Source organism: Hyla sarda, chromosome 1 (assembly GCF_029499605.1).
Source record: "Hyla sarda isolate aHylSar1 chromosome 1, aHylSar1.hap1, whole genome shotgun sequence".
Classification (NCBI taxonomy): Eukaryota; Metazoa; Chordata; class Amphibia; order Anura; family Hylidae; genus Hyla; species Hyla sarda.
Window position 1 is genome coordinate 476,718,688 of NC_079189.1, and position 144,179 is coordinate 476,862,866.

Sequence of the window (144,179 nt, forward strand, 5' to 3'; positions counted from 1 at the left end):
CATTGAAATCTGGAGCAGAAAATCCTGTGCATCAAATCCTGTGCATCAAATCTGCGTACCTGTGCAAGTACCGGAATGCTCGGAGCCGGAGGCCGTGATCGTGATGTCACAGCCACGCCTCCTCATGACGTCCCCCTCCATTTATGGGCGTGATGTAATGAGGGGTTGTGGCTGAGATGTTACGACCACTGCCACAGGAACCCAGCGTTTGTGTAGAACACTAGGTGCTGCAGGAAATCACAGGGGGCCCCAGCAGCGAGACCCCAGCGATCAGATATCTTATCCACCAACCAACCAAAGATGTCTAGCAGTGGAGTACCCCTTTAAAGACTTCTCTTGTGCTGCGCAGATTCTCAGGAGTTTGTTATCCATGAAAATCAGATTGATTCCCAATATCCAGTTTCCTGATTTTGGACTTCTGCCAGGTCAGAAGGAGTCCAAAGTCTGTGCAAAAGATGGGGGAACATGTGCTCTGGACAAGTAGAGAGACACCTAGTGGCAGCTTTTTTAAACACAAATAAAACATAGACAACTTCATTTTTTTTTAAACACAGTACATTAGAAAGATTTTTATTTACCATATAAATAAAATAGCAAAAATAAATTTTAATGAGAGTGCCCATTTAAAAGAATTGGTCAAGAGTTGGAGAGATTAACCGGAATTGCTCTGGTGTCTACCCCCACATAAACCAGGTGAGTTAACTTAGTATATTTATTTTTTTATCCTTTATATAATTTAGAAGTGTTGTATCTGGATAGCATTGCCACCTGATTTTTTGCTTTTATTTTGTGAACAGACACACTGGGCTTTACCCTCTGCAGCTCCGTGTGTGCATTGAAGTTCAGAGTGCAATGACGTAATTGTGATGTGCAGCCCGCCTCCAAACCTTATTGCACAAACAGGGCTGCGTCAGAGGAAGCCCTGTGTGTCTACTCAAAGTGCATACGATGCGTATTTCTGCTGCCCGTCGGATTTCATGCAGCTTCAACAACGCTGCGTATGCGCTGTGTGTGACCATACCCTAACTCTTCTGTGTTTAGCAGACACAGGTCTAAGGATACATACGTTATCATTAGTAAAATAATCCTAAGAAATTATGAATTCCCGCTACAAGTCATCCACAGATGTTCTCTGCTAAATCCCCTGGGTTGTGGCTGAGCCTTGAAATTGTGTCAGAACCAATTGGCCTTTACATCGAGCTCTGTGAAGCCATTTCTCTGAGCTTCTTCATTCTAGCAGTTATTCCCTAACCATTTCTTCTGAATATCGTGCTCTCAGTTGTGTACAGAAATCTCCAATGTGTCTTATTTTCCATGTTTCAGTAATAATTCCATAGTTAGTGTACATTTAAAGCTTTTGTCAACCAAAACATGACCGCACACTTGAAAGAAGGGTGGAAACTTTTTCTTGAAAAGTGAAGGACTGTTGACAATGGCTTTTATGTGAAAGATGTTTAACAGTGCAACAAAGATCCTCCAGGCTGGATTTGATACCCTTCCAAAAAATCAGGTTAACTCGTAGCCTTCCATTTATGGTTGTGACCCTTTGTGACAGTGACTGTATGTAACCTAATAAAATTGTGGCATGCCTTGGCCATGCCGCTGAAAGTGGGCTAAAACCAAACCAAATATAGGATAAAGAATATAATTTATTCAAGATATTTATATATCAAGACATCAGATTCCTGAAAAACAAAGCCATTTCTGACTAAAGCTCCGGAATATATCGAAAAGTAAGAGGACTTCCATCTGCCATGTTTCTAGATGATGTGGGGTGGTACTCCCTGCTTGGATGCCGCCAAGGCAGCCCCAGTACTGAAAGAATGCTCCGAGATCAATTGTGGGGTGACACCCAATGTACCTGTCAAAATTCAAATTTGCCGGATGAAGTTAGAGTTAGTTGGCAGAACTACGGGAAATGGTAATAAAGGGCTGTCAGGTATACCATGGCACTCGAGTCAGAGGCTCCAACAACAGAAAGTAATAATGGAGGTATTAGATGACAAGGTGACACCGGTAGACCCCAGTTAAGTGCTTTTAGTAATTTGTTACATAACCGTCAGCTACTTTTAGACTCAAATGTCGGCATAACTGAAAAATAGTAAAGACAAGCACACGTTAAATGCATCCATAATGATGGCTTTAGAAATCCTTTTGCCCTTGTCCAGACTGTGCGCTGGAGAAGGAGGTAAAGCTATAAGGATGGGATATGACGACAGAATATGAGGGCAAGAGCTTTCTCTCTCACACAAGGTTTAGGCATATATCTATCTGCAGTGAATACTTAGCCAATCCTTTAGTAGAGGTGCCTGCATCCCAGAAATGATAATAATCTATCATTGATAGCCAGAAAAAAAAAGTTTTGCAAACAGACATGAAATAAAACTTTTGCAACTTTTTAAGATTTTGAAAGCGTACCTGTCAGATCCAACAAAAAAAACATTTTTTTAATCTATCACTCAGTACCTAATCCTGACCATGTACATCAAATTTTTATGTGTCTAGCACCTTTATTTATTTTTTTATTATACTTTTAGCTCACTAGTCTGAATTCCTCTCAAAGGGATGGGGCGTGGCCTCACTGTGCAGGTCTCCGCCCCCTCCCTCAGTATGCTGTCTGCTTACATCTCCACTAGCATTAGCAAAACTACAACTCCCAGCTCACTGACAGTAGCGGGACACAAGCTGACAGTGGGAAGCTTTTTCCTCCAGCTGTGAGCCCTGCACTCACAACTGTCAATCAAGGAAGTGTGTCCATGACATAGGTGATGATGCATGGACACAGCAGGACTAGTATGTGTCCAAGCAGGCAGGGGGGCAGTTGTTTGACTGGCTTTTTCTGTATGAAATACTGAAAAGTTTCTAATGAAAGCAATTGCAAAACCTATTGGTTATACATGCTTTCCAACATATCAAAAGTTTTTGTATCTGACAGTGTCCATTTAAGTATAGCAACATGTTAAAAATGACTTTACTTGTTAGTTATAGAAGTGATCTCTCCACAACCCCTGTTAGCTCTCTGGTAGTCAGTGAGTGCAAGTATTTCCATCTCTCTTACTGCGCATACACATGCTTTGTTTAAGCTATGATGTGCACTTTCCAGAATACATATAGTAAATGCAAATACTGTTATACACATACAGTATACTGTATATGCACATTTACACTTACACAATATAGTGAAAATACAACTCCTGTGAAGAATAGTCTATAGAGAGAAGGTGAACAATGACTGAGACAGGACACCTCTGCAGCCGGAGATTGGCTGAGTGGGCTGCCAATGCTTAGACATAACCAAAGTGTTCAGCAGGGTATAAGCAAGCAAGGTAGGTAAGTATGTGTTTTTTTTTATTGTAATTGTGGCCCCAGCAACCTATATAATATTTGTAGTGTGCGGATAACCCTTTTAAACTATGTGCTCTACTGTATGTTGGGTGCTAATTGAAGGCTGTTTAGGGACAGAACAATGTTCTGAAGATCAGTAGCACACCAAGAATTGTCTGTAACCATTCTTTTTTTTAACGTAATACTCAAACAATCCTCTTGAAACAAGAATGTGATACCAACACAAGCATTTCGGTCATCACAACCTTTGTTAAGATCGAATATATCTCCTTTTGTCTAATTGTATTATAGTACGGCATGCAAGCCCTGTACGTCAGTATCAGTATACTGCAAGTTTCTTACTGCAGAGCAGGCGCACTTACAGCATATTGGTACAAGCAGTAGGATGGTATTATCTATTCATATTCTTATCAGAGCTCCCATTTAATGTTCTATGCAAAGGTAACACTACCCCAGCCTATAACCAACAAGCAAAACACATTAATGGAAAACTGTCAGCCTATTCACCAACACTAAACCCAATACACTGGGTTATAGTGTGGGTGAACAAAAGTACAATGAGGGGTCACTTACTAAAATACATCCAGTAGGTCCTGAGATATGTTCCCCAGAACATACTCTGTTAAAAATAGTGAATTATATGCTGGAGGCAGGGCCCCGCTGGCTCAATTTACACGTGAGCGCTCTGCTCTTTGCAAATAGTGCATGCACCGACTGACTATATTCAGCTCTCACATCGTAATGAGCAGAGCGCTCACGTGAACAGTCACTCCACGGCATTAAGACTTGGAGTCACGGAACAATAATATGTAAATTGAGCTGGCGGGGGTCCTGCCTCTAGCACGCAATGCACTGAATTTAGCAGAGGGGAACATCTCTCAGGACCTACTGGATGTATTTCAGTAAGTGACCCCTCATTGGACTCCTGTTCTCCCACACATTAACCCAGTGTATTGGGTTTAGTGTGGCTGAACATGTAGACAGTTTTCCTTTAATGGTTGATAAGAGGTTAAAGCAGTCTCATTACAATTTCTACCCCCTCATAAAATCATTCTTTATTTGCTTTTGTCATGGTGGTTCCACCCAACCCAGCTGTTGATAAGAAAGTAAACTATCCTTGTTTAGTTATGGCGGCGACCCACAAAACTTCATTGGAAGAGGGCTTAGGGAGGGGATAGAAACATTATTTTATTCTAGTACATCAAAGGTTAAATGTTATATTTGTTATGTTGTGTTATGTCTATTGCAGTAGTTACCTAGAATCTAGGTATTGCTGCCTCAAAAGATAATTTTATGAAATCTGGACTTTTTTTCTCCTTTATATCTTTTTTCCAGGAAATAAAGCACTTTTATCGCTGCAGCTACTCTATACTTCAAGCTATATTATTAACATCAACCTTCCAACTCTTTGTCTAACTACTTTTCTAGCGCATCACAGGTTGTGTGCTGTGGACCTCACTATCATCAACCTTCCGGGCAGGGCCGGCGTTAGGGCAGGGCATCCTAGGCAGTTGCCTAGGGCCCCCATCCAAAAGGGGGCCCCTGAAAAGCTTTAGGGCATTACTAACAATACTCCATTTTGCGCAAAATCGCTGTAAAATCACGGCGTTTTTTGCAGCGACTTTACCGCAAATTTGTGCAAAATGCAGTATTCAGGGCCTAAGGCACTAACACTCCCCCCCCCCCCCCCCCCTGTCCTGAGCATTCTGGAAGAGCGTTGCTTGCGCTCCACTTATTAGATGTCACCACGCATAAACCCCCCTCACATCCTGCTTGCGCTCCACTGCTCGGGGGCCCGGGCGATCGCTCACAGCACTTTTTTATTTTTTACTTCTATGTGCGGCCCTACAGGGCTGAGGAGGCCAGGGGCTGCTGGGAGCTCCTACTAACGTGACCCTGGCGTAGAAGCAAGGCAGCCTCAGCCAACCCGATCTCCAGCAATCACCTCCTGGGGGTAAGGAGAGGCTTTGGGTTGGGGATGTGTATTGTATATGTATGTGTATGATTTTGTATGATGTGTGTATATGTATTATGTGTGCACGATAGATTTAGGTGTATGTAGGATGTGTGTTAGATGTGTATCTATGATGTTTGTATGTATGTATGATGTGTGTATGATGCTTGTTACAGTGTGTCACCCCAATAGTAAGGAGATTACATGAGGAGGGGGTTTGTTACAGTGTGTCACCCCAGTAGTATGCTATTTACATGTGAAGGGGGCTTGTTACAGTGTGTCACCCCAGCAGTAAGGTGGGAGTGAAGGGGCGAAGTGAAGGGGTGGCAAAATTAGCTTTTGCCTGGGGTTGCAAAAATGGGGGGGCAAAAAGAATTGCTTGCCCAGGGTCCAATCAAAATTAAAGATGGTATTGGTAGTGTAAGCATCAGTGGCAGATCCCGGAGGGGGGGGGCCGCAATTGCCCCCCCCCCCCCCCCAGATTAATTTCCCCCATCACTATTAAGGACATCCCTATGTCCCTGCATTAACTTTAAAAACGCAGGGGCTGCCGGGAGAGAGCGCACGCCGGGACGTCACTGACATCCCGTGCGTGCGCCCATAGGAACTGAGGCGCGGAGCATTGAGCAGGAGGATGCCCGCTGGCAAGCATGGTAAGTTACCAGCGGCACTTCATCTTCAGTGCTCGACCGCTGCTCCTCCGGTCCCGGGACCTACTACTATGGAGTACTGAAGCAGAGCAATACATAGACATACAGCCTCCAGCAATACACTGTATATGGTTGTAGGTTGTATGTCTGTGGGGGAACATACTGCCAACCTAATGTGGGGGAACATACTGCCAGCCTAATGTGGGGGAATTATTCTGCCAACCTAATGTGGGGGGACTAAACTGCCAACCTAATGTGGGTGACTATACTGTCAACCTAATGTGGGGGAACATACTGTCAACCTAATGAAAGGCAACTATACTGCCAACCTAAGGTGGGGGGACTATACTGCCAACTTAATGTGGGGGAATATATTGCCAAGCTAATGTGGGGGGAACTATACTGCCAACCTAATGGGGGGGAACTATACGGCCAACGTAATGTAGGGGAACTATACTGCCAACCTAATGTGGGGGGAACTATACTGCCCACCTAATGTGTGGGAGACTATACTGCCAATCTAATGTGGGGGGAACTATACTGCCAACCTAATGTGGGGGGAACTATACTGCCAACCTAATGTGGGGGAACTATACGGCCAACGTAATGTAGGGGAACTATACTGCCAACCTAATGTGTGGGAGACTATACTGCCAACCTAATGTGGGGGGAACTATACTGCCAACCTAATGTGGGGGGAACTATACTGCCAACCTAATGTGGGGGGAACTATACTGCCCACCTAATGTGTGGGAGACTATACTGCCAACCTAATGTGGGGGGAACTATACTGCCAACCTAATGTGGGGGGAACTATACTGCCAACCTAATGTGGGGGAACTACAGCCTAATGTGGGGGGGACTATACTGCCAACATAATTTGGGGGGAACTATACTGCCAACCTAATGTGGGGGGAACTATACTGCCAACGTAATTTGAGGGGAACTATACTGCCAAACTAATGTGGGGGGAACTATACTGCCAAACTAATGTGGGGGAACTATAATGCCAAACTAATGTGGGTGGGGGAACTATACTGCCAAACTAATGTGGGGGGGGGGAACTGTGCTGCCAACTTAATATGGGGGGGGGGTTGCTGTGTACTTAAAGGGGTAGTCCACTGCCCCAGCGTTCGGAACATTTTCAGCAGGCTAGGGGCGGGTGAGGCAGGAAGGGGGGTGGCAACAGCTGGAGGCACAAAATGGGTCGGGTCACCGGCGGATCCACAGATGTTTCTGGCACGGAAATTCCATTTTCTGTGTCCGCACAGAATGCATGGCTGTCTCTGAGACACTGCAATCTTGTGCAGTCCTAGTGCCGGCATATTATGTCGGTGTCCTGCATATTATGTCGGTGTCTGCACGGAGATTCTCTATGTGGACATTCTGTCTGTGAACTTAGCCTGATAGTATATGTGGGCGCTATTACTGATAGGCAGCATTGAGAAGATCACTGTTTATCTGTGTGCGATGACTATTACTGTATAAAGAACAAGGTTACAATATAAGGTTAGGGCTACATGGCAAAAATGGGTCGCACAGTGAAAGATCGCCATGTTGTTCTCCTTGAATCTTGCTGAATCTCAGCTAATGTAAGTAAATGTGGTCACATATAGAGAAATCCAGCGCAAATCAGTTCTTGCTCTTTAGGTGGTTTATTAAACCCTTAAAACAGCATCATAAAATGTATGGCTTTCTGTTACCCTGTGGTTTCCTCTGACCATATATGTTATGATGCCGTTTTGCGCTGTATTTCTCTACGTGTCCTTACAAGTTGCTGTTGCTCCACAGGTGTCCGTGCACTTTGCTCTTGCAAAGGGGGGAGCTGAGCTGATCTACACATTGTGACCCCAAATTACCACAGCCACAAATTCATCCTGGATGGAAGTATTACGTTTCTCATGTTGTAATCACAGCCATTTCGGGTTTGCAGCTCAATCTCATTTACTTGCATTAGCCGAGATGCAGCACAATTCAGGCCCACATTCAGTCTAAAACCGGCCCTGCTTCCGGGAATCAGCCATACCACAGCAACACAGGAGATGGATAATTCAATGGCTGAAGTACATTCATCTGCAACATTTTGTAGCATTATATGCTGAAGGATAATGAGAGGATTATGGACATCAGTGGACCCAAGAACAGTAATGCTTTCCATCCTTAGCACAAAATTATAATCAGAGACCTGAACTACAAGTATACACGGAAGTTTAGTTTCCCACCCTAGCTACATATTAGTATGTATTCAGTGATGAACATATATATATATTCTTACTATTTCAATTACTATCATGTACAAAAGACTAATAACTGTACCATGATCATCTTGAATCTGGAACATTTATATATAAATATATAGCAAGTCAATGAAGAAAAAGATCGGCAACTCACCAAAGTTGCTAGCAGAGTTCTTCATTAAAATTCTCACAGATACAAAAGTAAGGAAGGAGGGTGGTGGGGGGACACTGGATGGCAACCAAGCTCCGTTTCGCACAGATGTGCTTCCTCCAGCCTTGATGGCCGGAGGAAGCACATCTGTGCGAAACGGAACTTGGTTGCCATCCAGTGTCCCCCCACCACCCTCCTTCCTTACTTTTGTATCTGTGAGTATTTTAATAAAGAAGAATTCTGCTAGCAACTTTGGTGAGTCGCCGATCTTTTTCTTCATTGACTTGCTATATATCTACTACCTACTTCTGATCAGAGCACCACCTGCAGCAATTACAAGAGTCCACTTCCACCATTTGATTGACGCTCCACAATAGGGTTTAGTGCAGTGCCGTGTCATCTTGTTTTCCGTATATATAAATATATTTAACTGTTAAATGCTTATCACCATCAACCAACCCTTCATGCTGTATAGCATGTTATATACACTGTAAATACAAGGCCTCATATACCAGTTGCCAGCTATAGGAGCTTGGCTGGTTTAGAAGAAAAGCAATACGGAAGCATTTCTGCTCCTATATTATAGCCATAATGCTGGCCCAACTACAGGACTAATGGCTCAAACTTACAGCACCATAGGTGGTTTTTCAGGTCATCAGATTGAAGCTCATGTTGGCTTACATGTGCTTGTATTATGCTCAGTTGAAACAGTTTTTGACAGTCTGTGCAGAAATATAATGTAGTATATGTTTCCAACTATACTGCATTGCATGGTAAACCATAAAATTGAGTTATCATGAGAATATGCATTTTCTTAGTAGCCAGTCTAGTGGTGCCAGGTTAGAGGCTATCATACTAGATGTGGCCCTTGCAGAGCATTATCTATCCTTAGTTGCACAACTCTTACCCTTGGCAGTGCATGCTGCCACAAGAGGCAGCTGCCATTAGGGAATACCATTGCTCTGAAGGAGTGTACTTGGTTAGGTAGGTGGTACATGTCAAAATAACATCCACATGAATACCAAGACCCAAGATTTCCAAGCAGAACATTGCAACGGAGCATCACACTGACTCCATCAGCTTACCATCTTCCCACACTGCATCCTGGTGCCATCACTTCCCTAGAGAAGTGGCACAAATGTCCCTGATCATTCACATGTTAAAGAAAACATGATTCATCAGACCAGAAGGCCACCTTCTTCAAATGCTTCATGGTCCAGTTCTACTGCATCAAACGCTGTTGTATACGCATCTAAAGGGGTACTCTGTTGGAAAACTTTAATCAACTGATGCCAGAAAGTTAAACAGATTAAACAGAAAGTTCTTTGTGGATTTCTTTTCTGTCATACCCACAGTGCTCTCTGCTGACACCTCTGTCCATGTCAGAAACTGTCCAGAGCAGGAGAAAATCCCCATAGCAAACATATGCTGCTCGGGACAGTTCCGAAAATGGACAGAGGTGTCAGCAGAGAGCACTGTGGTCATGACAGAAAAGAAATGCCAAAAGAAAAAAATTCCTCTGTAGTATACAGCAGCTAATAAGTACTGGAAGGATTAAGAATTTTTAATAGAAGTAATTTACAAATCTGTTTAACTTTCTGGTACCAGTTGATAAAAAAATAAAAAAGTTTTCCACCTGAGTACCCCTTTAAAGGTGGGCTGGAGTCACATAGGCACATTGGCTACTCTGCAGCTGCACAGCTCCATATGTGGCAAGCTGTTATGCACTGTGTCATCCTGTGTGACCCGTTTTACCAGTTATCCTTCCTTGGACCACTTCTGGTAGTTATTTGCCACTGCTTATACTGTACTCCATAAGACCTGCCCTTTTGAGATGTCCTGATCTAGTCTAGCCATCACAACCCTTACATCATTATTCAATAACTGATAATTTGCCTTGGTTTACCAACACTTATAATTATTGATTATATATAGTTACTGCATTTTTGTACAAATATCTGTGATTATGGTTAAATCTTCATAGACTATATTGAAATTGGATTTCATATATAGCCAGCTTTATACCCAAGAAGCATGGCTAGGTGCATTATACACAGGATGGGACTACCGTACTGATTATTGACAGAGCTAATTTTTGTCCATAAAACCAACCACCCTGAAAAAAGACAAGCTTTGTGAGAATGACAAATTTAAAGCCACATTTAGCATTGATAACCTGTCCAGGTTATGTTTACAAGGTTTAGATTTTCCAAAGCCCTTTATTTATACTAGTCGGTTATGCATTTCTAGTCATGCCAAGACCTTTAATTCACTGCATTGTACAGGATAGGGCTGAGAACTAAAACATGTGGAGCGCAGGGTTAAAGCTGAGGAAATATACACACAGCCAAAGATATTCAAATAAAGGTCATTCATTATGGGATTACTATGCATCGGTGAAGTAAATAAATGATTTAAGATAAAAAGTTTGTTTTCTCTGGGAAGTCTGAAAAGTTTATAATCAAAAAAAAGAACATAATCCAAAGATAATGAATAATTGAGAATAAGGTGATATCAATACCTCCAACAATTACTTAAAGTTCATCTAGATCGAATAGCACACAATGAGAAACAGAACAGAAAACCAATTGATTCATACACTCATATACATTCTACTTTAATGTGAATGTGGGAACAGATGGTATTAACCCCGTGGGCTGGTTGGTATTAACCCCTAGTGTTCGTGACGCCAGTGTGGTTTACGGACTCTGTTTACGCCCGGATTCTCCACTATCCCAATTGCTAGTAGTGAAATGAGAGTCCACAACCAGTTATGTTCAAATGGAGGCTTTACTGAGTAGAAGACAGGAGGAATTATCTTCACAGCTAAGACTAGAATTTCCAGAGAGGTGGCCAGGACCCAGAGGACCTCGCAGCTTGCTGGACCAATATACTGTAATTAACTTGACTTGTAATTAGACTTGACTTGACTATGTACAGGACTTGACTAGTTTCAGTATCAGCAGACATAGACTTGAGACTTACCGTATATACTCGAGTATAGGCCGACCCGAGTATAAGCCGAGACCCCTAATTTCAACCCAAAATCCCAGGAAAAGTTATTGACTCGAGTATAAGCCTAGGGTGGGAAATACATCATCCCACCCTGTCATCATCCAGACCCGTCATTAACATCTTCATCATCATCACCGCCTGTCATCATCCAGACCCTCATCATCATCACCTGTCATCATCCCCTTGTCATCATCCCACACATCCCCCCCTTCATCATCCCCTTGTCATCATCCCACACATCCCCCTTCATCATCCCCACCCCCCTTCATCATCCCCTTGTCATCATCCCACACACCCCCCTTCATCATCCCACCCCCCCCCTTCATCATCCTCTTGTCATCATCCCACACACCCCCCTTCATCATCCCACCCCCCCCCCCTTCATCATCCCCTTTTCATCATCCCACACCCCCCCTTCATCATCCTCTTCTCATCATCCGCCCTCAGTGGTCTTCAACCTGCGGACCTCCAGAGGTTTCAAAACTACAACTCCCAGCAAGCCCGGGCAGCCATCGGCTGTCCGGGCTTGCTGGGAGTTGTAGTTTTGAAACCTCCGGAGGTCCGCAGGTTGAAGACCACTGCGGCCTTCAACATCATCCAGCCCCCTCTCACCCCCTTTAGTTCTGAGTACTCACCTCCGCTCGGCGCTGGTCCGGTCCTGCAGGACTGTCCGGTGAGGAGGTGGTCCGGTGGCATAGTGGTTCCGGGCTGCTATCTTCATCGGGGGCGCCTCTTCTCCGCGCATCCGGCCCGGAATAGAGGCGTTGCCTTGACAACGACGCAGAAGTACGTTGGCAATGAACGCACCTCTGCGTCGTTGTCAAGGCAACGTGACTATTCTGAAGCCGGGCCCGAAGCGCTTAGAAGAGGCCTCCCCGGTGAAGATAGCAGCCCGGAACCACTATCCCACCGGACGACCTCCTCTCCGGACAGTCCTGCAGGACCGGACCAGCGCCGAGCGGAGGTGAGTACTGTACAGAACTAAAGGGGGGTGAGAGGGGGCTGGATGATGTCGAAGGCCGCAGTGGTCTTCAACCTGCGGACCTCCGGAGGTTTCAAAACTACAACTCCCAGCAAGCCCGGACAGCCGATGGCTGCCCGGGCTTGCTGGGAGTTGTAGTTTTGAAACCTCTGGAGGTCCGCAGGTTGAAGACCACTGCGGGTGGAGAGTTCACTCGAGTATAAGCCGAGGGGGGTGTTTTCAGCACGAAAAATTGTGCTGAAAAACTCGGCTTATACTCGAGTATATACGGTACTGTAGAGACGGTAGCTTTGTGGCCTTTCAGATGCTGATCACTTGCCCTGAGTTCTCTGGTGGTTGCTGTCTCAGCAAAGGCTTAGATGGAAGAGCTGCTTGCAGCAGAATAGCTGGTAGCAAAGACAGAATTGTAATGGCCGCCCCTTTATATAGTGGGGGGCTGGACTAAAGCCCATTGGACTAGCTGCGGGTCACAGGTTAAGCTGATGCTCTCTGGGAGAACATGTGACAACAAACCATGTGACTGCATAACATAAGATGTGACAGGCTTACACACAGGTCCTTGAGACCTCCCACAGGTCCTCTAGACTAGGGATCCTGTCTAAGCATTAAAGTGATACACACAACTTTATAAAACCAACAGAGGGAGTCACTGCAGGGGAGCCCCCAGTTCACTGAGGAACTCAACCTTAGCGGGCCTAAGGGTAGTACAGGACCATGTCCTTTACTGGAACATCACATATGCATATCAAGGTGAAGATGTACAGCATCTTGGAAGAAATGCTAATTATTGTACATTATTCATCTAGTGACTAGATTGCTAGGAAGTTCCGAGGGGTGCATAGGGTGTAAGGATATGACATGTTTGACCTTAACGTTTTCCTATAAAAGATTGCAAAAAGTGTCACTTTCATGGGATCTTGATCAAAAGGATCTATATATGGATCTTTAATTCATACATTCCAAATGATATATAGATCTAAAAAACTGAAAATTCATAGACTCACTTCATTGCTAAAAATGCGTAAATCCCAGTTTTAATAAGTCAAAAAAGTAAAAGGTCAAGTACTGCTACGTTAATAGAAGACTTGAATAGTGTCTTTGTCATTGGTTTGGCTGCATAGCAGTTTATGTAATGTGGAGCGGTCTATAAGTCATCTATGTGGCCAATGGTTGCCCTTCCCTTCTTATGCCCCATCCATCATGTCTTTAGAGTATATCACCGGTATAGAGTATTTCTGTTGGGGGAGGTGCTTTCTACACAGAAAAACATGATGGTAACCACCATTAGAGAAGTCAATGAGCTATGGGGTGACTAAGAAAGAGATTTTGGAAGACATTGCTGAGTGCCACTGTGGGTTTTAGAGAGGTTATCCTCTGCCACAGCCTGTCTGAGAGAGCAGCATCCACACTGAGTAACTGAAGCAACCACACAAGCAAGAGTATGGGCTATGAATGTCAATTACTTTGGTGTAGCTTGACTTTGGTGGAACCTTGAGTGCATATCCAGGTCCCCAACACCAGTGCAATCACCACTTATTATACAGTATTAGACTTATGCCCCTGTTGTAAAATAATAAAGATAATTGTTCATCCTCAAACAAAAACAAAAAAAAATTATCATGCAAGAGGGAAGTTCCCCTTACATACTGGATGACTAGAAAAATATGTCATGTCTCTGTATCATTATGAAAAGGGTATGAGAGAGTAACCATGAACCACACTGCAGCTGACAGGTGGTCGGAGATTTCGGGGGAATAGAAAGGACACTAAGTTATGTTACTCTGTCCTAAAAATAACACTCATATTTCACTGTATTAAAAATGTTCCACCCTGAAGAATAAGAAGAGTTCACATGTGGCGTAATTGTTGCACAAAGAAAATCAGCAACTAAACCTAATTTACCAGATAGTCTGTGGTTCACTCGGTATTTCTACAAAGAAAAAATGACTATTTGCATGTAAGCACCTGAGATGGTGAATTTATCTCTTCTTTAATCTAACGTCTATGATGGTGTAAGGGGTGCACATGCTGATAAGTCAGCCAAACCACAAAGGCAAACGGAACGTCCTGAACAGCTAAAAACCCTTTTACATTTTATTAGGGTTCCTTTTTTTCTTTTCTTAACTACTGATACTGATAATATTCCTATCTTCTGATCAGTGTATATAATGCAAAATCATCTGTAGTTGCAGTATCTTGTAATACCTTTTTTTATTGGACTAACGATTATGTAGAGACAAGCTTTCGGGATTCCTCCCTTTATCAAGTCATAAGCATTTCTGAGCTCACAAGGAGAAAAAACATGTTCTATCTCACAAAATCTTGTGCATATTTTGTGAGATAGAACGTGTGTTTTCTCCTTGTGAGCTCAGAAATGCTTATGACTTGATAAAGGGAGGAATCCCGAAAGCTTGTCTCTACAAAATCTTGTTAGTCCAATAAAAAAAAGGTATTACAAGATACTGCAACTACCGATGATTTTGCATCACTGGACTAATACGGTCACTCCTAACTACTCGTCTATATATATATATATATATATATATATATTGCCAACAAAAATATGTTTAGCATAAAAACTATAGGTCGTTTTCTTTAAGTTACAAGCAGGTTTGGGGGTGCAAAAAAATATTCATTAATATCACTTTAGCAAACATTTACTCTTTCCTTTAAATGCTCTAATTCTTTTGATTGAAAAAGACACATAGAAGAATGAATACTCCAAAAGTGATGTTTAAATAGTAACAATATTAAAAGGGTATTCCAGACCTAATACCAGTGTCTGACTTTTGTGATCCCCGCGATCTCTAGAATAACCGGACTCTCCCCTCTTAAAGGGGAACAGCTTAAAGGGGAACTCCAGTACTTAACAACTTAGGGAATTAGTGTCTGATAGCGGAGGGTCTGACTGCTGGAATCCCCCGCGATCTCAAAATCATCTGTAGTTGCAGTATCTTGTAATACCTTTTTTTTTATTGGACTAACAAGATTAAGTAGAGAGAAGCTTTCGGGATTCCTCCCTTTATCAAGTCATAAGCATTTCTGAGCTCACAAGGAGAAAAAACAGGTTCTATCTCACAAAATCGGCTCTCCCTATATCCCCGCTCTGTGTATGGACCATGTGTTGACCATTGCATGAAGCGCTGGTGTATACGTCCCCTTCATGCATCTCTTTGGGGGAGCCAGAGATACACGAGCAGTGGCCACTCCGTACATGGGGAGAGCGAGTGTGCCAAGCAGGAGATCGCAGGGTGTTCTGTGGATAGGGGATAAGTACCAGAGTTCCCCTTTAACCTTGCATAAATGCCTTTACTGATGTCCAGGAATATTAACATTAACTCCTTTCCTGCCCTCAAAGACCAGTAATATTAATATTAACCCTTTCACTGCCCTAGACCATTGCATAGATGCTACATGCCCCAGTATATTTAGCTGCAATAAAGTTAATCATTAGGGTGTTGAACCTTTATATTCAGTCCATGCAGTTCTTTATTGCATGGCTTAGAGGAAACAGTGCCCAGGACCCTAAGTGCCCTACTCACTAGCTACAAAGGCTTAGGGGGAATGTTCCCAATGCAGGGAAGAGTGATATGTGGGTCATGGCTGGTGATCAGGAAGAGAAGTTGTCTGCATAGAAGCCCAAGCTGAACTTTTCTACTAGGGCCCAAATATCCACGAGGCTTCCCTCTTCTCTCCACTATGAGTAGAGATGCTCTCTAGGTGGGTTAAGATGATACCTTAATTCTGGCAATAAAATATCTTGAAATGAAAATGCTGTTACAACTTTACTTTTAGAGATTGGGTTTGCAGGAAGTTCATCATTCTGCAATAGGAGTGTAGAATAAGGAGTGAATATTCCATTTCTGTTCTACATAAACAAGTAATTCTCACTGACGGCACACATGAAATCCCTTGTATGCATATTACATTAGAAGTCAGTGTACCTTTTCAGTTGACTGGCTTCCTTCTCACAGGCGCTCAGCCAAACCACGTACATATTGTAATAGTCCTTCCTCGCCATCTGCACTTGCAATGAGACAAAGAGAACATTTTCAGCGAGGAGTGAAGCTGTGGTGAAATATATATCTGTACCCATCTACTATCTCTGAACATGGGGGGGCAGTTAACACAAGGCAGAAATAAGATTGTAGATCTCTTAAACTGACAAAATATTTAGTGACGTACACACTGGCACAATTGCAGTGGAAGCAAGCCATATGGATAGAAAAAAATATGGCCTCTAACCTGAGTAGCTTAAAGGAGAACTTCAACAAAAATGTACTTTTTCCCTAACCACCTACCCCCCCCCCTGTTTCCTAAGGGAGGGGAGAGATGGTTATGTCACATAACAGGGTGCTATAGCAAACCTAAGGGTCCCCTGTAAGCCCAGCAACACTTTTGTTATATAGGATGTTCAATAGGTTGTACAACAAAGAATTTGATCAAGTTCTGTGCAATTCTAAGTGAAACACAGACTCTTTAGCACAGAGTCATGAGGTACTGGCTTTTAAGAAGATAAGTGAAGAGTTGGTCACTGTCCATTTAACATTTTTTTTATATGCAGATATTCTGACTGAATAGACTGAGTAAGTCTTTGTTGGGCTTTTTGTAGGCAGTGTTACTAGTAAATATGCAGTTTTTTGATGAAATACAAACCCAGTCCAATTAGATGCTCCTTACTTCCTACACAGGTTTGCTTGAAGTGGTGCAGTTTTGTGAAAGGATACCCTATGCACAGAGCATATGCTGAAGAAACCTCTGTGACGCTTACAGCGCTTACTCCAACTGTAGGTCTACAAAGAGATAAGTGTATGCAGAGGGGCCCTTGTAGAGTAGTTTTCCCTCCTCAAGTTAGTAAGTACTCCTTCTTGGAGCTGGAACTTGAGGCACACTGCCCTCACTGCATAGACTGAAGACAACCTTTTTGGTGAATATCCAGAAATGAGTGGGTACAACCTAAAATTAACAACAATATATGTAAATACAATACAGGAACATGGGTGCACTACTGTGTTAGATGTAAACAATGACATTGGCTAATCCCTCAACACTGATGTTAAAATTGAGACATTCGCCAGTATATCCTCTTATGCAGGTATTTACATATATTGAACAAACAACAAAAAACGTGGTCTCAAATGGCAGGAGGTGCTCAACCGCAAATGCGGTTGTGCATTTATACTGGGGGAGCAGATCCTGCCCTTGTAGTCCGTTGCTAGGGGCGATCCCCAGCATAAAAATGCATACAATGGAGGGTGCCTGCAGCGGACTACAAGTGCCACAATAGAATCCTACACCAGATAGACGGTGTGGATGTGTAACAATTAGAATAATACAATACAGAAATTTAGGTGCACTACTGTGGTAGATGTATACAATGACATTGGCTATCCCTCAACACTGATGTTAAAATTGAGACATTCGCCAATGTATCCTTATATGTAGGACATACCAGAGCCCGCACACCAACGCCAAGGTTTCTCAAAATGGCGCGGGACCTAACGCTAATCCTACCTGTGCGTGATAAGCAAAACAGGGGCCAGTGGGCAATTACGGCAGCATTCGGTCGACTCACAGCCTCCTCCCAAGTACCCTCCAGCGTGACTGAGCACACACACAATGGGAGGGGGAGGCAAGCTGCAAGCCCCACCTGAGTTGGCTAATATAGATGCATGGCCTCACAGGTGCTACCCTAATGCTGCCTGGAAGATATTCAAGGAGCATTAACTATGGAGTTTACACACCTCCAAGTATAACATTTGAATAAACAACAAAAAACGTGGTCTCAAATGGCTGGAGGTGCTCAACCCCAAATGTGGTTGTGCATTTATACTGGGGGAGCAGATCCTGCCCTTGTAGTCCGTTGCTAGGGGCGATCCCTAGCATAAAAATGCATACAATGGAGGATGCCTGCAGCGGACTACAAGTGCCACTATAGAATCCTACACCAGATAAACGGTGTGGATGTGTAACAATTAGAATAATACAATACAGAAATTTAGGTGCACTACTGTGGTAGATGTATACAATGACATTGGCTAATCCCTCAACACTGATGTTAAAATTGAGACATTCGCCAGTATATCTTCATATGGGCAAATTTTTCAAGTGGGCAATTACGGCAGCATTCGGTCGACTCACAGCCTCCTCCCAAGTACCCTCCAGCGTGACTGAGCACACACACAATGGGAGGGGGAGGCAAGCTGCAAGCCCCACCTGAGTTGGCTAATATAGGTGCATGGCCTCACAGGTGCAACCCTAATGCTGCCTGGAAGATATTCAAGGCGCATTAACTATGGAGTTTACACACCACCAAGTATAAAATTTGAACAAACACACCATCATGATTTCTGTCATACAAAAATAAAGAGTAGTCATGACATCAGTGTGGATAGTCATGACATCAGTGTGGATAGTCATGACATCAGTGTGGATACAGCCTGCGTTTTATGAATGTGGGATAACTTGCCTATTGAATAATTGTACCATATGGCACAATAAGAAATACAAATACACTCTGACTGGCAAGAAGTGTATTTACAAAGGTATGGTTTGTTTTAGTAATGGGTGTGATGTGTGTATAGTTTGCTTTGTGCACTATAAATGATGACAATTGTAAATTATCCCAGACGTCAGAGATATGGTGGATGTTTTGTGTAAGTCCATGGGATCAGGCTAATTCTCCTTTCACACATAGAGTATCCTGTTTCGCACACCTCTCTAGTTACCCTCATATCACACACTGTTTAAACTGCGAGGCCGGGGTGTGGACACACATTGCACAGAGGTCCATTCATAAAGGTGAGAAAATATAAAGCCATTATTCTTTTTTTCACTGCACGCATGTTTGGTTGGTAGAAAGCTGATGCTTCAGTGGTCATTTGATTTTATCCTGAAAATGATAAAAAGTATTAATTTGCCCAGAGATGGAATAATGCAAAGTGATAACAAAATCGCAAAATTTTTATAAATCTGTCATAAAGAAAACCCAGGGAAAATAAATAATATATAATAAGTGCATAAGAGACAACCACTGTCAAATTGTATCTGGAAGCCGCAGGCAGCTAAGGGAAAATGTAATATTACATGGTGCCATTCAGATAAATGGCCATCCATTTAAAAAAATGATTGCTCAAAGCTTCCAGAATGGGAGCCCCTTTCATAGGACAGCTTTTGGTTTTGGCTCAGTTTTGATGTCCATGTGCCCTAATAGACCATATGGACATTTATATAAAAAAAAATGTTTTTATAAAAAAGTGTTTGTTCTTTTAAAATTCCATTTAATCTGTGCAAAGACTTAGGTAACAGATATTGGGGGAGATTTATCAAAACCTGTCCAGAGGAAAAGTTGCCCAGTTGCCAATAGCAACCAATCAGCTTGGTTGCAAAATGAAAGAAGCGATCTGATTGGTTGCTATGGGCAACTGGGCAACTTTTCCTTTGCACAGGTTTTGATAAATCTCCCCCATTGTGTGTAAACCACTAAATTCAGCTTATTATGCTCCTTGTTTTTGCCTATAGAACTTTGAATGTCATGTGATGGTGTCCCAGTTCACATCAGTGTATAACAGTAATGTTGACATTATATTCACAGGGTCGGCCTTTGGGGCGATTGTCATAACCAAGCAAAGGTATAGAAAAAAAAATGGTGACTCGCCAAATTCCCTTCTTCCGACTTCTTTAATTAGAGAAATACTCACATGAATTCATAGGGAGGGGACATTTACAGGGGGATACCAACAGGCGACAAGCTCCGTTTCGCACTGATCAGTGCTTCATCCTGCCATACTGCACAGGGCATATCACTCCTGCAGGTGGGAGGAGGCACTGCACTGGCTTCTTTTCCCTCCCTTCCCTACAGGGCTGGCGTCAGTATGGGAAAGGTAACTAATGACAAGGAGAATTTTCTCACTGGAATTTTGGAGATGAAGACCTCTTCTGCTCTGTGCTGAAATAAAGCAAAGATATTTGCATAGTAAGTAATTTGAGGCAGATTCCACACAGATTCTGCCTCAGTGGGAATTCCTGATTTCATTTCTGATTCAATAATTGACATGTCCATTTCAGATTTCAGTGCAGATTTCAGGCAAATTTGAATGCAGAATCTGTGTGAAAATCCACATGGGATCTACCTCAAATTACATAGTGTTCACATAACTTTGTTTTATTTCAGCAAGGAGCAGAACATTTCAGCTCCAAAATTTTAGCCAAGAAACTATCCTTGTCATTTTTCTCAGCATGCAGATACCCTAAGAATGTCCTAGTGGCATGCTTACAGTTAAATGTGGTGGCTCGACCCTTGTGGTCTGCGGTCACAAGAGGTTGCTCCCTTCCTGTGCACATGACATCACCATACGCCAACAGAGTGGGGAAGAAAGAGTAGAGGCCAGGAGACTGGGTGGGAGCCAAGAGCAAGAGCTTGGGGAAGGTGAGTATGTTTTTTTTTCTTTTTCATATTGAAGAGGAGTTTACTATCTTCAAGGGGAGGGGGTACTACTTCCTACAGGTGGGACTTCCTAAAGGAGGGATACTACCTAGAGAGGGGTCCTACCTGCAATGAACCTACCTGGAAGGGGGCTACTACATACTTGGGGGGCCTATCTACAAGGCGGATATTACCTACAGGGAAGAGTTACACAGGGGGATATTACCGCCAGGAAGGATACTACCTACAGGGAGATATAACTCCCACCAAGGAGCATACTAACTACAGGGGAGATACTACCTACAGAAGGACCTACCTCCAGGAAGACCTACCTACAGGGGGGGTCTTCCTACAAGGGGATACTACCTACACTGGGATACTACCTAAATAGATACCTACCCCTACCTACAGTGAGACCTACCTATAGGAAAACATACCTACAGGTAGATCTACCTACATAGGGTATCTATCTACTTGGGGCAACTACATAATATGGGAAATTCCTTTCTGGGGAAACATGTCTTCCAACTCGATACACTTACCTTTCTCATCAACATTTAGTAATAAGTATTTGTGTTATACTTTTACACGCTTCTTAATGCCGCACAATAGTGATTATAATAGGTCACTTACACAAACAGTAAGGCTTTCCTGCAGCACAGTTCTCTCACATAGGTCCCTCTCAGTCCCTCATCCCTTCAAGAAGCTGGACAGCTCATCGTCCATACATGGCCACCTAAGGCGTGCAGTGTCTTGCTATGGAGCAGGCATGGTGACGTGTATCACCACATGCTCCTCCATAGAGAGCCATGTATGGACAATGAGCAGTCAGGTGGAAGCAGAATGGAGTGATACGAGAAAACGGTGCTTTGGAATCCTCACTGTCGTCACATCCAGCGCTCCAGCCAGACACTCTGGCCATGAGTGCTTCTCTGCCCTCTCTTCCCCAGCTGGCGGTGCTGGGATCCGCATTGCGGGACGCGCCCGTATGTGAATCCCAGCCCGTCACTCACCTCTACTCTCTGCTGCTTCCTTCTCTGGTCTCACAGCTTTGGCGCATGTGCCCTCCTAGGGCACGCGCGCGCTGGAGCTCTTGGATTTAAAGGGCCAGTGCATCCGCAATTATGTGTTACACCTGCACCACTGTTATAAGTACCTGCACCTCCCACACACCCCTGCCAGATCTTTGTTGCCCTAGAGCCATTGAGAAAGCATTATCTCCATAGCTATACTGTGTACCTGACCTTCTGCGTGTCGTTCCTGACCTTGCTCCTGTGCCGCCTGCCTATAGACCTTCTGCTACGTTCCAGACTACGCACCTGTGCCAACTGCCCTGACCTCTTGCTTTCCTGACCACGACTTACCGAATCCGTCCTGTGCCGTGCATCACCTCAGCCGTCTGTGGGGTCGAGTCGTGCCAGAGGTAGCGACCTGGGTGCCGCCTGCCGCAGCAAGACCATCCCGCTTTGTGGCAGGCTCTGGTGAAAACCTGCTGAGGTGCCTCTGCCTGAAGTTTTGGCTCTTCCCTCTGTCGTGGTTCGTCATTCGCAGCAGTAAGCCCTTCAGGCACAACAACTGAGTCAATTGTCAGCCATGATGCAACAGCTTCTAGCCATGCAGCAACAACAGCAGCAGCAGCCGCAACCTGCTCCAGTTTCTCCACCCGTTCCTGCAGCTCCTTCCGGATCCAAGCTTTGTTTACCATTACCCACAAAGTATTATGGTGATCCAAAGATGTCTAGAGGCTTCGTGACTCAGTGTTCCATGCATCTGGAACTCACGGCAGATCAGTTCCCGACGGAACGAGCTAAGGTGGTGCTTGTGGTCAGTCTTTTGTCTGGAAAAGCCCTGTCCTGGGCTACACCTCTCTGGGATAGTAATGATCCGGTTTTCTCTAACCTGACTGCCTTCCTTGCAGAATTCTGTAGTGTTTTTGAAGAACCCGCATGAGCCTCCTCTGCAGAGATGGCTCTTCTGAATCTCTGCCAAGGGAATTCCTCCGTTAGTGACTACGCGGTTCAATTTTGCACTCTTGCCTCTGAACTGGCATGGAACAATGAGGCCTTGTGTGCTACATTTAAAAAAGGACTGTCCAGCAAAATTAAGGATGCTCTCACCACACGAGATCCTCTGTCCACCCTGTGTGAATGAATTCATTTAGCCACATTCATTTAGGCAGGAGGAACTTCGTATGGAAAGAGAACCTGCCCGAACACAGCAATTTCCTCACTTGGCACCCATGTTCCAACATCCACCTCTACAGTCTTCTTTGCCTCTTGCCAAAGAGGCTATGCAAGTGTACCATAATCGCTTAATGCAGCTGGAAAGATCCCGACGATGCAATGAGAATTTGTGCCTATATTGTGCCAGTCCGGAGCATTTCCTCAAAGACTGTTCTACGTCCACAGCGTCCGGGAAATGCTTGCACCTAGGACACGTGGGAGAGGCATCCCTAGGTGTGAATACTACCTCTCCTCATTTGACCATTTCTGTTCAAATCTACGTTTCTTCCAAGTCTTCAGTTTTTGCTTCTGCATTTTGCACTCAGGTTCTTCTGGCGACTTCATTGATGCCTCCTTGGTCCATAAATATCGTCTACCTGTGACCTGGCTTGCCAAGCCCTAGTTTATTTCTTCAGTTAATGGACAAAATCTGGACTGTAAGGTGCTATTCCCACACAGAGCCTCTTGTCATGCAAGTGGGAGTCTTGCATAAGAAAAAAATAGAATTCTATGTGATTCCTCATTGTACTTCGGAGATTCTTTTTGGTCTTTCTTGGCTCCAATGGCATTCTACGGGTGAAATCACACAGTGGGGACAATTTTGTCGAAATCACTGTCTTGTGCCAGTCCAGTCAAAAGCTGTCTCTTCTCATCCTCCGATGCCTGGTCTGCTTCTCCCATATCAAGATTATTCTGATATATTGTTCGAAAAGCAGGCCGAGACCTTACCACCACATTGCCCTTACGATTGCCCCATTGACTTACAGCCTGGAACTGTGCCTCCTTGTGGAAGAATCTATCCATTATCTGTTCCAGAGACTCAAGCCATGGCAAAATATATCCATGAGAACCTCCAAATGGGATTTATTCGTAAGACCTCTTCTCCTGCAGGAGCAGGTTTCTTCTTTGTAGGAAAGAGAGATGGTTCTCTTCGTCCATGTATTGACTACAGGGGCCTTAACAAGATCACAATCAAAAATAGTTATCCCCTTCCTCTGATCTCTGAGCTTTTTGATCGTTTACGTGGTGCCAAAGTCTTCACCAAGTTGGACTTGCGGGGAGCATATAATCTTATCCATATCCACGAAAGAGAGGAATGGAAAACGGCTTTCAGTACCCGAGATGGACATTTTGAGTATCTCCTAATGCCTATTCAGTCTCTGTAATGCTCCAGCTGTCTTTCAAGAATTTGTCAATGACATCTTCCGAGACTTCCTCTACACCTGTGTTGTCGTATATCTGGATGACATTATAATCTTCTCACCTAATTTGGAGGAGCATCGTTCACATGTTCTTCTATACGCTAAACAGGAGAAATGCTTATTCTAGAGATCTTGTCTTCCGTTCCTCGGTTACATAGTTACTCACCAAGGTCTCCAGATGGATTCTGACAAACTGACTGCGGTATTGGATTGGCCTCGTCCTACTGGACTTCAAGCTATTCAATGCTTCTTGAAATTCGACAATTATTATCGTGAGTGTATACCACATTTCTCTTCCCTGGTCGCTCCGATTGTGGCTCTCACTAAAAAGAGCTCTAACCCCAAGTCTTGGCCTCCTGAAGCCGAAGAGGCCTTCTCTTGCTTAAGGTCTGCATTTGCCTCTACTCCCGTGCTTACTAGACCAGATCCTGAGAAACCCTTTGCTTTGGAGGTAGATGCTTCATCCGTAGGAGCCGGTACAGTTCTAACCCAGAAAAACTCCAAAGGCAAGACTGCAACCTGTGGTTTATTTTCTAAGACTTTCTCGCCTGCAGAAAGGAACTACTCTATTGGAGATCGGGAACTCCTTGCTATCAAGTTAGCTATGGAAGAGCGGCATCACTTATTAGAAGGTTCACCCCATCCGGTCAGCATCTATTCTGATCATAAGAACCTCCTATATCTCCAATCTGCTCAGCAGTTGACCCCTCGCCAGGCTAGATGGTCACTTTTCTTTTCCAGATTTAATTTCTTCATTCATTTCCACCCAGCTAATAAAAAAATCAGAGCCGATGCTCTTTCCAGATCCTCCGATGTCGTGGGAACGGACTCCACACCTAGGCACATTATCTCTCCAGAGCGATTGATCTCACCAGCTCCTGTCGATCTACAGCATCTTCCTCCTGGGAAATCCTTTGTGCCTGCCAAAGTTCTGAAATGGGGCCATTCTTCTTTGTTGGCAGGTCATCATGGTATTCATAAGACCTTACTACTAATCTCTCGGCACTACTGGTAGCCGCATCTTGAACACGATCTTTCCAATTTTGTCCGTTCCTGTGTTACCTGTGCTTGTGACAAAACTCCTCGGCAGAAACCTGCGGGACTCTTAAATCCTCTGCCCATTTTGGAGACTCCCTGGTCCCAGATTGCTATGCATTTTATTACCGATCTGCCACCATCCTATAATAACACGGTCATCTGGGAGGTGGTTGATCATTTTCCAAGATGGCTCATTTCATTCCACTACCAGGTGTTCTATCTGCTCCACAGCTGGCAAAGCACCTCCTTCAACATATTTGTCGCCTTCATGGTCTACCAAATCATATCATCTCGGATCACAGAGTAGTGATGAGCAGCCAGGCCATATTCGATTTTGCAATATTTTGCAAATATATTGACGATTATTCGTTGTTCGCGAAATTCGAAATTTTGGCCATGAAAACCGTGCGAGGGAGGGGATTTTTTTTTGGTTGACAGGAAGGAATTTGGTCCTGAGGAGAGGTCTTGGGAACCGGAGGAGAATATCCTGGACAGTGTTTTACTCCGGAACTTTTTGAACCCCAGAAAGAGGGGGAGACCAAAGGGGGGGGGGTACTGTCACATCCAGCTCTCCGGCCAGACACTCTGGCCGTAAGCGCATCCCTGCCCTCTCTTCCCCAGCCGGCGGGGCTGGGATCAGCATCTCATGCGAATACCAGCCAGTCACTCACCTCTACTCTCTGCTGCTTCCTTCTCTGGTCTTGCAGCTCCAGCACGTGTGCCCCTGCCTCCCAGGGCACGCGCGCCGGAGCTCTAAGATTTAAAGGGCCAGTGCGCCTGCACCTCCAACACACCCCTGCCGGATCTTTGTTGCCCTAGAGCCATTGAGAAAGCGTTATCTTCCTACCTATACTGTGTACCTGACCTTCTGCTCCTCATTCTTGACCTTGCTCCTGTGCCGCCTGCCTATAGACCTTCTGCTATGTTCCAGACTACGCACCTGTGCCGCCAGCCCTGACCTCTTGCTTTCCTGACCATTATTTGCCGAATCCCCCCTGTGCCCCGCATCACCTCAGCCGCCTGTGTGGTCGAGTCATGCCAGGGGTAGCGACCTGGGTGCCGCCTGCCGCAGCAAGACCATCTTGCTTTGCGGCGGGCTCTGGTGAAAACCAGCGGCACCTTAGACTCCGCTCCCTGGCACGGCCCACGTCATCTGCCACACTGGTCCAGCAGATCCACTACCTCCTGAGTGTCCTGCCAACTGCCGTGAGTCTTTACAACTGTATGTGAAAATCACCTATTATAATCATTGTAGTGTTATATTTAAAAAAACATGTAACGTGGCCAACCCCTTTAATGGTCCGAGAACTTTATGCATAGTTCATAACATTGAACAGGTTGAAAAATTGCTAAATGTGAAATTTACTATTGCTTGAAGGTATTTTATGTTGTATGAGAATTATTTTCTGATGAAAATGGAAACATTTTGAAGGCAGAAACATTAAGACTGTCTCCCAGAAGAGATCTGATTGATGGTGTAAACTTATGAAATCAATGATTCTTAAATTATTAATAACTAAACAAATGTTATTTAAATGGGTACTCCAGTGAAAAACTTTTTTTTTAAATCAACTGGTGCCAGAAAGTTAAACAGATTTGTAAATTACTTCTATTAAAAAAATCTTAATACTTCCAGTACTTATTAGCTGCTGAATACTACAGAGGAAATGATTTTCTTTTTGGAACACAGTGCTCTCTGCTGATATCACGAGCACAGTGCTTTTTAATAGAAGTCATTTACAAATCTGTTTAACTTTCTGCCACCAGTTGATTTAAAAAAAAAAAAAAAGTTTTCCACCGGAGAACCCCTTTAACCTCTTGGGGACAAGGGCGTACAGGTACGCCCTTGCTCCCTGTTACTTAAGGACCCAGGGCGTACCTGTACGCCCGTGGGAATTTCGGTCCTGAGAACCCCCATGTCGGCAATCGCCGCAAATAGCCAGCGAATTCACACCGGCGATTTGCAGCTATTTCGGGTCATAGGGTGACCCAGTGACCCGGAAAGTAAGGGGGATCGGGAGTGTCCAAGATACCCACGATCCCCCTGAAAGGTAGGAGTGAGGTGGCAGGGGTGCCACCCCTCCTATCCCTGCTATTGGTTGTCTAGAAGCGACGACCAATAGTAAATCAGGGGGGTTAACTTTCGGTTTCCCCTTTCTGACCACCCACAATAGGAGGGGCAGAATGGGGAAACCGACGACCGGTGCTGAAGTCCACTTACCCATCGGCGGCGGCAGTGGGCAGCGATCGGCGGCGGTGATCGGCGGGCGGCGATGATGTGCGGCTGGCTCCCTGGATCCTACGGGAGCCGGTGAGTTGCCTAGCAACATCTGGAGGGCTACAGTTTTGAGACCACTATAACAGCTGTTTGCTGTTTGGGCATGCTGGGATTTGCAGTTTTGCAACAGCTGGAGGGCTACAGTTTTGAGATCACTGTGCAGTGGTCTCTAAACTGTAGCCCTTCAGATGTTTCAAAACTGCAAATCCCAGCATGCCCAAACAGCTGTCTCGGCATGCTTGGAGTTTTAGTTGCGTACCTCCAGCTGTTGCATAACTACATCTCCCAGCATGCCCTTCGGTGATCAGTTGTAGTTTTGCAACAGCTGGAGGCACACTGTTTGGAAAATACTGAGTTAGGTAACAGAACCTAACTGAAGGCTTTCCAACCAGTGTGCCTCCAGCTGTTGCAAAAGTACAGCTCCCAGCATGCATGGTCTGTCAGTACATGCTGGGAGTTGTAGTTTTGAAACAGCTGGAGGGCTACAGTTTGGAGATCACTGTGCAAAACTACAACTCCTAGCATGCCCACACAGCAGTTTGCTGTCTGGGCATGCTGGGATATGTAGTTTTTCAACATTGTAGTTTTGAAACAGCTGGAGGTTTGCTCCCCCCATGTGAATGTACAGGGTACATTCACACGGGTGGGTTTACAGTGAGTTTCTTGCTTCAAGTTTGAACTGTGGCAAATTTTTCGCCGCAGTGCAAACTCCTAGCGGGAAACTCACTGTAAACCTCCGCCTGTGTGAATGTACCCTAAAAACACTACACTACAATAACACATAATGAAGGGTAAAACACTACATATACACCCACTTACACTGCTCCCCCCCCCCCCGAATAAAAATGAAAAACGTATTGTACGGCAGTGTTTCCTAAACGGAGCCTCCAGCTGTTGTAAAACAACAACTCCCAGCATTTCCGGACAGCCACTGACTGTCCAGGAATGCTGGAAGTTTAACAACAGCTGGAGGCACCCTGTTTGGGAATCACTGGCGTAGAATACCTCTATGTCCACCCCCATGCAATCCCTAATTTAGTCCTCAAATGCGCATGGCGCTCTCTCACTTCGGTGCCCTGACGTATTTCAAGGAAACAGTTTAGGGTTACATATGGGGTATTTCTGCACTCGGGAGAAATTGCACTACAAATTTTGGGGGGCTTTTTCTCCTTTTACCCCTTGTGAAAAGGAAAAGTTGGGGGCTACACCAACCTGTTAGTGTAAAAAAAAAATCAAAATTTTTACACAAACATGCTGGTTTTGCCCCATACTTTTTATTTTCACAAGCGGTAAAAGGAAAAAGACCCCCAAAATTTGTAACACAATTTCTCCTGAGTATGGAAATACCCCATATGTGGGCGTAAAATGCTCTGCAGGTGCACAACAAGGCTAAGGAGTGAGAGCGCACTATGTACATTTGAGGCCTAAATTAGTGATTTGCACAGGGGTGGCTGATTTTACAGCAGTTCTGACATAAACGCAAAAAATGAATACCCCCATGTGACCCCATTTTGGAAACTACACCCCTCACGGAACGTAACATGGGGTATTGTGAGCCTTAACACCCCACAGGTGTTTGAAGAATTTTCATTAAAGTTGGATGGGACAATGAAAAAAAATAAAATTTTTCACTAAAATGCTGGTGTTACCCTAAATTTTTCATTTTCACAAGGGAAAATAGGAAAAAAGCGCCCCTAAATTTGTAACCCCATTACTTCTGATTAAGAACATACCCCATATGTGGATGTAAAGTACTCTGCGGGCGAACTACAATGCTCAGAAGAGAAGGAGCGCTATTGGGCTTTTGAAGAGAACATTTGTCCAAAATTGGCCACGTGTGTTTACAAAGCTCCCATAGTGCCAGAACAATGGACTCCCCCTCCCCCCCCCACATGTGACCCCCATTTTGGAAATTACACCCCTCACGGAATGTAATAAGGGGTACAGTGAGCATTTACGCCCCACAGGTGTCTGACAGATTTTTGGAACAGTGTTCCGTGAAAATGAAAAATTTAATTTTTCATTTGCACAGCCCACTGTTCCAAAGATCTGTCAAACTCCAGTGGGGTGTAAATACTCACTGCACCCCTTATTAAATTCTGCGAGGGGTGTATTTTCCAAAATGGGGTCAAATGTGTGGGGGTCCACTGTTCTGGCACCACGGGGGTAAACTTTGTAAACGCACATGGCCCCTGACTTCCATTCCAAACAAATTCTCTCTCTAAAAGCTCAATGGCGGTCCTCCTCTTCTGAGCATTTTAGTGCGCCAGCAGAGCACTTGACGTCCATAACAAAATTTTTATTGATTTTCAAAACAGGAATCAATTTATTTGGAGGGGCAGGGAACTAAAAATGTAGCCGACAATAATAAAAATGTAGTATGTGTGTTTTTTTTTCAATTTTTTAGGTAGTACTACTACTCCCAGCATGGAACACACTGTTCCATGAGGGGAGTAGTAGTACCTGTACTTCTGATACCCGTTGCGATCCTTCTGTATAATTTATGGATGCAGCCGGCCGCTCTTCTATGGTCACCTGCACTGACGTATATATATACCTATTCATATTTCCCGCAGAGAGCTGTGATTGGCCAGATGGTTCCAGCCAATTACAACTCTCCGTGGGAAATATGAATAGATGTATATATCCGTCAGTGCAGGGGACCAGAGAAGAGCAGCCGCTGCATCTATACATTATACAGGAGGAATACAGCGGGTGTCAGGAGTGACACTCGCTGCAATCTGTCTATTAATGCAGGTACTTCAGCTTCCAGCATGGAGCAGAGTGTGCTCCATGTTGGGAGCAGTAGTACCTGCAGTTAAGGACAGATCACAGTGAGTGTCAATCTTGACACCCACTGTGATCATCCTTCATCCCTGAGATGCGGAGCGGCTTTCTCCTGCACTCCCATCTCTGCTCTGTACTCCGGCCGGCCACTCACCATTCATATTTCCCCCTGAGAGAAGTGATTGGCTGCAACCATCCGGCCCATCCCATTCTGGGCGGAAAATATGAATGAGTGATGTTCTATTTACATCACTGGCCGGCCCGGAGTATAGTGCAGAGATGCGAGCGCTGTATAGAGCTGCTCTGCATCTCTGCAATATTATGGATGATCACATTGGTTGTCAGGAGTGACAACTGAGGTGATCTGTCTATTAGTACAGGAACTACTACTCCCATCATGGAACAGTGGGTTCCATGCTGGGAGTAGTAGTACTACCTAAAAAAATAAAAAAAATAAAGAAAAGAAAAGTGAAATACACACACACACACACACACACTACATTTTTATTATTGTCGGCTACATTTTTAGTGCCCTGCTCGCACACATAAATTGATCCCTGTTTAAAAATTCTTAAAAATTTTGTTATAAAAAAATATGAATTACGTTAAATACATTTTTTTCCATTAACACTTTATCCTGCATTTTTTATTTAGAGAGAGAGAGAGAGAGAGAGAGAGAGAGATCCCTTCTCCGAGCGACACTGTTCAGACAAACTGCTGAGCCAAAGACGTAACTGGGATAAAATTACACTTTTACTTATTTCATATAAAAGAAGAGTAACAGGTTTTTCTGCTTTTTTGCTAACCTAAAACTGCAGCAATCCAGCATAGCAGGAATACAAATAGTAGGGAGTGAACTCAGTTTTCTCTCATTATCTTAAATAAATGGAGATGAATGTGAGGAAAAAAATAACTCAACAGAACTGTATGAAAACCTTCTCTATTCATTACACAGACTCCACATGGGAATTGTTTTAAGAAGGTACATTTCAGTAATACTTGGCCAAAATGGTCATAAACTGAAAAGCTGTTGATTAGCTAGAATATCAGTTGTCAAAATACACTGCTCAAAAAAAATTAAGGGAACACTTAAAGGGGTACTCTGGTGAAAACCTTTTTTCTTTTAAATCAACTGGTGGCAGAAAGTTAAACATATTTGTAAATTACTTCTATTAAAAAATCTTAATCCTTCCTGTACTTATTAGCTGCTGAATACTACAGAGGAAATTCTTTTCTTTTTGGAATGCTCTCTGATGACATCACAAGCACAGTTCTCTCTGCTGATGTTATAATAATAATAATAACGCTTTATTTATTGTTGTCCTTAGTGGGAATTGAACCCAAGTCCCCAACACTGCAAGACAGCAGTCCTAACCACATCTGCTATGCATGGTTGCTAAAATGGACAGAGATGTCAGCAGAGAGCAATGTGCTCGTGATGTCATCAGTGTTCCAAAAAGAAAGGAATTTCCTCTGTAGCATTCAGCAGCTAATAAGTACTGGAAGGATTAAGATTGTTTAATAGAAGTAATTTACAAATATGTTTAACTTTCTGCTACCAGTTGATTTGAAAGAAAAAAGGTTTTCACCGTAGTACCCCTTTAAGCAACACAATGTAACTCCAAGTCAATCACACTTCTGTGAAATCACACTGTCCACTCAGGAAGCAACACTGATTGACAATCAATTTCACATGCTGTTGTACAAATGGAACAGACAACAGGTGGAAAATATAGGCAATTAGCAAGACACCCCCAATAAAGGAGTGGTTCTGCAGGTGGTGACCACAGGCCACTTCTCAATTACTATGCTTCCTGGCTGATGTTTTGGTCACTTTGGAATGCTGGCGGTGCTTTCACTCTAGTGGTAGCATGAGACGGAGTCTACAACCCACACAAGTGGCGCAGGTAGTGCAGCTCATCCAGGATGGCACATCAATGCAAGCTGTGGCAAGAAGGTTTGCTGTGTCTGTCAGCGTAGTGTCCAGAGCATGGAGGTGCTACCAGGTGACAGGCCAGTACATCAGGAGATGTGGAGGAGGCCATAGGAGGGTAACAACCCTGCAGCAGTATCGCTACATCTGCCTTTGTGCAAGGAGGAGCAGGAGGAGCACTGCCAAAGCCCTGCAAAATGACCTCCAGCAGGTCACAAATGTGCATGTGTCCACTCAAACGGTCAGAAACAGACTCCATAAGGGTGGTATGAGGGCCTGACGTCCACAGGTAGGGGTTGTGCTTACAGCCCAACACTGTGCAGGACTTTTGGCATTTGCCAGAGAACACCAAGATTGGCAAATTCGCCACTGGCGCCCTGTGCTCTTCACAGATGAAAGCAGGTTAATACTGAGCACATGTGACAGATGTGACAGAGTCTAAAGACGCAGTGAAGAACGTTCTGCTGCCTGCAACATCCTCCAGCATGATCGGTTTGGCGGTGGGTGTGGGGCGGCATTTCTTTGGGGGGCCGTACAGCCCTCCATGTGCTTGGCAGAGGTAGCCTGACTGCCATTACGTACAGAGATGAGATCCTCAGTCCCCTTGTGAGACCATATGCTGGTGCGGTTGGCCATATGCTGGTGAGGAAGGCATTGATTCTATGGACTGGCCTGCCCGTTCCCCAGACCTGAATCCGATTGAGCACATCTGGGACATCATGTGGATGCTTTAGTCCAGGTCTGGGAGGACATCCCTCAGGAGACCATCTGCCACCTCATCAGTAGCATGCCCAGGCATTGTAGGGAGGTCACACGGGCATGTGGAGGCCACACACACTACTGAGCCTCATTTTGACTTGTTTTAAGGACAAAACATGAAAGTTGGATCAGCCTGTAGTGTGATTTTCCACCTCCATGGGTTGATAAATTTGATTTCCATTGATCATTTTTGTGATTTTGTTGTCAGCACATTCAACTATGTAAAGACGAAAGTATTTCATACGATTAGTTCATTCATTCTGATCTAGGATGTGTTGTCTTAGTGTTCCCTTTATTACATTTTTTTTTGAGCAGTGTAGGTTATCCCCTAGGTTGAGCAGTGTAGGTTATGTAGGTGATCAAGGCTGGACGATTTAGCAGGAAGTGGCAAAATCATGAGAATTCTAAATTCATGGATGAAACAAAGTCCAGATACAAAGTATTTCTCTCAAGAAACCATTTTGTCCATTAATTTAATTCTTCATTTCCCTTGTGGTTGCTCATGTCCCTTGTATATCACATTATTGACTGCTGGAGGTCCCACCAGCTGGAAAACTCTGCCTGTTTTTCTCTCTCAAGAAGTAATTGGGGGTAATTTACTATTAGTTTCCCAACATTTTTTTCTTGTGTTTTGCAGCTGAAATTTGGTGCACGCCGTCTGCGCCAAAATCTGTGGCCAGACAACCCTTTCAACCCGACCATCACTCCATTATAGTTCTTCAAAGCAAAGCTTAAAGGGGTTCTCCGGTGTTTAGACATCTTATCCCCTATCCAAAGGACTGATTACAAACGGGGTGCCGCGTGCAAGATCACGGGGGTCCCCAGCGGCGGTACTCCCGCGATCAGTCATCTTATCCCCTATCCTTTGGATAGGGGATAAGATGTCTAAGCACCGGAGAACCCCTTTAAAGGGAGTCTGTTCATGGTTTCACATAGCATAACTAACTGCAGCTCTACCATTAGCTATGAGTACTTCTATTTGTATTGCTGATCATTTGTTATTCTTTTGTACACAAGACCTGCAAGTGCCCACAAGGTGACACAACCTCCTCAAGTGCCTGGCATTTCCAGCTGCTACAGCATACAGCACAAATGTAGGGAGAGGAGACAAGCAGCAATAGAATGGAAAAATATTGTGCACTTGACATCTGTCCCACTCTCCAGGGACTCTATGTGATCAGCCAGCCCACCATGCACTTGCTGATTATTTTTATCAAAAACTATATAAAAATTAGGCTCCATGCAGACATTCTGCAAACTGCGGGCACCGGCATACGATGCCAATGCTAAAACCACTCAGAAATGCCCTTTCTCAATAGACGCAATGCATTTCCGTGCAGACTTCACAGAAGTATTGAACATGTTCAATGTTTTTGCATACCCGGAATCAGGATTTCCGCTCCAGAAACATCTAGTGTGGAAATTCTGCCATCTGCTGAATTCTGCTGCTGCTGAATTTCTGTGCAGAATCCTTATATGGAATTCTGCACAGAAATTCTGCCGTGTGAACATAGCCTCATTTTTAAAAAAAACATGGTGCTGTGACATGTTTCACTATATAAAACCATCCAACACATTCCCTTTAAACTCCTCCTCCCCTCCAAGTATGAAGCAGATGAAAAATTGTGATATGTCATAGAGTGGTCAGACCCCAACCAATCACGAGAATGAACCAGGAGCAGGAGAAGTGTGTAAAGAAAAGCGCAGAGCAGCCCAATTCTTTTCCTGCTTGCTTCTGTCCTTTGAAAACACAGACCCCGACCTACAAAAATGCTGACATGTCAAAAGTTTATTTCATTGACAGGTATTCTTTAATGGAATGATAAAGAAGACGTCATTTAACATGCAATTGGGTTGTAGAAGACACAGCAATCATGGAATCTATGTTCAGAATGTTATGCATGCACATGGCAGTGCTAGTGGGTAGGGTGGGGCTTGGGGCAAAGTGGTTTTGCACCCATAGGGTTTATCTCTACATATTCAACAATAACAAATATCTTATGTCCTAGAGTGACGTTGTTGAGAATAATTTTTAAAACCAGGAACAAAACTGTGTATTCAATTGTCAAGTAAAGCCAGTGAGGTGTAATGGGAGGTGTAATACACTGTAAGCAATTAGGTAACATTAGCAATCTGATGGAAGCCAGTCTTGTTTTCTCTCAGGAGATGTAACAGGTGTTCAGCTTTTCATTCTGTTAGATAAGGAAAGCCTTGGGATTATTAACAAGGTAATAAGATTGCTGGGTAATGCAGAGGTGTTTAAAATAGATTTACATGGAAGGATATCTTATTTATACACCTTTTAGATGGCTTTTAGGCTAAGTTTCTACTTGTTTTTATTACCTGCATTTTTTGGGTTGAAAAAAACGCATGAAAAAAACACCAGTGCAATTTCTTGCATCTGCCGTTTTTTTCTTGCTTTATTTCTGGTGTTTTTTCATTTGTGTGGAAATTGCACCTTGGCAGTTATTTTTGGTACCCAAAATTTGTTGGGTACCAAAAAAAAAAAAAAAAAAAAGGATGCAGTAGTGATGGAAAAATTTTTATTTAATGAAATGTATATATTTTATAACAAAATTTTAAAAAAATTTTTATAAAGTATGTGTGTTTTCCTTTTTTTTTCTCAATTTTTTTTTCTCAATTTTTTAAGTAGTGCTACTACTCCCAGCATCGAACAGACTGTTCCATGATAGGAGTAGTAGTACCTGTGCTAATAGACATATCGCCCTGGGTGCCAGTCGTGACACCCGATGCAATCGTCCATAATATAGCAGAGATGTGGAGCAGCTCTATACAGCGCTCTTATCTCTGCTCTGTACTCCGGCCAGTGATGTGAATAGAACATCACTCATTCATATTTCCGCCCAGAGTGGGGATTGGCCGGATGGTTGCAGCCAATCACAGCTCTCAGAGGGAAATATGAATGAGTGAGTGGCTGGACAGAGTATAGTGCAGAGATGCGAGCGCTGTATAGAGCCGCTCTGCATCTCTGCTATAGATAGGACGATCACAGCGGATGTCAGGAGTGATACCCCTTGTGATCTGTTCTTACCTGCAGGTACTACTACTCCCAACATGGAGCACACTCTGCTCCATGCTGGGAGCTGTAGTACCTGTATTAATAGACAGATCGCAGTGAGTGTAATTTCTGACACCTGCTGCGATCTGTCTATTAATGCAGGTACTACAGCTCCCAGCAGTGAGCAGAGTGTGCTCCATGTTGGGAGTAGTAGTACCTGCAGTTAAGGAAAGATCACAGTGGATGTCACTCCTGACACCCGCTGTGATTCTCCTGTATAATGTATAGATGCGGGCAGCCGCTCTTCTATGGTCTCCTTCACTGACGTATATATACACCTATTCATATTTCCCACAGAGAGTTGTGATTGACTGGAACCATCTGAAATATGAATAGGTGTGTGTATATACGGCAGTGCAGGAGACCATAGAAGAGCGGCTGGCCTAATACTACCTAAAAAAAAATTTAAAAAATTAAGAAAAAGTTTAAAAAATACACACACTACATTTTTTATTATTGTCGGCTACCTTTTTAGGTCCCCGCCCGCCCACCCATATAAATTGATCCCTATTTAAAAATTAATAAAATATTTTTTTCTAAAAGATAAATTTTGTTAAATACAATTTTTGCCATCACTACTGTATCTGTATTATTGTTTTTGTTAATGGTATCCTACGAAATTTTAATAAAAAAGGTATCTCCATCACTTTTTTGGATTGCCCAAAAAGTCCAAAAAAGAATTTAAAAAAGCCTGCAAAAACGCCAAAGTTAAAACCCACATTTCCCGAAAAAACGCCAAAGTCTCAACAAGAGGTCGTTTTTTAAAAACTGCCAAGGAGCCCAAAAACGGCAAAATGATTAAAAAAAAATGCCAAACTGAAAAACGGCAAGTGGATAACTATTGACTTGCAGCTAACATCTGGCTGCAGCGTTTTTTCCCACACAAAAAATGCCACGGGCGTTTTTATTAGCGTTTTTGCCCCAAAAAAACAAGTGGAAACCTAGCCTTAAAAGGGTACTCCGCCCTTAGACATCTTATCCCCTATCCAAAGGATAGGGGATAAGATGTCAGATCGCGGGGGTCCTGCCGCTGGGGACCCCTGGGATCTCTGCTGCAGCACCCTGCTTTCATTACTGCACAGAGCAAACTCGCTCTGTGTGTAATGACGGGCAATACTGAGGCCGGAGCGTCGTGATGTCACGGCTCTGCCCCTCGTGACATCATGGCCCGCACCCACAATACAAGTCACGCCCCCTCCCATAGACTTACATTTAGGGGGTGGGTCTTGATATCACGAGGGGCAGAGCCGTGACATCACGATGCTCTGGCTGCTGTATTGCCCGTCATTACGCACATAGCGAGTTTGCTCTGGGCAGTAATGAAAGCAGGGTGCTGCAGCCGAGATCCCGGGGGTCCCCAGTGGCGGGACCCCCGCGATCTGACATCTTATCCCCTATCCTTTGGATAGAGGATAAGATGTTTAGGGGCAGGGTACCCCTTTAAGGACACAGACCATTTTGGCCTTAGCAGTCTTTGGATTGCTATTACTGTTCAGTGATGTGCATAGCTATAACTCACCTGATAAATTCCCCTCAACTCCACTGCTGAATTTCCAGTGGTCTGACACATAAACCTTAAGGTACTCCGCTCCTAGACATCTTATCTCCTACCCAAAGGATAGGGGATAAGATGTCTGATCGTGAGGGTCCCGTCGCTGGGCTTCCGGTGCTGCACCAGACACTCTAAACGAATGCCGGGAGCAGCGAGATTGCGGGGGACCCCCGCGATCCGACATCCTATCCCCTATCCTTTAACTAGGGGATAAGATGTCTAGGGGCAGAGTACCCCTTTAAGAACTAGCTGTTCACTTGCTGAATAATATATACAGCCCCTTGACAGGAGCCATTGTCATTAATGTTGTTCACCTCACATATCAGTGATTACAGAGAGGTAGTCAAGCACCACAACATTTTTCTGCATGGCCTCAGGCTGGCATAAAATTTAAAAATAAGTTATACTCACTTGCCCTAATCCCCCCTCCATAACAATTCCAATGGTGAATGGGCCTTGCTAAAGAATGTTGTGGTGACTAGTGTTGCTCGCGAATATTCGCAATTCGAATATTATTCGCGAATATTGCATATTCGCGAATTCGCGAATTTTGCGAATATAGCGCTATATATTCGTAATTACGAATATTCGTTTTTTTTTTTTTTTTTTCTTTTTTTTTTTCTTCACAGTACACATCACAGTGATCATCCCTCTCTGCTTCCAGCTTGTGTGGTGTAAAGAAGACTGTAATACTACTGTGTGAGACTGGCGTGCGAAAATTCGCATATGCGAAAATTAACATATGCTAATTTTCGCATATGCGAATTTGCACACATGGTACTTTTCGCATACGCGAATGTTCGCATATGCGAAAATAAAACGAGAATATAACGAATATGCGAATATTCGCGAATATATGACGAATATTCGTCCATATATTCACGAATATTCGCGAATTCGAATATGGCCTATGCCGCTCAACACTAGTGGTGACCTGGTCCTGTCCCTGTCTAAAGTCCCCTCAGCCAGAGTCCCTCCTGCAGGGCTTACCCCTGGTCGCCTCATATAAATTATGTTGATATATTGTTTAATGTATAGGAAATATAAATGTGTAGGACCCTTCCCGGGTCATGTGATGTACAGTTTTGATGTATAATTGTTTAAGGACCTTACTGGGTCATGTGATGTACCCAGAGTTCACTGGGTTCAGGACTTACAGGTTTGCTGACCAATGAGCTTAGTACAGCCCCCTATTATATAAAGGGCTGTAGTCACTAAATTCTCTCTTGAGACCTGGACACTAAAGCAAGCATAATCAGCATCATTTCACTCAATTCATCTAGGCCAAAGCCTGAAAGAACCAGCAGCCTCTAAAACCGTGAGTTATCAAGCTCAACATATTAAAACCTGTGTGACTACTACCAGATAAAGCTCTTATAATTAGTAGCACTGTGGCCTGCATAAAAAGCTCATCATTTCAACTCCCAGCAAAACCTGTGAGGAATCTGCATCCCGTTCTCTCTGAAAGACTGCATAATTGTATAGGCTGTTGCATATCAGTTAAAGTAAAGTTTTCTGGTTACTTCATAAAATCTGCTGTGGACATTCCGTTTATTATCCCTGCCGTTTGTGGTCCGGTTGGCGGCAGGAACATTAACACTAAGCAAACCGCACCTTGGCGTCATGACAACTAAGGGTTAATACCATCAGACCCTTTATTCACCATTGCAACACCCCAGACACCACAGCTCTTTTGGTGTCTCACGAACAGGATACAGGTGAGTCTTTAATAACTTGCTACCCTGACCAACCGCAGCGAAAAAACGGGTGTATACCGTTATTGCACGAGCCATAGTTCTCCCCCTATGCAGGAATGTGTTTTATGAACTGTCTGGGATTATCGCAAGTTGCGACTGAAATAGTGCCCAAAAGTGTACGAGACGTTAATGTTGAAATTGTGCTTAGCTGGGGCGCAAGAAAAAGTAAGGGGGGAGGTGAAGAAAACTGTATTGTGGCCAGATTAGGAACGAAGCCATGCTACGTGCTCCACTGCAGATTATATCTGAAAGAGTTAAGGCAGAACCCGAAAAGCGTGCCAAAATGTCCCTTGCTGGTCTGCATACCGCCCCTGGGTGTGGACATCGTGTAGCTTTTCCTATGCCAAAGTTGAACTGTTATCTTTTGTGTTTGCCGGGGGACAGGAAGTCAGAGCTGCACCGATGACGTCCTTTCGGCTGGCGGCCATCTTGTGGGAGCCCCATATAAAAGAAGCCACGCGGCCAGACCTCTACAGTCTCGAGATGGCAGCGAGGTGTACAGAGATGGCAGAGCCCACCGCAACACGGGAGGAGAGCAGTAAGATGGCGCCAGAGCAGAGGAAAGTTGCCGCGGCCGCAGCGCAGCTTTTCCAAGGCCTTGCCGACTGCTTGCAGCAATTGTCCCTTGGGGCCGAGGAGGCCTGCAATCTACCACCGCTACCGGAGGATAACGAGTGGCCGGCTACCCCGAAAGGGGCATCACCACTCCGGCTGAAGCCGCCTTTTCTTCTCCTGCCGGGGAAGACTCACCCACTGGTCCCCACAGCTGAGACAGAAAGGGCCTGCAGGGAGGCTGAAATCTCCGATGTTATCGAGAAATCAAAGGTCCAGCATAGGGAGAGGTATGGCCCGAAATGCCTCCCGTACGATGTCCAGACAGAGCAGCAGAGGGACACAAAAAAATTAAAAGCTCTGTATATCCGCATGCTGGACTACCCACGAGAGGGTGAGGCACCCTTGGAGCGCCGACGCGCCATGGTGGTCAAGCTTGACAAGGCCAGAGGCTTCGGGACCCTCCTAGACTACAGATACGGAGGGACCATATTGGCCAACAGAAGGGCCGTTCAGTAGGACTACCTGCCCAAAAGTTATCACTCCCTGGAGCAAGGGGGGATAGTCGAATACACCTCAGTCAAGAGTCTGCAGGGTGAATGGGCTGCAGCAGTAACAAGACCTAAAGATCCAACGCAAATTCCCTTCACATACTTCCCTTCGGACGACTGGGATGCAGATCCCACGGAATCAGGCCGATGAGGCAGCCTAACACAGCCTGTGAAGAGGAGGAGTACAGAGTATCCATCATGGATCCTAAATTTATGCCGAGGTCCTATTCTTCTACAGCATCTCTAACAGAAGATGTGCCCAGGCCTACTCCCTCTGAGGAGGTGAGGCATAAGCAATGGGCACCAACATATGTGCCCAGGCCTACCGCTGCTATCAATTTTGTGGTGTGTGTGAATCCATCTGTATCACAGTCTCGACTCCCCAATGTCTCATGGGACACTGCTATAAACCCTATGAGAGAATCACTACCTCGGGCTCCTCGCTACATGTCGCAAAGCAGGAAGCGCGCTGATAGGCGAGGTTGGGAATCAAGAAGATTCCCTGTCTAAGTCATTTATTTGTTTTCTTCTCTTCCATGCTTGCCATTAACTATATGGTACACCAGTACCTCTGTTCTTCCTACAGATTCTTCAGTTTGGTAACCTGTTCAAGAAGAAGTGCCTGGCAGGACTATGCCGAGAAATTCACCTGTTCAGTAATGTAACCGCTTCTTAATCTTGTGCCCGGCCCCAGGCCGAGAGACTCCTTGCCTGAGGAGATCCTAGTAAGTTTGCACTCGGCTCCGGCAACAGCCGTGTTTTATTAAGGACTCATAACGTAGGTGGACTGTTGATCCTTACATGGCTGTTTATTGTAAATAACCTCATGGTAATATATGTTTGTGTATAAAATGTTGCACCCATACAGCAGGTAAATGTTACCTGGATGCATCAAGTGTTGTGCTGCTATTATGTAGCTTGTGTTCTAATAAATAAAATGTCAGTTGACATAAAATGTCAAACAAATGTAAGTGGTTATTGTACAGAAATATCCAATCCCTGTACACAAAGTACAAATCTTTTCCAGGTGTTACTACTAAAACATATCAATCAGGCATCAAGACTGACTCCAGTCATCCAATACAATGTACACATAGTACAGTACATAAAATTCACTAGTGTACTTTCATAAGATCCAATACACATAACTCAGAATAAAATATCTCACAAAAGCACAAAATTAAGTCTTAGGGACTGTAACCTGCTATATCTCAGTTCATACCACTATTATGCACTAATGTCATGCACTAACATGTTCTTTTGTCTTTATGTGTTCAGGATGCTCTTCCTGGCCAGAAGGTATTGCTGTAGCTAACCAAAAATACACGTATCCAAAAAGGTAACAGTATGCAAATGTTATCTAGTTCAGAGTTCTAGGGGTAAGTGTGTAGTACCAATAGACCCAATAGCTAAGGCATTGGGCAGAAAGCCTCAGGCAACCCAATCCGCAACCAGTGTAGAACATGAAAAAGAAAATAATATGCGGTATAATATTTAATGTATGTCAGAGAAAGAAAAAAAATTTAAGTGAGATTTATTACAGTATGTAGTAGCATTACCGTTATTATGCATATTTCTAGTTGAGTATCAGTTTGTCAGTCAAGAAAAAAAAATCAAATATCAGTCCAATGTCAGATATCACTTAATTTCATGCATAGTCAGTAAATGCATAACTAAATATAACATTTTTTTATAATAATAACAAGATAGAGATACCAACAGGTATACTGATAAACTTCTCATATCCTGTTCATCCTGTTTAAGAAGGCAGGACTAAAGTGTCTATTGGATTAACTATCAATAATCCTGTTCATGAACTAATCCCTACCATTCTGTTTGTATTTTATTGTTAGAGCTTGTATGGACATTTTTAAAATGCACAGAGACTCTATATTAGTATTTCATAACAGCTTGAATATGGACATTCGTATTAATGCTCAGGACTGCATCTGGCCCTATGGCCATTCCGCCCCTCTACCTCAGGGGACCTACATTGAGCATGACTTTTCTCAAGTAAGGGGGTTTGTGGTATCCCGGTACAGGACCTGGTCCTGTCCCTGTCTAAAGTCCCCTCAGCCAGAGTCCCTCCATTTCCATAGGTCTCTCCTGCAGGGCTTTCCCCTGGTCACCTCATATAAATTATGTTGATATAATGTTTAATGTATAGGAAATATAAATGTGTAGGACCCTTCCCAGGTCATGTGATGTATAATTGTTTAAGGACCTTAATGGGTCATGTGATTTACCCAGAGTTCACTGGGTTCAGGACTTACAGGTTTGCTGACCAATGAGCTTAGTCCAGCCCCCTATTATATAAAGGGCTGTAGTCACTAAATTCTCTCTTGAGACCTGGACACTAAAGCAAGCACAATCAGCATCACTTCACTCAATTCATCTAGGCCAAAGCCTGAAAGAACCAGCAGTCACTAAAACCGTGAGTAATCAAGCTCAACATATTAAATCCTGTGTGACTACTACCAGCTAAAACTCTTAGGCTAGGTTCAGACTACGGAATTTCCGCTTTGAAATTGCAGGCGGCAATTCCACTTGCTAAAATGTATAGTGTAGTGAATGGGTTTCCGTTCACAAATTCACACTTCGGAATTTGTGAAGCGTAATTTGTGAACGGAAAATCTGCTTTAAAATTTCCACCTGATGAATGGCGTTGCTCTTTCTTCAGGTGGAAATCCGTGCGGAACACATTGCAGTCTATTGGAGACTGATTCAGTCAGCGCTGGCTGCACTCGGAATCTCCTGGCGTAAATTTTCTGCCCGAAGATTCCGTAGTCTGAACCTAGCCTTATAATTAGTAGCACAGTGACCTGCATAAAAAGCTCATCATTTCAAGTCCCAGCAAAACCTGTGAGGAACTTGCATCCCGGTTTTCTCTGAAAGACTGCATAATTGTAAAGACTGTTGCATATCAGTTAAAGTAAAGTTTTCCGGTTACTTCATAAAATCTGCTGTGGACATTCCGTTTATTATCCCTGCCGTTTGTGGGCCGATTGGCAGCAGGAACATTAACACTAAGTAAACCGCACACTGGTGTCACGACAACTAAGGGTTAATACCATCAGACACTTCATTCACCATTGCAACACCCCAGACACCACAATGTTTTGTGATTTTATCAGCTCAGCCAAGCACTGGATGTAGTACTACCTCAAGAATCCAAAGAATTAGGTTAGAGCAAGAAAATTAAACCATAACTGATTAAATGAGACATTCAAAGTTTGATATGCAGTTTCACAGTACCAGCCATGTTTACTTACACGTGCATGGCTTGATATTTTGTACAAGCATTTCCTACTGCCAGGATCTACCCAGTAGCCCTCCTGGGTCGGGCCTGCACCACTGAGAAAGAGTACAAACTGACACAATACTCTAAAATTGTGCCGTTCTTTGGCCTACATAGGGTGCCACCACCTCCAGACTGTGTCATTGTGCTGCCATATGGTCTGCTCATATTGCTGCCATATCCAGGCTCTATCATAGTGCCGCCGTATAGTCTCATCATGCAGCTGCAACTTTAAAGGCAGGGCCTGGTACTGGCAGTTGCTGGCCTCACGGTGGACTGCCAGCTCGATTTTAACATACAAGTACGAGCTTTTTCACTGCAGCAACTTCTAACTTCTAGCAGTATGCGTCCACTCATCCAACAGCGCAGAAGCTGAATGTGCTGCTGTTCAAGTTGCTGGGGCTGCAGTCTCTCCCTTTTGAAGTGGACACTCAGTCATGAGCATGGGGTTGTGCTGATAGTGAGGGGCTAGGACAGGTGGTAGCTGGCCTCGCAGCAAACTGCCAGCTCGATTTTAAGATACAAGTGCAAGCTTTTTCACTGCAGCAACTAATACATTTTAGCAATTATACACTATTGGAGCTGAAATTACCGCAGCTGCTGGCACCAGACTTGCCTTCCAATGGGTCCTCAAAAAAGGATTTAAGGTTTTCTCATACCAATTACCAGGCTCTGTCATTGTGGCCCTGTTCGGCAGTGATTCTAATAGCGACGCCTCTAATCTGCATGTCATATTGAATAAAAATATTTAAAAAAATATTTATAGTAAAATGTTTCTACAACCTACATAACAGGATTTTATGGCAGAGAATAATGCTTTCTGAAATGGTGGACTCCTATTTCAGTAAATTTTAGCTCTTTCCAGACATGTCATAAATTAAAAATTACAGACCTATCTGCCTGGGTGGTGAGATCAATGGCTCCAGACTACATTGCCCTAAGTCATCTGACACAAAGACCTTGCTGGTGGAAGCGGCCAAACCTGCAGTCAGTGTGGACGGAAAGTGAATAGTCTTCATGCTTCTTGAGACTCCACCTGCAATTAGATCAGATAATGGGAACAGCACATAAAAGGCTAAAACAACCTAATGAAACAGTCACCACAGAGCAGGGAGGAAGGATTAGGGCCCTATTACATAAGATGATTGACCATCTAAATAGGGACAGTGATCAGCTGATAAATACTCGGGTCCTTCTGAGGGATAGGTACTATTTGAAGCTCTTTTGTGTTCCAGATAGTTGATGAAGGTTACAGTAAGGGTTCAATTGCGTTTTCTGAACCAGATTACCATGTAATCTGGAATAGTTACTTTCAGTCATATACATATGAATAACTGAAAGTAGTGGTGCACATATCATAGAGGTAGGGTACACCACTTCTATGGGGCCTTATCAAATAACCTCACAACCCAATCCACCTGACCCAGCAGATTATAATGTGGGTGGTTTTGGCAAAACATGTGCATACAGTTCAAAGCTGCTGGTGTAGGCCACAGACAGCTTCAGTCTGCGGACTACACCAAGCAAGCAATATATAAGAGAAAAAGACTTGGCAACTCACCAATACTGCAAAATAAGGCTTCTCTTTATTCCAAGGAATGCGAAGTACACATCAGGGCAGGGAGGGCTGGACAAGAGGCAGGGGGTGCGGGTAGGACTGCACAGTTTCATGCGGATCTGGCACTTCTTCTGGCTACTTCTGGCTACTCGCAGCACTACCTATCTGCATCCACAGATCCTGAGCAGTGTTCGCGTCCATTCACACAGCACCTTCATGTTATTGGTGGTGCCAGACGTTATACCTCTTCACTTCACATCACGGACTACACCAAGTGTGGAGCCTGAACTCTGCTCTGGTGTAATCAGTGATGTCACTCACCATTACCGCCTGCACCACAGTGGAGGAAGAAGGAAGTGGTCCGGCAGCCACCCTGGGCCCTTGTAATTTGAGGTAAGTATGATTATTCTGTATTTTATTATTTTAACAGGTGGAAGAGAGACTGTCTATTGGGGAGTACTATACAGGAATATGGGTGCACTACTGTGGTAGATGTATACAATGACATTTTCTATCCCTCAACACTGATGTTAAAATTGAGACATTTGCCAGCATATCCTTATATGAAGGACATACCAGAGCCCGCACACCAACGCCAAGGTTTATCAAAATGGTGCGGGACCTAACACTAATCCTACCTGTGCGTGATAAGCAAAACAGGGGCCAGTGGGCAATTACGGCAGCATTCGGTCGACTCACAGCCTCCTCCCAGGTAGCCTCCAGCGTGACTGAGCACACACACAATGGGAGGAGGGAGGCAAGCTGCAAGCCCCACCTGAGTTGGCTAATATGGCCTGAGTTGGCTAACATGGCCTCACAGGTGCTACCCTAATGCTGCCTATAAGATATTCAAGACGCATTAACTATGGAGTTTACACACCTCCAAGTATAAAATTTAAACAAACAACAAAAAACGTGGTCTCAAATGGCTGGAGGTGCTCAACCCCCTATGCGGTTGTGCATTTATACTGGGGGAGTAGATCCTGCTCTTTAGTCCGTTGCTAGGGGCGATCTCCAGCATAAAAATGCATACAATGGAGGATGCCTGCAGCGGACTACATGTGCCACAATAGAATCCTACACCAGATAGATGGTGTGGATGTGTAACAATTAGAATAATACAATACAGGAATATGGGTGCACTACCTGCTTATTGGGGGACTATCTGCCTAATGGGAAAGACATGCCTGCCTAATGGGGGAACTACCTACCTACAGACATATTTACCACTTTTACTGTGCAGGGCACAAAGGGGAGCATTTTAAAATTTAGGGGACTATAAATGGGGAGATTATATAAATGTGCTATTCAGTCACTATGGGGGACATGTAGCAATATTGGTGTAGGTAGATTGTTTTGGTTGGTCTAAATTTGGTGCAATTGCACCAAATTTGCCATACTTGTGCAAGCCACATGAGAAATTTTGTGCAAAGTTCTAAATCTCTACACAGTTCTTTTTGTACACCTGAGCTGCACCTCAGAAAAGTGGTGTGTCCTGGACACAGGTATTTTGTTCTATTGCTTTGAGGCCAGGATTCCATTGAGGTTTTTTTTTGTCCACCAGCAAAAAATGCCATAAAAAGTGTCACAGCTTTTTCTGCATTTTGGTAGTTTTTCTTGCATTTTTCAGTTTTTGAACCCTGTGGCAATTTTTTCACTGCCTTCAGGGTACCACTCCATGGGTCCGGCCCAGTGTAAGGAGGTGAGGAGTGATGTATAGCATATACATATACAGGCTGCATAGCATTACTACTTACCTCTGCCGGCTGTATAGTATACAGGGTTGTATAGTGTCCCACGTATACTGTACAGAAGCCCAGCAAGGAAAGAGCTACCCTACGCTGCTGCTGAGCAGTGCTGGGTTAAGTCTTTGTGTGCTGTCCTGTATATACAGCCATCTATAAATGACAGTATATATACAGGATACAGTAGGCAGACGTCAACAATTGAAGGCTCCCTGCTAAGGAACACACTGCATTATGTACTAACCCATTTTTCGTCTTTTTCTTTTCTTCTCATTTCAGATATGTGAAGACGGAGGATTACATCAGATTCGGTGGACTGCGACGATGTCCAGCGTTTAGTTTTTTTTTCAATAAAAGGGTTAACGAGGGCTGTGGGGGAGTGTTTTTTTAATTGAATTTTTCAATGTGTCATGTTCTTTATAATTTAATTTCCAGGCTTAGTAGTGGAAGCTGTCTTGTAGATGGAATCCATTACTAAGCTGGGGCTTAACGTTAGCCCCGAAATCAGGTAGCGCTAACTCCCAATTATTACTCCAGTACCCACCACCCCAGGGATGCCGGGTAGAGCTGGTATCAACAGGCCCGGAGCGTCAAAAATGGCACTCCTGGTCCTAGGTGGTAACAAGCTGGTGTCATTTAGGCTGGGGTTTAGGCTGGGGAGGGCCAATAACAATGGCCCTTGCCCATCCTGTTAACATCAGGCTGTTGCTGCTTAGTTGGTATCTGGCTGAACCACACGTTATTTTTTTATTTATTTAAAAAAAGGCAAAGGGTTCCCCATATTTTTAGTATCAGCCAGATACCAACAAGCCAGATAAAATTAATTATAAAAAACACGACACATTGAATTTAAAAAACACTCCCCTACAGCCCTCGTTAATCCTTTGATTGAAAATTAAAAAAAACGCTGGTCATCGTCGTAGTAGTAGTCGTTGTAGTCCTCTGCATTCAAGTATCAGAAATGAGAAGAAAAGAAAAAAAAATGGGTAAGTACATTTTTGACGCTCTCCCCGGGGGGAGAGCGCCCATAATGCAGTGTGTTTCTAAACATGGAGCCTCCAATTATTGCTAAACTACAACTCCCATCATGGGGGGCTGTAGTTAAGCAACAACTGTAGTCTTCCTGTTTGGGAACACACTGCCAGAAAGGCTCTGTTCCCATTATGCAAAACACATAATGAGAACAGAGCCTTACTTGCCACCCTGGCTTCAGGCCTTGACTGTGTAGCTCCACCCCCTAATGACATCATCACTAGGGGGCACAGCAACACAGATCGGGCCCGACCGGCTTCTGTGTTTTTAAAGTTAAGGTCTCAGGGGTCTCAGGAATGAGGCTCCGTGGGATTTGTCCCTCTGCCCATGAACTACTACTCCCATCATGGGACAGAGTCTGTACTGTAGTAGTGCTGAGGGGCGGCTCTTGCACATTCCCCAGCTGAAGGACTCTTTTGGGATTGTTAGGACTACTACCCTGTCCATGATGGGAGCTGTAGTCCAGGGGCTGAGGGACAGATCGCAGGGGGTCAAGCAGGCGGCACAGGCTGCACCATTGCGCTTCCCACCGCATCCAGACGGGGAATATACAGCTGTCACAATTCATTATCCCCTCCGCCAGGAGATAGGAGGAATTCTGATTGGTCAGTAGCTATTCACCACTCAGGAGCTATTCACCAATCAGAGCTCCACTCAGTGGAGTGTCACATGCCCCCTGCTTGTCTTGTTAATTAATGTGGATCGCAGCGGGTCTCAGGAGAATGACCTCCTGCAATCTGTCCCTCAGCCCCTGGACTACAAAGTCTGTTCATGATGGGAGTAGTAGTCCTAACAGTCATAAAAGAGTCCCACAGCTGGGGGGGGGTGCAAGAGCTGTCCCTCAGCACTGCTGTACTACAACTACTCCCATCATGGGACAGAATGTCCCATGATGGGAGTAGTTGTAGTTTAGCAGTGCTGAGGGATGGCTCCTGCATTCCCCGGCTTTCTCTGTAGGGTTCTACCTTCGGACACTTTTCTACGTGCCCTGCTAAGCTGCCTTAGATGTTTTGCAAAAAAAAGCGCAATTGCACAAAAAAATAACTTCTAAGCAAATTTTCCGCTAATACAATAAATACAAGTCCACTGCATGAAGTGTACCCCCAGCAGTAGACAACTTTGCTAAATGTTCCACCAAAAAAATTTGCAAACGTAAAACAAAAAAAGCACAATTGTGCAAAATTTGCAAAGCAATATAGAGCATGAAAGTTGTGTAAAAAGAATGATACATGTCCCCTTATGTGCTGGTGATGGTATCTACTGCTATATGGTCTATATTTGGTTCATGTCTGATGTCATTCTACCTCATCATAATCACCTGGATGGATCACAAGTTCATCACAAACGTTGTATACATAGCCCTTACCCTGTAGACAGAGCATGTGATTCAGGAGATTATGGCAATTAGCAGAAGAGATTCCAGTCTCTCATTATGGTGATTAGCAGATTACATTAGTCTGAATAATCCCACCCGTGCTCTGCATGTGTCACATCTGTAATATATCATGACCATAAACTGCTTTATAACTTACTAGAGAGCTGGCAGAGCACCTAACAATTGCCCTTATGAATGGTATACATGTTTATAGCTCAGAAATAATAATAAACCAGTTACCTTCTTACAAATGTGTGTAAAAGTCAGTGCCCAGTTTTATAATACTGTAGCCATTTTACACTCACATTATCCATTATGTGTGTGCAGGATGAGCTTTAATGGTGAGTTAATAAAGGAATAACCTAGCCAATAAATGTACAGTGGGGCAAAAAAAAGTATTTAGTCAGCCACCAATTGTGCAAATTCTCCCACTTAAAAAGATGAGAGGTCTGTAATTTTCATCATAAGTATATCTCAACTATGAGAGACATCATGAGAAAAAAAATCCATAAAATCACATTGTGTGATTTTTAAAGAATTTATTTGTGAATTATGGTGGCAAATAAGTATTTGGTCAATAATAAAGGTTTATCTCAATACTTTGTTATATACCCTTTGTTGGCAATGACAAATGAGGTCAAATGTTTTCTGTAAGTCTTCGCTAGGTTTTCACACACTGTTGCTGGCATTTTGGCCCATTCCTCCATGCAGATCTACTCTAGAGCAGTGATGTTTTGGGGCTGTCGCTGGGCAACACAGACTTTCAACTCCCTCCAAAGGTTTTCTATAGGACCTTGAAATGCTTCTTATGAAGCCACTCCTTCGTTTCCCGGGGTGGTGTGTTTGGGATCATTGTCATGCTGGAAGATCCAGCCACGTTTCATCTTCAATGCCCTTGTTCTCACAATACATCAATCCTTTACACGGATCAGTCGTCCTGGTCCCTTAGCAGAAAAACAGCCCTGAAGCATGATTTTTCCACCCCCATGCTTCACAGTAGGTATGGTGTTCTTTGGATGCAACTCAGCATTCTTTCTCCAAACACAACGAGTTGAGTTTTTACCAAAAAGTTCTACTTTGGTTTCATCTGACCATATGACATTCTCCCTATACTCTTCTGGATCATCCAAATGCTCTTTAGAAAACTTCAGATGGGCCCGGATATGTACTGGCTTAAGCAGGGGGACACGTCTGGAACTGCATGATTTGAGTCCCTGCGTAGTGTGTTACTGATGGTAGCCTTTGTTACTTTGGTCCCACCTATCTGCAGGTCATTCACTAGGTCCCCCCTTGTGGTTATGTTATTTTTGCTCACCATTCTTGTGATCATTTTGACACCACGGGGTGAGATCTTTCGTGGAGACACAGATTGAGGGAGATTATCAGTGGTCTTGTATGTCTTCCATTTTCTAATAATTTCTCCCACAATTGATTTCTTCACACCAAGCTGCTTGCCTATTGCAGATTCAGTCTTCCCAACCTGGTGCATGTCTACAATTTTGTTTCTGGTGTCCTTCGACAGCTCTTTGGTCTTGGCCATAGTGGAGTTTGGAGTGTGACTGTTTGAGATTGTGAACAGGTGTCTCTTATACTGATAAGTTCAAACAGGTGCCATTAATACAGGTAACGAGTGGAGGACAGAGGAGACTCTTAAAGAAGAAGTTACAGGTATGTGAGAGCCAGCAATCTTGCTTTTTTGTAGGGGACCAAATACTTATTTTCCCCCATAATTTGCAAATAAATTATTTAAAAATCAGACAATGTGATTGTATGTTTTTTTTTTCTCATTATGTCTCTCATAGTTGAGGTATACCTATGATGAAAATTACAGGCCTCTCTCATCTTTTTAAGTGGGAGAACTTGCACAATTGGTGGCTGACTAAATACTTTTTTGCCCCACTGTATGTAGGCTAGAGATTGTACAAAAAATATGTATTTTTGTATGTTAAATGCTTTAAGAAATGTTGCAGCACTTTATTTTTAGGGCCTGTGATGGCTCGCTCTTGCAGATGGGTGCGGTTGCAGTATAGAGGCAACAAGACATTTCAAATCAAAGTTCAGTGTTTTATTCACACTAAGCACATGGCAAACAGTTTTTAAACGCAGAACAAAAGAAAAACAGAACAAAAGTCCACCTGTATTTCCTAGGTGTTTGTTCACACCTGAGTTTCTGCCATGCGGCATCAAGCAAGACTTTTTCAGGCCTCCAGCTAGGCTGTTCAGCAGCTTCCACACTTGGAGCAACCACAGGGAAGAACTCCACACACAGCTTTCTCTGGCTTTGTGAGCTGCAACTAGCAAATCCCCCTCAGCTGGTGAGGCAGCCTAGCTTTAAAGGGGTACTCCCGTGGAAAACTTTTTTTTTAAATCAACTGGTGCCAGAAAGTTAAACAGATTTGTAAATCACTTCTATTAAAAAATCTTAATCTTTCCAGTAATTTTTAGGGGATGTATACTAAAGAGAAATCCAAAAATGAAATGCATTTTCTCTGATGTCATGACCACATTGCTCTCTGCTGACCTCTGCTGTCCATTTTAGGAACTGTCCAGAGCAGCATATGTTTTCTATGGGGATTTTTTCCTGCTCTGGACAGTTCCTAAAATGGACAGCAGAGAACACTGTGGTCATGACATCAGAGGAAATGCATTTCTTTTTTGGATTTCTCTTTAGTATACAGCCCCTAAAAAGTACTGGAAGGATTGAGATTTTTTTTAATAGAAGTGATTTACAAATCTGTTTAACTTTCTGGCACCAGTTGATTTAAAAAATAAAGTTTTCCATGGGAGTAGCCCTTTAAGGCCAACAAAAGCCAGCCTGGATTGTGGGGAATGACCCCCACCCTACACTTGATCATTCCCAGTAAGAGAAATCCCGGATTGGCCTTAGGCCAGCCATACTAGGCCATAGTGTCAGACTGTATCACAGCACAGACACTGAATAATACCGGCTCTTACTTCACCAAAGCCAGGAGCCTTGGTGACACATATCGCCCATCAACCATCATACCTTTCACCTTCTCACAGGCCCCATACACATTAGACATATGTCAGCCTAACACTGTGGCACCCGCTAACCACCTTATATGTAGGGTGTTCAAGCCTGAGGGGGTGAACACTTGTACAACAGTGGACTTGTGATAGGGCATCGGCGTTGCCTAGCAAACGACCTGCTCTGTGTTCAACCCTAAACTTGAAATTCTGTAATGACAGAAACCACCTGGTGACCCTAGCATTATTGTTCTTAGCTTGGCACATCCACTTAAGGGGGGCATGATCCGGAACAAGACGGAACTTCCTGCCCAACAGATAATAGCGGAGAGACTCGAGTGCCCACTTAATGGCCAGGCACTCTCTCTCCACTATCCTATACCTGGTCTCGGCCGGGGTCAGCTTAAGGCTGAGAAAGACAACGGGATGCTCTTCCCCGTTGACTTCCTGGGAGAGTACAGCACCGAGACCTACCTCAGAAGTGTCACCAACACCGGAAACCCACATAGAGCCGACTTCAAAAGAGGAAAACGTCTGCTCTGCCTGTTCGTTCCAGCGCACCATGACAGACTTGGGTCCCTTCAGGAGGTCTGTTAAGGGTGCAGCCCCTGTAGCAAAATGGGAGATGAATCTCCTATAGTAACCCACCATTCCTAAAAAACTACTTCACCTGTCGTATAGTGGCAGGTCGGGGCCAATTCCAGATGGCCTCTATTTTGCTTACCTGGCGTTTGACAACTCCACGCCCAATGACATACCCCAGGTATTTGGTCTCTTGCAACCCTATGGCACATTTTGGGGCATTAGCAGTTAAACTGGCCTTCCTAAGGGAGTCTACCACTGCCTGTACTTTTGGAAGGTGACTCTCCCAGTCTGTACTGTGGAAGATGATATCATCCAGATAAGCTGAGGCATACCAACGATGTGGCCGAAGTACAATGTCCATTTGCCTTTGAAAATTAGCGGGAGTGCCATGTAAACCAAAGGATAATACCTTGCATTGAAACAAACCTTCTGGTGTGACAAAGGCTGTTTTCTCTTTGGGAGACTCCGTCAAGGGCACCTGCCAGTATCCTTTGGTGTGGTCCAAAACAGAAAAATACCGAGCCTGTCCTAGCCTTTCAATAAGCTCATCAACTCGGGGCATGGGATATGCATCAAACTTAAACACCTCATTAAGTTTGCGGAAATTGTTACAGAGCCGCAACGTCCCATCTGGCTTGGGTATTAAGAATATCGGACTGGCCCACTCACTCTTTGATTCCTTGATTACATCCAGTTTTAGCATACTTCTACTGAGATGGCTTGTCGCCGTGACTCAGGTACCCAGCATGGTTTCAACCGTATTTTTACCTGGGGTTCAGTGACAATGTCATGGCGGATGACAGAAGTACGTCCAGGAAGATCTCAGAACACATCGGTGTTCCTACTGACGAAATCCCTGGCCTCCTGAGTCTGTGCAGAGGAAAGGATGTCAGCAATTTTCCCTGTGGCAACTGCTTCCTTTGCACCAGACTGAGGGAGGGAAACTTCTCTGCTAACAAACCTGGCCAGGGGCTGTCGTCCACACCAGTCTCCCTATCTTCTCACAGTTTCAACAGGTTTACATGGTACACTTGCTCAGGCTTCCTTTGCCAGGGCTGGTGTACCCTGTACGTCACCTCCCCTACCTTTTCTATCACTTTGTAGGGACCCTGCCACGTAGCCAGAAATTTACTGTCGACCGTTGGTACCAGAACCCGATCTCCCGGGTAAAAATTCCGAACCTGAGCCTGGCGATTATAAACTCTGCTCTGAGCTCGCTGAGCTTCCTTGATATGTTCTCTAACCAAGGGCAACACTGTTTCTATTCTTTCTGCAACTAAGTGACATACTCAATTACACTTTTGTGCGGAGTGGGCTGTTGTTCCCATGCCTCTTTAGCTATGTCTAACAGATCACGTGGATGTCTGCCGTATAGCAGTTCAAAAGGCGAGAACCCAGTAGAAGCCTGGTGCACTTCTCACACTGTGAACATGAGATAGGGCAGTAAAAGGTCCCAATTTTCCCCATCTCTAGAGACCACCCACTTCAACATATTTTTTAAAGTTTGGTTAAACCTTTTCACCAGGCCGTCCGTTGATACACGGAGGTCGGTAGCTGTTTTACCTGCAGTAACTTACTGATTTATTTCATTACTTTTGACATAAACAGGGTTCCCTGGTCAGTCAACACCTCTTTAGGTAAGCCCACTCGGAAAAACATCTCCATTAACTCCTTAGCTATGAGTTTGGCCGAGGTATGTCGCAGAGGCATCGCCTCGGGATACCTAGTCGCATAGTCCAGAACTACCAGGATGTGTTGGTGTCCCCTAGCGGATTTTGGCAATGGACCTACCAGATTCATAGTGATCCGTTCAAATGGGACCTCGATAATCGGTAAGGGAACCAGGGGACTACGGTAATGTGGCTTGGGGCTAGTTATTTGACATGTTGGGCAAGATTCGCAGTACCTCTCGACCTTTTTTATACACAATGGGCCAGTAAAAATGCTGCAAAATTCAGTCCTGCATCTTCTGCTGGCCCAGGAGTCCCCCTAGAACATCTTGATGGGCTAACTCTAACACCAGTCTCCAATACGCTTTAGGCACCACCAACTGTTCCATATTCTCACCCCGCCCCTAATTTACCCGGTACAGCATCCCCTGATGGACGACAAAACGGGGGTCCACAGTCTCGGCCCCCGGTTGTTGTGGTGCACCTTCTACAATTAAGACATTTTCCCAGGCCCGAGATAATGTCGGGTCTTGGTGCTGGGCTGTCCGAAATTTTCTCTGGAGACGTTGAGGTCTGCCAACTCAGTACCTGACAGCAGCTCCTCCACCTCTCCCACCATTACTTGCAGTGGAGACGATTCCATCTCTTCCACTGTAGGAGTGGTCACACCAACCGTGGTTACTTCTGACTAGGGCCTGTCTATTGGGGACACCCCTGCCTCACAGGACTGAGGAGTTCTTATCTGGGGCCACAAAAACACAAACCCCGGAAAGTCCCTCCCAATTATCAGTTCATGGGGCAGCTTTGTAACGACAGCCACCTCATGAGTCCAACAGCCATTTGGGGCTGACACGATCACCAAGGTGGTGGGATAGTTTTTCAGGTCCCCGTGAATACATAATACCCCAGCCTGTCGTCCTGTGTAGTCTGTGGGCAGCACCAGATTTGACCTCGCTAGGGTCACCATACTCCTTGACTCCAATAATGCTTTGACCACATAACCTTCCACCTTCAGCTGGCGGAGGTGTCCTGAGTCTCCTGCCCTGGGAATACCAATCCAGCTCTGAAGGGTGTAAGGCAGAGCCCTCCAGAACATATCGGCCAGGAGCCGGTCCAGTATGGCAGTGGGACTCAGGACCTCTGGCTGTAGCCACTTCTACAGCCTCTGCATTAAGTCATAATATTGCAGCGGGGCAGGCTCAGCAGGCTTATACTCCCATTGCCTTACTCGCTGGACCCGGACCCACACATTTACCCCAGTCTTGCCAAAATCTCACCCTTGACGATGTCGTAATTAGCCGCCTGGTCATCGGGTAAGTCAAAATACGCCTTCTGGGATCCAGACGTCAGGAACGGTGCGATGACCTCGGCTCATTGGTCCCGGGGTAACCTTTCTCTCACGGCCACTTTTTCAAAGACCACCAGGTAGGTCTCGTCATTGCCATGTGAACAGCCTTCTGGGCATCAGGGGTGGTCCGGGTCGTCATTGCGGCTTGAAGCGCCATAACCTGCTGTAGCAGTAGCTGGTTAGTCTCCTGCTGGTGCTTGTTGGCCTCCTGCTGTTGCCGGTTGAATTCTTGCTGTTGCTTGGTGGACTCCCACTGTTGCTGTTGGTCTCCCACTGTTGCAAGTTAGCCTCCATGAGTGTCTTTATAACTGCATCCATTTTGGCAACTGTCTGTCTGTCTTGAGAAAATACCACTGCTGTACTGTCAGACACTTGTCGGCAGGTCCGTTGCCCCTAGCAACCACTCCAACAGTTTATCCCAGGCTCAGTTCTTAGTAAACAGCGTGCTGCAACTCAAACGCTGAACTCACTGCGTTGCCCGCATCCTCCACCAAATGTGATGACTCGCTCTTGCAGATAGGTGTGGTTGCAGTATAGAGGCAAGGAGACAGTGCTTTTCAAATCAAAGTTCAGTGTTTTCTTCACACTAAACACATGGCAAACAGTCTTTGAACGCAGAACAAAAGGAAAACATAACAAAAGTCCACCTGTATTTCCTAGGCGTTTGTTCACACCTGAGTTCCTGCCATGCAGGATCAAGCAAGACTTTTCCAGGCCTCCAGATAGGCTGTTCAGCAGCTTCCACTCTTGGAGCAACCACAGGGAAGAACTCCACACACAGCTTTTTCTGGCACTGTGAGCTGCAACTAGCAAATCCCCCTCAGCTGGTGAGGCAGCCTAGCTTTAAGGCCAACAAAAGCCGGCCTGGATTGTGGGGAATGACCCCCACCCTACATTTGATCATTCCCAGTAAGAGCCATCCCGTATTGGCCTTCCAGCCATACAACGGCCATAGTGTCAGTCTGCATCGCAGCACAGACATTGAATAATACCGGCTCTTACTTCACCAAAGCCATGAGCCTTGGTGACACATATCACCCATCAACCACCGTACCTTTCACCTTCTCACAGGCCCCATACACATTAGACATATGTCAGCCTAACACTGTGGCACCCGCTAACCACCTTATATGTAGGGGGGGAGGGGTCCCAACTTGACCGATCATGTCGGGGGTCAGATTGACCTGGCATGTTGAATTTCCCTTTGTTCTTTCCTTATCGTGGAGATAAGCTAGCACTAGGGGAATCTGTCAGCAGCTTACCTTTCCTCACTTAATTCCATAAACTATAAATGCTCATTCAAGACAAGAGAACAGCCAAAACTATGGCTGCCTTTATATTGCGGCTTCTGAGTCTGACTCTGTTGATTCCATGGTAGAGTGGGAGCTTACAAACAGTCTTTCCACCAAGAAACAGACCCAAACAGGCAGGTGGCATAGTTCAGTAGTTTTAGGTTTATTGTTATAATACACATACAGCAATAAGTTCCCCTTGCAGCATGCGGTATTACAGAAACTTAATCGTCCTTCACATCAGGTTCTTTACTTAAACATAAACTTCTGAGCTTCTCACCCAAAACTTGGCACGTTTAGTTCTAAAGTCAGTCTTTCTTGCTGCAGTGTATCAGTATCCAATATACTACAGACAAGCTGATCTGCTTCATTCTCCCTGCCGCTCTCTGGCAGTGCTCACACACCTGTAAGATCAGGTTCAGGACTGCTCAGGTACATGATTGGATGCACTTCCCCATTTATTTCCTGAGATAGGACGGCCCCTAGTCCAACCTCTGAGGTATCTGTTTGAACTATAAAGTACCTCAATTCCTCATGATGACAGTGATGTTTCGCCAAAACATGTAGAGGGGGGCTTGCTTTTGGTTTTTAAAACAATGTGTACACTGGTCCTGTGGTCATAAAAGAAGGCGGAGAGTCTTCCACTCAGCAGTGCTGAGCCAGCCAGTCAGATGCCCACTGATTTTTGACAATAAAAGGATACAGTGTCACAGGTTTTTAACTGTTTTTCCAATCATTATTATTTTAATCTCAAAATCTTTAAAATATAAGTTTTAGGAAGTCATAAGAGTGTAGAGGGGGTTTTGTGCCCCAGGCATTGAGCCCTAGGGGCAAATGTGTTTACAGGTAAAAGCTGCCTCTCAGTGTAAGCCTCAGGACCTGAGGCCTACAGCAGGGGTAGACTGACAACACTCAGGGCTCCTGGAACAAAACAAGCAATTAGGTATAGGCAGCAGAGTTCCCCCCACATTAGGTATAGGCAGCAGAGTTCCCCCACATTAGGTATAGGCAGCAGAGTTCTCCTACATTAGGTAAAGGCAGCAGAGTTCTCAACCTTATGTCTCTATGGTTATTACACATGGGGGGAGATTTATCAAAACCTGTCCAGAGGAAAAGTTGCTGAGTTGCCCATAGCAATCAATCAGGTCACTTCTTTCATTTTTCAGAGGCCTCTTCAAAAATGAAAGAAGCAACCTGATAGGTTGCTATGGGCCACTCAGCAACTTTTCCTCTGGAAAGGTTTTGTAAATCTCCCCCATTGTGGCTGAGGATCCTGAGTGAGCATAGACTGTATAGTGAGTATAGACTGTATGCAACCTGAATGTGAGTGTAAACTGGCTAAATACTGTGTGTGAGTAAAGACTGTATTTACCCTGAGTGTGAGTGTAGGCTGTATGTACCCTGAGTTCGAGTATATACTGTATATACGCTATGTGTGAGTGTAAACTCTATATACCTTGAGTGTGAGTGTAGATTATATATACCCTGTGTGTGAGTGTAGACTGTACATACCCTGTGTGTGAGCGTAGGCTGTATGTTCCATGAGTATTAGTGTTTGATGTACAGTCATGGCCGTAATATTGGCACCCCTGAAATTTTTCAAGAAAATGAAGTATTTCTCACAGAAAAGGATTGCAGTAACACATGTCTTGCTATACACACGTTTATTCCCTTTGTGTGCATTGGAACTAAACCAAAAAATGGATGAAAAAAAAGCTAATTGGACATAATGTCATACCAAACTCCAAAAATGGTCTGGACAAAATTATTGGCACCCTTAACTTAATATTTAGTTGCACACCCTTTGGAAAAAATAACTGAAATCAGTTGCTTCCTAAACCATCAATAAGCTTCTTACACCTCTCAGCCGGAATGTTGGACCACTCTTCTTTTGCAAACAGCTCCAGGTCTCTCTTATTGGAAGGGTGCCTTTTCCCAGCAGCAATTTTAAGATATTTCCACAGGAGTTCAATGGGATTTAGATCTGGACTCATTGCTGGCCACTTCAGAACTCTCCAGCGCTTTGTTGGCATCCATTTCTGGGTGTTTTTTGACGTATGTTTGGGGTTATTGTCCTGCTTGAAGACTCAAGATCTCGGACGCAAACTCAGCTATCTGACACTGGGCTGTACAGTGCGACCCAAAATCCGTTGGTAATCCTCAGATTTCCTGGTACCTTGCACACATTCCAGGCACCCAGTGCCAGAGGCAGCAAAACAACCCCAAAACATCATTAAACCTCCACCATATTTCACTGTAGGTGCTGTGTTCTTTTCTTTGTAGGCCTCATTCTGTTTTCGGTAAACAGTAGAATGATGTGCTTTAGCAAAAAGCTCTATCTTGGTCTCATCTGTCCACAAGACATTTTCCCAGAAGGATTTTGGCTTACTCAAGTTTATTTGACAAAAATGTAGTTTTGCTTTTTAATGTCTCTGTGTCAGTTGTGGGGTCCTCCTGGGTCTTCTGCCATAGCGTTTCATTTCATTTAAATGTCGACAGATAGTTCACGCTGACACTGATGCTCCCTGAGCCTGCAGAACAGCTTGAATATCTTTGGAACTTGTTTGGGGCTGCTTATCCACCATCTGGACTATCCTGCGTTGACACCTTTCATCAATTTTTCTCTTCCATCCACGCCCAGGGAAATTAGCTACAGTGCCATGGGCTGCAAACTTCTTGATAATGTTGCGCACTGTGGACAAAGGCAAATCTAGATCTCTGGAGATGGACTTGTAACCTTGAGATTGTTGATATTTTTCCACAATTTTGGTTCTCAAGTCCTCAGCCAGTTCTCTTCTCCTCTTTCTGTTGTCCATGCTTAGTTTGGCACACACAGACACACAATGCAAAGACTAAGTGAACTTCTCTCCTTTTTATCTGCTTTCAGGTGTGATTTTTATATTGCCCACACCTGTTACTTACCCCAGGTGAGTTTAAAGGCGCATCACATGCTTGAAACAATCTTATTTTCCCACAATTTTGAAAGGGTGCCAATAATTTTGTCCAGCCTATTTTTGGAGTTTGGCGTGACATTGTGTCCAATTTGCAATTTTTCCTCCCTTTTTTGGTTTAGTTCCAATACAGATAAAGGGAATAAACATGTGTATAGCAAAACATGTGTTACTGCAATCATTTTCTATGAGGAATACTTGTTTTTTTGAAAAATTCCAGGGATGCCAACATTTACAGGCATGACTGTATTTGCCCTGATTCTGAGTACAGACTGTTTCTGATGCCTGACAGGATGTCTATTGTTGTTTAAGCAACCTCTGGTACAATGGGCTGGGGGCCCAAAACAATCTTGCCTTGGGTCCATTCATAATTAAAGACGGCCATGACACTAGTACATCTGGTCTACTGGGTCATCTGTTACCAATATTGGGACCATGTTTGGGAAATGACCTAGTACCCTATTGCAGCAGGAGGCCATCTTTCACATCCTGGAGCAGATTTAAGGCTAAAAACCTAGAAAGTACTCCGCTCCTGGCATGGCCCAAAGTCAAACCAATTCAGTAGGACAGTGGCTCCACACTTGTTTCCTCTTACATATATGCCTCACACACATGGAGTATGGATAAAAATTGTATATGTTGCTAAAAAAAAAATTCTATTAGAATATACTTCGGTTTATATGTAACACCATAGAACACTTTTGTCTGCTGGAAACTAGTTCAGTCCATCGTTCACATTCACTCTGACTTTGTTTAGTTTGTCAAAGGAATCCTTTAGCCAATGTCTCAATATAACAGCGTATGTGTGTGTATATATATATATATATATATATATATATATATATATATACACACACCGGTGCATTTTTTATGTATCCATTGAGAAGCTGCTCTTAAGGCCAGGTAAGAAAGAAGCATAGTTGTTGTTTTAGTGTTGCCAAAGTAAGCATAGTGCGCTCTGATGTCTATTGCAAATGTCTCTTTGAGTAGTATTTATATTTAAATTATCATGAACCAATAATGTTCATACACTGGTCAAAAAAAATTAAGGGAACACTAAGATAACACATCCTAGATCTGAATAAATGAACTAATCATATGAAATACTTTCGTCTTTACATAGTTGAATGTGCTGACACAAAATCACACAAAAATTATCAATGGAAATCAAATTTATCAACCCATGGAGGTCTGGATATGGAGTCACACTCAAAATCAAAGTGGAAAACCACACTACAGGCTGATCCAACTTTGATGTAATGTCCTTAAAACAAGTCAAAATTAGGCTCAGTAGTGTGTGTGGCCTCCATCTGCCTGTATGACCTCCCTACAACGCCTGGGCATGCTCCTGATGAGGTGGCGGATGGTCTCCTGAGGGATGTCCTCCCAGACATGGACTAAAGCATTCCGCCAACTCCTGGACAGTCTGTGGTGCAACGTGGCATTGGTGGATGGAGCAAGACATGATGTTCCAGATGTGCTCAATTGGATTCAGGTCTGGGGAATGGGCGGACCAGTCCATAGCATCAATGCCTTGCTCTTGCAGGAACTGCTGACACACTCCAGCCACATGAGGTCTAGCATTGTCTTGCATTAGGAGGAACCCAGGGCCCACCGCACCAGCATATGGTCTCACAAGGGGTCTGAGGATCTCATCTCGGTTCCTAATGGCAAGCACATGGAGGGCTGTGTGGTCCCCCGAAGAAATGCTACCCCACACCATTACTGACCCACCGCCAAACCGGTCATGCTGGAGGATGTTGCAGGCAGCAGAACGTTCTCCACGGTGTCTCCAGACTCTGTCACGTCTGTCACATATTCTCAGTGTGAACCTGCTTTCATCTGTGAAGAGCACAGGGTGCAAGTGGCGAATTTGCCAATCTTGGTGTTCTCTGGCAAATGCCAAACGTCCTGCACGGTGTTGGGCTGTAAGCACAACCCTCACCTGTGGATGTCGGGCCCACATACTACCCTCATGGAGTCTGTTTCTGACTGTTTGAGTGGACACATGCACATTTGTGGCCTGCTGGAGGTCATTTTGCAGGGCTCTGGCAGTGCTCCTCCTGCTCCTCCTTGCACAAAGGCGGAGGTAGGGGTCCTGCTGTTGGGTTGTTGCCCTCCTATGGCCTCCTCCATGTCTCCTGCTGTACTGGCCTGTCTCCTGGTAGCGTCTCCATGCTCTGGACACTATGCTGACAGACACAGCAAACCTTCTTGCCACAGCTCGCATTGATGTGCCATCCTGGATGAGCTGCACTACCTGAGCCACTTGTGTGGGTTGTAGACTCCGTCTCACGCTACCACTAGAGCGAAAGCACTGCCAGCATTCAAAGTGACCAAAACATCAGCCAGGAAGCATAGGAACTGAGAAGCGGTCTATGGCACAACCATGCAGAACCACCCCTATTGGGGGTGTCTTGCTAATTGCCTATAATTTCCACATGTTGTCTGTTCCATTTGCACAACAGCATGTGAAATTGATTGTCAGTCAGTGTTGCTTCCTGAGTGGACAGTGTGATTTCACAGAAGTGTGATTAACTTGGAGTTACATTGGGTTGTTTAACCCCTTAAGGACCAAGGGCGTACAGGTACGTACCTGTAAGCCTGGGGAAATTTAGGTCCCCGCCGTGCGGGGACCGGGCCGGGGTGACTGCTGATATCTATCAGCAGACACCCCGCGCAAATGCCCAGGGGGGTCATTAGACCCCCCATGTCGGCGATCGGCGCAAATCGCAAGTAAATTCACACTTGCGATTTGCGCCGATTCCGGGTCATTACGGGTCTATGGTGACCCGGTGACCCGGAATAGAAGGGGGATCGCGGGTGTCCAAGACACCCGCGATCCCCCTGTAGCGATAGGAGTGAGGTGGCAGGGTTGCCACCCCTCCTATCTCTGCTATTGGTGGTCTAGACGCGACCACGAATAGCCGATAGGGGGCGGAGGGGTTTACTTTTGGTTTCCCCGTTCTGCCCACCCACAATAGGCGGGGCAGGACGGGGAAACCAACAGGGACCGGCGCTGAAGATCCACTTACCCATCGGCGACGGCAGCGGGCAACGATCAGCGGCGGCAGCGGGCGACGATCGGCGGAAGAAGAGGACCGCGACGCAGCTCCCTGGATCCGACGGAAGCCGGTGAGTTACTTAGCAACATCTGGAGGGCTACAGTCTGAAACCACTATAGTGGTCTCAAAACTGTAACCCTCCAGATGTTGCAAAACTACAACTCCCAGCATTCCCAGACAGCTGTTTAGGCTTGCTGGGAGTTGCAGTTTTGCAACAGCTGAAGGTCTACAGTTTGAGACCACTGCAAAGTGATCTCTATACTGTGCACCTCCAGATCTTGCAAAACTACAACTCCCAGCATGCACAGACAGCAGTTTGGTGTCTGGGCATGCTGGGAGTTGTAGTTTTGCAACATCTGGAGGTCCACAGTTTGGCGACCACTGTGCAGTGGTCTCTAAACTATAGCTCTCCAGATGTTGCAAAACTGCAACTCCCAGCATGACTAAACAGCAAACAGCTGTCTCTGCATGCTGGGAGTTGTAGTTGTGATCCCTCCAGCTGTTGCATAACTACATCTCCCAGCACGCCTTTCGGCGATCAGTACATGCTGGGAGTTGAAGTTTTGCAACAGCTGGAGGCACACTGGTTGGAAAATACTGAGTTAGGTAACAGAACCTAACTGAAGGTTTTCCAACCAGTGTGCCTCCAGCTGTTGCAAAAGTACAACTCCCAGCATGCACGGTCTGTCAGTACATGCTGGGAGTTGTAGTTTTGAAACAGCTGGAGGTTTGCCTCCCCCCCCCCCCCCCCCATGTGAACGTACAGGGTACATTCACACTGGCGGGTTTACAGTAAGTTTTCTGCGTCAAGTATGAGCTGCGGCAAATTTTTCACCGCAGCGCAAACTCCTAGCGGTAAATTCACTGTAAACCTCCGCCAGTGTGAACGTACCCTAAAAACATTACACTACACTACACTTACACATAATAAAGGGTAAAACACTACATTTACACCCCCTTACACTGTCCCCCTAATAAAAATAAAAATACGTATTGTACGGCAGTGTTTCCAAAACAGAGCCTCCAGCTGTTGCAAAACAACAACTCACAGCATTTCCGGACAGCCACTAACTGTCCAGGCATGCTGGGAGTTTAGCAACAGCTGGAGGCACCCCTGTTTGGGAATCACTGGCGTAGAATACCCCTATGTCCACCCCTGTGCAATCCCTAATTTAGTCCTCAAATGCGCATGGCGCTCTCTCACTTCAAAGCCCTGTCGTATTTCAAGGAAACAGTTTAGTGCCACATATGGGGTATCTCCGTACTCAGGAGAAATTGCACTACTAATTTTGGGGGCTTTTTTCCTTTTACGCCTTATGAAAAAGAAAAGTTGGGGTCTACACCAGCCTGTTAGTGTAAAAAAAAAAGAAATTTTTTTACACTAACATGCTGGTGTTGTCCTTTACTTTTTATTTTCACGGGAGGTAAAAGGAAAAAAAGACCCCCAAAATTTGTAACGCAATTTCTCCTGAGTACGGAAATACCCCATATGTGGGCGTAAAATGCTCTGCGGACGCACAACAAGGTTCAGGAGTGAGAGCGCACCATGTACATTTGAGGCCTAAATTGGTTATTTGCACATGGGTGGCTTATTTTACAGCGGTTCTGACATAAACCCAAAAAAATAAATACCCACATGTGACCCCATTTTGGAAACGACACCCCTCACGGAACGTAACAAGGGGTATAGTGAGCCTGAACACCCTACAGGTGTTTGACAAATTTTCCTTAAAGTTGGATGGGAAAATGAAAAAAAAAAATTTTCACTAAAATGCTCGTGTCACCCTAAATTTTTCATTTTCACAAGGGAAAATAAAAAAAAGCCCCCCAAAATTTGTAACCCAATTTCTTCTGAGTAAGAGCATACCCCATATGTGGATGTAAAGTGCTCTATGGGTGCACTACAATGCTCAGAAGAGAAGGAGCGCCATTGGGATTTTGAAGAGAAAATTTGTCCGGAATTGAAGGCCACTTGTGTTTACAAAGCCCCCATGGTACCAGAACAATGGACCCCCCCATATGTAACCGCATTTTGGAAACTACACCCCTCATGTAATGTAATAAGGGGTACAGTGAGCATTTACGCCCCACAGGTGTCTGACAGATTTTTGCAACAGTGATCCGTGAAAATGAAAAATTTAATTTTCCATTTGCACAGCCCACTGTTCCAAAGATCTGTCAAACGCCAGTGGGGTGTAAATGCTCACTGCACCACTTATTAAATTCTGTGAGGGGTGTAGTTTCCAAAATAGGGTCACATGTGGGGGGGTCCACTGTTCTGGCACCACGGGGGGCTTTGTAAATGCACATGGCCCCTGACTACCATTCCAAACGAATTCTCTTTCCAAAAGCTCAATGGTGCTCTTTCTCTTCTGAGCTTTGTAGTTCGCCCGTAGTGCACTTCAGGTCCACTTATGGGGTACCTCCATACTCAGAAGAGATGGGGTTACAAATTTTGGGGGGTATTTTCTGCTATTAACCCTTGCAAAAATGTGAAATTTGGGGGGAAACACATTTTAGTGAAAAAAGAAATATTTTTTTTTACATATGCAAAAGTCGTGAAACCCATGTGGGGTATTAAGGCTCACTTTATTCCTTGTTACGTTCCTCAAGGAGTCTAGTTTCCAAAATGGTATGCCATGTGTTTTTTTTTTTTGCTGTTCTGGCACCATAGGGGCTTCCTAAATGCGACATGCCCCCCGAGCAAAATTTGCTCTCAAATACAGTGGTCCCTCAACATACGATGGTAATTCGTTCCAAGCGACCCATCGTTTGTCGAATCCATCGTATGTTGAGGGATCCGTGCAATGTAAAGTATAGGAAGCTGTACTTACCTGTCCCCGCCGCTCCGGACCAGGTCCTCACTGCTCCCGCTGCTGTTCCAGGGGCTCCCGATGCTGTCCCGCTGCTCCGGTGTCTTCTTCGCGATCCTCCGGTGTCTTGCGCATCTTCTGCAGGGTCCGGGCCTCGCTTTCTGGTGACGTTATTACGCTGCTGCGCCGGCGCGGCGTGCGTAGTGACGTAATAACAACGCCGGAAAGCAAGGCCCGGGCCCTGGAGAAGATGAGCAAGACACCGGGGGATCGCAAAGTGGACCCGGAGCAGCGGGAATAGGTAAGCGAACCCGCCCGGGATGCTTAAACTGCTATCCGACAGCAGCTTAAGCATTTTGCGCTGTCGGATAGCAGTTAATGCGATAGCCCCGACATATAAAAGCATCGTATGTCGATGCTGACATCGACATGCGATGGCCTCTGAGAGGCCATCGTATGTCGATTTTATCATATGTCGGGGCCATCGTAGGTCGGGGGGTTACTGTAGTCAAATATCACTCCTTCTCTTCTGAGCATTGTAGTTCGCCCGTAATGCACTTCAGGCCAACTTATGGGGTACCTCCATACTCAGAAGAGATGGGGTTACAAATTTTGGGGGGTATTTTCTGCTATTAACCCTTGCAAAAATGAGAAATTTGGGGGGAAACACACATTTTAGTGAAAATATTTTTTTTTTTACATATGCAAAAGTCGTGAAACACCTGTGGGGTATTAAGGCTCACTTTATACCTTGTTACATTCCCCAAGGGGTCTAGTTTCCAAAATGGTATGCCATGTGGGTTCTTTTTGCTGTTCTGGCACCATAGGGGCTTCCTAAATGCAACATGCCCCCCAAAAACCATTTCTGAAAAACGTACTCTCCAAAATCCCCTTGTCGCTCCTTCGCTTCTGAGCCCTCTACTGCGCCCGCCGAACACGTTAAATAGACATATGAGGTATGTCCTTACTCGAGAGAAATTGGGCTACAAATGTAAGTATACATTTTCTCCTTTTACCCCTTGTAAAAATTCAAAAATTGGGTTTACAAGAACATGCGAGTGTAAAAAATGAAGATTGTGAATTTTCTCCTTCACTTTGCTGCTATTCCTGTGAAACACCTAAAGGGTTAAAACACTTACTGATAGTCCTTTTGAATACTTTGGTGGGTGTAGTTTTTATAATGGGGTCATTTGTGGGGTATTTCTAATGTGAAGACCCTTCAAATCCACTTCAAACCTGAACTGGTCCCTGAAAAAAAGCGAGGTTCAAAATTTTGTGAAAAATTGGAAAAGTGCTGCTGAACTTTGAAGCCTTCTGGTGTCTTCCAAAAGTAAAAACACATCAATTCTATGATGCAAACATAAAAGTAGACATATTGGAAATGTGAATTAAAAAAATATATATTTTGAATATCCATTTTCCTTACAAGCAGAAAGCTTCAAAGTTAGAAAAATGCAAAATTTTCTAATTTTTCATCAAATTTTGGGATTTTTCACCAAGAAAGGATGCATGTTACCACAAAATTTTACCACTATGTTAAAGTAGAATATGTCACAAAAAAACAATCTCGGAATCGGAATGATAACTAAAAGCATTCCAGAGTTATTAATGTTTAAAGTGACAGTAGTCAGATGTGCAAAAAACGCTCTGGTCCTAAGGTGTAAAATGGCCTGGTCCTTAAGGGGTTAAGTGTTCCCTTTATTTTTTTGAGCAGAGTATTTAAGCTGGCATGAGTGATGAAGAGCAACATTAAATAATGGGTGGGATATTTTCGGCATAAAATGCATTCATTCATTAAATACACCCATGGCATTTTGCAAGCTTAAGTGCCCAGACAGTAATTCACATGCCAATTAGATGGTAAATGAACCAGTCTCCAGTGTCAGATCTACCAATATCTAATGAATCTTTTCTGAACAATTGAATTCTGCAACCTGCTGAGTGAACTCACTATACATATGCATACAAAAAAAAGTTGGACCTGTACGTAGAGATAAGAAATACCTTGCTGGCAAGAATTAAGCTCACCATTGCAGGGATATTTCAAAATGACACGTTGGTGAGTTCTCTATAGATTACTCAATACTTCCCTAGGACTCCCGCAGTGCAGGCAGCTTAGAGGAGGTCTAAAGGCTGGAAGATCCCACAGACTACGATTACAATACAATTCACTTTCACTCTCACAATTTGGTGAATAACTATAACATTTCTATATTTTACTTTTTCACTTGGTCATGAACTTCTAATATTATACTTCCAGTATTGTTAACTGGTACAGTGACCCCCCGACCTACGATGGCCCCGACATACGATAATTTCAAGATATGATGGCCTCTCAGAGGCCATCGCATGGTGAAGGCAGCATCAACATACGATGCTTTTGTATGTCAGGGCCATCGCATAAACGGCTATCCGGCAGCGCAGACTGGTTCAACTGCCACCGGATAGCCGTTTATGGTGCCCCGTGTAATCCGCAGACGATCACTTACCTGTCCTCGGGGCTCCAGTGCGTCCTCTTCGGGATCCTCTGCATCGTCGGCGCTCTCCTCCAACATCATCATGTCGCTGCGCACGCCGTCCCGTCATCCAATAGGAGCGGCGTGTGTAGCGACGTGATGGCGGCGACGGAGAGCGAGGATCCCGGGGAAGCAGAGGCCTTGCCGGAGCGTCGGGGACACCCCGGGGACGCAGCGACAGCGATGGACGGCGACATCCAGGGCAGCGGTGACTGTCCGGAGCGGCGGGGACACATGAGTATAACCTTTAATACCAGTGGTCTTCAACCTGCGGACCTCTAGATGTTGCAAAACTACAACTCCCAGCACCACTGTCCTATACTTTACATTGCACGGATCCCTCAACATACGATGGTTTCAACAAATGATGGTCCATTTGGAACGGATTATCATCGTGTGTTGAGGGACCACTGTATATTGTTTCTTTCAGCTGAAGGATTTTTTCACTTTAACATGTTCATGAGATACCTACAAGTGTAAGCTCCTTTGTCAGGTCCGTTTTACTAAATAAATAAATATATACATATTTTTCTTTTTTTCCACCTACTCTGGGATTATGCCAATATCCTCTGTTATTCTTTTTGACTAAATTGGCAAATCTCTGCTGAGTAGGGACGACTGCTAATACCAAGTTGTCGATTTATTGATACATTTCTAGAAGGAATAACAGAGAGATAACATAGAAACCTAAGAAAAGAAGCTCCAGAAATGTTATATTAAAGGCAATACAGGCAGACATATCTTGTACTAAACATTCTGATCCGTCTATTTAAATCAAACTAGGTATATGCAGGGCTCAAGTTCTGCAGGAACGCATGGAAACAGAGTTCCTGCACTTTTTCCACAGCAGGAACACTGTTCCCATTAGCAGGAGTCCTGCAGGGCCAGCCCTTTTCAGTGGGAATCTTGGGTGAGTTCCCACACTTTTTCCCCAGGACTTGACCCCTAGGTACATGTCTAGAGAAACTCATGATAACAGCATGTTAAGTTTATTTTTCTTTTCTTTTGTAAAGGCAATTGCATATATAGCATCACTGTCATGAGGCACCTAGACAAGTAACACAAGTACCACAAATTTAAGGTGGCCATACACTTTCAATAACTGTCGGCCAAACGTTTATCCTCTATGGGGAGGAAGGGGTTAAGCCACAGCCAGACAGCTCTGGCACTGACTTTTCCCTTCCAAACAATAGGGTCTCACGGTGAAACACCAACACGCCCAACCCTTCTCTCCACCAACATCATCTATCATGGAAAGTCAGGCTGTCTCATACACCTTAGGTAGTTGACTTAAAGGGGCACTCCGGTGGAATTTTTTTTTTTTTTAAATCAACTGGTGCCAGAAAGTTAAACAGATTTGTAAATGGCTTCTATTAAAAAATCTTTATCCTTCCAGTACATTTTAGCAGCTGTATGCTACAGAGGAAATTCTTTTCTTTTTGAATTTCTTTTGTGTCTTGCCCACAGTGCTCTCTGCTGACACCTCTGTCCATGTCAGGAGCTGTCCAGAGCAGCATAGGTTTGCAATGGGGATTTTCTCCTCCTCTGGACAGTACCTGAGATGGGCATCAGGTGTCAGCAGAGAGCACTGTGGACAAGACCAAAAAGAAATTCAAAAAGAAAAGAATTTCCTCTGTAGGTACAGCTGCTAAAAAGTACTGGAAGGATAAAGATTTTTTTAATAGTAGTAATTTACAAATCTGTTTAACTTTCTGGCACCAGTTGATTTAAAAAAATAATAATTTTTCCACCGCTTTACGGCGATCTCATTGCTGCCAATGAAGATGCCGCACTGCTGTCGGAAACTCACCGCCGGGACGCACCACCTCCGGGACCGCCTGGAGGACGCCGCTCGCACCGGGACCGCTCGGGACACCGCATAGCCGGGTAAGTGACACCGGGGGACGGGTAAGGGACACTTAGCAGAGCGGTGTGTGTCCCGATCCCCGTGATCCGGACTCACACACCGCTCTGCTAAGTATTCTGATAGCGAAAGCTGCTATCAGCTAGTCAGATTTGACTAGCTGATAGCAACGATCGCTGAGGGGGGGGGGGATGAAACCCCCGTGGTCGCATGGTAAGATGGCTGGCTATCAGTGATAGTCACCATCTTACCGGGCGCTGCAGGATGCCGCGAGTAGCGGTAAAAATGTTCATGACGTACCTGTATGTCATGGGTCGGGAACACCTTGCCACCCATGACATACAGGTATGTCATAGGTCGGGAAGGGGTTAACCAACTGAAGGAGGCCGGTTCAGCTGACTTTAGTCTAAGATGTATGGGAACTTTTACTCTCAATGTACATTAGATCAGATCAGCTGCCTATTGTGTATGTGCCGCCAATGGAATCTGGCAGCTGCTTTTTTCTCTCTCATCATTATAAATGCAAGCAAGTTCCATCATACACATATATGCTGGAGTGGGAGGAATGACTGTCAGCTAAACAAGCATTTGGCTATATGAAGTGTTTGGGGATTTACGTGAATAGAGTCATTTACCAAGCTAAGACCGACTAGTTTTTGTTGGGTTATTTTGGCGCATAGTGTCTGTGACAGTGTGCTTCAGGAAAATCCGACAAACGCGACATTGCATTGTGAAAAGCAGAAAAGGGGCGTGGTCTGCCACAAAGGGGCGTGGTTGGCCCAAAAACAGGTGTGGTTTCACAACTGACCTATTTACTATTGAATTCACAGGAAATCCTGTGAGTAAATGACTGAAATTTCCACCTAGAAAAAGCTGGTCAGAAAATGTTCGTAACTTGTATATCTGTGAATCCCCGTAGTAAATAAAGAGGAACCTGAAACCTGAAATCTGAAATAACATTTCCCACTAGTAAAAACCGAACACTCGTAATAAATGAGGGCCATAGTCTTGGTCAACCAATGAGAATTATTGGATACTCTTGTGCTAAGATTATGTGTATAATGATATAAGATGGAAGCGTGCCCTGGTTTAGTTGTTTGGCTATATACATGTGGTATCCCGGTACAGGGCATGGTCCTGTACCATTCCTAAGTCCCCTCAGGATACACCTCTATTTTGATATATTCTTTTTTCCCCCCCTCTAGTTTAACTGTAAAAAGAAAAAAACAATTAAACAAGGAAGAAGACGCTTATTTGGGAACAACTAGCACTAGAATTGCCAAATGCTGTGACCTTGTTCCTGTGCACTTTCTCTGTTTCATCAGTCGGCATACCAGAGAAGCTAAAAATGTCAGAATGATTCAGCCACATTAGGCAATCTAAGGAAACCTTTAGGGAGGATCCAAATGTCACTCAGCTCTTTTCTACTTTCCTTCGTATGAGGAACTCTGCTGTTACCTTCTGACAAGATCATTGTGACATACACCTTGCTTTCCCTTTATAAATGCCAAACTATCTGGTCAGTGCCGTGCCAGGAAAAACATATTAAATAGGATCTTAAATGTGCTGTTTAATTGGTTTATTAATAAATAAAATATTTGGAAAAAAATATTTTTATTTTACACAGATCAAACTTGAAAGATATACTATAATCTAGAATGATAAAAATATAAAGCAGCTAAATGGCCGGCTCTTAAAGATACAGGTGATAGCTAGTCAACATGGGTTTAGTATGTCGTCCCCTTTAAGCCGCGTCTGTCTACTCAAATGTTGTATAGTCATCTATGTAATGCATAGGCGTGGCAGGTATTATGGAGTGGGAAACACTTTTTACAACCCACAAACACACACACACACACACTTACACACTTTATAGGACATATGGACTAGTGTTGTTTTCATAAAACGGACCCAGTACAAAGTCTACAGAAAACTCCTTTTAGGGAGGGAACAGAAGAAAGGAATACATTTTGAATTATCGTAGGTTAAAAACATGAGTCTCACAACAAAATGTTAAATGTGAAATGGGATCGGTTCGATTTTTCCAGATTTTTATGTTTTTGATAGAGATAAGCAGTTCCTGAGGTGTTTGGCAGCCACTTATCTCCACATACTGAGCAGAACATTCAATAAGATACATTTCTATTAGTTTTTTTACATTTGGACCTATAGAGAGCTTGTTGAAATCCACTGAACCCCCTTAAAGGGGTACTCCACCCCTAGACATCTTATCATTTTATCTGATCACAGGGGTCCGGCCCTTGGGGACCCCAGCGATCTACCTGCTGCACCCAGCGTTCGTTTAGAGCATTGGATGCAGCATCAGAGGCTCGTGACATTACGACCACGCCCCCTCAATGCAAGTCTATGGGATGGGGAGTGATGGCCGTCACGCCCCCTACCATAGACTTGCATTGAGGGGGCATGGCCATGATGTAATGAGCGGGGCATGACAGTAAAGTCACAAGCCTCCACCCCCACATCGCCAGCCAGTTCGCTCTGTGCACCTGATGTCTGGGGTGCCGCAACCCAGATCGCGGGTGTCTCCTTTGGATGGGGGATAAGATGTCTAGGGGCGGAGTACCCCTATAAGAAGCTTCAATAAAATACATCAACAAAACACATAAATTTACATATATTATAACCACTTTTTGAACCAAATTGATAAGTAGGAAATGTTTTTATTTAATAGGTGTACATGGGTGTAAACTTGGCTTTATAAAAGTGGGTCAAGCAGCTTTGTCCTTAAAGAAGTGAGCATTAAATTAGGTAAGTAGGAAGCAGGAAAAATAACTGGGTGTGATCCTTTTATCGATTGCACATATTTCTCCTCTATTACAACATGAGAAGCTGAGAAGGAGGAACACTGAACTCTGACTGTTTGGACCATGGAACAGAGGGCAATGTTTATATTGCATCATATACAAACTGACCTGGTGTTGTCTTTTTTGTTTGATTGTTTATTGAAAGCTTTGTCTCTTTTTGTAGTGATTATTTAACCCCTTAAGGACCAAAGGGAGTCCGCTCCCTTTGAATAACGCGGGGTCAGGTGGGACCCGTGGCTAATAGCTGCAGCGGGTGCTGACTGAGCTGCCGAGGGTGCATTTTTACAACTTTATACGCGGCGGTCAACTTTGAACGCCGCATCTAAAGGGTTAATTGCACAAGGCACTGTGATTGGTGACGCACGCTATTAGCCAAGGGTCCCGCGTGACCCCGCGTTATAGAAAGGGAGCGGACTCAGGGCATACATTTCCCCAACGCGGTTCAGCTAGGATGCATCAGGTGGGTCACTTACCTGCCTCCTGTGCTTCCAATCGCCAAATGACTGCTCCGTGCATGAGATTCAGGCAGGAGCAGTCAAGCGGCAGAATCACTGGTCAGTGTGATCCTATAGGATAACAATGATCAGTGTAAGAGATGTAGAGGGGGGCTATAACACTGCACAAAAAAGTTTTAAAAAAAAGTTAATAAAGATCATTTAACCCCCCCCCCCCTAATAAAAGTCAGAATCACCCCCCTTTTCCCATTTAAAAAAAAAAACATTGTAAATAAAAATTTTAATAAACATATGTGGTATCGCCGCATGCGGAAATGTCCAAACTATAAAAATATATTGTTAATTAAACTACACAGTCAATAGCGTATGTGCAAATAAATTCCAAAGTCCAAAATAGCGTATTTTTGGTCACTTTTTCTACCATAAAAAAAATGTATAAAAAGCGATCAAAAAGTCCAATCAAAACAAAAACAATACCGAGAAAAACTTCAGATACCGCCCCATACGCATAAAAATAAGAAAGTTATAGGGGTCAGAAGATGAAAATTTTAAACGTATAAATTTTCCTGCATGTAGTTATGATTTTTTTCAGAAGTACGACAAAATCAAACCTATATATCATTTTAACCGTATGGACCTACAGAATAAAGAGAAGGTGTTATTTGTCCCGAAAAATGTACTGCGTAGAAACGGAAGCCCCCAAAATTTACAAAATTGTGTTTTTTCTTCAACTTTGTGGCACAATGATTTTTTTCTCTGTTTCACCTTAGATTTTTGAGTAAAATGACTGATGTCATTGCAAAGTAGAATTTGTGGTGCAAAAGTTGAGCCATCATATGGATTTCTACATGTAAAATTGAAAGGGTTATGGTTTTTAAAAGGTAAAGAGGAAAAAACAAAAGTGCAAAAACTGAAAAACGCTCGGTCCTTAAGGGGTTAAACATATATACAAGGTTTTTCGTCCTCATTGAGTTTATAAAGCAGATCCCTTGTATGTAAATCCTACCAATTAATCAGGTATCATGGTAGCTCCAGCAGCCAGACGGCATGTTTTGTGCAAAACAAGTACATTGTTATTCTACACTATTGGACAGGGTGTTGCATGGTACAGAAGAAGAAAAACAACAGAAATAGGATTTTTGGCTCTCAATATCCTTTGCGTTCCTGATGAATACAGCTGACTACAAAACAATCCTTACATCCAGATAGATTGATCCCCATGTAAGCAGGCACTACTAGGTTCCTGCTGGTGCCAGGAACAAGCAAGCTTTATAATCTGGATAATACAATATATATATTCCTAGTATAGTAGGGAATAGTAAAACATTTGGACCCAGCTGGCATAAGGCTGCTCTGATCATCTCACTTGCTGTAACACAACACAGGCCTAGGGTACATTGACACACCATTTTTTTATGAAAAATGTCAAATGCTATGGAGACTGCTGCATACATTTATGCCAATGCATACATTAATTACAATGTGGATGACACCCACAGTCGTAGCCCTGATTATTCTGGTGGGGCCTGCTGCACAACAAAGTCTGCCTGGAAATTCTGTCATACTCACTGCGCGGAGCCCTGCTTGTCCTCAGTGTACAGAGCCCTGCTTGTCCTCACTGCGCAGAGCCCTGCTTGTCCTACGTGTACAGAGCCCTGCTTGTCCTATGAGTAGAGTCCTGCTTGTCCTCAGTGCACAGAGCCCTGCTTGTCCTCAGTGTGCAGAGCCCTGCTTGTTCTCAGTGTACAGAGCCCTGCTTGTCCTCAGTGTACAGAGCCCTGCTTGCCCTCAGTGCACAGAGCCCTGCTTGTCCTCAATGTACAGGGCCCTGCTTGTCCTCAGTGTACAGAGCCCCGCTTGTCCTCAGTGTACAGAGCCCCGCTTGTCCTCAGTGTACAGAGCCCCGCTTGTCCTCAGTTTACAGAGCTCTGCTTGTCCTCAGTGTACAGAACCCTGCTTGTCCTCAGTGTACAGAACCCTGCTTGTTCTACGTGTACACAGCCCTGCATGTCCTACGAGTAGAGTCCTGCTTGTCCTCAGTGTACAGAGCCCTGCTTGTCCTCAGTGTACAGAGCCCTGCTTGTCCTCAGTGTACAGAGCCCCGCTTGTCCTCAGTGTACAGAACCCTGCTTGTCCTCAGTGTACAGAGCCCTGCTTGTCCTCAGTGTACAGAGCCCTGCTTGTCCTCAGTGTACAGAGCCCTGCTTGTCCTCACTGCACAGAGCCCCGCTTGTCCTCAGTGTACAGAACCCTGCTTGTCCTCAGTGTACAGAGCCCTGCTTGTCCTCAGTGTACAAGGCCCTGCTTGTCCTCAGTGTACAGAGCCCTGCTTATCCTCAGTGTACAGAGCCCTGCTTGTCCTCAGTGTACAGAGCCCTGCTTGTCCTCAGCATACAGAGCCCTGCTTGTCCTCAGTGCACAGAGCCATGCTTGTCCTCAGTGCACAGAGCCCTGCTTGTCCTTAGTGTACAGAGCCCTGCTTGTCCTCACTGCACAGAGCCCTGCTTGTCCTCAGTGTACAGAGCCCTGCTTGTCCTCAGTGCACAGAGCCCTGCTTGTCCTCAGTGTACAGGCCCTGCTTGTCCTCAGTGTACAGGCCCTGCTTGTCCTCAGTGTACAGAACCCTGCTTGTCCTCAGTGTACAGAGCCCTGCTTGTCCTCACTGCACAGAGCCCCGCTTGTCCTCACTGCACAGAGCCCCGCTTGTCCTCACTGCACAGAGCCCCGCTTGTCCTCACTGCACAGAGCCCCGCTTGTCCTACGTGTACAGAGCCCTGCTTGTCCTCAGTGTACAGAGCCCAGCTTGTCCTCAGTGTACAGAGCCCAGCTTGTCCTCAGTGTACAGAGCCCTGCTTGTCCTCAGTGTACAGAGCCATGATTGTCCTCAGTGCACAGAGCAATTTATGTGTGTGTGAGCATGGCTTAACAGTCAAAAGGGGTATTCCATCTATAGAAAATGATGTCATGTCAGGATTTTTCCTACAGTTTTTCAGGAGCTGTGGTTAGAAAAAGTTGTGTCATAAATGGTGAAAATAATCCCTTACAGTAACAAGTCATAGTAAGAGAAATCTGTCCATACAAGATTACTACTTCTCAGTTTTCCCATTTGTTACATTAAATAACAGCCTTTAGTAATCAGTAACCATGAAACCTGCTGAAAAGAATGACTTGTTAATGTCTTTGCATCTACTGTTACACGCCCAGACTACAAAGATTCCCATCACTTTCCTGGACCCGGTCATTATAGTAAAACCCTGTCATTAGTTCACTTTAACTAGTATGCAAATTGTTAACTGGATTAACCAACAAAAACTAGTTTTTCTTATCTCTCACCATCAGCATCTGGAAAAGGCTACATACAAATATTAAGTGATTGCTGCAGATCATTTGAATGAACTAAGTTATATAGAAGTCAATGGCCAAGATACATGCCACAGATCTGGAGCCAGACGATTTCTAATCTGACTTCTGATCATTCTGTTTTTAATCAGTTACTGTATTTTATGCAGTTTTTAAAGCCAAAGAAAGGCATGGATAGAAAAGGCAGGAGAACTATTCAGCGAATTTTCTACTTCTTTTTTTATCCACTTGTCTTCAAAACCTACACATACAAAGAACTTCAAAACAACCGAATGTATTTTACAAATCGATTTCTTAATGATCATGTGGTAAGGGTGTGATGAGGGCAGATGTTATTACCCTAGGGGCAGATGGCATTAACCCCTTGTATTCGTGACGCCAGGCATAGTTAACCTCTGCAACACCCGAGGATGGCCGTTGGATCCTGGGCTAGGCACGGGGCAAATAATGACTCCAACGCCAAGTTACGGAACAATGGCAGCTTTACTGAGGCAGACAGATGGAATACTTGCGGGCTCGCTGGGACTTGTAGTGGACTTGGACAGGATGCTGCAGACCCACGCTGAATTTAGACAGACTTGACTAGGACTGACTAGACTTCACCCCTCATGTAGCTTACCAGGCTTTGACGTTCACCTGTGGGGCACTTGATGATGGAAGCGTGGCTGCGTAGTTAGGGTCTTGGGTCTCCTCAGGACACCAGAAACTCTCAAGTCTTGACTGTTCCTCAGCATGCTCTAAACAGCTCTACTCTGGCTAGCTCCTCCCTTGGTTTATATGGAGGAGATTTTGGAGGGGTCCTATAGTTCACCCACAAGTCACCTGGTCACTGACACCTTCCCTGGTTACAAGACTTGGTAACAGCATTTAAAGGTATATAACATTATAAAGGCATTCCCATACATAACATGAAGCACTTGTTAACAATTTATTATACACAGATTAAGGGGGGGACTCAGGGGACACTGCAATAGAGTCTGCCACACAGGACAGCAAAGATACAGGGGTACAAGTCTTGTACTGGGCCACCACAATCAGTTTAGCTACATCTGCAATCCTAATATTGTTAAAGGGGTTGTCCAGGATTAGAAAAACAGAGATGATTTCTTCCAAAACAGCACCACACCTGTCCTCAGGTTGTTTGTGATATTGCAGCTCAGTTCCATTGAAGTGAATGGAGCCATGTGCTGCTGTTTCTGGAATATATTAGCTATGTTTTTCTTGGATAACCCCTTTAAGGAAAAGTTTATAACATTCCAAAGGGCTGATCATGGGGGAAGCACTGTAATTCATAACTTTTATAAGCGTTGCCCATAGGCTTTAGGCTGGCACTATTTTACAGCATTTGCCCATGAACACAAAAAGTATGAACACAGACTCAGAGGCTTAGCACTTTGGCTAGCTTTTGGCTTCACTTTAGTTGGTCAAACACACAGGAGGAACTCAAAAAACATGCAACTTTTAAGTTTTTGTATTGTTTAAAAAAGTGAGTAGGGCTTAGCTGGAGGGGACAGAGCCTTCTACCATCTGACATATTTGTAATCATTTATGCTAGATTATGGGGTAAGTTTTTGCGGAAATCTACTCATGTTTGTAATTGGCATAGAAGTTGGTTTCCACCAGCAGACAAAGATGGGACAAATTTATTAGAGGTCTCCTATGAAAAGCTGCTGTACACATTTCTTGGTTAGGGAGAACAATAAAGCAGGTCAATTACATAGAACACTATGACCAGTCAATTATCTGTGAGGTTGTGGGATCCCACCGGTAACTATATATAAAGACTAACCTGGCCAACCAGGGGAGAAAAAAATAGAATTTGGTCAAGCATGGCTTCCAACCCAAAAGATGACATGTTCTGGCAGACAACAGTCTTCTGTAAGCACCTTGTTAAACAAATGTTTGTGTAATATTTGTAATATATGCCAGTACATAATCTTTACCTATCAATAGGGCCCCCTTCCCCTGGTACAAGCCAAAAGAGTGTTCTTTTAGCATACTCTGGGCCAGTATGTTTATGCCTTTTTTTTTTGCTGTATAAAGAGTGTAGAAGACTATGCTCTTCCATACAAAAACTAAATTACAAATACTGCCTGTTAGTTTTATATGACACCATACGCACATGTTGCATGGAAAAATCTTCATGACACATACCACTGATGGGAGGCTCAAATGTTATGTGAACAGAGCCTAATCTGCTGACAACATAGTGTCTGCCATATTAAAAAAAAACATCATGCCAAATGCATGTTTCTCCGCACATCTTTCATCAGGGAAGGCCCTATACACATCAGTCATCCCAGTACAGTGATAAGAAAGGGACTGCACTACTTCCAACTTAAGCCTTACCTTTTCTCTTGTATACCTGTCACTCCAACCTGGTGGTGCTGTACTCCTTAACTATACCCTTATGTAATGAGAAGCGGAATGGATTCTTAAATGTAAAGCAACAGGGCGTCTATGTGTTAAAGGGGTACTCTGCCAGAAACATCTTATCTCCTTTCCAAAGGATAGGGGATAAAATGTCTGATCACGGGGGTCCCGAAGCTGGGGACCCCCGCAGTCTCCAGGCTGGCAGCAGCATCGTCCGAGACACGGAAACTTGGAGTTTCTGTGTTCATGATGTCACTCCACGTCCCCCCCCCCCCCCCCCCCATTCAAGGAGGGGGCGTGACGGCTAGTTTGTAGCCGTCACACCTCCTCCCATAGACATGAATGGCGTGGCGTGGCGGCTGTAGTTGCCAGTCATCCGGCATGAAGCGGAGTTCGCTCCATGCACCGCATTACTGGGTGCCGCAGTGGGGATCGCGGGTGTCCCCAGCAGTGGGACCCCCGTGTTTAGACATCTTATGCCCTATCCTTTGGATGTTTTCCGGCGGAGTACCCCTATAAAGGTGTGTTTGCACATTAAGGTTTTTAATTACAAATATTGAATATAAAGCCAGGAACAGATCTAATACTTTTCCCCTTTTCAAATATATTTCTGTCTTTCTATTCAGTAATTGCAAATTTAAACCTAAATGTGTGAATATATCTTCATGATAGCAATGGCTTAACTTTGGTACTTAACAATGTATCCCCTATCTACAGCATAAGGGATAAGTGTCTGATCGTAAGGGGTCCCAGCATCTCTATGAGTAAACTGGAGATACACGAGCACTGTACTCATGTATCTCTGGGGGGTCCATGGGGTCAGACCACATGCAATCAGACACTTATCCCCTATCGTGTGAATATGGGCAAAGTTGTTAGGTACTGGAGTTGCCCCTTAAATCCTTTTTTCGTAGAGTTTAAATCCAATGTTAAATGGTACTAATATAATCGAGGTTTGTTCCTTAAAAATATTTAATAATGCGGGTAATTGATGGAAATATTACAAAGTGCATGTGTCTTCACATAGGTACAGCCTGAAAGAAGCATGAAGAAATGCAAAATGGTCGTGGCCAATGTATTCACACTCCTTATCCTTGGCATAGTTTTAGCCTTATAAAATCCATTGACCATATTCCTTACACAAACCATGCAGGGGTTTCATGCAGCTTTTATGTAGTGTAGTCACTCTGTATATATTATTAGATTTGCATTCATACTTGCTTCTATTAATGGTTAATTCCCATTACACGTCAATGGTGAGCCAAGTTTATAACTGATGCTGTTGAGGTGATATTTTAAAGGAACCTGTCAGGACATATTCTACCCCTAAAACATCAGCAATACCTGGAGGTAAAGAGATTTATAAACACATATTGCCCTTGCTTGATTGACATCTCTGAGGCTTGAATATGTCAACAAAAAACAGCTTAAATGGGCACTGTCAGATACAAAAACTTTTGATATGTTGTAAAGCATGTATAACCAATAGGTTTTGCAATTGCTTTCATTAGAAAATTTTCAGTTTTTCATACTGAAAAAGCCAGTCAAACAACTGCCCCCCTGCCTGCTTGGACACATACTAGTCCTGCTGTGTCCATGCATCATCACCTATGTCATGGACACACTTCCTTGATTGACAGCTGTGAGCGCAGGGGTCACAGCTGGAGGAAAAATCCTCCCACTGTCAGCTTGTGTCCCGCTACTGTCAGTGAGGACAAGCTGGGAGTTGTAGTTTTGCTAATGCTAGGTGAGATGTGAGCAGACAGCATACTGAGGGAGGGGGTGGAGACCTGCACAGTGAGGCCACGCCCCCTCCCTTTGAGAGGAATTCAGACTAATGAGCTAAATTTAAAGTGTAATAAAAAATAAATAAAGGTGCTAGACATATAAAAAGTAGATGTACATGGTAAGAAATAGGTACTGAGTGATATATTTAAAAAAAAATTTGTTGGATCTGACGGGTACGCTTTACGTGTCATCTGGTCCATGCGCAGTGAAGATACTGCTAGTGGCACCACCTTGCTTGTATTGATGTACTTTGGCCTATAGGAAGACATGTTCAGGGCAGTGACTCTTGAAGATGGCACCTCCCCCATGACTCTTGTATGCAGTGTTTACTGTATATAAACATCTTCCAGTATAAAAAGCAGCAACAGCGAATATATACAGGGTATATTTATAAATCTATTACCCTCTAGTAGAAGGCACTGGTGGTGAGCTAGGGAGCAAAATGACAAGTTCCCTTTAAGTGAATATATATAAATGTCAGGATACTAGTCATGTCACTGCTTGTGACTGTGAACACTTTGTTACGCTGTAAACCTATTAACAATGACCAATGCATGACTGCTCCCCACCCCCTCCTTTCTTGGAGAGATGAAATGAGTGATGCTTGGGTTCATTCCTCACTCCCTTGCACTCTCTTATTTTTGCACAGGGTGAGATAACAAATACGCCAGGTTAAACTTTTACCAGTAAATCTGAATGACCACTTCCAATACATAAATCAGACAGCCAAACATCAGAGTACTGGGTTGTACTAGTGTAGAGTCCCTTCTAAACAACAGTACATTAGAGTGAGGGACAAAATGATGCAAGAGATCAGCAACATTACATGGCGGAGGCTGAATACCAAGCCACAGCTCTAAGTAACTCTATATGCTCTATTAGACACACTTCTACATTTCATTAGTATATGTGGTATTACAGCAGGCATCAAATGTTTTCTGGTATTGGCATCCTTGCTGATTTTAATGGGACCTGTAGGTGATCTATGGAGAATGGCCAACAGGGTCTAAAAATCTCTAAATGTACAAAATAGGACTGATTTTCTGGATTTAAAGGGGTTATCCAGTTTAGGAAATTGTATCCCCTATCCAAGTATATTTTTATTCATAAGGGTCCTTTACACAAACCAAGTGTTTGTAGGAATGATAAGTAAGTTGTGTATGGGGGCTACCAATCAGCCAGCAAAAGAGAAAATGTATTGTTTCTGCAGATCTAAAAATCATCACACATCACCCCTTGTAAACAGGCCCTTCCTGCATGACAACTAGGTGTTAAAGGGGTACTCCGCTGGAAAACATTTTTTTTTAATTTTTTTTTTAAATCAACTGGTGCCAGAAAGTTAAACAGATTTGTAAATTAATAAAAAATCTTAATCTTTCCAGTACTTATCACCTGCTGTATACTATAGAGGAAGTTCTTTTCTTTTTGAATTTCCTTTCTGTCTGACCACAGTGCTCTCTGCTGACACCTCTGTCCATTTTAGAAACTGTCCAGAGTAGGAGAAAATCCCCATAGCAACTCTACCATGCTCTTGACAGTTCCTGAGACAGACAGAGGTGTCAACAGAGAGCACTGTGGTCAGATAGGAAGGAAATTCAAAAAGAAAAGAACTTCCTGAACTTCCTGCATACAGCAGCTGATAAGTACTGTAAGATTTTTTATAGAAGTAATTAACAAATCTGTTAAGCTTTCTGTCATCAGTTGTTTTCCAGTGGAGTACTCCTTTAAGTTGGGTCCTTTTAGATGGGCCAACATTTTCCAAAAAAGAATTGCCAATCTAGCTTAGACTCAATCAAGGCGCAACATTATTGGCTGCACATCCCTTTAACACAGGCCTATGTGCATCCAATATCGATGATTTTATTTGCCGCACAAAAGATCCAATCCTTTGCCTGTGTTTAAGATCCTAAAAACTAATGCCAATCTGTTAGATCAAGGGTTCTCAACCAGGGGTACGCGTACCCCTAGGGGGTACGCCAAGTGTTATGTGGGGGTATGGCAATTTTGCTGACAAATACCGGCCATGCATTGACCAGTATTTGTCAGTGCAGACAAGGGATTGGACGCCGCAGACGGCGCGGCAGCTCACTATATTGTACCGCGACCGGAGCTATGACCACTTGAGCTGATGTCGCTGCCGGGCCTGACGTGTGCCGTCCCTGACGTTGCACAGAGGTGCCAACACAGCGCAGAAGGACGTCACCTGTCAGTGCGGCCCTCCGACTCCCGCCGAATGGGATAGACACAGGCCTGGCAAGCATGTTAAACTAAGTGTAACACGGCAATATGGGAGGGTGTTTTTGTATGTAAATCATGTATTGGCCCAGGAGGATCGGAGGGGGGAATGATGGCACAAGGGGATTGAGATGGAGGGGGGGGGGGATAATGGCAAGAGGGGATTAAGATGGAGGGGGGAATATTGGCACAAGGGGATTAAGGTGGAGGGGGGAATAATGGTACAAGGGGATTAAGTATCGCATTAGTGTCGCATTAGAAAGGTAAGCACACGCCATTCTGAAATTAAGTACTTTTATGACTTTATTTTGTCTGCAGGTACCCCTCCGCAGCTACCCGTGGACATACTTTCACCCCTTGGGGGTACAGTCGCAAAAAAGGTTGAGAACCACTGTGCTAGATCACTGCTCTTTTACAGGCACAGACCTGCTAGTATAAAAGGTTCACACGTAAAGGATCTGCTGCAAAGTTTTGCTGCATATTTTGTGCAACTGATTTTGCTACCCATTAACTTCAATGGGCAGCAAAATCAGCTGCAGAAAATAGGCAGCAGATCCTGTACATGTGAACATTCCCTTGATTCAATTTCAATGATTGTTTTCTAAGGCCAGCTGATATCTTTATCTACTTGTATGGCCTTACTACAAGTGATATCTGTGTTATCATTATCAGATACCCAAAAGTGATTGTATTCCTTCCAAAAGTAACAATTGAAGATCACATCAAACCACTGTCTGGGAAAAGGGATTTGATAACAAATAGAATGACTCTGGTCTTGAGTTTACCTTGAATCAAGTGTTGTAGCCGGGGGCCAGTCACATTATCTCCTCGTACCTCATGCTGTGAAGCTCTTGTATAAGCAGTGTGCAAAGTAAACAAACCGCAGCACTATGCGGATAACCATTTTATATTCTTTATAGTAGTAAAGTCTTCAGCATCAGGGTGATCCAGTGTTTCCCAACCAGGGTGCCCCCAGATGTTGCAAAACTACAACTCCCAGCATGCCCGGACAGCCGTCGGCTGTCCGGGCATGGTGGAAGTTGTAGTTTTGAACTTCAGGCACACACCCGTGAATAAAACCATGTCTTTTTAGTGTAATAAGAGTTAATGGGGGAGATTTATCAAAACCTGTGCAGAGGAAGAGTGGTGCAGTTGCCCATAGCAACCAATCAGATTGCTTCTTTCATTTTCTTTAGAGGCCTGTGGAAAATGAAAGATGCAATCTGATTGGTTGCTATGGGCAACTGCACCACTCTTCCTCTGCACAGGTTTTGATAAAGCTCCCCCATTGTGTTTAGGATCTATTTTGTATTTAGTATAGTATGTACATTCCTGTTTTTTATAACTTTATCTCTTTAAAGGGGTACTCCGCTGGAAAAGATTATTTTTTTTTTTAAATCAACTGGTGCCAAAAAGCTAAACAGACTCTTCACACCCTGATCCCAGGAGTCGGCAGCACCTCACTCACTCACCTCCTCACACAGGACCTCGTAGTAACAAAGGAGAGGGGAGGGGCTGTGAGCAGCCGGGCCCAGGGGCGTAGCTATAGAAGTAGCAGAGGTAGCAGTCGCACCGGGGCCCTGGTGCCTAAGGGGGCCCCAAAGCAAACCTGCCCCATAAGAGAGCTGTACAATAATCGCCATAGGGGGCTCTGTTGCAGATTTTGCATCAGGGCCCCGAAGCTACAAGCTACGCCTCTGGCTGGGCCTGTGAGGAGAAGGGAGTGTGCAGGCTATGATGATAGCAGAGGATCTGAAGAAAACTCTTGCGCCCCCTCTAGGCATGCACCCCTAGCGGGGGCCGGATTCGCCGGACAGTAGGCACGCCACTGACTGCTAAATCTTTCTTCTGAACAGATTTTGCTAAATCTCCCACTATGTGTGGATATAGCCTTAACTCCTTAAGGACTAAGGGCGTACCTGTATGCCCTGAGTCCGCTCCCGTTCTATAACACGGGGCCACAGGCATAGCGGGTCAGGCCAGGCCTCTAACAACTGATCGCGGTGCCGCACGCTATTAACCCTTTAGACACGGCGTTCAAAGTTGATCGCCACGTCTAAAGTGAAACTAAAATGCTGCCGGTTAGCTCAGGGGGCTGTTCGGGACCGCCGCGATGAAATAGCGGCATCCCGAACAGCTGTAGGACAGCAGGAGAGTCCCTACCTTCATTTAACCCCTTCCCTAATAAAAGTTGGAATCACCCCCCTTTTCCCATTTAAAAAATAAACATATGTCGTATGTGGTGGAAATGTCTGAATTATAAAAATATATTGTTAATTAAACCGCACGGTCAACAGCGTATGCGCAAAAAAATTCCAAAGTCCAAAATAGTGTATTTTTGTTCACTTTTTATATCACGAAAAAAATTTTAAAAGCGATTAAAAAGTCCGATCAATACAAAAATTATACCGCTAAAAACTTCAGATCGTGCCCCGTACGCAGAACAATAAAAAAGTTATAGGGGTCAGAATATGACAATTTGAAACGTATAGATTTTCCTGCATGTAGTTATGATTTTTTCCAGAAGTACGACAAAATCAAACCTATATAAGTAGGGTATCATTTTAATCGTATGGACCTACAGAATAATGAGAAGGTGTCATTTTTACTGAAGAATTTACTGCATAGAAACGGAAGCCCCCAAAAGTTACAAAATGGCATTTTTTCTTCAATTTTGTCGCGCAATGATTTTCTTTTCCATTTCGCCGTAGATTTTTGGGTAAAATGACTGACATCATTACAAAGTAGAATTGGTGGCTCAAAAAATAAGCCATCATATGGATTTTTAGGTGCAAAATTGAAAGGGTTATGATTTTTAAAAGGTGAGGAGGAAAAAACTAAAGTGCAAAAATGGAAAAACGCTCAGTCCTTAAGGGGTTAAAGGGGTACTGCAGCGCCAATTGATGTAGGTGCAAAGGTCATATAATCAAAAGAACATGCGCAGAAGGTGTATTCTTTTAAGGGGGCAGGGATTCTCAAAGCCGAACACCATCATTTTTATACTTTGACTTCCATTGCTCGAATCCCATTCTGACAATGTAGTCACTGTCTCCGTTGCAATGGATTCCTCATTAAATACAATCTCTTCTTCTGACTGTTCAATGTAAAAAACAATAAAAAAAGGAATATTGGTTAGAAAAATCTAAAACTTAAAACATGTATTGGTTAGGGTAGAATATAGAAAGAGGAGTAGATAGGGGGGTATATACAGGGTTCAAGTCCTCCTGTGCAAAAAAGTGTAGGAACATTGCAAAGATTAGAACAGAATCAAGCTAATGGGAACAGGGTTCCTGCTGTTGAAAAATTGAGGAACTCAGTTCCCATGCATTCCTGCAGGACTTTAGCCCTGGGTGTATAGTATTATGGAGGGGTATGTCGGATGAGTTGTTGGAGGAGGAGGACGAAGCGGTATAATCTAAAGGAGGACAGAAAGGGTCTGGTGGATGAAAGTGTAACGGAATAGGGTATATGGGGTGTCGCTGTGCGGTGACTAAAGGGTGTCTGGTTAACCCTTTCTATTCGTGACACCAGGGTGAGGGCTCCTCTGTAATGCTTGTCCTACCGCCACCCTTCCCAAGAGCGAGAGGGAGGCATAGAATAATTGAATGTCCACAACCGGAGAGTTTGCTGAAAACAGTTGGAACTTTTACTGAAGATTTTATGCAAGCTTTATAACCGGAACAGTCTCGATACATCCAAAGTCTCTCGGAGATTGACAGTGGTTGGGACCTTAAGCAATTTAGACTGATACGCGCAGTTCTACTAGATTTAGGGGAATTAGTTGCGGTCCAGTAGTCACGCTAGCTTTAGCAGGGATTAGTTTAGAACTCACGGTTTAGTTTTATGCTGAGGCCGGCAGGCTTCTGGCCTAGCTTGTCATTGAAAGTTGCGCAGATCCGTCCTGCTAGTCCGGCATCCACGAGAGCAGCAACCCAAGAGAGCGATAATTGGCTACAGCTCCTTTATATGGGCAGGAGCTGGACTAGAGCTAATTGGTCCAATACTTCTGTCAATCACCTTCACATAGAATTATGAGTAACATGTGACCCAAGGACCTCCAAAGGTCCTCCAACATACCATAGAGGAATTAACATAGTCACATGACCGAAGATCCTGCGACGCTAACAAGGTAAGACTACTATACATTATATTAAATATACACATTATTATTAAATATGTACATGTGAACATCACAGAAGAGGAGAGGCGACTAGGGGCTGTCCCACCTGGGGGACTCTACCTGAACGTAGTTATTCTGACTTCTGACTTTGGGGACCACCATACAAGGTACGGTATGCAAAACGGTACCGGGACACCACAAAAAGAAAGAGAGATATGTATATCTACAGAAATAAAGGTTGTCGAGGCGCGTTTGGAGTTGTGGGCTTGAAACAGCTTGAGGCACCCCGTCAACTCCCAGCATTGACGTACAGCAAAAAGCTGTCAGGGCATGCTGGAAGTTGTAGTCTTGAAACAGCCGGAGGCACCCAGCAACTCCCTGCATACCCATGAGGCAAAAAGCTGTCAAGGCATGCTGGGAGTTGTAGTTATGAAACAGCTGGAGGCACCCTGGCAACTCCTTGCATACCTGTACAGCAAAAAAAACTGTCAAGGCATGCTGGGAGTTGTAGTTATGAAACAGCTGGAGGCACCCTGGCAACTCCTTGCATAATTGTACAGAAAAAAAACTGTCAGAGCATGCTGGCAGTTGTAGTCTTGCAACAGCTGGAGGCACCCGGCAACTCCCAGCATTGACGTACAGCAAAAAGCTGTCAGTGCATACTGTGGGTTGTAGTTGTGAAACAGCTGGAGGCACCCCGGCAACACACAGCATTGACATACAACAAAAAGCTGTCAGGGCATGCTGGGAGTTGTAGTCTTGAAACAGCCGGAGGCACCCAGCAACTCCCTGCATACCCATACAGCAAAAAGCTGTCAAGGCATGCTGGGAGTTGTAGTTATGAAACAGCTGGAGGCACCCTGGCAACTCCTTGCATGCCCATACAGCAAAAAAAAAAAAAACTGTCAGAGCATGCTGGGAGTTGTAGTCTTGCAACAGCTGGAGGCACCTTGGCAACTCCCAGCATTGATGTACAGCAAAAAGCTGTCAGTGCATGCTGGGAGTTGTAGTGGTGAAACAGCTGGAGGCACCCCAGCAACTCCCACTAGCCCAGACAGCAGAAAGCTGAGAGCAGGGGGAGGGCAGCGGCTTACAGGAAGTAAGCGCAGGGAATCATTGGAAATGTAGTTTCTATGACACAGCTGCTCACTGTTCGGGCGACAATAATGGGAGAACGGCTGGGCAGATTCGGACATAAGACAATTGGTCTTTCCAAGGTCTTTTTCTAAGGTACCAGCGCTGCAGATCTCCTTTAATGTGCTCCCTTCATTAGCAGTACTCGCACACCTGCTGTTACCCTGAAGGGGAGGTATCTAGGTAAAAAGCCGCACCCCCACAGCAGGAGTAAGCCTCTCCCGTTCTACAGCTTCTCCATAGAGCTGCACTGGGCGTATCACGTGACATCCCTGGGCTTGTCCATTAGGGAGGGGACACGCTCTATAGATATGAATGGGTGCTGTGCTCAGTTCAGTGTATAAGCTTGTGCCGGCTCGGTCTCCCTAGTCCTCTTCCCGTTCCTCCCCCCGTACCCAGACATGGTGGTCATGGGAGCCCCCAAAGTCATCTTCATCCCTGGAAACCAATCCGAGCAGAGCGACTGCAATTCCCTGGCGTCCGTCATGTTACCCATCCACAGCCCGTCCAGCCCGGAGTCAGCCAACGGCGATGTCCCCCCCAGGAAAAGACAACGACTGACCCATCTGTCCCCGGAGGAGAAGGCGCTGAGGAGGTGCGGTGACCCCTGTATTATACACATGGCTGCTGAGTCCTATAGGGAGAGCAGCTCTGTATATAGTGACACAGGATACTATGGAGCCGGCAGCCGCTCCCTTCTAGAATGCACTTCAATCTGTCACTGTCTTCCTGTTACCTGATCTGTCCTTATACACAGGCATTATTCCCCTTTCTAGAATGGAGTCAGTAAGGTCTTATTATCACTAGGATCTTTGTGGTTATGGTCCTGGATCCGATCCATTGTAATGTCTTTGCCTCACTAGGATCTTTGTGGTTATGGTCCTGGATCCGATCCATTGTAATGTCTTTGCCTCACTTGGATCTTTGTGGTTATGGTACCAGATCTGATCTATTGTAATGTCTTCTCACTAGGATCTTTGTGTTTATGGTCCCTGATCCGATCTATTGTAATGTCTTTGCCTCTCTAGGATCTTTGTGGTTATGGTCTTGGATCCGATACATTGTAATGTCTTTGCCTCACTTGGATCTTTGTGGTTATGGTCCCAGATCCGATCTATTGTAATGTCTTTTCTCTAGGATCTTTGTGGTTATGGTCCCTGATCCGATCTATTGTAATGTCTTCTCTCTAGGATATTTGTGGTTATGATCCTAGATCTGATCTATTGTAATGTCTTCTCTCTAGGATCTTTGTGGTTATGGTCCCTGATCCGATCTAATGTAATGTCTTCTCCCTAGGATCTTTGTGGTTATGGTCCCAGATCCGATCTATTGTAATGTCTTCTCTCTAGGATCTTTGTGGTTATGGTCCCTGATCCGATCTATTGTAATGTCTTCTCTCTTGGATCTTTGTGGTTATGATCCTAGATCTGATCTATTGTAATGTCTTCTCACTGGGATCTTTGTGGTTATGGTCCCTGATCCGATCTATTGTAAAGACAGTTGCTAATCTATAGAACACTTTTAAACCCATTCAGCTTTGAATTGTCACTGTTTGTTTATTTTATAGAGATACAGTTTATGTAAAATTCCTTCTTGCAACAACTTGGGTTAATGTAGCACAACCCTGATATTGTTACGATGTAACTTTTAACCGGTTTAACACATTGAAGTGTCACATGACAGAAATAACCATCTAGTACTGAATGTCCCCCCCCCCCCCCCCCCCCGCCCTGCATTCCCAGAATTTCCTCTTTCCTCCCTGTTTCTGGTTAGACTAGTCATCCTCTCCCCCCTACCCCATGTTGTGGGGACTGTTGACATTCCAGTTACTGTCTGCTGTGTGGGAGGATGTTAGCTGATCTTGCCTGCGTGGCAAGTAGGGGAGCTGGCTGGCTTGACGTCACTGGGAGCCATGAATAAATATCTATCTGCTGAGTTTAAGCCTATTACCTCTTCCGGGAACTTGTGCAATATGTGAACATTTCCTTCACCCTGTCAGTGCCGGAGCACCCCAGGCTGTGCTGCACACAATACATTATTAATTTCTGGCCAAATATTGATGATGGCTAGAGATGAGCGAACTTACAGTACATTCGATTCGTCACAAACTTCTCGGCTCGGCAGTTGATGACTTTTCCTGCATAATTTAGTTCAGCTTTCAGGTGCTCCGGTGGGCTGGAAAAGGTGGATACAGTCCTAGGAAAGCTTCTCCTAGGACTGTATCCACCTTTTCCAACCCACGGGAGCACCTGAAAGCTGAACTAATTTATGCAGGATAAGTCATCAACTGCCGAGCCGAGAAGTTCGTGACAAATGAAATTTACTGTAAGTTCACTCATCTCTAATGTTGGCAAATCAGGAGCATTTAAAAGGAGCCATTGGAGTTGTCGTTTTGCAACAGCTGGAGCCACCCTGTTTAGAAAACACTAATCTAGAATAGTGTTACTCAACCTGTGGCTCTCCAGCTGTTGCAAAACTACAACTGCCAGCATGCCCGGACAGCCTTCGGCTGTCCGGGCATGCTGGCAGTTGTAGTTTTGCAAAACTACAGTCATGCTAATTGGAAAACACTACTCTCAGTGTTCCTCCAGCTGTTGCAAAACTACACCTCCCAGCATGCCCGGACAGCCAAAGCCACAGATTGAGGAACATTGCTTTTCATTTTCTGGTGTTTATCCTCCGTATAAGAATGTATTCACATCACCATTTTGTCCTATAGTCCCCGTAAACGGTTTTGTATATTAAAACTTTATGCTGCCATATGGGAAACCGTATACATTGGCTTTCCATACAAAACCGTACACACCAAGATGCATCCGGTTGTGTACGGTTTTGTGCTTGTACGTTTTTGTTTTTTAACCGGACAGTAGACCATAGTCTACTACGGTTTTGTGTCCTGTTTCAAAACCATATATGTACCGCATCCGTTTTTTTGTTAACATCAAAGTCAAAGCGTAGGTGTGAGCAGTGGCAGAAGTGGGTGTTTTTTTTTTTTTGTTTTTTTTTTTGTGTTATGCGTTTTGTCTGAAGTGGTAACCCTTCTGAAAAGTACTTCCCTTGGAATTTCAATAAAACAATGGAATCTTTATTGGAATTAACTTATTTTTTTATTTTATTAAAAAACGTACAATTATATATTTTTATTAAAAAAACGTACAATAATTTTTTTTTATTTTTATTACAAAAACTGATGCAACTTGACATCAAAATTCAAACTGCACATGGTTTTCAAAGAAGTTTGCATACTGTTTTCTCTGTTTTAGAAGCATACATTTCCTTTAAAAAAAAAAAACAACTCATTCAAAACAGTATGGCAAAATTGTAATGTGAATGCACCCTTACTTAGGCATTCGCATCATGTTTTTGCAATTCAGTTTCCGTATCAGATTATACCGTATACGGTTTTAAAAAATGATGTCCGGTCGCATCTGTTTTTACGCAGAAAAATTTTTTTTTTTAACTTTGTTCCCTCCGTTATGAATAAAGTTTTCAACAAAAAAGATTCCAAGAAAAAAAAACTGTGCAAAGTCAAGAACGGTATGGTGAAAACCGGATGGGACCATACGGTTCTGTACGGTTCCCATTGACTCCCATGTAGTATACGGTTTTTCACCCGGACCAAAAACTGTGGTAGGCTACGGTTATGGGTATGGGGGAAAAAAACCTGACAAAACCGTACAGGATGCAAAACGGACACAACCTGATGCATTGTTTTTCAATGGAGAGTCACTGCATACGATTTTCAATACAGTTTTCACATTGAAAAAGTATACTGGAACTGTATTGCAAAAACGTGGTGTGAACCCGGCCTTAGATGAAATGGTGAAACCATATGCTAGTTGTATAGTGTGTGCCCTGCCGGGACGCCCTGTAATGCCCTTGTTGCCTTGTCAGTTACTTTTCTTTAATCCGCTGAAGACGAAAATAAAACTGCCAATGTGGTGAATGCCCGGCCCAGAATAGCCTCGTGGAACTGGCAGTTGGCTAAAATGAGGAAATGAAGCAAAGATTTTACAGAAGTTCCATGCACCGTAAAGATCTGTTCTTCCTCATGATCAGGACGGTTATCTATTGCGTTGCGTACACTGCCCGAGTTGCATGCATAGATATATTTTTGTTACTTTACTTTTTTTTTGTTGTTGTTTTTATTCTTCTCATGATGTTGTTTCTGGGAACTTCTGTCCCGTAGGTTTATAAATGAATGTCTAGATCTATTAGATATAGCTGCTAGTTACTGCAGAACATATGTTCCGTAGATCTCAGCTGCTAAGTGGATGGACATCTGCTGCTCTTTGACACCTACTGTTCTGTGTTCCGGAAACACAAGCAATTGATGGCTGACAGCAATGCTACCAACACAATGGGGGAGATTTATCAATATTGGTGGTGAAAGTGGTGCATTTACCCCTAGCAACTGGTCATCGTGCGGCAGAACACGCCGCTGCTAGGATCGCTCAGGAATGCGCTGTCTCATAGACGGCAATGCATTTATGTGTGGTGTCCGCAATAGACATGTCACCGGAATTTGAATTTCCACGCCAGATGTTTCCGGCGCTGAAATTCTGCTATGTGACCAGATCAGCAGAATCACACTGGATTCAATAGGGCTCTGCTGCTGCCGAATCCCTGTGCAGAATTCCACATGGAAATTCTGCTTCTGCCGTGTGAACATGGCCCCACTGCACGCTTCTGTAACCTTTTCCATATGGACTGACAAGTACCCCTTAATTTCTGTTGTTTAGATGAGGATAGTAACAAGGCCCTTTGAGGGGTTTCTAGTTCACTTTTTCATTGGCAGTAGTTTTCATTTGGGGTTTTCTTCTCCCCCAGATGTAAAAACAAAGGGGGACATTTATCAAAACCTGTCTAGAGGAAAAGTTGCCCAGTTGCCCATAGCAACCAATCAGATCACTTCTTTCATTTTGCAGAGGCCTTGTTAAAAATGAAAGAAGCTAGCGGATTGGTTGCTATGGGCAACTGGGCAACTTTTCCTCTGGACAGGTTTTGATAAATCTCCCCCAAAGTGACTTCTTGTCCTGGTTGTTCTCACCAAACCTCCAGTGTTTGTCCAGCAACAGCTTGAACTTGTCTTCTATGTTCTCCTATAACTATGGGGAGATTTAGCCAAACCTGTGTAGAGGAAGAGTGGGGCAGTTGCCCATAGCAACCAGTCAGATCACTTTCATTTTTCAAAGACCTCTTTATAAATGAAAGCGCGCTGATTGGTTGCTATGGGTAACTGCACCATTCTTCCTCTACACAGGTTTGGATAAATCTCCCCGTTTCATTTTAAGGGGTCGTTCATAGAGGACAGATGACATTAATCCATAAGCTTGTCAGCTTAGCATATGGTAGTATCAGTAGGGTATTACCTTATGTTACATAAAGATTAACTGGAGAAGCGAGTGTTTCCTAGAAGAAAATGGATAATTTCTCATTCTCAACTACTTAATTTAGCCATTTCTGTGAGGTTCTTCTCACATTGTGTAGTCTGTCAGGGTAGCTCTTGCATTTAGCTACGTGGCGTCTGTCAAACAGAGACGTATGGAAAAGCACGACAGCCTGCGCTATTCTATAAATGTAAACCACTCATGGAGACCGCCAGAACAAAAGTTACACTATTTGGGTCTCCAGGAGATCCCTGCTGAATACAGTATATGGGCACCATAAAAACTCTTACATCTGTTATTGGGAAAGCTGGATGACAAGCCATTGGGCTCCCATTACAGTTTTGACATTTGCGCTTGGCTTTTAGACTCCAGATTAGAAAATCTGCACAGATAGTTGGCAATATGGAGGAATGTAAAACTAAACTAATTCTACATTTTGGGGGAGATTAATCAGAGGAAATGTGGTGCAGTTACCTATAGCAACCAACTAGATTGCTTCTTTAACTTTTCAGATGCCTTTAAAAATAATAAGCAATCTGGTCGCTATAGGCAACTGTACCACTCTACACAGGTTTTGATAAATCTCCTCCCCCCCCCCCCTTTAAAGGGGTACTCTGCCCCTAGACATCGTGTCCCCTAAGATGTCTGATCACGGGGATCCCGCCGCTGGGGACCCCCGCAATCTCCCTGCTGCATTAGTTTAGAGCGTCGGGTGCAGCGCCGGAGGCTCGTGACGTCACGGTCGTGCCCTTTCAGTGTAAGTCTATGGGAGGGGGCAGGAGCCTTCGCATCGCCATTCGTCCGGTATAGAGCGAAGTTCATTCCGTGCTCCGGATGTCTGGGGTGGTGCAGCCCAGATTGTGGGGGTCCCCAGCGGCAGGACCTCTGCGATCAGACATTTTCTCCCCTTTGGATAGGGGATAAGATGTCTAGGGGCAGAGTACCCATTAATAAGTATAGGAAAGCAGGGTGACAGGGGATATGATGATGCTTATAGAGTACTTTTTGTATTTTTGTGTAGTGTTAAGCAATGAACTACAGAATCTAGAGATCATGTGAACTCTAACATCTGTTTCTATAGTTGCTATATTAATCAGTTTGAGAATCTTGTGATGCGGTTTTCTAATAGTACACCATGCGGGCACCTGTGTACAGGACATCTGTTTATCTCTTTCTCCGCGTTATCATTTAGCTGATGCAACACTCTGTAATTTCTCTCCCTTAGACGTGATCGTACTTGATCCTGACGTCTCGCATGATGTCTCGCATGTGCTGGAATTATTAGACTTGTCTATTTCCTTTTCTTACAAGTTACAGTGAAACCTTTTAAGACACAACCCCAAACTGCATTGAATAGTGGTCTGCTGGGAGGCAGATTATATCAAAATCTATGATGGAAATAAAAATCTGGTCTAAATAAGATGGATAGATGTGCCATATGCAAACTATATACACTGCAGCCATCTTATCTCCACATGGTTACCTTTTCTTTTTTTCATGCCCTTGTCTGGATGTTTTGCTCTTTATCACAGACTTAACATATGTCATTTTTTTTTCGTAGGAAATTAAAAAACAGAGTCGCAGCCCAAACAGCACGCGACCGAAAAAAAGCCAGAATGAGCGAGCTTGAGCAGCAAGTGTTAGATCTGGAATTGGAGGTAATATAGTGCATTTCATTGTCTGGCAGAAACGTTTTACTATTTTAAGAACTTTCTATCCTGTGTAACAGATACTTAGTTACTTTTTCAATTATTTAAAAAAAAAAAAAAATCTCTGCACTCTTATTTACTGTACATTTGCATGAGCCTATTCACACAGCCCTCCCGTGTGTATCACAATAGTGTTTGGTATGTTAATGTACCCTCCCTCCCTGCCGCCACCCTATAGAAGGTGTATGGAATTTCACCTCTCAGCCTCCGTCTTTTAGCATTGTATCTGTTTTCCCCATCTTTTCTTTAATGGTGGATCTCACTTATTCACTTACTTTCCCTTTTATACCTTAACATTGTATACCTCCAATTATAAACATGATTTCGTTCTGGTCGGATTCCATATGAAAAACCAAAATGCAGCTAGACCTGATTTTTCTGTTTTGTCTTCCAGAACGAGAAACTCCTGATCGAAAATCAGCTTTTACGAGAAAAGTCACATGGATTGCTGAATGAAAACCAAGAGCTAAGACAGAGATTGGGCCTTGATGCCCTGGAGGTGAAAGATGAAGAAGTTGAGGTGATTATCTACGTAGTGAAGTCAATATGTCTTGTAGTGTACAGCCAGTACTGTATCTAATTCATGTGTCCTAGATATAGATAGAGAGAGATATATATATATATATATATATATATATAGATATATATATATATATAGATATATATATATATAGATATATATATATAGATATATATATATATATAGATATATATATATAGATATATATATATATAGATATATATATATAGATATATATATATAGATATATTATATATATCTTATATAATAAAAAAATAATAATAATAATAAATAAAAAAATTAAGAATATTTTTGCAGCAGAAAAGCTTCTTATACTCATAAGAATCCTGCTGGCTTTAAATACATCCTTTAAAGGAGTACTCCACTGCCCCAGTGTCCAGAACATTTTGTTCTGAATGCTGGGTGCGGGCTGTGGGGGTCGTGACATCATGGCCACACCCCCTCAATGCAAGTCTAGCAGCCGCCACGCCCCCTCCCATAGACTTGCATTGAGGGGGGGTGGTGTAACTTCATGAGGGGGTGTGGCCATCTTTAACTTTTCAGATGCCTTTAAAAATAATAAGCAATCTGGTTGCTATAGGCAACTGTACCACTCTACACAGGTTTTGATAAATCTCCTCCCCCCCCCCCCTTAAAGACATCACGACCCCTACAGCCCGCACCCAAAAATAATAATGTTCAGGACGCTGGGCAGTGGAGTACCCCTTTAATCCGCTTGTTAATAACGCCTGCATGTTGCTAGGTGTATAAGAGATTGTGATCTTGGGCTGTTTTCTGCAGTGCCTCCTCGGTATGTGAAACTGGTATAGCTCTGCAGATGGTTTTGCCCAGTTTGTAGGTAACCTTTCCCAAAGGAAATGTTTGCATGCCAGTTTTGGATATGACAGATTGTGTAATAGGTGGGGTTTTAGAATGAAGTCTTTTATCGCTGTATAATATGAGAACAGCCCTCGGGCAGTCGTCTACTTTTATTTGTTCTCCCTTCACTGTCACACAAGCTGTACTTCTAGATTCCACTTGCTTCCTTGTTTAGCAGGAAATAGGCTTCTCTGTAAATCAGGTTACTAGAGTTGCCAACTTCATTAGTTTTGCATACAATAAAAGGTGTAAGGAAGGAGTTTTCCATAAAACATGCAAGATTTCATGCTACGGCTTGTCAAAATAAAATCTAAAGCTGATCTATGCCAGGTTTGTCCTCCATTCCTTAAACTAGAGGCCCGATTGTATTTTTGTTGTTTCACCAGTTACTGTGAATTTCCAGAATTGAATGTCATAAATCTGTTTTGTTTTTCCTTGGGGTAACACGTAGGTTATAACCCAGGTGGTGTCAGGTTTGCTTCGTGAAGACATGTAATGTTCAACCTGTCTACTCTTCCATAGGTTCTGACACAGTCCAGAGAAGATGAGGTCAGGCCGGTGACCGGGTCCGCTGAGTCCGCAGCACTCAGACTATGTGCGCCTCTGCAGCAGGAGCAGGCCCAGTTGTCCCCGAACTTGACCATGTCTGCATGGATTCTGACAGCCCTGATTCTTCAGACTCTGAGGTGAGCCCCTACAGACTTCTTACTAAAATATATGATAGGAAGCATCTGCACCCATTGCACATTCTTTGTCAATCCATCTTACAGGTGCCATAAAATTTTAAAACCAATAAATACCGTATTTTTCGTCACATAAGACTCACCTAATTTTATAGGATAAAAATCTAGAAAATAAAGATTCTGAACCAAATACAATGTAAAGTATTGGACAGTGATCGTCAACCTGCGGACCTTCAGATGTTGCAAAACTACAACTCCCAGCATGCCCGGACAGCCGTTGGCTGTCCGGGCATGCTGGGTGTTGTAGTTTTGCAACATCTGGAGGTCCGCAGGTTGAAGACCACTGGTATAGGAGGTAGTACTCACGTGTCCCCGCCACTCCGGACCCGTCACCGCTGCCCTGGATGTCGCCCTCCATCGCTGTCGCCGTGTCCCCATCGCTCCGGGAATCCTAGCCCTCCGTCTCCGCCATCACGTCACGACGTACGTGCGCGATGACGTGATGACGACGAAGGAGAGCGCCGGCCATGCAGGGGATCCCGGCATGGAGTAGACACCGAGGAGGCAGGTAAGGTCCCTCCCGGTGTCCTGTAAGATGTTTGGGACGCCGCAATTTCACCATGGTGGTCCTGAACAGCCCGACTGAACAGCCGGGTTAGTGTTATTTTCGCTTCAGACGCAGCGATCAAAGCTGTCCGAAGAGTTAATACAGGGCATCACTGCGATCGGTGATGTCCTGTATTAGCCACGGGTCCCGGCCGTTGATGGCCGCAGGGACCACCGCGATAGGACAGGTATTTGCCGTAGAAGACGCACCAACTTTACCCCCCCCCCCTCCAGTTTTGGGGAAGAAAAAGTGCGTCTTATATGGCGAAAAATACGGTAAATGTTATACATTATTTTTCGTTTTTTATAAACAAATATTATAACATTTATTTGTTTTAAAAAAAATGTTATGACACCTGTATAATGGATTGGCAGAATGTGCAATAGATGCAGATGCCCACTAAGAAGCCCCTCAATCCTCCTCCCATCTTTATCAAAAGTACATTCAGTCAATCTGTTCTCTAAGAGATTATATAGAAAAATGACCCTTAATGTTCATGCTAGGATTCTTTGTACAATTTGAGATATTCCAATTTTTGCTTCCTTTTTAAACATAAACTGTGCCCCCTATTTGCTGCATGTGGCCATAACCCTCTTGGGAATTCTGCAGTGATTACATTAGCAGCCCCCAACTCTGCTTTTGTTAACTGGTTCTTTTGGTGGAATGGTACACATGGACCAGCAGGCAAGAACAACAAACAGACTGTTAAATCAATAGAAAGATTAAAACAATAAAACATTTAGAAGGTCAAACAATCTGCCACTAAACAATTGAATGACCTTTTTAAATGCTAGATAATGCAGAGTATTGAAGCAATGCCAAATAAAACATTTTAGTATATTCAGTATTTGTTCTGTTGATTATACTGAACAATTGGACATTGTCTTAAGACTTAGCAAGCTTAAAGACTGTGGGGGGGGGGGAGGGGGGGGGGGGGAGTGTGACTAAAACGTAACTTTTAATCTAATTCTCATAAAAGGAATACAAATACACGTGAATGTAAAGTGTGGGGTGGAACTGATGATGTCTCCCCATCATCAGTTCTACCCCACACTTTACATTCACATGTGTTTGTATTCCTTTTATGAGAATTAGATAAAAAGTTACGTTTTAGTCACTCCCCTCCCCCCTCTCTTTATATTAATTGACTGGGAGTTTTGGTACTTTGGTTGGTAGATACCTTTTTGTATACATTTTCTACGTTACTTTATCAAGCTTAAAGAGTACCTCTCATGAAAAACTTTTTATATATTAACGACGGCAGCTCTGTCCTCCAATGTTCACACGCCACTCTGTATGACAAGTGCAATGCCAAACAGAGAGGAGGAGACTCAGAAGCTGCTGTCCCTGCAGTGTGCTGAGCCTGTATGCGTGCTCCCGAGAGGGATCGCAACATATAGGAAGAAGAGCGGAAGCCTGCCCTGGCAGGCATCAGATGACGTCGGGCCTGCTGGGCCACGCCCACTTCCGCCCCTCACACACTGCAGAGAAATGAGCTCCCGAAGAGATCTGACATAAGGTACTTTTAGGGGGTTTGGGGAAACATTTTAGTGCAGGAATACAGTTAGTAAGGGACAGATGGGGAGAGGAATTAGGAAGAGTGTACATGATAGGTACTCTTTAAGCAATCCACATTGGCCAACTTTTTCTATAAGAGTTTTCAGCTGTGAAGAAATTTACAAGAATATATAAAACCTAAACGTTTACATTTTTTGTTTTGCAGTCTGATATCTTGCTGGGCCTATTGGAAAGCCTGGACTCAGACATGTTGCTCACCTATGGAGAAGATTTGTCATGGAACCAGCAAGAAGAAGTTAATGGAGTCGAACCAGATTCCATACCCTCCACCCCATCTTCTCCTTTGGGGACCCCACCAATCAAGCTGGAGGCCATTAATGAACTAATCAAATTCGACCATGTCTACACGAAGCAGCATTGCTCAGAGCAAGACTCCGAGCTAGAAATTGAGACCAACGTTGTTATTAAAACGGAGGAAGCAACTTTAAATCCTTGTATTGACCCCATCAGTGTGAAACAAGAAACCCAAGAAGTTGAAGTCCCACCTGTCATTGACACACAGAGCTTTTTGATCTCTGCTGAAAACATTGTGGAGAAACCAGTAAGCCTTCTGGAGACAGGCAGTGACTCTGGCTATGAGGGCTCCTCGTCACCTTTCAGTGATATGCCCTCTCCTTTGAACTCTGATCAGGCGTGGGAGGACACTTTTACCACTGAACTTTTCCCTCAGCTTCTCAATGTCCACATGCACCAGGCCTGTTCTCCCTCCCCTCTTGATGATCCCACTCTTTTCTGGAATCCCAGCCCAGACTTCGATGATGAACCATTCTAAATGCTTTTGTGTGTTTTCCACCGTCCACAGACAGACTAATATTTATCTTCGACTTGTATTTTTATGACAAAAATTATATTACTAAAGTATTGTATGGTTAATTCCAAGAGAAACAAGTATGTGCCATCTAACTGCTTTGTTAATGAACATTGCTGGTAGATCCCATTTATGACCTCTCACCAATATGTAAATTCCCAGCAATTTAGTAAAAATGTTGCAATTAGAGTTGAGCGAACTTACAGTAAATCGGCTCGTAGCGAACCTCGCAGCTCGGCTGTTGATTACTTTAGTCTGCATAAATTAATTCAGCTTCCAAGGGCTCCAGTTGCCTGGAAAAAGTGGATACAGACCTAGGAGACCTAAGACTGTCATCCCGGACTTTTCCAGGCAACCAGAGCCCTTGGAAAGCTGAACTAATTTACACAGTCTAAAGTAATCAACAGCCAAGCTGCGAGGTTCGCTACGAGCCAATTTACTGTAAGTTCTTTCAACTCTAGTTGTAATGTCTAGTAGTCTGTGTGGGGCAGATGCTTTTGGTTGGTTCTTCAATGGTGACACGTAATAGGAAACTTTATCTGACTATCTAAACCACATAACCTGTGTAATGTTCAACACTTGCAGTTCTTTTTCTGTTTCCTGAAACAACAGCTAGAAAGGTTAGCTGGTTCTAAGATACAAGACTATTTTCTTAGTTGGAGTGGTTTCCAGTTTACTGAAATCTAGTCATCCACTGGAATAGTGTACAGATAAAACTCTTGGCAATGCTTGACTATGGGGAAAAAGTAGCATGTGCTCATTGGTATCACTACAACCTCTGAGTCAACTGCCAGCACCAGTAGGGCACCATCTAGGTAACATGGCAGCATGTTGTGTGACTCAGTAGGGACATATTTGGGTGTTTTCAAATTTATACATTTCACAGAGATACAATGAATGGCCATTTCACATTTTGTTCCCAAAGCCTTTTTTATATGAAGTTTTATTTTATTTTATTGCCCAGGTGTTGCCTCCTTCATGAAGGCAGTTTTTTACATTTGTATTAATATGTTCTGTGTATATAGATGAGTTCCACAGTAGGGGTAGTAAGCTTTTAATGAAAATCTGTAATGTAAAGTTGAAATGCCCCTTGTTATCTCAAATCTATATATTGTTAAATTTACTGTGTAAATGAATTCATCGGGTGTATAGTCCCTGCCCTTCTTGCTTATCTTAGGTTTAAGTTGCTTCCTCCGTTTTAAATATTTAAAAAATATTAAAGAAAAATTTAATATTTATATTTTGTGTTGTCTTCTGTTTTTAAATAATGTGTAAAACACTCCCTACTGTGGACCTTCTCCGAGTCTGTCAACCCACTGATTCTACTTTTATTCATATTACAAGAGGGTTATATAGTGATATGTGGAGGATAACTGCGCTATGTGAAATAAGACTTAGTAGAAGCTGAGAAGAGTATCAACTCACAACAGAGCAGCCCTAATGCTAATAAGATGGCTGTAGTCATTAGACAGGCTTTATCACTTAGCAACCTACACGCTGTTATTCATATTGGGCATGCTATTGCCACAAAAGCTGGGTCTCCACATTCCTAAGTTAAATGTGACTTGAAGCCTTGACAACAGGATGATGCTAGACCAGCTTTCAATGGACCTGCCAGCAGAAAAAATGTTTTGTTTGGGCATATGCACCAATGGGAGATTGCATCTTCCTGCAATGATAGTACAGATGATATTAATTAATAATTTCATTGCACAGCCTACATAGCCCCAACTACTCTATATTGCCTCAGTGTGTACTTCTACTTTCCTTTACATCCTGCAGCAGCACTCATTGGATTTTGGCAATTAACCACTTGGGGGGGGGGGGGGGGGGGGGTATTTTTGCACTGCTGACTGTAGTACCTCGTTGTTACTGAAAACTAGTTGTCTGGGTTCCCCAATATCCAGCCTGTAGTACTTCACAAACGTGGTCCTGACATTTTCGAAAATGTTGTGGATTTGAAAACCCCACAGTGCAGAGCGGTTGTTTTAAAAAGGAAATATTAGTAAATACAGTGGGAAAAATACCTGTCGGGCGTCAACCCACAAAGAAAACTATACTGCACGCTTAGTAAATCAGGACCATTATCTGTATTCCCCAGGTTGCTACAATTACAATGATCCCTCATTTGTATAGTTTCCGTCATGTTTTACTAATTTCAAAAAAATGAGTTTCCTCCGTTTCAACAGTCCCTATACCGCTCGCATCAGCCTCCCATTAATTTTATTGGGATTCTGCTGCATTGTTCACATATCTAAAGTTTTGTCACAGAACATCTAAGATGAAGTTGGATTCTGGCAGAAAACTAAACGTCACAAGTAGAGATGAGCGAAGTTCCAGTAATTCGATTTGTCGCGAACCTCGCGGCTCGGCATTTGCTGACTTTATCCTGCATAAATTAGTTCAGCTTTCAGGTGCTCCGGTGGGCTGGAGACTTTCTCCTGGGACTGTATCCACCTTTTTCCAGCCCACCGGAGCACCTGAAAGCTGAACTCATTTATGCAGGATAAGGCAGCAAATGCCGAGCCGTGAGGTTCGTGACAAATTGAATCACTGTAACTTCGCTCATATCTAGTCACAAGCCTGTCACATGTGCAGCATTTTTAATGTGGCCTAAAACTGCTGCAAAAAAAATGTATTCGAAACATATCAAAGACAACGCTTCCACATATTCTGATCAATCTCTATATGTTGGTAAGTGGTAAAATCTTAAACGACAGCGCTTACTAGTCCAGTCACCATTGCCTTTACCATTCCCTCTTGTCAGCTTTCCTTCTAATCTGTCTGTCTCCTGTTTTATTAGACTAAGCCCTTTAGAGCAGGGATTGCCCTGCTGTTCGCATAGATGCTAGCTAGGTTTTTATGGCTATTTACTGTAACATAATGCTATTTGTCAAGGACTCTTTATACAAAGGAATAGTAACCAATTAGAACCCGTGGAGAACACGGCACATCTAATGCACAAACCTGCTGTTTACTAGGCACTTATTGAACTTTGCCCATTAAACAAGAATGTACCTGCAACCTTGTTCACTTGGGCGGAGAGCCGGATAATTTATGGCTTGCGTCAGCCAAACCATCTACATTACATTCTATGACCTAACAAGAAAATCAAGCACAATTTTGAGACCCATTCCCAAAAAATAGTTTTTAACTTAAAGGGATTATCCACCATAAAGTGATTTTAATAGTAAATACCTGCCAAAAAAACTGGGTATTTCGTGTTGAATTAAATTCTCCGAACTACACATCCCATAGCTCCAGAGTTGTAAGTATAAAGTCACTTTCCTCCCTCCCACACATCAGCCCCCCCCCCCCCCCCCCCCCCAAACATTGAAACACACCTGTGATTCCTTCAATGCAACACACCAGTGTTTCCTAATCTGGGTGCCCACAGCCGTTGCAAAATGATCTCTCCCACCCATTGAAGCTGGGCAGACTCTCTCTGATCACCTGACTGGTTATGACAGGTCTCGGCCACATTGCAACCTGGGAAATCCTGAGACCTGAGTCATTTTGTATGCTTTTAAAAATAAATATTGGGGCGAAAATCACATAAGAATTGCGAGAAAACCGTCACACACAGGTACAGACACTATATTATGAACTACACTAACTTTACAGCCCCTGTAGCATAATCAAATAAAAAAAATTCCTGGAATAATTTAACAAAACAGTGCAAATATTTAGTCAGAACCAAAATATGTTCATAAATTCTTTTCTTATTTATGTGTTTCTGTTTCCAGAAGAATATCCTGATACAAGGGAAAATGTATGAAAGAATTTGCCCTGAAATTCATGGTGCTACATAGTCCTGCCGTATCTTTTAGATTGACCTTCCACTCTTTCTTATAAAGAAGAAACTTCCTTTCCTTATATTGTCTTTGGTAGCTGACACTGATAGCCTTACTATATACCCCATTACTATTTATATACAAGTTACATTTGGGAGTTGATGGATTTCCGACACGTGGGGTTTATATTACAAACCCTGATGCAAAAACAACTAAACATTTTTTCTAGTCCTGTACAACCACTTTAAGGCAAAACCACATTTAAATATGTGGTTGATACTGAAATCAGCAGAAGAATCTGTAACATACTGAGTATTCGTGTACCTAATTTTTCTGTTAAATCTTGAAAACATCTTTGATGCTGAGGTTTCACTTCCTTTCTTCTGCAAATCCAAGGTGATGTTGTTGTTGTTTATTCGTTCATTTTCTGATCACTGGCTCTTTTACAGAGGCCGATGTCAGCCTGTTTAGTTAAAGGGGTACTCCACTGCTCAGCGTTTGGAACAAACTGTTCAGAACGCTGGAGCCGGGAGCTAGTGAAGTCATAGCCTGCCCCTTCATGATGTAACGCCCTGCCCCTTCAATGCAAGTCTATGGGAGAGGGCATAATGGCTTGCATTGAGGGGGCAGGGCTTGACATAATGAGGGGACGGGGCTATGACATCACGAGCTCCCAGCTCCAGCATCCGGAACAGTTTGTTCAAAACGCTGAGCAGAGGAGTACCACTTAACCTGTTCAGGACGCCGGGCGTATGCATATGCCCTGCATCCCGAGTCCTTAAGGACGTGGGGCGTATGCATATGCCCGTGGGAATTCCAGTCCCCGTGGCTAGCCGGTTGGGGACCAGATCGGCATGCCTGCTGAAATCATTCAGCAGGCACCCCGGTACATCGCCCCATGTCGGCGATCACGGATTTTCTGCTATTCCGGGCTGATCGGGTCTCTGGTGACCCGATCATCCAGAAAATAGCGATGATCCTGAGGGCTAGGAGTGAGGTCGCAGTGCTGTGATCTCCTCCTATCCCCTGCCATTGGTCAGAACTTATTCTGACCAATGGCAGAGCAGGACAGTGGGTTGCCATGGCAACCCTCCGTTCTGCCCTCCCCTGGATGTCGAGGGGATCGTGGGAAGAAGATGGAGGCCGGTACCTGCAGGAGAAGATGCCTGGAGATCCCCGATCGTCGCTGGAGACTGCTGGATCCTGGGTCAGGTAGGGAAACTACAGGGGGGGGGGGGAATTGAAAGTGAAAGTAAAGTGATCTTTACTGTGGCAACCACTAGGAAGGCCAAACTGCAACTCCCAGCATGCCCAGACAGCCAAAGGCTGTCTGGGCATGCTGGGAGTTGTAGTTTTGCAAAATCTGGAGGGTCACAGTTTGGAGACCACTGTTACAGTGGTGCCCAAACAGTAGCCCTCCAGATGTTGCCAAACTACAACTCTCAGCATGCCTGGACTGCCCAGGCATGCTGGGAGTTGTAGTTCTATAACATCTGTCCCATCAGATTTAGCAATTATCATGAATTTTTTGAAAATTGCTGCTCTACTTTGAAGCCCTCAAATTTTTTCAAAAAGTAAAAATATGTCCATTTTATGATGCCAACATAAAGTGGACATATTGTATTTGTGAAGAAAAATAAAATGTATTGTGAATATACATTTCCTTACAAGTAGAGAGCTTCAAAGTTAGAAAAATGCAAAATTTTCTAAATTTTCATGAAATTTGGGGATTTTTCACCAAAAAAGGATGCAATTAACGCCGAAAATTTACCACCAAAATAAAGTAGAATATGTAATGAAAAAACAGTCTCAGAATCAGAATATTCGGTAAAAGCGTTTTCGCGTTATTAATTCGTAAAGCGACGGTGGTCAGAATTGCGGAAAAGGGCCCAGTCCTTAAGGTGAAAAAGGGCTGCGTCCTTAAGGGGTTAAATTATGTTCCCATGTAATAGAGTGCTCATAATTCAGGCCAAAAAGTTCTTGGTTTCATCAGACCAAAGAATGGTGTTTCTCGTAGTTTGGGAGTCCTTTAGGTGGGCTCCATCATGTGTATTTTACTAAGGAGGTGCTTAGGGTTGAATTGCCCAGTGATTTCTTCTAAATATGGCCCGTGCAACTTTGACATGCGACACATGATAAATTAGTGACCACTGCGCAAAGTGATCAAAAACAGATCATATCGTGGTCTTAAAAATTAAACAGTCTAAATGAAATGTCGCAGGAAAAGTCACACGGGACCAGCCTGCGACTTTTCCTGCGACAAATTTAGATGAAAAAAGCTGTCTAAATTGTTTGAAATGGTCCTCTCTTTTTGTCTAGCAGAAATGTTTTTTTACCTTTCTCCACATCTGTAACGCCACACGATTTTGTCTTTGGGCTCTACAGGCAGATATTTCCAACTCATGGCTAAGTTTTCGTTCCAATATACATTGTCAGCTGTAAGACCTTATATAGACAGGGCTGTGTCTTTCCAAGTTATGTACAATTAACTGAATTTACCACAGGTGACTCCAACCAAAGTGTAGAAACATTTCAAAGATGATCAAGAGAAACGGGAGGAGCACCAGAGCTAAATTTCAAATGTCATAGGAAAGGGTTATGGCATATTAAAAGGCGTTCCAGGAATTTTGTTTTATTTGACTATGCTACAGGGCTGTAAAGTTAGTGTAGTTCATAATATAGTGTCTGTACCTGTGTGTGACAGTTTTCTCGCAATTCTTCTGTGATTTTCACCCCAGTATTTATTTTTAACAGTATACAAAATGACTGTTGTCTCAGATTTTTCCCAGGTTGCAAAGCGGCCGAGACCTGACTCACTAGTCAGCTGATGCCTGTCTGCTTCAATGGGTGGAGGGATCGCTTGGTGGGTGCAACTAATGCAACAACTGTAGGCACCTTGATTGAAAACCACAGGTCTTTTGAATGGATGCAGCTCATTTATGTTTCAATGGGTTGGGTGGCTGATGTGTGGGAGGAAGGAAAATGGAATTATGGTATTTGTCGGCAAAATAAGAAAACTCAAACAGGAAATTCCAGTTCACAAAAAGCTACAGTGTTCTGGTAATCTCACAATATAGCCATTTAGCCCCAAGACAAGCGCAGATCCTTCCTAAGCATGTCCATTACTGTCTGCCAGACAAGCCAAGACAAGCGCAGATCCTTCCTAAGCATGCCCATTACTGTCTGCCAGACAAGCCAAGACAAGCGCAGATCCTTCCTAAGCATGTCCATTACTGTCTAGCACAAGGCCATAACAAAATGTGAAAAAAGTGAAAGGGTCTGAAGACTTTTTAAATGCATCGTAGTTGTTTCATCCAACATTTATTTAATGTAATAGGTTGTACAGTGACCCCCTGACCTACGATGGCCCCGACATACCATCATTTCCACATATGAAGGCAGCATCAACATACGTTGCTTTTGTATGTCGGGGCCATCGCATATAGGGCTATCCGACAGCGCAGACTGCTTCAGCTGCCACCGGATAGCCGTTTACAGTGCCCCGTGTGGTCCGCTGACGATCACTTACCTGTCCTCGGGGCTCCAGCGCGTCCTCTTCGGGATCCCCTGCATCGTCGGCGCTCTCCATCGTCGTCATCACGTCGCTGCACACACTGTCCCGTCATCCAATAGTAACGACGTGAGTGATGGCGGCAACGAAGAGCGAGGATGCCGGGGAAGCAGAGGCCTTGCCGGAGCGTCGGGGACACCCCAGGGACAAGGCGACAGCGATGGAAAGCAACATCCAGGGCAGCAGTGACGGTCCGGAGCGGCAGGGACAGGTGAGTACAACTTCCTCTACCAGTGGTCTTCAACCTGCGGCCCTCCAGATGTTGCAAAACTACAACTCCCAGCATGCCCGGACAGCCGTTGGCTGTCCGGGCATGCTGGGTGCTGTAGTTTTGCAACATCTGGAGATCCGGAGGTTGTAGACCACTGTCCTATACTTTACATTGCACGGATCCCTCAACATGCGATGATTTCAACAAACGATGGTCCATTTGGAACGGATTACCATCATATGTTGAGGGATCATTGTATTTCGTTTACAACCAGCTACTTGAACTAGAGTGGAAGACCCACCACTCACATCTGGAATGTATATTGCGTTGATCAGCAGATATCAGGTTTCACCAGATGTAGACAAGGAGTTGTCACATCTTCAGGACTGAATTGATTCTACATGTTTATCATTGGCTGTATTGGAGCGCCTTACTAGAATGATGGGTGCTCCTCCGAAAAACTTTGAAAAATGCTTTTGAACTTCAGTAGAAAGGAAACATCTCAGCCAAAGGCAATACGAGAGTTCTGCGCAGATTACGCCAACGTCAGCAGCTGTTTCAGGAACTGCATGACCTCCAGGAATGTGATTGCCCCTAAGCCTCTTATTACAATCTTATACCGGTTTAGTAACTTGTGACTTGGATTAGGAGAAATACATTCAGCTTTTAAATTCAGTCAAATTCAGCCACTTCCTTGTATTATTATTATTTTTTTTGATCTCCCAGTCTCCTGAAGGATATATTGTATTCTCAATAATGACCAGGAATCTTGTACAACAATTTTCAGAAAAAAAAATAATATCAATAATATTTCCATATTGATCTAGAGCTGACAAATTTCCTTTAACATTCTTTTTGGCCTACTACAAACAGGGAAAATGGGAGAGCCTACTGTACCAGCCAGTTACCTAGGTTAGCCATACCCATTAGGCTATATCCACATGGTAGAATCACACTCCAAAAAACAAAATCCCTGATGAGTCCCAGGGTCTATAATTCATATACAATACCCTTTGGGGTAGAACCCCCTCTGGGAAAATATTCCAATTAACTGTTCCGAACACTGGAGTTGGAGCCGGGAGCTCGTGACATCATAGCCCGCCCCCTCATGACATCACGCCCCACCCCCTCAATGAAAGTCTATGTGATGACTGTCATGCCCCCTCCCATAGACTTGCATTGAAGGGGTGGGGTGTGATGTCACGAGGGGGCGGGGCTATGACGTCACGAGCCCCCGGCGCCGGCTCCAGCCTTCAGAACAGTTTGTTCCAAACGCTGAGCAGCGGAGTACCCCTTTAAGAAAGTAAGTCAGGGCACTCACCATAGTCGTTTCTTCAAGCTACTTTAATCTGTAAGTAAAAATAACATCAGTGCATTCAGGACAGATAGGATACAAACAAACAGGGATTGCTCCGCTGGGCGACGGTTGCCGTTTCGCTCTCTGCAAGAGCTTCAACTGGCCCTAGCGTCACTACGTCACAGACGCTTTATGCAACCCCTTACCTCAGGTTACCATAGTACCAGGTAAACAAACAATAGTGTCAGGTTAAAAACATATCTAAAAACATGCAAGAAAGAGATTCATAGTAATGCGTTAGGTTCCGTCCATTCATTCAGACTTAAAGGACCCATTGCATCTAGCCTCAGGATCCACCTTGCTCCTTTTTTAAGTAAAAACTGTGTATCACTACCTTCATGGGAGAACTCCACTGTCACGATGCCGGCTGGCAGGTAGTGGATCCTCTGTGCCAGAGAGGGATTGGCGTGGACCGTGCTAGAGGATCGGTTCTAAGTCACTACTGGTTTTCACCAGAGCCCGCCGCAAAGCGGGATGGTCTTGCTGCGGCGGTAGTGACCAGGTCGTATCCCCTAGCAACGGCTCAACCTCTCTGGCTGCTGAAGATAGGCGCGGTACAAGGGAGTAGACAGAAGCAAGGTCGGACGTAGCAGAAGGTCGGGGCAGGCAGCAAGGATCGTAGTCAGGGGCAACGGCAGAAGGTCTGGAATCACAGGCAAGGAACACACAAGGAACGCTTTCTCTGGCACTAGGGCAACAAGATCCGGCGAGGGAGTGAAGGGGAAGTGAGGTGATATAGGGAAGTGCACAGGTGTAAACACTAATTGGAACCACTGCACCAATCAGCGGTGCAGTGGCCCTTTAAATCGCAAAGACCCGGCGCGCGCGCGCCCTAGGGAGCGGGGCCGCGCGCGCCGGGACAGAACTGACGGGGAGCGAGTAAGGTACGGGAGCCGGGGTGCGCATCGCGAGCGGGCGCTACCCGCATCGCGAATCGCATCCCGGCCGGAGGTGGTAACGCAGCGCCCCGGGTCCGTGGAACCGACCGGGGCGCTGCAGTGAGGGAAGTGTAGCGAGCGCTCCGGGGAGGAGCGGGGACCCGGAGCGCTCGGCGTAACAGTACCCCCCCCCTTGGGTCTCCCCCTCTTCTTGGGGCCTGAGAACCTGAGGATCAGACTTTTGTCCAGGATATTGTCCTCAGGTTCCCAGGACCTCTCTTCTGGACCACAACCCTCCCAATCCACTAAAAAAAAAGTTCTTCCCCTGACCTTTTTAGAGGCCAAAATCTCTTTGACAGAGAAGATGTCCGAGGAGCCGGAAACAGGAGTGGGAGGAACAGATTTAGGAGAAAAACGGTTGAGGATGAGAGGTTTAAGAAGAGAGACGTGAAAGGCATTAGGGATACGAAGAGAAGGAGGAAGAAGAAGTTTGTAAGAGACAGGATTAATTTGACACAAAACTTTAAAAGGACCAAGATAGCGTGGTCCCAACTTATAGCTCGGGACACGGAAACGGACATATTTAGCGGAGAGCCATACCTTGTCTCCAGGGGAAAAAATGGGAGGAGCTCTTCTTTTCTTATCTGCGAATCTCTTCATGCGAGAAGAAGCCTGTAAGAGAGAATTTTGGGTCTCTTTCCATATGGTGGAAAGATCACGAGAAATTTCATCCACAGCGGGCAGACCAGAGGGCAAGGGGGTAGGGAGGGGGGGAAGAGGGTGACGGCCGTACACCACGAAAAACGGAGATTTGGAGGAAGATTCAGAGATTCTGAAATTATACGAGAATTCGGCCCAAGGTAGAAGATCTGCCCAGTCATCCTGGCGGGAGGAAACAAAATGTCGTAAATAGTCACCCAAGATCTGGTTAATTCTCTCTACTTGTCCATTGGATTGAGGATGGTATGCAGAAGAAAAATTTAATTTAATCTTGAGTTGTTTACAGAGAGCCCTCCAGAATTTAGACACAAATTGGACGCCTCTATCCGAGACGATCTGTGTAGGCAACCCGTGAAGACGAAAAATGTGTACAAAAAATTGTTTAGCCAACTGAGGCGCTGAAGGAAGGCCAGGAAGAGGGATGAAATGTGCCATTTTGGAGAATCGATCAACGACCACCCAAATAACAGTGTTGCCATGGGATGGGGGTAAGTCAGTAATAAAATCCATACCAATCAGAGACCAAGGTTGTTCGGGGACAGGTAGAGGATGAAGAAAACCAGCGGGCTTCTGGCGAGGAGTCTTATCCCGGGCACAGATAGTGCAGGCTCGCACAAAGTCCACCACATCAGTCTCTAGAGTCGGCCACCAATAGAAGCGAGAGATGAGTTGCACAGATTTCTTGATGCCCGCATGACCTGCGAGATGGGAGGAGTGACCCCATTTGAGGATCCCAAGGCGTTGGCGTGGAGAAACAAAGGTCTTTCCTGGAGGAGTTTGCCTGATGGAGGCTGGAGAAGTGGAAATCAGGCAGTCAGGAGGAATGATGTGTTGAGGAGAGAGTTCAATTTCAGAGACATCTGAGGAACGAGAGAGAGCATCGGCCCTAATGTTTTTATCAGCAGGCCGAAAGTGAATTTCAAAATTAAATCGGGCAAAGAACAGAGACCACCTGGCCTGACGAGGATTCAGCCGTTGGGCAGACTGGAGGTAGGAGAGGTTCTTGTGATCGGTGTAAATAATAACTGGAAATCTTGATCCCTCCAGCAGATGCCTCCATTCCTCAAGTGCTAATTTAATGGCTAGAAGCTCTCGATCCCCGATGGAGTAGTTCCTCTCCGCCGGAGAGAAGGTCCTGGAAAAAAAACCACAAGTAACAGCATGCCCGGAAGAGTTTTTTTGTAGAAGGACAGCTCCAGCTCCCACTGAGGAGGCATCAACCTCCAATAGGAAGGGTTTAGATGGGTCAGGTCTGGAGAGCACGGGAGCCGAAGAAAAGGCAGACTTGAGTCGTTTAAAGGCGTCTTCCGCTTGAGGAGGCCAGGACTTGGGATCGGCATTTTTTTTTGTTAAAGCCACAATAGGAGCCACAATGGTAGAAAAATGTGGAATAAATTGCCTGTAATAATTGGCGAACCCCAAAAAACGTTGGATGGCACGGAGTCCGGAGGGGCGTGGCCAATCTAAGACGGCAGAGAGTTTATCTGGGTCCATTTGTAGTCCCTGGCCAGAGACCAAGTATCCTAGAAAAGGAAGAGATTGGCATTCAAACAGACATTTCTCTATTTTGGCATAGAGTTGATTATCACGAAGTCTCTGAAGAACCATACGGACATGCTGGCGGTGTTCTTCTAGATTGGCAGAAAAAATCAGGATATCGTCCAGATATACAACAACACAGGAGTATAGTAGATCACGAAAAATTTCATTAACAAAGTCTTGGAAGACGGCAGGGGCGTTGCACAGGCCAAAGGGCATGACCAGATACTCAAAGTGTCCATCTCTGGTGTTAAATGCCGTTTTCCATTCATCCCCCTCTCTGATGCGGATGAGATTATAAGCACCTCTTAAGTCCAGTTTGGTAAAAATATGGGCACCTTGGAGACGATCAAAGAGTTCAGAGATGAGGGGTAGGGGGTAGCGGTTCTTAACCGTGATTTTATTAAGACCGCGGTAGTCAATGCAAGGACGTAGAGAGCCATCTTTTTTGGACACAAAGAAAAATCCGGCTCCGGCAGGAGAGGAGGATTTACGGATAAAGCCCTTTTTTAAATTTTCTTGGACGTATTCAGACATGGCAAGAGTCTCTGGGACGGACAGAGGATAGATTCTGCCCCGGGGTGGAGTAGTGCCCGGGAGGAGGTCAATGGGACAATCATAAGGCCTGTGAGGAGGTAGAGTCTCAGCTTGTTTTTTGCAAAAAACGTCCGCAAAGTCCATATAGGCCTTAGGGAGACCGGTTACATGAGGAAGCACAGGGACACGGCAAGGTTTACTGGGAACCGGTTTTAAGCAGTCCTTGGAACAAGAGGGCCCCCAACTCTTGATCTCCCCAGTGGACCAATCCAGGATTGGGGAATGGAGTTGAAGCCAGGGAAGTCCAAGAAGGATTTCAGAAGTGCAATTGGGGAGGACCAACAGTTCAATCCTCTCGTGATGAGATCCGATGCACATTAGAAGGGGCTCCGTGCGAAAACGTATAGTACAGTCCAATCTTTCATTGTTTACACAATTGATGTAGAGGGGTCTGGCGAGACTGGTCACCGGGATGTTGAACTTGTTGACGAGAGAGGCTAAGATGAAATTTCCTGCAGATCCAGAGTCCAAGAAGGCCACAGCAGAGAAGGAGAAGGCAGAGGCAGACATCCGCACAGGCACAGTAAGACGTGGAGAAGCAGAGTAGACATCAAGGACTGTCTCACCTTTGTGCGGAGTCAGCGGACGTCTTTCCAGGCGGGGAGGACGGATAGGACAATCCTTCAGGAAGTGTTCGGTACTAGCACAGTACAGGCAGAGATTCTCCATGCGGCGTCGTGTCCTCTCTTGGGGTGTCAGGCGAGACCGGTCGACCTGCATAGCCTCCACGGCGGGAGGCACAGGAACAGATTGCAGGGGACCAGAGGAGAGAGGAGCCGGGGAGAAGAAACGCCTCGTGCGAACAGAGTCCATATCCTGGCGGAGCTCCTGACGCCGTTCGGAAAAACGCATGTCAATGCGAGTGGCAAGATGGATGAGTTCATGTAGGTTAGCAGGGATTTCTCGTGCGGCCAGAACATCTTTAATGTTGCTGGATAGGCCTTTTTTAAAGGTCGCGCAGAGTGCCTCATTATTCCAGGATAATTCTGAAGCAAGGGTACGGAACTGTACGGCATACTCGCCAACGGAAGAATTACCCTGGACCAGGTTCAACAGGGCAGTCTCAGCAGAAGAGGCTCGGGCAGGTTCCTCAAAGACACTTCGAATTTCCGAGAAGAAGGAGTGTACAGAGGCAGTGACGGGGTCATTGCGGTCCCAGAGCGGTGTGGCCCAAGCCAGGGCTTTTCCAGACAGCAGGCTGACTACGAAAGCCACCTTAGACCTTTCAGTGGGGAACTGGTCCGACATCATCTCCAAGTGTAATGAACATTGGGAAAGAAAGCCACGGCAAAACTTAGAGTCCCCATCAAATTTATCCGGCAAGGATAGTCGTATTCCAGAAGCGGCCACTCGCTGCGGAGGAGGTACAGGAGCTGGCGGAGGAGATGATTGCTGGAGCTGTGGTAGTAACTGTTGTAGCATAACAGTCAGTTGAGACAGCTGTTGGCCTTGTTGCGCAATCTGTTGTGACTGCTGGGCGACCACCGTGGTGAGGTCAGCGACAACTGGCAGAGGAACTTCAGCGGGATCCATGGCCGGATCTACTGTCACGATGCCGGCTGGCAGGTAGTGGATCCTCTGTGCCAGAGAGGGATTGGCGTGGACCGTGCTAGAGGATCGGTTCTAAGTCACTACTGGTTTTCACCAGAGCCCGCCGCAAAGCGGGATGGTCTTGCTGCGGCGGTAGTGACCAGGTCGTATCCCCTAGCAACGGCTCAACCTCTCTGGCTGCTGAAGATAGGCGCGGTACAAGGGAGTAGACAGAAGCAAGGTCGGACGTAGCAGAAGGTCGGGGCAGGCAGCAAGGATCGTAGTCAGGGGCAACGGCAGAAGGTCTGGAATCACAGGCAAGGAACACACAAGGAACGCTTTCTCTGGCACTAGGGCAACAAGATCCGGCGAGGGAGTGAAGGGGAAGTGAGGTGATATAGGGAAGTGCACAGGTGTAAACACTAATTGGAACCACTGCACCAATCAGCGGTGCAGTGGCCCTTTAAATCGCAAAGACCCGGCGCGCGCGCGCCCTAGGGAGCGGGGCCGCGCGCGCCGGGACAGAACTGACGGGGAGCGAGTAAGGTACGGGAGCCGGGGTGCGCATCGCGAGCGGGCGCTACCCGCATCGCGAATCGCATCCCGGCCGGAGGTGGTAACGCAGCGCCCCGGGTCCGTGGAACCGACCGGGGCGCTGCAGTGAGGGAAGTGTAGCGAGCGCTCCGGGGAGGAGCGGGGACCCGGAGCGCTCGGCGTAACATCCACTCTCTCCAGAGCCGTAAACCAGAAGCCCTTCTTATCACATTGATGGAATTCATTCATATGCTGAATTAATCTAGTGGCTCCGATACCGGTTCTTAGAGAGTGGACGTGTTCCCGGATCCAGTGAAATAGTGGCCGTTTTGTTTTCCCTATGTAGAAATTACATTTGCAAACCAAAGCATATGCCGTGTAAGTAGAATGGCAGGTAATAAACTGATCATTGTGATTAATATATCCTGCCAGTCTTATACTTTTACTCCTGGCATTCCAAGTGCAAAAAGATCAACTACCGCATTGAAAATTACCCTTTGGTCTCAAATCAGACAATCAGTTTTTTCTCTCCATATTTTTACTTTTTTTGTTTCCCCTCCGGGAAAAATTCCCTGTTACTAGGGACTCACTAAAAAACATCTTTTATTATTTAATTGTTAAAAAGGATCCTATCCTATGAAACACACACTAATTGTTAAAATTTCCAGCAGTCATTCTTATTTCTTTTTATTATGTTCACTGCTCACTTCAGTTTATATAGGTGCTTGTTATGTTAAGGGATTATTTGGGTTTTGCTCAGAATTAATGGTCTCTCACACGATCTAACACCCTTACTTTGGGTCTTATAGTCTTTCCCACCATCATTTTATCTGATTTTCCCCAATTCATACACCTGGACCTATAAATTATAAGAGGTTTCTTCTCCCCTTTGGACAGAAGGGATCACTGTTCTAAAAACAACATTAGCCAGCCTCCCTGACGTTTCGCCAGTTCTATGCCAGGCTTTGTTCACACAGAATGTCCACACAAAAAATTGCCATGCGGACAGCAGAGGGGCCGGCAGAATGTGCACTAGGACCGCTCGGAAATGCACCGTCTCATAGAAGGCAATGCATTTTAATGCGGAATCTGCAGAAAGAATAGACAAAGGACGAATGCTCATTCTGGGAATATTCTTTCCGTAACTGTTCATAAATGGGAGACCTTTTCTGAACAGCAAATCTTTCATCCATGCATGGCCACCTTCTTTCTAGACTATAAAAGTCAGTCATCAGTTTAATCCGTTTAATTTCAGTCCAAGAACGATTGTTTTGCTCGAAATCAGCAGACTACTCTGATGGTGGCTCTGATCTTTCCAAGAACAAAAGGATCATTCAGTTGAAAGTCAACATGACTGATCCTTCTTTCCCCTGATGTCATGTGTCAGGGAAGTCTCAAGAGGCCTCCATACACATGATATGTCAGCCATTTGAACAAACCCTTAGGGTGCTGCTGCATATTTTCCTTCCCATTAAAAGGGTAGTCAAAGGGTAGCAAAATTAGCTGCATATTTTGCTGCTTTTGACTTTAAACAGTAGAAAAATACGCAGCAGCAAATACGCAGCAAAATACAACACGTGTGACCCTACTCTAATAAAAAGATTTTTTGCTACAAACTTTGTTTCTAGAGTCACTTTAGTCTAAATGCACTTTCCATCTGATTCCGGTTTCACCCTGCCCCTTCATCAATATTCACCTCTTCTTCAGGACCTGCGTCACAGCTTCTTTGCCACCCACTGCGCATTCTCCGCTACTCGCTGCACCCAGCAAGGAAGTTGTAACATGAGTCCAAGCTCAGCACATCATGAAGCAGAGGTGAATATCGATGAAGGGGCAGGGTAGGACTGAAGGAAGATGAGAGCGTTACCATTCCTAAAAGAGCAATAATAATGAGCCATTGCTATTTTCTTGACATTTGCACGTACAGAGTTAAAAATGAATTAAAAGAGTTCAAATATAGTTAAAAATTAATTGAAAAAATTGATAAAGGGTTGTTTTCTTGGAAGATTTGTAAGCCACTAGATGTATATTTTTTAGGTAAAGCAAAAAAAAAAAAAAAACCCTAGGTATAGCCCTAGTCCTCATAGGTCAGAGCATTTATCTAGTGGAGCAGCTGCCTGTTCTTTGCTTTTGTGTACAGAACCTTAAAATTGGCCTTTAGATCTCTTTCCATAATTATGTCAACCATTAAAATGCAACAGCAATGCCATATGGATTCCATTTAACATCCATGAGTGTTTCTAGGTAGAATTATCATGGTAAAATGTGAAGCTTTGCACAGCTAAGGCTATTTAAAGAGATGTTACACTAGAAACCCAACTCAGCCAGAAAGGGAAACAACGTCATTGTGTTCTGTATAAGGAAGCTATGAAAACTTTACTAGGAATCATTTAATGACTTATTAAACAGTGAATGAGGAATCAGATGTCCATACAACAGGTCATTATATGTCATCAGAAAATGACCTATTGTTTATATCAAGTTTATATGGTGAATGTTGGTATTGTTTCATGTTGTTTTTTTCCATTCACCCTGATAAAAAATCCTGCAGTTTTCACACTGACCACAGAGTCTCGGGCTGACACATAAAATGTCACCTATAATCACCTATATAAAAGTCCCTTTTAAGCATTATCATCACAGACTCCTATATATACTAGGAGAAGAACCACCATTGACAATAGATGACAGCTCCTCTAATCCCCTTCCCCACACAATACCTTCTGCACAGGTCACAAAGCATGTCTAGTACACTGTCCCATAGAAGTCTATGAACATTTCCTGTTCATCAGTTCCTATGGGCCATGTGGCTGCCCTGAACGCTGTTAACATTTCTGGGAACATGGATGTCCTCATAAGCCTATACAGAAAGTAGAAAGAAAATCTCCAATTAAAGAATAAAAAAAACACAGTCAGTGTCAGTATCTGGTTAAGTAGTAAAAAATATATGCAGCCTTGAGAAAAAGAAAGTATGACCTCTTTAAATTCTGTGATTTTCTGTATCTGGAAATAAAACAGTACCTAATAAAATGAGGTAAATGCAAACTCACAACAAAGAAGCCGGGAGATCACGGGAGAGAACACACAAAATAGTAATAGAGAATGTATAAGGACAGGCAATGAAGTTGGATGAGAAGGTCTGGCTTGCAGTCGACATTCTGAGTCATACCAAAAGTTTTCAATGAGGTTGCGGTCATGACTCTATGCAGGCCTCTCAAGTTCCTCCACACCAATCTATTTCTTGTTTTGTGCACATGGGCACAGTCAGTGGTGGAGCAGATAAGGGCCTTCCCCAAGTAAGAGATTTCCAGTTGTCTGAACTATCCTTGTATGCTATAGTATTTACACTACCCATCACTATCCATCACTAACCTAAACCCCATACCAAAAATACCCCCATACCATTTCCCCTGATTCCGTGTCACGTGATAGACTTACATGTTTGTCACGTGACATGGGCCTGGGAGAAGAACGTTTCCTAGCTCGTTCTTCTGATCGGCAGACATGTCAAGAGTTTTTTCTAATGACAGTGGCCATTTAAATAAATAATGATATAGTATAATATGTCATGTGTTGTTGTTCATCTAAGGACCAGATGGGTTTTTTATGTCCTGATACACAAAACCATAGAGGTCTTATTTTCATAAATGTAGGTGATACTTTAAACTTTGTGGTAGTGGTAATACTCTTCCAAGTTTGCACATCACTGAGTTGTTAAGTGAAGTGGATTGCGTAGGAAACTCCACTTAAGGAGAAAAATGCACAACTTCAACCTAAATGATGCAACTCTATTTCATGAGGACAAGTTACAGCATTAAATAACATTGGTTGCATCTCAATGCATCTACAAAGAGCCATTCTTCCCAGATCAATAAACTTAATTGTAATGAATCACAAAAAGGGTGTCACAATAATTTGCCTATATCTTGGGCCCTGGAGACACCCTGTAGCACATCCTGTACTCTGTTATGTTGTAGATATATTACTATTAACAATCAACCCATAATCTTTAGTATAGGCAGGAACTCACTATCTCCTGCTGGTTGGTGGATCTGTAAGCAAGTGCTAGAAAGCTTGTTGACACTGTTCACTTAAATACCCGCAATTTCAGGGCATTTTGCTAATACCTTTACATTACTAGATGTCTAACTTTATATTGTACCTCTTTTGAGACAAAATCTAAGGCTTACTTAAATCAGAGATGGAGAGATTTCTTGGTTTTGGAATAATTCGTCTCTATGAAGGTAATCGTAAACCGTTCTGTAGATCACCATTATAACTGGTCTTTTTTCAACAGACAAAATCAAAGTGAAAATTCCCCATGTGCTTACCATATGTCTAATGGCTGGATGATTGACTACGCATGTCTTACCTCTACAAGGGTGGATCTTGGTTAACTACTACCCAGCCTCGTAAATGCTGCCAGTTGGGATATCTGATTCAGCTTTGACATGTCTAAACAATGAATCTGAGGATCTATGAGGAAATGTATTCTGCAACACTCCTCTGTTTTCAGAATAGAATAGAATGCGGCTTTTCTTTATTGTAATATTGAAAATTTTGCAATGTATTTAATGTTACTCTGTAAATGAATAAAGTTTATTAAATTACACAAAATAGTAAAAGTGCATGTATGAGGACAGGCAATGATGTTGGATGAGAAGGTCTGGCTTACAATCGCCATTCGAATTGATCCCAAAACTTTTCAATGAGGTTGCGGTCATGACTCTACGCAGGCCTCTCAAGTTCCTCCTCACCAATCTATTTCTTGCTTTGTGCACATGGGCACAGTCAGTGGTGGAGCAGATAAGGGCCTTCCCCAAGTCAGAGATATCCAATTGTCTGAACTATCCTTGTATGCTATAGTATTAAAGGGGTATTCCGGGCAAAAACATCTTATCCCCTATCGAAAGGATAGGGGATAAGATGTCTGATCACGGGGGCCCGCCACGATCTCCCTGCAGCAGCCTGCATTCTATGCATAGTTGCGTCTGCAGTTTCGGAAACCGCCGGGCTTCCGAGACGGGGGCGTGATGTCACGCCACGTCCCCCTCCATTCATGTCTATGGTAGGGGTCTTTGCAGTCGTTACGCATGAATGGATTATGAATGGAGGAGGCGTGGCGTGACGTCCCCACCTGGCGGTTGCCAAAACTGCAGACGCAGATAAGCATAGAATGCGGGCTGCTGCAGGGAGATCATGGGTGGTCCCAGCGGCGGGCCCCCCATGATCAGACATCTTATCCCCTATCCTTTCGATAGGGTATAAGATGTTTTTGCCCAGAATAACCCTTTAACGCTACCCATCATTAACCTAAAGCCCCCAAAATACCCCCATACCATTATCTCTTTGCCAACATATTTTACAGTAGGTAATATGCATTGTATTAGGCAGTATTCTCCAGACATCCAATGTGATGACTGACAGACATTGAAATGTGATGTATCACTATAGGGAGCATGTTTCTAATGCAGTGTCCAGTAGAAGTGCTGTTTACACCACATCAGCCGACATTTGGCATTGCCTATGTCTTGTATGGAGCTGCCCCACAATGGTAACCTATGACGTAAAGCTCCTGACACACAGTTCTTTCAGATGCAGTTCTGAACTCTGTAGTGAGTGATGCAGAGAATAGATGAGTTTTACTCTCCACACACTTTAGCACTTGGTCGGGCCACTCTATGAGTTTGCATGGTGTACCACCTTGTGCCTGCGCCGTTTTTCCTTGTAGACATCCCTGCGTTACAATAATAGCAACTATATTTGACCATAGAAAATCCAGAAAATCACAAATTTCATGACTTGTTAAAAAGGTGGCCTCCTATAAAGTTACTAAGTTCTTATTATGACCCAAACTGCTACTATTGTCTGTGTATGGAGATTTTATGGCTGAGTGCTTGTTAAGGGTAGGGTCCCACACTGCTGCATGCTTTCCTACCCATTGAAGTCAATGGGTAGCAAAATCAGCTGCAGAAAATATGCAGCAAAATATGCAGCAAAATGCGGCACATGTGACCTTACCCTAATACAGCTTTATCCAGGATCCATAATATGGCCATAGGCATGGGCCTTGATATGTAATTTCAGTTTACCTTTTGTTATAAACCTAAAAGGCAAAGTGACTACTATGACTTCAGATTGCCCTGTTATGGAAATTATTTTATGCCAATATTTGCCAGACATGGTTGGCTGCTGGTTCACCAGTGTATGACGTTTGAATGTCGGGAGATACATACTCTTTGCCTGAAGCAAATATTCTATAATATCTACTCCCAGCATAGCATGTACCTATGAGTAATATAAGTAGCTGTGACTCAGTTAATGGCAGAACTGACTACAGTGATACACTCGGGATACTTAGGTTCATATGGAAACAGAGAGTGGGAGGATGAGGGCTTTAACACCTAAAATGTTATGGAAAGCAATGTTCATACATATATATATATATATATATATATATATATATATATAGATGTATATATATATATATATATATATATATATAGATATAGATATAGATATATATATATATATATATATATATATATATATATATATGTCTGTGTTCATTTTTATGAACTATGGTAAAGCACAACATGACATTTATTATAAATTAAGTTTCCTTAAAGGGGTACTCCGCTGCTCAACGTTTGGAACAAACTGTTCCGAACGCTAAAGACGGCACCGGGAGCTTGTGACGTCATTGCCCTCCCCTCTTGATGTCATGCCCCGCCCCCTCAATGCAAGTCTATGGTAGGAGGCGTGACGGCCGCTCTTATAGACTTGCATTGAGGGGGTGGGGCGTGACATCATGAGGGGGTGGGGCTATGAAGTCAAGAGCTGCCGGCTCCAGCGTTTGGAACAGTTTGTTCCAAATGCTGAGCAGCGGAGAACCCCTTTAAAGCTTGAGTGTTTAATAAAATGTCTCCCCATATTCTATTACTTTATTGAAACAATGATTTAAATTAGCTTTTTGTCATTGATTAAAACAAATCACCAAACTATTTTCATGTATTTCAGTTATTCTGGACAGACTAACTATATACGCTATAAATCGATTTCCTGTTTCCTGAACATACATTCCAAAAAACCTAGTGTAAGTGTACGTTCACAGGATCGTAATTTGATCAGGAAATACACTACTATTCACTTCAATGAGTCCACAGTTGTGGCAGATTGCCGGTTGATCCATTAAAGTAAATGATAGCGAAACTCCCAGCAGATTTCCCGCAGCTGACAACCAACTCCAGGTTATTATCATGTGAACAAAGTGTTCACATGATAAGTGTACCAGTCATAAGATTGGGGCCTCCCTTAGAGTACAGTCAAAGAGCCCCTGTCTGAAGCTCTAGGTCCTCCTGACCCCCTCCAGCGTGCTTGCGGCGGCCAGATCTGGACATAAGGCCAAAACCAGACGAAAAGGCAGGTTCATGCAGTTCATGTTAGTCCCGTAGAGGTTAATAGGAATTGTGTAAACAGCGTAGGAGCTACACTGTTTACATAACTAGGGTTACAGCGTGTGAAGGGGGGGGGGGTCTTAGTTTGAAACAGAAGTGTCACGATTCGGCTGGCTGGAGGTGGATCCTCTGTGCCAGAGAGGGATTGGCGTGGACCGTGTGGGTGGACCGGTTCTAAGTTGCTACTGGTTTTCACTAGAGCCCGCCGCAAAGCGGGATGGTCTTGCAGCGGCGGTAGCAACCAGGTCGTATCCACCGGCAACGGCTCAACCTCTCTGACTGCTGAGATAAGCGCGGTACAAGGGAGTAGACAAAAGCAAGGTCGGACGTAGCAGAAGGTCAGGGCAGGCAGCAAGGATCGTAGTCAGGAGCAACGGCAGGAGGTCTGGAACACAGGCTAGGAACACACAAGGAAACGCTTTCACTGGCACAATGGCAACAAGATCCGGCAAGGGAGTGCAGGGGAAGTAAGGTATAAATAGGGAAGTGCACAGGTGAAGGTACTGATTAAAACCCATGCGCCAATCAGTGGCGCACCAGCCCTTTAAATCGCAAAGACCCGGCGCGCGCCAAAGGAACAAGATAACGTGGTCCCAGTTTATAACTGGGGACACGAAAGTGGACATACTTGGCGGAGAGCCATACTTTGTCTCCGGGAGAAAAAATGGGGGGAATTCTTCTTTTTCTATCGGCATGTTTCTTCATCCGGGATGAGGCCTGTAGGAGAGAATTTTGAGTCTCTTTCCAGATGGTGGAGAAGTCCCGAGTCACCTCATCAACAGCGGGCAAACCAGAAGGCATGGGAGTGGGAAGGGGGGGAAGAGGATGACAGCCGTACACCACAAAAAATGGGGATTTAGCGGAAGACTCAGAGACTCTGAAATTGCACGAGAATTCGGCCCATGGTAGAAGATCGGCCCTGTCATCCTGGCGGGAGGAAACAAAATGTCGCAAATAGTCACCCAGAACCTGATTAATTCTTTCCACTTGCCCATTGGATTGGGGATGATAAGAAGACGAGAAGTTTAATTTGATTTTAAGTTGATTACAGAGGGCCCTCCAGAATTTTGACACAAATTGAACGCCTCTATCCGAGACGATATGCGTAGTGAGCCCGTGAAGGCGAAAAATGTGTATAAAAAATTGTTTCGCCAACTGAGGCGCAGAAGGAAGACCTGGAAGAGGGATAAAATGTGCCATCTTGGAGAATCGATCAACGACCACCCAAATAACTGTGTTGCCATGGGATAAAGGTAAGTCAGTAATAAAGTCCATACCAATCTGAGACCATGGTCGCTCAGGAACAGGCAGAGGATGGAGGAGACCAGCAGGCTTCTGGCGAGGGGTCTTGTCCCGGGCACAGACTGTACAAGCCCCCACGAAATCAACAACATCAGCTTCCAGGGTAGGCCACCAATAAAATCGAGAGATGAGCTGGATGGATTTTTTGATGCCAGCATGGCCTGCGAGGAGTGAGGAGTGTCCCCACTTGAGAATCCTGAGGCGCTGGCGTGGAGAAACGAAGGTCTTCCCTGGAGGAGTTTGTCTGATGGAGGCTGGAGAAGTGGAGATCAGACAGTCCGGAGGAATAATGTGTTGTGGGGAAGCTTCCACTTCAGAGGCATCCGATGAATGAGAGAGGGCGTCAGCCCTAATGTTCTTGTCAGCAGGGCGAAAATGAATTTCAAAGTTAAAACGGGCAAAGAACAACGACCACCTAGCCTGGCGAGGATTCAGCCGTTGGGCAGACTGAAGATAAAAGAGATTCTTGTGATCAGTGTATATAATAACTGGATATTTGGATCCCTCCAGCAGGTGCCTCCATTCTTCAAGCGCCAATTTTATGGCCAGTAGTTCTCGATCACCAATGGAGTAGTTTTTCTCCGCTGGAGAGAAGGTCCTAGAAAAGAAACCACAAGTAACAGCATGTCCGGAAGAATTTTTCTGTAGAAGTACTGCTCCAGCTCCCACCGAGGAGGCGTATACCTCCAGCGAGAAGGGCCTAGATGGATCAGGTCTGGAGAGAACGGGAGCAGAAGAAAAGGCAGTTTTGAGATGATTGAATGCATCTTCCGCTTGAGGAGACCAGGACTTAGGGTTGGCGTTTTTCTTGGTTAGGGCCACGATAGGGGCCACAATAGTGGAAAAATGCGGAATAAATTGTCTGTAATAATTGGCAAACCCCAAAAAACGTTGGATAGCACGGAGTCCGGAGGGGCGTGGCCAATTCAATACGGCTGATAGTTTGTCTGGGTCCATTTGGAGTCCCTGGCCAGAGACTAAGTATCCTAGGAAGGGAAGAGATTGACATTCAAAGAGACATTTTTCCATTTTGGCATATAATTGATTGTCCCGAAGTCTCTGAAGAACCATGCGGACATGCCGGCGGTGTTCTTCTAGGTTAGCAGAAAAAATCTAAATATCGTCTAGGTAGACCACAACACAGGTATATAGAAGATCATGAAAAATTTCATTTACAAAGTCTTGGAAGACGGCAGGGGCGTTGCAAAGCCCAAAGGGCATAACCAGATATTCAAAGTGTCCATCTCTGGTGTTAAACGCGGTCTTCCACTCGTCCCTCTCCCTGATGCGGATGAGATTATATGCACCTCTTAAGTCCAGCTTGGTAAAGATGTGGGCGCCTCGTAGGCGGTCAAAGAGTTCCGAGATAAGAGGTAGGGGATAGCGTTTTTTTACAGTGATTTTATTAAGTCCGCGGTAATCAATCCAAGGACGTAAGGAGCCGTCTTTTTTGGAAACGAAGAAAAATCCAGCTCCGGCAGGGGAGGAAGACTACCGGATAAACCCCTTTTTTAAATTCTCTTGGATGTACTCCGACATGGCTTGTGTCTCCGGAGCAGACAGAGGATAGATTCTGCCCCGGAGTGGAGTAGTACCAGGGAGGAGGTCAATAGGACAGTCATAAGGCCTGTGAGGAGGCAAAGTATCTGCTTGTTTTTTGCAAAAAACATCAGCATAGTCCAGATAGGCCTTGGGGAGAACAGGTATCGGAGGAGCCACAGGGTCTTGACTGACAGTACAGGGAGCAGGCTTAAGACAGTTCTTGTGGCAAGTAGTACCCCAGTTCTTGATCTCCCCGGTGGTCCAATCAAGGGTTGGGGAATGGCGTTGAAGCCACGGTAGTCCAAGAAGAATTTCCGAAGTGCAGTTAGAGAGGACCAGAAATACAATCTTTTCGTGATGGGGTCCAATGCACATTAAGAGGGGTTCCATGCGGTAACGCACAGTACAGTCCAATCTTTCATTATTAACAGAGGCGATTTAGAGGGGTCTGGCGAGACTGGTCACCGGGATGTTGAACCTGTTGATGAAAGAGGCCAAAATAAAATTTCCTGCAGATCCGGAATCAAAGAAGGCCACAGCTGAGAAGGAGAAGGTAGAAGAAGAAATCCGCACAGGCACAGTAAGACGTGGAGAAGCAGAGTTCACATTAAGAGCTGTCTCACCTTTGTGCGGAGTCGGAGTGCGTCTTTCCTGACGTGGAGGTCGGATAGGACAATCCTTCAAGAAATGTTCTGTACTGGCACAGTACAGGCAAAGGTTCTCCATGCGGCGTCGTGTTCTCTCTTGAGGTGTCAAGCGAGACCGGTCAACTTGCATAGCCTCCACGGCGGAAGGCACAGGAACGGATTGCAGTGGACCAGAGGAGAGAGGAGCCGGGGAGAGAAACCACCTCGTGCGAACAAAGTCCATATCCTGGCGGAGCTCCTGACGCCTTTCGGAAAAACGCATGTCAATGCGGGTGGCAAGATGAATAAGTTCATGCAGGTTAGCAGGGATTTCTCGTGCGGCCAGCACATCTTTGATGTTACTGGATAGGCCTTTTTTAAAGGTCGCGCAGAGGGCCTCGTTATTCCAGGACAATTCGGAGGCGAGAGTACGGAATTGGATGGCGTACTTGCCAACAGAAGAATTACCCTGGACCAGGTTCAGCAGGGCAGTCTCGGCAGAAGAGGCTCGGGCAGGTTCCTCGAAGACACTTCGAATCTCCGTGAAGAAAGAGTGTACAGAGGCAGTGACAGGATCATTGCGGTCCCAGAGCGGTGTGGCCCATGACAGGGCTTTCCCAGACAGAAGGCTGACTACGAAAGCCACCTTTGACCTTTCAGTTGGAAATTGGTCCGACATCATCTCCAAATGCAGGGAACATTGTGAAAGAAAACCACGGCAAAATTTAGAGTCCCCATCGAATTTGTCCGGCAATGATAAACGGAGGCTGGATGCGGCCACTCGCTGCAGAGGAGGTGCAGGAGCTGGCGGAGGAGATGGTTGCTGAAGCTGTGGTAGAAGCTGCTGTAGCATCACGGTCAGTTGAGACAGCTGGTGGCCTTGTTGCGCTATCTGTTGCGACTGCTGGGCGACCACCGTGGTGAGGTCGGTGACAACTGGCAGCGGGACCTCAGCGGGATCCATGGCCGGATCTACTGTCACCATTCGGCTGGCTGGAGGTGGATCCTCTGTGCCAGAGAGGGGTTGGCGTGGACCGTGTCGGTGGACCGGTTCTAAGTTGCTACTGGTTTTCACCAGAGCCCGCCGCAAAGCGGGATGGTCTTGCAGCGGCGGTAGCAACCAGGTCGTATCCACCGGCAACGGCTCAACCTCTCTGACTGCTGAGATAAGCGCGGTACAAGGGAGTAGACAAAAGCAAGGTCGGACGTAGCAGAAGGTCAGGGCAGGCAGCAAGGATCGTAGTCAGGGGCAACGGCAGGAGGTCTGGAACACAGGCTAGGAACACACAAGGAAACGCTTTCACTGGCACATTGGCAACAAGATCCGGCAAGGGAGTGCAGGGGAAGTGAGATATAAATAGGGAAGTGCACAGGTGAAGGTACTGATTAAAACCCATGCGCCAATCAGTGGCGCACCGGACCTTTAAATCGCAAAGACCCGGCGCTCGCGCGCCCTAGGGAGCGGGGCCGCGTGCGCCGGGACAGCACAGACGGGGAACGAGTCTGGTAAGCGGGTCGGGATGCGCATCGCGAGCGGGCTCGTCCCGCATTGCGAATCGCATCCCGGCTGGGAACATTATCGCAGCGCACCCGGTCAGCAGGTCTGACCGGGGCGCTGCGAATGGGGGAACGCTGTGAGTGCTCCGGGGAGGAGCGGGGACCCGGAGCGCTCGCCGTAACAAGAAGTACTCCTATCATTACCATATAGTGAAAAAGCATGGCTCATAAACTGATGCATTCTTTGTCTATGTAAAGGTGATTGAAGATGGAGTCATTTTCCCCAAAATGTATTTAAATGTGCACTTCTCTTATCAAGATAGGCACATTTAGAAATGTCTAACAAGTGGAAAATCAAACTTACACCTACTATGAGGAGGAACAGGTTTGCATGAAAATTTATTGCCTTTCAGACTGTTCTGTTTATTCATTTAACTAAAACTACAAAGCCTTTGAGACAGGCCTGAATTTAGAATTCATGATGGCCTAGGCACCTTTAGTGATAATATGATGGGTGCTGCAACTAAGTACAGGGTCTGAATATATATATATATATATAAATATATAAAAATCCATCACCTTTTGTACCTTACTTTGGAGTGCTGCAGATTACTTCTTTACTTGCTATATATATATATATATATATATATATATATATATATATATATATATATATCTCAATGTGTGTGTGTATGTGTGTGTGTGTGTGTGTGTGTGTATGTGTGTAGTGTATGTTCCAGCATCACGTCCAAACGGCTAAAGATATTAACATGAAACTTGGCACACATGTTACTTATATGTCAACAACAAGAAACATAGGATAGGTAATTTAACCCTTACTCACCCCCATTTGCAAAGGTCGGGGTTTTTGTTTAACCCCTTAAGGACTGAGCCCTTTTTCACATTAAGGACTGAGCCCTTTTTTGCAATTTTGACCACTATCACTTTAAGCATTAATAACTCTGGAATGCTTTTACCAATTATTCTGATTCCGAGATTGTTTTTTCGTGACATATTCTACTTTAACACAGTGGTAAATTTTCGTCATTACTTGCATCCTTTCTTGGTGAAAAAGCCCAAAATTTCATGAATATTTTTAAAATTTTGCATTTTTCTAACTTTGAAACTTTGAAATTATATATTGATTCACAAATACAATATGTCAACTTTATATCTGCATCATAAAGTTGACATGTTTTTACTTTTGGAAGACATCAGAGGGCTTCAAAGTTCAGCAGCAATTTTCCAATTTTTCACAAAATTTTCAAAATCGGAATTTTTCAGGCACCAGTTCAGGTTTGAAGTGGATTTGAAGGGTCTTCATATTAGAAAAACCCCATAAATGACCCCATTATAAAAACTGGACCCCCCAAAGTATTCAAAATGACATTCAGTAAGTGTGTTAACCCTTTAGGTGCTTAATAGGAATAACAGCAAAATGAAGTAGAAAATTCAAAATTAATTTTTTATACTCTCATGTTCTTGTAGACGCAGTTTTTGAAAATTTACAAGGGGTAAAAGGAGAAAAAGCCCCCCAAAATTTGTTACCCAATTTCTCTCGAGTAAGGAAATACCTCATAGGTGGATGTTAAGTGCTCTGTGGGTGCACTACAAGGCCCAGAAGGGAAGGAGCGACAATGGGATTTTGGAGAGTAAGTTTTTCTGAAATGGTTTTTGGGGTGCATGTCACATTTAGGAAGCCCCTATGGTGCCAGAACAGCAAAAAAAAAAAAAAACATGGCATACCATTTTGGAAACTACACCCCTCAAGGAACGTAACAAGGGGTCCAGTGAGCCTTAATACCCCACAGGTGTTTGACAACTTTTCGTTAAAGTCGGATGTGTAAATTAATTATTATTTTTTTCACTAAAATGCTGGTTTTCCCCAAAATTTTACATTTTTGCAAGGGGTTATAGGAGAAAATGTCACCCAAAATTTGTAACCCCATCTCTTCTGAGTATGGAAATACCCCATGTGTGGATGTCAAGTGCACTGCTGGTGCACTACAATGCTCAGAAGAGAAGCCGGCTCACTGCTATGAATGACAAGTAAAGCAGTGCAGGGAGGCTCGCGCTGCTGCTCCTAATAGCTTACTTGTCATTCATAGCGGTGAGCCGGCATTTGTATATGTATGATGTGAGGGTCAGACATATATCCATATGTCTGACCCCCACAGCATGATATGCAGCTGCTCTGAAGCTAATAGAGTTTTCATTCATTGGCAGCCAGGGGAGGGAGAAAATATGAATATTAATATGCGCAGCTGGGGGGGGGTCAGTATATATATAAATATGCGCAGCGGGGGTCAGTATATGCGCAGTGGGGGTCAGTATAGATATATAATAGCGCAGGGAGGGCAGTACATTTATTCAAGCACAGCGGGCACTAAGTTTGATATAGCGCAGCAGGAGGAAAGATATATAGAAACGCCAGATGTATACCCCCCCCAGCGGTTCTATACATCTTTGCCCACCACAGCGCTTCTATATTAAAACCCTGCCAGGAGCCCTGATTGGCTCCTCAGTCCCGGACATTCAGGGCTCCTGGTGGGGAATTTTAAAATGAAAGTTTACTGTACATTGCAGGGGATCGGAACATGCCGCCCACTCCCCTGCTTAATAACATCTGATCGGATCGGGTCTCAGAAGTGAGACCCGGTGCGATCAATCCCTCAGCCCCTTTACTACTACCCCCAACATGGAACAGACCCTGTTCTATGCTGGGGGTAGCAGGATTCACTCCGTTTTGAGGAATTTACAGACAGCTCTGAGCTGTCGGTTTTCTGTGAAGCAAAACTCACAGGTTTTCCTGTGAGTTTTCTTCACACTTGGAGGGTTTTTTCTCTTTTTGTCGGGAACACGCCCCTTTTGTCGAGAAAAACGCCCCTTTTGTTGTTTTTTTTTTCACTCTGAGTGATTTTGATTTCATCGGGTTGTGCGCCAGATTCTGGCGCAAATTCTGGTGCAGACAGAATTCTGGCGCAAAACCCGACAAAATGTGTCGGGATCCTGTTAGTAAATGAGGGCCATTCTCTCTCCAAAATCCCAATGGCGCTCCTTCTCTTCTGAGCATTGTAGTTCACCAGCAGAGCACTTTACATCCACATATGGGGATTGTTCTTACTCAGAAGAAATGGGGTTACAAATTTTGGGGGGCTTTTTCCTATTCTCCCTTGTGAAAATGAAAAATGTAGGGTAACACCAGCATTTTAGTGAAAACATTTTTTTGTTTTCATTTTCACATCCAACTTTAACGAAAATTTGTCAAACACCTGTGGGGAGTTAAGGCTCACTATACCCCTTGTTACGTTCCGTGAGGGGTGTAGTTTCCAAAATGTAGTCACATCTGGGTATTTATTGTTTTGCGTTTATGTCAGAACTGCTGAAAAATCAGCCACCCCTGTGCAAATCACCAATTTAGACCTCAAATGTACATAGTGCGCTCTCACTCCTGAGCCTTGTTGTGCGTCCGCAGAACATTTTACGTCCACATATAGGGTATTTCCATATTCAGGAGAAATTGCGTTACAAATTTTTTTTGGGGGGGGGGGGGTTCCTTTTGCCGCTTGTGAAAATTAAAAGTATGGGGCAACACCAGCATGTTAGTGTAAAAATATATTTTTTTTTACACTAACATTGTGGTGTAGACCCCAACTTTACCTTTTCATAAGGGGTAAAAGGAGAAAAAGCCCCCCAAAATTTGTAACGCAATTTCTCCCGAGTACGGAGATACCCCATATGTGGCCCTAAACTTTTTCCTTGAAATACGACAGGGCTCCAAAGCGAGAGAGCGCCATGCGCATTTGAGGCCTAAATTGGGGATTTGAATCCGCCACAAAAATACCCCACGGCAGTGTTTCGCAACCAGTGTGCCTCCAGTGTTAACTCAGTGTTTCGCAACCAGTGTGCCTCCAGCTGTTGCAAAACTACAACTCCCAGCATGTACAGTCTCTCAGTGCATGCTGGGAGTTGTATTTTTGCAATAGCTGGAGGCACACTGGTTGCGAAACACTGAGTTAGGTAACAAACTCGGTTTCACAATCAATGTGTTTCCAGCTGTTGCAAAACCGCAACAATCAGCATGCATTGACAGTCGAAGGGCATGCTGAGAGTTGTAGTTTTGCAACAGCTGGAGGCACACTGCTACAACTCCCAGCAGGCCTTTTGGTCATCTGTGCATGCTGGAAGTTGTAGTTATGCCACAGCTGGATGCACACTTTTTCATAGAAAAAATGTGCCTCCAGCTGTTGCATAACTACAACCCCCAGCATGCACAGACTACTAAAGGGCATGCTGGGAGTTGTAGTTAGAACTCCAGCTGTTGCAAAACTACAAAACTCAGCATGCCCTTTGGCTGTGAATGCTAAGAGTTGTTGCTAAGAAATAGTAGGAGGTGAACAGGCTGTATCCTGCCACCGGGACCGCCGCCGCTGTATCCTGCCACCGGGACCGATCCTGCTGCTCCTGTCGCTCGCCACCGCACACAATGGGACCCCCGCCAGACGAGGGACAGGTAAAAGACCCCCGCCGGCGCCGATCATCGCTTCGATCACCGTCAGAATCCCCATTCAATTCAATGTGCAGTAAATTTTGCGGAATTTCTGAGATGAATATTCCTGTGGTATTCCACACAGAGATTTTGCTGTGTGAACATAGCCTTAGGATGCTGCAAATATTTTACAACAGCTTGTGCTCTATGATATATTTGGTGTATATTAGACTTGTTTTACTTTTTATACCAACTATAGCACTGTTTTCCAAACAGTGTGTCTCCAGCTGTAACAAAACCACAACTCCCAGCATGCCCGAGCAGCCATGCCTATGGAGCGTAGGCAGAATGTACCCTTAGGCAAGAATTTCCTGCTGCCACTTCCGCCTCTGTAGCTATTGCCACATCTGAAGTAGCCAACTTTCTAAGAGCTCATCTCCAACAAATCCAGACCGATATAGACAGGGAAGTTCTGAAAGACGATATCCTAACAAAAGACCCTCAGCCTCGCTTGCAGACTACCTGTGCTCCTCGCTAGTTGATGTTGGCATCTAAAACCATGGCCTTGGTTATGTACGGTTGCAGGCAGCTTTGGATAAAGCCGTGGTCAACAGACAACCCTTCCAAGTGTGGTTTGCCTTTCAAACCCGGTTGTCTCTTTGAATCATAGTTGAACCGGATTACAGAGGGCATATCAGACAAGAAGGGGAAGAGCCTTCCCCAGTAGTCTTTTTAGGAGGGGGGGAGTAAACATTACCATAGGGGCAGATCTACCTTGCAATCTAGACCCCAAAGAGACTGGGAAGCACAGAGGAGAGGTTCTAGGCACTTCAGATCAATTCTTAACTTCCTTTGGGAGATCGTCTCTAACAATTATGTCCAGACAACAAAACTTCCGGTCTCCAGGCAAGAGATTCTAGAGAATAATTTTTTAGAAAATCTCCGCAAAGGAGCTTTAGAGAAGGGCTGTAGATCTATTTTCCAGTGTTCCTGGTACTAAAAAAAAATATATCAATTGATATATAAGAAGAAAGAAGTTTTGCATGAATACTATCAGGTCGGTCTCAATCTCAGAGAGGTGATGGCAGTGCTGGACCTCAAAGATGCATATCTGCGTGTCCCTAATCATCCTGATTCCAGGAAATATTCAAGCATTGTGGTCAAGGTCTCAGGCACTTACAATTTGTTGCCCTGTGGTAGCAGCCCTCAGACTTCAGGGCCTTACTTACATACCATAGCTGGACAACTGGCTTCTCAAAGACTTGCCGGTTCAAGTCCTCTCCCAACATCTTCACTTAGTTCTGTTAAGGCAGATCATCAATTGGGCAAAGGTCCACATAGATGCATCAACATCAGTGAGGTTCCTGGTGTTCATTGTGGATTCCATCAGCATGATACAGACGCGAGGAAGACAAGTTACAATGTTCAACAGATTTCCTGTCTGTTCTCAAGCAGGTAACTATCTAGAGACTAAAGAAGATGTTGGGTCTTTTGTCCGCTAACCCAGAAGTGCTGCCTTGGGCACTTTCTCCACATTCTTCAGACAGAAGTGTTATCCAAGTGGGTTCGCAGCCTGAGGGGGCTACAAGTCCTGTGCTCCCTGCCCTGTCACCTCGAAGATGGAAGGTCCCAGATCCGACCAGATTGAATTATGTTGACCACGGATGCGTCCCTAGTAGGTTGATTGGGGGGGAGGGTCGCGCATCTCCTGAATTCCCAAGGAGCAGCTCCAATTGAGATTTGTGCAATCTGGCTGAAACTACTTCACTTCGCTGCCTTCCTCCAAGGGAAGGCTGTCAGTCAGACAACATGACTACAGTCCTCATCTGAATAAACAGGAAGGCATGAGATCACAACCACTCTTACAAGACATGGGAAGGATCCTGGATTGGGCAGAGTCGAACCTCACCCTTTTTTCATAGTCCACATGTGTTTCCCTCAATGTGATTACGGACTGCCTGACCTTCCAGAGAATGGTTCCTACATCCAAAAATCTTTCAACAGATTGTTCACAGATGGGGTATGCCAGAACTGGATCTAATGACAATGAGGTTCAACGCCAAGGTGGAGAGGTTTTGCTCACTATACAGGGAGGACAACTGTATAGTTAGGGTGGTTAGAAGGGCTATTAGAGTCGGTCTTGAGAACCCTGTCACATTTAAGAGCAGAATCGTATTCAAGAATAATAAAAAATATTTTCTTTCTGGTGTTCTAAGAATGAGGTGGTGTTTACAGATCTGTCCCCCCATCTATCCTTCAATTCCTGCCGGATGGCCTGGAAAAAGTATTGTCATCTTCTACCTTTCGGGTTCAAGTATCCACTATTGCTGCCTGTCTACATAGGCCTATTGCTCAAGTCCCACTTATCAGGAGCAGAAAGATAGAAGCATATAGCATTAAACCCATTGGGACTTCACTATGGTTCTTAAGGGATTAGCATATTCCCTCTTTGAATCAGGCATGGAAGTTGATGTTTCTTTTGGCCAAGAGAGAGAGTGTGCTGCAAGCTTTTCAGCCTTTGAACCTTATACAAAGTTCCTCCAGGATCGGATACTATTGAGGTTTGATTCCAATCTTACAAAAGTTCCCTCATTCAGAAACAGAAATCATTTAATTTATCTACCTGTCCTGGCTCCTCATCCTGCCTCCTCTGAAGAACAAGTTTTGTAACACTCACGGTTCAGTAGACAGGAACATTTGTAGTGGTAGTGGATCTGGACCTGTGTGGCAGATCCAGCACAGACTGTACCAGGGAGTGGAGTCTAAGGTGCCGCTGGTTTTCACCAGAGCCCACCGCAAAGCGAGGCAGAGGAGGAGGCAGAAGGAGCTTTAGGTGAGTGATGGGCTGGGATTCGCATGCGGGCACGTCGGCCGACAGCAGGGGTTAACGGGACCATGCGCTCATGGCCAGCATGTGCGGCTGGAGTGCTGAACATAACAGTATCCCCCCTTGGTCTCCCCCTCCTTGAACGGTTCAGAAAACTCTTGAGAAGGTCACGGTCCAGAATATTTTCCTCTGGCTCCCAAGATCTCTCCTCAGGACCGAAGCCCTCACAGTTCACCAGAAAAAATTGTATACCTCTCACGGTTTTTGTGGCAAGAATCTCTTTAACCTTGTAGATATCAGAAGAGCTGGAGACTAGCATGGGGACAAGATTCTTTTGAGAAAACCGGTTTATGACAAGAGGCTTGAGGAGAGTGAGGGGCGTGGTTTGGCCGCTGCACTGAATGGCCGCGTGAGTGAGTAGCTCCGTTAGAGACACCGGTAAAAGCTGTTACAACTGCCCACCAGCGACTGCTACAGCGGCTTACTGGATCATAGATCCGAGATGGCGACTTGGGGCAGGACCAGGACCGATAAACAGAGAGAAGTGAAGTCCTTAAAGCACTTTTTTCAGCCGGACAAGTCGGGGAAGCGGCGAAATAAAGATGGCGCCGGAGCGTCTTCTCCCTCACTGACTGAGCGAGCCCCGCTGGTGACTACTGCCCAAAGACATGAGGCGGACGCAGCACATCCCCCAAAACAACAAAGGCTCAAGGTAGGATACGATTTACCCTCCTCTAGAGCCCCTAAATCTTGTGAACTGCCGAGAATCCATAGCTCACCTGTGTCCCTGGGGGAAGCGGACGCCCGAGATCCAGACATGGCGGATGACACATTGCCTCTATCCCTCTCTGCCTCACTGCAGGATGGGGCAGACAGCAGCGGCAGCGGCCGAGATTGTATCCCTAGAGATAATACAGGGCACTCGCCCCAAATTAGCCCTATTAAGCAGAAGCCCAGAATGGACATGGACGGGGGCTGTGCAGATAGTGTGAGAGGAGACAACAGTGCAGAGGGGGCCGAAAGAGAATCCGACATCTTTGCAGCATATCAAACCTCTGACAAGACAGTGTCTGAGTCAACATTGAAAGACATGCTGTTACTGCTGCGCTCATCCATTCATAAAGACTTTACCATGCTACTGCAACCAGTCCGAGCTTCCCTACAAGCAATGGACACTAAGATCCTCCATGTAGAAAACAAAATGGGGTCTTTTGCTCAGGCTCATAACGAGCTAGTTGACGCTCACAACGTCTTGGACGATAAAATGGAAGCAGTACAGGCTAAACTAGTGGATGCTGAAGATAGAAACAGGAGAAATAATGTAAAGTTCCGTGGCATCCCAGAATCAATTCCTGGCTCCCAGCTTTCTCCATACATTAAAGAGTTAACCCACTCCCTACTGCCTGATCTAGATGGCTATGAATATAGCATCGACCGAGCGCATAGGATACCTAAACCTAGGAATCTACCTGACGATGTTCCCAGGGATGTGCTCGCTAGATTTACTTTCTTTAATACTAAAGATATGCTACTGAGATTCTCCAGAAAACACAAATCTATGCCTGAACCGTATGAGGACATCCTGATGTTTGCAGACCTGTCGGCGGCTACATTGCAAGCAAGAAGAGACTTTCACCCTTTGACACTGGAACTGCGCAGACTAGGCATCCCCTACAGATGGGGTTTCCCGGCCAAAGTCCTGGTTCTGAGACAGAATAAAATGTTTGCACTAAATTCTGTAGCAGAGGGAATGAAGACCCTCCTAACCTGGGGCCTAGCAGCCAGAGACCCTCCGGAGCCCTCTCCAGATTTAGCCCAGAGGAACCGATCAGAACCGGCTTGACAGATGAGATGGTAATATTTGTGACTCCACTCTGAAATTACTACTGGTGCCTTGGATGTGACTTGGCCTTTGTGACTGTTCTGTTTTTCATTTACCTTCTATTCTATTTTTGCTCCATGTTACCCCATTTGAAGTGTACACCCATCGGTGGTACACTGTGTTGATATTCTCTTATTATTTGAATCATATTATACACTATTTCACCAGTGTTAGTACCTGGAAGTACCTGGAGCCACTTAGCTACGGGGAACCTGTGGATATAGGTTTCCAGTTGTGTATATATTTATATACTTGTTTATTTTATCGTTCTATTCACCTTTTCCTCCTGTGTCCCTCCCCTCCCCTACCCCCTCTCTGATATCTACATATCGCAGCCGCCATGAGTGTGGAGGTATTTTCCCTAAATGTAAACGGGCTAAATAGCCCCCCTAAACGTAATTTTATGTGGCGAGAGTTGACACGAACCAAGGCAGACATAGCCTGTATACAAGAGACTCATGTAGGTGACAAAAATCCCCCTTCTCTGACTCATAAGAAGTATCCCACTGTCATATGCTCTTCCTTTAAGAAAAAGAAGAGGGGGGTCATGATAGCATTTAGTGATAGGATTGCACTAACTGTAGAGAAACAGATTATTGATCCCCAAAGTAGATATATCATTGTGGTATGCCTTGTAAACAATGTTCAGTACACGCTGGTAAATCTGTATGCCCCAAATGTACGCCAGAATCGCTTTTTAGAGAAAGTCTTCAGGAAGGTTAACACCGGGAGGAGGGGAGCGTTGATGGTGTGTGGGGACTTTAACGCTGTGGCAAACCCTGGCTTAGACCTCTCAGAGTTATCAGGTCACAGATCTTTTTATTTGACAAAGACAATTATTGAGAATGATCTATTTGATATCTGGCGCATTCAACACGCAACTGAACGAGATTATACCTACTGTTCCCCTAGATTTCACACATATTCCAGGATAGATTTAATCTTAGTTGACAGGGGTATGATAACTAAAGTACGGGACACCAACATTGGAGTACCCACGTGGTCGGACCATGCGCCTGTCAGTCTGACCATCCACTGCAATCGAGACATGCACAGTGACTTTGTATGGAGAGCCAATTGCCACATAATAGCACACACAGACCATTCATTGATGATAGGCAAACAAATGGAGGAATATTTTCAGCTTAATGCTACTGAGGATGTGACTCCAGCTACAATCTGGCAGGCACACAAAGCGGTGATGAGAGGCTCTTTTATCCAGCTGGGTGCCACCCTGAAAAGGCGTAGACAACAAGATATGACTGAACCCCTCAACAATATTGCCACTTTGGAGGCCTTACAGAAAACTCAATACGATAGAACTATAGACACCCGACTTAGACTAGAGAGACTGCGCCTGCGTAAACTGCTACTTTTTGACTATGAAAAGGCCATTGCTAAATCTAAACTGAAGTTTTATTCCCAGGATAACAAACCGGGAGTATTTCTGGCGAGGAAACTGAAAGCAACTCTGATTAAACAACGCATTGCTACACTTCAACACCACAAACATAAAACCCCTCAAATGACACCAAGAGATATTGCCAATGCCTTTAGTGATTATTATACAGAACTGTATAACCTTAAGGAAGATCCTCTATGCCCACAACCGTCTCAATTAGCTATTAATACCTTCCTCTCCTCTCTCCATCTGCCTAAATTAGACCCGGAATCCCTCACCGACTTAAACGCTGCTATCACCCACCAGGAAATTAGGTTGGCAGTTCGCTCCCTCCCTTCGCATAAAGCCCCTGGTCCGGATGGACTCCCAAATGAATATTATAAACGATTTCTCCCTACACTCCTGCCCCATTTGCACTTAGTTTTAAATACAGCTATGTCTACAGGTTCCTTTCCTCCTGACATGTTGGAGGCCCTAATCACAACTATCCCAAAACCAGGCAAGGATAGAGAAATAGTTTCTAATTACCGCCCAATCTCACTATTAAATAGTGACGTCAAAATTTATGCTAAAGTGCTCGCCGCGAGACTGCAAGTGCTATTGCCCACCATTCTACACACGGACCAAGTGGGCTTCACGCTAGGCAGGCAAGCACCGGATAACACTCGCAAAGTTATATCATTACTCCAGCATTGTGAAGTTTACAAAATTCCCTCGGTTTTTTTAGCATTAGACGCTGAAAAGGCCTTTGACAGGGTGAACTGGCAATATACATTTTCGGCACTTGAGAGTTTTGGATTCTCTGGACCGATATTATTAGCAATAAAGGCCCTTTACTCTAACCCCGTGGCAAGAGTTTTTACTAATGGAGCACTTTCCCGCCGGTTCACACTGTCAAACGGCACGCGTCAAGGCTGCCCCCTTTCGCCCCTAATTTTCCTATTGTCTATCGAACCCCTAGCGCAGGCTATCCGCCTAAACACAGATATTATGGGAGTACAAATTAAAGCAACTGAACACAAGCTCGCACTCTTTGCAGATGACATACTCCTCTCACTTACTAATGTCCAAAAATCTTTACCAGCACTGTTCCAAACTATTCACACATTTAGCCAAATTTCATACTACAGATTGAACGTAGCCAAATCACAGATCCTTCCCGTGGGCCTTCCACAGCTACTGTTATCATCCTTACAGAACACATTTACACTAGACTGGCAAGACAAATCCATCAATTACTTGGGCATACAACTTACTCATCCGTCCTCACGCATGTTCCACACTAACTTTTTACCACTACTACAGTCACTGTCCATGTCTATGCAAACTTATGCGAAAGCCATTCTGTCATGGTTTGGGAGGATGGCGTCCTTCAAGATGCTATTACTTCCCAAACTTTTATATTTATTTAGGACTCTCCCCATACACGTACCTACCTCCTTCTTTAAAGACATCAATAAATTGATAAACAGCTTTGTTTGGCAGGACAAACGTCCGAGAATTCAGAAAAGAGTCATGACACATCATAAGCTCTCTGGGGGACTAGGCTTACCTCACATAGAGGACTACTACAAAGCGTGCATATTAGACCAAATACAGTATTGGTGGAAACCTACACCAGATAAGACATGGATATCTCTGGAACAGCAGTGCAACCCAGAGTACTCATTGAAATCGAGATTGATAGCCATTGCTGCTAACAAATCGGTTCCAAAGTCCTATTTATCTGCAGTGTCGGTGTCAGAATCTATCTGGAAAAAGGTTCTTCAACAACCCAGCCCCCTAAGTACCTGTCAGCCTGCAGACATACCCCTTGATTTTTTATCCCTATGTATTCCTGACTTGGACCTACTGCAATGGATGCAGTTGGGGCTTACATCAATCGGAGACGTTCTAGAACCAGATGGGAATATACACTTTCCATCACTTAGAGGGAGGTGTCAGATCCCACATAGAGAATTTTACAAGAGCCTACAAATTAGAAGTCTGATTAACACTAATATTCTCAGCACTATAAAGATTCCTACGAAATTACTGAACTATCTACACAGGGATGGTAAAATAATTAAGGGTATAACTTTCTTTTATAATTATCTTAATGACAAGCAGTTGTTGCTACATTTTGAATACATGAAAAGATGGGAAAAGGAACTAGCGACCATACTCACTGATAACCAATGGCAGTTATCATTTCTTTGGGTGAAGAAAATATTTAGGTGCACTAACCACCAAGAGGCAGTATCTAAGACAGTGTTTAGATGGTATTACACGCCTATGAGATTACACCATGTCAACCCATCATGTTCACAAAATTGCTGGAGGGAGTGTGGAGCTTTGGGCACGCTTTCGCACGTTCTTTGGCACTGTCAAATGTTACGCCCGCTCTGGAGAGGTATTGAACTGATAATTAGTAGGTTACTTGGCTATCAGACTACTCTTACCCCTCAAACAGCCTTGCTACTCATTGACTTAGAGGAATTCCCAGTACCCTCCCGCACTGTGATCGCACATCTCCTCGTATCTACTAAATTGTTAATTACCAGAAGTTGGAAAACTATAAAAATCCCCAGCCTGACCGATGTGCTACACCACGTGAATCTAACTTGTGAATATGAACGCTCCTATGCCTTGGCCCAGCATCAATACGCAAAATTTGAAGCCCAATGGAACTTGTGGCGACATTCCCCACACTACGCCTCCCCCTAAGGGACTTGCCACATTAGCACCTCTCTCTCTCCCCCCTACTCTCTCCCCCAATTTCTTCCCCCTTTCTCTATCTCCTGGTTAACTACCTTTTACTGACATATGACTATGCAATGACTTAGTCTGTTCTTTGTGCTGAGACTACACTGCATATTGAGATGTATGGATTGTGTCTTAGACGTATCCCCTGCATTCTCACATAGTACTGAAGCGTTGTTTAATTTGTTTCCCCCAGGTGATTCCCTGGGTACTTTCTATGTTTGAATATGTTTGTACTCTTTTTCTCTTCCGAAAGGAAGCATTTGACTTATGATTTGCCCAGATGTAAGGCAATGTTTGTATGTTAATATGGAAAACTTTAATAAAAGATTGAAAAAAAAAAAAAAAGAGGCTTGAGGAGAGAGACGTGGAAGGAATTGGGAATACAAAATGTAGCAGGCAGATGGAGTTTGTAGGAGACTGGATACATTTTTTGCAAAACCTGGAAGGGACCAAGGTAGCGAGGACCGAGCTTGTAGCAGGGAACCTTGAAGTAAATGTATTTGGATGAAAGCCAAACCATGTCACCAGGAGAGAACGAAGACGGAGGTCTTCTGCTCTTATCAGCCTGCACCATCATGCGAGAGGAAGCTTGAGATAATGACTGTCGAGTTTGTTGCCAGATGGTAAAGAAGTATCGGACCGGCTCATCAACAGGTGGCACACCAGAGGAGGAAACTGGGAGAGGAAGAGGAGAACGGAGATGGAGTCTGTAGACAATAAAAAAGGGAGACAATTTTGTGGACTCGGAATCCTTATGATTATATGAGAATTCAGCCCAAGGGAGGTCGACCCAATCGTCTTGGCGAACTGAAACAAAATGATGAACCCTCTCCACCAGAATTTGATTAACCCTCTCCACCTGTCCATTTGACTGAGGGTGGTAGGCAGAGGAGGAGTCCAAATTGATGTCAAGATGGGTACAAAGAGCTCACCAGAACTTAGAAACAAACTGCAGTCCTCGATCCGAAACAATATGCTGTGGAAGACTATGAAGACGAAAGTAATGTAGCAGAAATTACTTCGCCAGCTGTGGGGCAGATGGAAGACCAGTTAGAGGGATGAAATGAGCCATTTTAGAAAACCGATCCACTATGACCCATATGAGGGTGTTGTTAGGAGATGGTGGCAGATCTGTGATAAAATCCATAGCAATGTGGGACCAGGGACCAAGAATGGGTAAAAGTTGTAAGAGTCGAGCAGGCCTCTGCCAAGGAGTTTTGTCATGGGCACAAGTATCACAGGAATTGACAAAATCAGACGCATCACGTTCAAGGAGTGGCCACCAGTAGTGCAGAGAGATTAGAAGTAGAGTCTTACATACTCCAGGATGACCAGCCGTCAAGGAAGAATGACCCCAATTCACTACCTTGCGTCTCAATCTGGCGAGCACAAAGGATTTTCCAGGAGGAACTTGCTGAATAACAGAAGGAGCGGCAGAAATCAAGCGATCAGGGGGAATAATATGCCTCGGCATGGAGTCCAAACCTATGATGTCAGAGGACCTTGAGAGGGCATTTGCCCTATGTTCAGCTGGAAGGAAGTAAATGAAGAAGTTGAACAAAGACCACCGTGCCTGGCGGGGGTTCAAACACTGAGCAGACTGAAGGTACAAAAGATTCTTATAATCAAAGTAGATGCTGACCGGATGAAATGATCCTTCCAATAAATGTCACCATATCTCCAAAGCAAGCTTAATGGCGAGAAGATCTCCATCTCCAATGGAGTAATTCCTCTCAGCAGGAGAGAAGATCTTGGAAAAGAACCCACAAGTTACAGTCTTGCCCTTGGCATTTTTCTGGATAAGCACGGCATCGGCTCCAACAGATGAGGCATCAACCTCCAAAGCAAAGGGCCTCTCCGGATCAGATCTTGAAAGCACGGGAGCAGAGGCAAATGCAGACTTTAAAAAGAAGGCCTGTTTGACCTCATGAGTCCAAGATTTAGGATTACAACCCTTTTTTGTGAGAGCCACAATCAAAGCAACAAAGGAAGAGAAATGTGGGATATATGGACGATAATAGTTAGCAAATCCCAGAAAGCATTGAACAGCCCGAAGGCCAGAAGGCCGAGGCCAATCCAATACTGCAGACAATTTATCTGGATCCATCTGCAGGCCTTAATGAGAGACAATGTAGCCAAGAAACGGGAGACTTGTTTTCTCGAATAGGCATTTCTCCAGTTTAGCGTAGAGATGATTCTTGTGAAGGCACGAAAGAACCAGACGAACATGAGTACGATGCTCCTCTAAGTTGGTGGAGAAGATCAAGATGTCAACTAAGTATACGACAACACAGGTGTAGAGAAGATCTCGGAAGATATCATTGACAAATTCTTGAAAACGGCAGGAGCATTCCAGAGACCGAAAGTCATCACGAGATACTCAAAATGTCCATCACGAGTATTGAAGACCATTTTCCATTCATCTCCTTCGCGGACACGAATGAGGTTATATGCTCCTCGCAAATCCAACTTGGAGAAGACCCTGGCTCCTCGAAGGCGGTCAAAAAGTTCAGAGATCTGAGGAAGTGGATAACGATTTTGACCATGATTTTGTTAAGACCCCTGAAGTCAATACAAGGGAGGAGTGAGCCATCCTTCTTCCCAACAAAGAAGAAACCAGGAGAAGAGGACTTATGGATAAATCCC

At 44.4% G+C, this 144,179-nt stretch overlaps 1 protein-coding gene and 1 long non-coding RNA gene across 3 annotated transcripts; one reads left to right on the forward strand and one right to left on the reverse strand.

Annotated features, from left to right (window-relative positions):
• Window positions 1-34,757: 34,757 nt before the first annotated feature.
• On the reverse strand, window positions 34,758-85,268 carry LOC130310004 (uncharacterized). Of its 2 annotated transcripts, none has more exons than XR_008858580.1 (3): window positions 85,078-85,268; window positions 44,660-44,803; window positions 34,758-35,170 (listed from the first exon to the last, which is right to left on the reverse strand). It is a non-coding gene; the product is annotated as an uncharacterized LOC130310004 (long non-coding RNA). The 2 variants fall into 2 exon arrangements; XR_008858574.1 differs by lacking the exon at window positions 85,078-85,268 and adding an exon at window positions 84,391-84,732.
• A 3,863-nt stretch (window positions 85,269-89,131) lies between these two features.
• On the forward strand, window positions 89,132-101,916 carry XBP1 (X-box binding protein 1). Its single transcript, XM_056537228.1, is given in 7 exon segments — window positions 89,132-89,454; window positions 95,811-95,907; window positions 96,353-96,472; window positions 97,533-97,559; window positions 97,892-97,933; window positions 97,936-98,043; window positions 100,371-101,916. Coding segments are annotated over 7 exon segments (1,215 nt in total). The 5' UTR covers window positions 89,132-89,260; the 3' UTR covers window positions 100,998-101,916.
• Window positions 101,917-144,179: the final 42,263 nt, after the last annotated feature.